Source organism: Colossoma macropomum, unplaced genomic scaffold, assembly GCF_904425465.1.
Source record: "Colossoma macropomum unplaced genomic scaffold, Colossoma_macropomum, whole genome shotgun sequence".
In the NCBI taxonomy this organism is placed as follows: domain Eukaryota; kingdom Metazoa; phylum Chordata; class Actinopteri; order Characiformes; family Serrasalmidae; genus Colossoma; species Colossoma macropomum.
In genome coordinates this window covers 26,166-142,687 of record NW_023494828.1, presented here as the reverse complement: position 1 = coordinate 142,687, position 116,522 = coordinate 26,166, and the positions used below count along the sequence as shown (strand labels likewise).

Genomic DNA, 116,522 nt, shown 5'->3' with positions numbered 1-116,522 from the left:
CGTTTTAGAACACCATACCTGAAGTCAACAACTCTCCCTCTATTCTGTCTCTCAACACACCATTATAGCTGTAACTCAGCCAGCATTTCTCTGGAATCATACATTTCGCAACCAACACCTACAGCAAAACACTGATCACACAACAACTCCCCTGTCCTGACTGTTTCACACAAGAGCTCAAGTGAGACAAACATTCCTTCAACAACTTGCTGATATTTTCTATCCTTCTTTCTAGGTGTCCACTGAAGCTACGCATCAGCCAACCACTCTCTAGTATCCTGAGTTTGGCACCCAGGGGCTCCAGTGAACCACTGATACACCCACAACTCTCCAGTATCCTGAGTCTGGCACCCAGGGGGTCCAGTGAACCACTGATAGAGCAGCATCTCTTCAGTATCCTGAGTCTGGCACCCAAGGGGTCCAGTGAACCACTGACAGAGCAAAGACACTTTAATATCCTAAGTCTGTCACCCACAGTCTCCACTGAAACAGGTTAGTTAACAACTATCTTCACTTCCCACTCTTTCACAATAAGACCTTTTCAGGCACCCAAGGACTGTACTCAACAGCACACACTCGATTTCAGTCCACACTGCAGCTCTCTAATGCTTCATAAAAATAATAATACTTCCAGCACTACAGCCAATAGTCACAGGAATAAACTCAACTGTCTTCCTGAAATTCCTTGCAACTTCTGGACTCCATTCACTCAGTTGTTGACCTAAGCTGTAATTGAGAGCCTTCTCATCTGCTCATTGTTTATGGCAACTGAAGGCGTCTTGATGAACTGACTTCCTTTCAGTTCTATTCACTCTGCCTATAAATAAGACCCACAGCTTGAGGCCTTTTTAGGCCTAATGGGCTAAAAGAAAAGCTTGAGGCCTTTTTAGGCCTAATGGGCTAAACCTGCAGAAGGGCCCGTGCTGCTGTTGCGTGCTTGAACCCGCTCATTGCCGCTCGCGGCTATATTTAGGGTTCAAGCATGCAATGCATTGAACCCTATTGGAATTGTGAGAATTTTTCTTCTTCTTATTGTTATTATTTTTCTGCCCTGAAACGGAACGCACAGCCCAAACCGTAAGTCCTAGAGACACCAAACTTGGTCAATAGGTAGTAGTCCCTCCCGCTACTCAGGCGCAAGAAATCAGCCCAGTCGACCACAAGGGGGTGCTACAGCGAAGGCCAACGCGTTTGGGTCTATATCTCCTAAACCAGATTTTTGCCAGACAAGCCATATTTTTTTCCTGGTTCTATGGGTCCAAATAAACCTTTTGGCTATTTTGATTATTTAGCTCCGCCCACTTAGATTTTTCGCAATACTGCAAAATGTGCGAAACCTACTTTTGCGAACTAGTCCTCCAATTTTTGCCCGATCCTCATCCATTTGGTGTAAAAAAATTCAGAAGAGCCTCAAGGTCAATAATTATCAAAAACATTTTAAGTTTTCCATACAGCATGGCTGCCATATGCAAATGAACCCTTCTGGATAAATTCAAAATAATTCAGAATTAATTGAAAAATCTCTAACTCAAGAATCCTTCAGTCAAAAAATTTCAAACTTCACAGGCCATGTCGGTAGCCCATTCTGAGGTAGCCATTCGATTTTTGTGCGCATAAGTAATTAGGGGGCGGAGCAACAAAAACAGGGCATTTTCTCTGCAGCCGTACAACCTATCAAGCTCAAACTTTGCACGCAGCATCATTGGGCCAGATTACAAGTGCGACTATAAGGACATTTGGATACATTGAAATTTGTGGTCGCCATCGGCCATTAAGCATTCAGCAGGCCATTTGACAGGCTTACCATTGACCAATCATGACGAAACTTGACTGGTGTCTATATGTAGCCACTTTCTAACAACCAGTCGAGTTTCAAAAGATTTGACCACTGGGGGGCGCTATTTCAAAAAATTTCATATTATTACATGTTATTACAATATTATTACAATTTTCACCTACAGCCTATTGTACTACCATGTGACAAACAATTTTGCCAATACATGTTCATTAAAAATCTGTATCGTTTTTTTGTAATAGATAAATGTTTCAAAACCCTACTTTTCGAACTGGTCTCTGGATTTTGATCCAATTTTGTCAAAGTTGGTCTAGAACAATTCTGTGGCATCTCTATGTAAATAATTAACAAAAACATTTTGACTTTTCTACTCAGGGTCATGTGGATTAATCACCAAATTCCTGCATATGTGGCATTGTTAGCTTGGTTAGCTATAACTCATCAGTCATTGATCAGATCATGTTCAAACTTTGAGTATTTATACAAATTGAGATTCTAATGGAGCACACCAAGTTTGGTCCAGATTGGCCTTTGGGGGTGCTTCAGCACTCAAAAACACTGAAAAATCAATAAAAATGCTATTACAATGTTATTACAAGGCCCACATATAAACAAATGGTGCCATGTGACTCAGTCCACTAAGATGAACAACTTTCTAATTACATGTTATGTCAAAAATTGCACTGCTTGTCTTTTATTTTGGATTATTCATTCAAAGATTTCACTATACAAAGACTTACTATACAAAGGCTTGAGGCTTTTCTAGGCCTAATATAATAAAAGTTTGAGGCCTTTTTAGGCCTAATGGGCGAAACCAAAACCTTGAGGCCTTTTTAGGCCTAATGGCCTAAACCAGAAGCTTGAGGCCTTTTTAGGCCTAATGGGCTAAACCTGCAGAAGGGCCCATGCTTCTGTTGCGTGCTTGAACCCGCTCATTGCCGCTCGCGGCTATATTTCTTCTTCTTCTTATTATTATTCTTTTTCTCCGATAAAACGAATCGCCCAGACCAAACCGTAAGTCCTAGAGACATGAAACTTGGTCAATAGGTAGTAGTCCCTCCCGCTACTCAGGTTCGCGAAATGAGCCCAATCGGCCTAAAGGTGGCGCTATTGCGCAACACAACGCGTTTGGCTCCATAATTCCTTCCCCAGATTTTTGCCAGACATGACATATTTTTTTCCTGATTCCTTGGGTCCAACAAAACAACTTTGTAATTTGGACCATTAAGCTCCGCCCACTTAGATTTTGAGCTAATTTGCATAATATGCGAAACCTACTTTTGCGAACTAGTCCTACAGTTTTCATCCAATCCTCATGTTTTTGGTGTCAAAAAATTCAGAAGAGCCTGAACCTCAATAATTATCCAGCACATTTTTAATTCTTTACTCAAAATGGCTGCCATATGCAAATTAATCCTTCTGGAAAAATCAAAATAATTCTTATTTAATTGAAAAATCTGTAACTCGAGAATCCTTCACCCAAAAAATTTGAAACTTGACAGGCTTATTCCTAAAGAGACTCTGAGGACACCTATCAATTTTTGTGCGCATAAGTCATTAGGGGGCGCTGTAAATGCTATGTAGCTGTTTCTCAGCATCCGTACATCCGATCAAGTTGAAACTTTGCAAGTACCATCTACTAGTAAGACTTTAAGTGATTCTTTAAGGACACTTTGATATATTGAAATTTATGGCCGCCATCGGCCAATAAGCTTTCCGCAGCCATTTGACAGGCTTAACATTGGCCAATCCTCATAATACTTGACATCTCTATCTCACCACCTTCTAACAACCTGCGAAGTTTCAAAACATTTGGCCACTAGGGGGCGCTACAACTGAAAATCAAGTATATCTTGTACAGATTGTTATTTTTGGTCAAATAACTTAGATGCCCTCATGCAGTGCAGTGCTCCAAACACTTTTGTCATTACAAGTCTATTAAAAATGTTGAACTAGTCCGTGGAATTTGAAGCTACCTTCTCAAACCTAGTCTAGAAATACTCTGTAGCCTCTGTAGGTATAATTATATTTCTTTATTTGTCTTTCTTTTACAAGTCATATTTTCCTACAGTTGCTATGCTACCACGCTGTAACAATTGCTATCCTGGCCGTGTTTCTTTGAGCATGATTGGCTAATCTGACTGTCATCCAGGATCCAATCACAGCTGAGCGTGCCTTTCATCCGGTCAAATTTGAAAATCCATTACAGCGGGTGAGTTGCTACTGCTTTCGCCACTCTGCCACATATTTTACATCTGCCTGTCAGTTTATTCTGGGCGAATTTGAGTTGTGGGATGTCAACAAAGAACCAAAAACTGGAATGTGGACAGAGAAGAAGGTCAGACGGGATCTGTGGCGGTATCAGGTAAGCAAACGTTCTCCCTGTTATTCTCGGTAACAGTCGAACGTAGCGTTAGCTGTGTTTTGTGTTCGTGTCCGTCATGTATGCAGCCCAGTCTAAAAGTGAAGTTAGCCGGACAGCAGCAGCAGCTACGGCCTCTGTGTGGTTATGCCGTCTGTATGACATGAGCAAGAAAGTTGGCGGTCTCTGCCAAATGAAAAATATGGTGAAAATTATCTTAATGTCTACACCAACAGCTGATGTCCGTGTTTGATGCTCATAACAGCTCATCTTTCGGTCTAACCGCTACGTGAATCACGAACGAGTGATGTTTATCACCCTCAGTGAGCTTAACTTGCGGGCTGTTCGCATTTTCTGATATAAACAGTGTCTCTTTGGTTTTTGTTTAGTTCTCGTCTGTTCAGTGTGTTGTTGTTGATCGCAGTGTGAAAGCTGTATACTGTTAATATGTGTCCTGAACCGAAAAGCGCCAGGTCACTTGGCTCGCGGCTAACTGAAGTAGAAGCTAGGTGTCTAGTCTAGTGCTGAATTCCTCAGAAGCAGATTCTCAACCCGCCGAACCAGCACAGCACGGCGGATCGTTAAACTAATGAACATCCATCCCAAAACCACTGCAGGTCGGTTGGACCACAGCAGTCTGAAACACGCTAACGTTACTTGTTTGAACCACAGCGGTTTTACTGCTGTTTGAGTCTTTTTTAAAGCAATAATTGGTACGTTTATTATAATACAATTTACATGTACATGCATTTATTATAATACCATTTACATGTACAATATGTGTCAAGATATTAAGCATAAGTAGATATTCAGGATATCTCCAAATAGCAGTGATTACACCATGAAAATTACACTATGTGTTATTTACAAATTAGTGGTAAAATTGCTGCATGTCATGGAATTGGAGAGAATAATAATTTACCAAAATATGCACTTTCACTAAATCTGTGCAATAACAGTGAAAGCAACAGTTTTATGAAGGTGGTGCTGTACAAACTTTAGAACTGACATAATGATTTTATGATTACAATCTAATGATTCAGCACTTATTCACTTATTCAGCTTTATAAATTGCCATGATTAGATATAACCAGGAAGAGCCTATGATTTATTGATTTGATTAGACTCTGATCACTGCAGGTAGAATACATAGTACTGATGTTGAAATAGCATCTTAAAGGTCATCCTTGAAAGAAAACTGATGTCTAGAGCCATAAATATGTAGCTTAATGAAGGTTTTCAGAGGGACTCAGACAAAGTTAACATGCCAGGACTTGATGAAAGTGTGCTTTAAAAATGACTGTTTGATGAAGTGGCCGCATGTTCACCTTATCAGAGTCCCATTGGAATTTGAGATGCTACTTCAACATCAGCAGTATGAATTCTACCTGCAGTCGATTCAGAACCTAAATCTATCTGAAGATGGATCACTGTAGGATCATTTTTGGCAATTACATCGGTGAATTACCACTGTAATATTTCTAATATTATTGGTACAAAATCATCAGCAGCTAACATTTGATTTTGATTGAATTTGAGCTTATGATGGTGAATAGCTAAGCTACAGTTATGTTTTTCACAAGCCTTGAAAATGCAGACTTCTGCTTGTGCACTTCTCTGACTGGTGATTATGTGTTTGTATCTATGTTCAGGTGTGTCATTGGTGATTCAGAGAAGGACATGTGAGTGAACAGCATGAAGACAACTACAATTTCAAAAACCAACATGAGCATAAAGACTCAATGCAGTTCATTTGGTGAACATTTAACCTGAGCTGTAACGCCAGACCATCCAAAGAAACTTACTTTCCACCACTTACGAACATTTTTCTGTTTAGCTTGTGTCCATCCAAATTCATCAAGATTGATAAAATATACACCCCATTGATCCCTCATCAATGGGGATTTACACAAATTGGAAAGTAAGTTTCTTTGGATGGTCTGGCGTTACAGCTCAGGTTAAATGTTCACCAAATGAACTGCATTGAGTCTTTATGCTCATGTTGGTTTTTGAAATTGTAGTTGTCTTCACGCTGACAATTGAAATGGCATTTTAAAGGAGTTGGTTTTGCCCTGTAAATTTTTATGTTAGTGTTAAGATATTAAACCCCTCAATATGACTGAGGTAGGAAAGCACCACCATGTTTATTTTGCCTAATTTGCCTGTGTCATGTAGGGTTGAGAGCACTTTGTTTTGAATTTGAGCTAATGGTGGAAAATAGCTAAGCTACACTTGTGCTTTTCAGTAAAGCCCAAACTTTTCTTGACACTATTTTTTATATAAACTGAATCAGTTGAATCAGTCAATATTTGGTAAAATTTGCATTCCTTGTCTTACATCATTAGAATGACATAATCTAATGTTTTGTCTGCTTAATTTGAATAATTGACAGGTTATTCAAGTTGTGACTTCTGGTCCATTATGTCTTATCTACTTCTAAAGTGCTTTATTTGGTGGGGGCACAAATTTGGCCTATTTTTAAGTGGGTAAAATAGATGTGAAACTTTGTCACTGCTTGAATTATTGTTGATGTCAATTAATGTACCTGACAAGTGTCTCACTTGTGTCTATAAATAAGTAGAACAAAAGAATTTGATTGACATGATATATTCTGTCCAGGCAAAATGGTAAAAGCGGGCAAAAAACTGTAAAATAAGTGTTTCTCTGCAGAGGTTTTAGTGCTATTATTTTTTAAAGGTGTATTTTTTAAAGGTCTGTGAAATAACAATGTTTCCCTGCAGAACTTTTAGTGCCTTTACTTTGTTGAAGATGTTTGATTGCAGTAATTTAAAAAAAAACATCTGTTAAAGAACTTTCTGTGCTATCACTTTAACGAAGGTGTTTGATCATGATGATTTAGGAAAAATCTGTAAAATAACAGTTTTAACTGCAAAACCTTTATTGAAAATTTCTGTAAAATTATTGTTTTTGTACTTTTTTTGATTTAGGATATTTTACTTTAATTTTACAGGCTTTCTTTGGCAGCCGCCAATTTGCATACCGCTCCAACAGATCCACAGACGACGCCATTGCACTAATAATACACACTGCTCTCACACACCTGGACAGAAAGAACACGTATGTGAGAATGCTGTTCATAGATTACAGCTCGGCATTCAACACAATCATCCCTGCCAAACTCATTCCTAAGCTCACAGACTTGGGTTTGAACTCTCATCTCTGCAACTGGATACAGGACTTCCTGACGAGCAGACTCCAGGTGGTGAAAGTTGGGAACAGCTTCTCTTCCACATTGACTCTGAGCACAGGGGCTCCCCAGGGATGTGTGCTCAGCCCCCTCTTGTACTCCCTGTGTACACATGACTGTGTAGCCAGACACATGTTTAACATCATCTTCAAGTTTGCTGATGACACCACCATCCTAGGCCTCATCACTGATGGAGATGAAACAGCCTACAGAGACGAGGTCAGCGCTCTGTCAGAGTGGTGCCATGACAGCAATTTCTGTTTCAACATCAGCAAAACAAAGGAGATGATCGTGGACTACAGGAAGCTGCAGAGGGGTGGTCACTCTCCTCTATTCATCAATGGAGCCAAAGTGGCGAGAGTCAGCAGTGTGAAGTTTCTTGGCGTACACCTCACTGATGACCTCACCTGGTCCCTCCACACCAACACTATTGTGAGATCTGCCCATCAGCGTCTCTTCTTCCTGCGTAGGCTCAGGAAGTTTGGTCTGCCTCCTCAGATCCTCACCAACTTCTACAGATGCACCATAGAGAGCATCCTCACAGGCTGCATCACTGCCTGGTACAGCAGCTGCACCGCCTGCAACCGCAAGGCCCTTAAAGGAGTGGTGAGGACAGCAGAAGCCATCATAGGCAACAAACTACCAGCCTTACAGGACATCTACCAGTCCCGCTGCCTCAGGAAATCATAAAGATCCGGTCAGACAGTAGTCACCCAGCACACAGCCTGTTCACCATCCTGCCATCAGGCAGGAGATTTCGCAGCATACAGGCTAGAACAACCTGGTTAATGAACAGTTTCTACCCATAGGCTGTCAGGTTTCTGAACAAGCTGTGAAGCTATGGGTCCTTCCCCTACTACCATTTCACTCAGTCACTTTGTCAGCATTATTATTATATCATATCTCTGCTATGGACAATAATACTTTAACACTAAGTCACTTTAAATAATAATAACACTAAGACACTTAAGTCACTTTAAAATGTGTATTGTCTCCATTTTTGTGTATATTTTGTGTATATTTTATGTATATTTAATATATTTCAGTTTGTTTTTCTTGTATTTTTATTTTTTTTACTTATTTACTTTCTGTAGAGTGATTACCTGAGCCTCACCACCAGAGTTTCAATGCATAAATGTTCTGATATGTTGTGCAAATGACAAATAAACTTGAAACTTGAAACATGAAACTTCTAAGTTGAAAAAGTGTCATTCAAAGAGGTTACACAAAATCTACTAAATTTCTTCACATTAAAACTCTCCTGAAACCTGCAAGTCCGAGGGCTCCAAGATTGTCCGCAGACACAGTGAGCACTGTCTCCCTAACACTCTCACCCATCTGTTTAACAAACACCCCATCCGGCTCAAGACTTTTTAAATCACGTAAAAGGGGTTCAAAAATGCTTCATAGCCATAGATTTGGACTTCAGTACTCTTTCCAAGGACTCGATTCAACTGAATCAAATTGAGACTTGATTTGAGCCCAATTCAAAATGACCCAATACACTCCTGTAATTTTGTGTTTCTTTTGAGAGGTGCCCAGGCGTCTGATACTTCAAAATCTTCAACATATAAACCAAGTGAAAGTCTGAAATTATGGCCACCAAGAAGTCCCTTTTTTTTTGAAGTACTTACCATCAAAACACAATGTATAAAATCCTTGGTTACTCTCCTTTATGGGAAATGTCTTCTCAAATATTTCAGTGCCTTCAGAAGAGGAACACACATTAATGTATGTTTTTTGCCCCATTAAAAACATATTCAACAGACTCAGTTGCACTGAAATTGTAGAGGGTTTGTTTATGGTCAATAGGCAAAGGACCTTTTTTAGTGATTGGTGTCTAAAATGGATCATTTTTAGCTTCACTTAGCACACCTTGTGATGAAGATTTAGCAAGCTCATTATCTGCAACAAGTGCAGTACAAATAGATATCCTGAAGTCATGCACTGTGTGGTGTTTATGCTTCTTGGACTTGTGAGCTCTAAAGGTGGTGTGATTAGCACTACTAAAATCACAATTTGACAATGGACACTGAATTCTCTCATGGTTTTGAAGATGTCTTCCTAAATGACAAAGAAATGCTGCCTGGGAGCAAACACCTTTAAATTCACATATTTCAATACAAAATCAGGCATTTCCAAAACATTGGTCTGGTTTTGCCAGTTTCTGCCGCAGGGGCCTAGGCCACCAAGGGCCCCCGTGCAATCTCCCACTGCCTGTACGGCACTGCACCACTCCCCCATGCCTCTTTGGGCTGAGCCCGGCCGGGTTACGTGGGCTGCCCGGCCACCAGGCGCTCGCCGAGGGACGCTACCCCCAGGCCTGGCTCCAGGGGTAGGTCCCGGTGACCCTCTCCCGGGCAGGGTACACAATGTTCTGTGTCCGTTTATCATGGAGGTTTTTGGATCGAGTTAGTCTGGGTCTTCACTCCAAGGATCGTGAGATCGACCGCAGGCTGGGACAAGCGGCAGCAGTAATGCGGTCGCTGTACCGGACTGTAGTGGTGAAGAGGGAGCTGAGCCGTAAGGCGAAGCTCTCTGTTTACCGATCGGTCTACGTCCCGACCCTCACCTATGGTCATGAGCTGTGGGTAATGACCGAAAGAATGAGATCGCGAATACAAGCGGCGGAAATGAGCTTTCTTCGCAGGGTGGCGGGCTACGCTCTATTTGATAGGGTGAGGAGCTCGGCCATCCAGGAGGAGCTCGGAGTAGAGCCGCTACTCCTCCGCATTGAGAGGAGCCAGCTGAGGTGGTTTGGGCATCTGATCCGGATGCCCCCTGGACGCCTCCCGGTGGGGGTGTACCAGGCACGGCCTACCGGAATAAGACCGGGGTCGTCCTAGGACCCGCTGGAGGGAGTATATCTCCAAGTTGGCCTGGGAGCGGCTTGGGGTCCCTGGGAATGAGCTGGAGGAAGTTGCGGGGGACAGGGTCATCTGGGATTCTCTGCTCTCCCAACTGCTACCGCGACCCTATCTGGACTAAGCGGTTAACGATGATGATGATGATGATGGTCTGGTTTAGAATGTATTTTTGCAACCTGGTGTCATGGGAAATATGTACCTCTGACCACTTTTTTGCAAAGCCACAAATACGTGCCCTCAAGTACATTTTGCTGCAATTTTGAGAAACAAAATGTCCACTGGGGGTGTTAAAGACAAGTTCACACTTTAATGCCCAGTAGGAGCTGGATCTCTGCGTGCCGGGTGACAGGCAGAAGTGGCTGCTCTTGTGGCAGCAGGAAATGGCCACTTTGTGGCCAGTTTTATTAGTGGCTACCATTGAGCAGCCACATTGCGGCCACTTTTATTAGCAGCCGTCATTGCGCAGCCACATCACGGCCACATTGCGGCCACTTTTATTAGCGGCCGCCATTGAGAAGCCACATCGCGGCCACTTTTATTAGTGGCTGCCATTGAGCAGCCACGTTGCGGCCACTTCCCAGCCACTTTTATTAGTGAACGCCACTGAGCAGCCACATCACGGTCACTTTTATATGGACTGCCATTGAGCAGCCACATCGCGGCCACTTTGCGGCCACATCACGGCCACTTTTATTAGCCACTGCCTCTGTGCAGCCACTTCACCGCCACTTTTAAATTTACATTTACATTTCAAATAAATTGCAATCCATGCGAAAATACATTCCAAACGCAAAAATGCATTTTGGAATATATTGCCATGTTAATAATATTAGTAAATATATTTTAAAATGCACTCATGTTAAAATTTATGGGGAAATATTAGACACAGAAATGTACTGTAGAAAAATACATGTACGTAAATGAATTTATGAAATACATTTGAAAATGTATGAAAATTGCCAAAATACTTTGTCTAATGCGCTTTACTGTTTGGAAACATTTTGATGTGAATTTCAATCTTTTGAAATGAATTTGTACTCCAGTATCTAAATTGTAAATGTTGGTAAATTGACCTTTAACAGGACAAAAAACAAGTGTTTTAGATATTGATACACTGTGGAAATGTAGTTTGACGATTTGATATCTTGTTTATGTGACATACATTTTGTGTGAATGTCTTACCGCATATGTAATGCGAAGTACAATGCAAAACACAGAAGTCAGTACCATTTATTTACTTCATGTATTTTTAGTTTCAACTTTAACCTTAAACCTTAACCTAAAATCCATACAATTGAAAAATATAATAACAAATACAAAGAAATGCATTTTAAATATATATTTGACAAATACATTTTTGGCCATCTTCATATATTGCAAAAATATGTGTCATAAATATATTTGAAATATTTATATTTTCTCCTTATAGGAGACTAATCTTAATATTGCTATAACTCCATGATCGGCTGATGTCTGTTTCTGTTTAGTACTACTTGCACTCTACTTAAGCTGAACTAGACCACACATTTTGTTAAACTTGACAGGCAAGGATAATTAAACATTGTATTGATATTCTGCTTTGTAGGCTTATTGCAAATCAATGGATATTTTGTATTTAAATAATAATAAAGGGCAAATTTAAAATGTGAGTGGAAATAATAGGGAAAGCAGTTCAGTTTCATTGTAGAAATTACAGCATTAAAGGTTTAATTGTGTAATGAACATTTCATTTTCTAGATGTTTACGGTCTCTGTCTTATAAATTGAGAGTCCACGTTTTTTCGAATTTCCTTTCCTACTTTCTTTCTTCTTTTGCTGTAATTGTTTTGGTAATGCTTTGGTGAAAATTAATTACTACATTTATTAACAGTAATAAACCATGAACATCAACATTATTAAGACATAAATAATGTTTGCAAAGTATTGTAACACTTGTATTAAATTATGTTTGTTAGTGTCAATTAAATAAAGAACATTTGAATTATATCATGTTTATTCTATCTATGACCATTTTTTTTTACTTTTAAAATGTTTAACTTTTTTTCTTCTTTATATCTTTAAATGGGTGGCACGGTGGCGCAGTGGGTAGCGCTGTTGCCTCACAGCAAAAAGGCCCTGGGTTCGATTCCTGGCCAGGCGACCGGGGTCCTTTCTGTGTGGAGTTTGCATGTTCTCCCCGTGTCTGCGTGGGTTTCCTCCGGGTTCTCCAGTTTCCTCCCACAGTCCAAAGACATGCAGTCAGGCCAATTGGACATGCTGAATGGCCCCTAGGGTGTGAATGTGTGTGTGATTGTATATGTATGTCTGTCTGTCTGCCTTGGATCCTGCCTTCCGCCCAGTGACAGCTGGAATAGGCTCCAGCACCCTACCGCGACCCAGAAGGATAAGCGGTTTAGATGATGCATGTATGTATGTATGTATGTATGTATATCTTTGGATTTATTCATTTGTCAATAACTCAATTGTATATACTTAATATTTACTATTTGATTCAATGTTTAAGAACTATAATGCAAATTCAACATTTCTTTCTGATGTCTTTTTGTATTTTTTCATGCCTTTAAATCTCTCACTTCATTCTCAGTCTCAGCCTTTTGAGAATGGGGCTTCTGACTTTGGTCCCACCACACAAATCTACCGAACTTTTCAGGTGGCAGAGTAGTTCTGTGAACAGGACAGAATAAATGCACCTGAAAAAATCAGAAGCACTTCTAGCAATTAAAATAATACAGTGCTGGATAATTCACTAATTAGTCAAATGAAACAATGGAAAAAGGGAAAAAATCTGATTTTTTAAAATCCTCCCATCAACCGAACAAGCATCACTGGACGAAGTAAATTTAAATAGCCACATCTGTGTACAAAACCAAAATAACACAGCTAACATAACTACACAGCATTTTAATGAGGCTAGATAAATTCATGTATGATGGGTTACTATATTCCTTGACATTTTTTTCCTATTTACATTGTAAAATGGTTATAGCCTGCAATGCTTGTAGGATGCAACTTATTAAGAAATGTAGCAGGTTCCAGTAATTGTTTATCTCCTAAAATCCCCAAACATGAAGCACCACAAACCTACAGCCCATGGCAAATCCCTTTAGATAGTAGTGGTTCTATGCCCTAGGAGAAGTGGCTAACGGCAAAGTTGTGGTCGCTAATAAAAGTGGCAAAGTGGCCGCGAAGTGGCTGCTCAGAGGTGGCCGCTAATAAAAGTGGCCGTGATGTGGCTACTCAGTGGCGTCTGCTAACAAAAGTTGCCACTATGTGGCCGCTCAGTGGCGGCCGCCAATAAAAGTTACCGCAAAGTGGCTGTTCAGTGGCGGCTGCTAATAACAGTGGCCGCGATATGGCTGCTCAGTGGCGGCCGCTAATAAAGGTGGGCGCGAAGTGGCCGTTTCCTGCTGCCACAAGAGCCGCCACTTCTGCCCATCATCCGGCACGCAGAGATCCAACCCATTTTCGCAGTTTTTATGTGAAATAGAGCCTATAACGACATTTTCAGCACTGTTAGGACTCAATCTGCCAAGTGTAGGTTTTAAATGTGTTTGCTATCAAAACATGATACCAGTACAGTTTTATCAGACTTAACAATTTTATATATGTCAGATATATCCATTTTCAATCAAAATAATGTTTTCACCTTAAGATTTTGTTATACAGCATGTCTGGTTGATCTAATGCGTTACAGTGCTTGTGGAGTTTACTAATCACCTTTTCAGTGTGCACTGTAAGATTTTTTTACAGACATTGACTAAATAAATACAGTTTTTCTGTATTTTTCATGATAACAGAATATACCTGTAAAATACAGGAAAATCACCTTTTTCAATAAATCTGCTGTAAAAATACAGTGAAATCTTTTATTTTAAAGTATAAGAATTCACATTTTTTTTAACATGGTTGTACAATTTTTTTTTAAGAGTTTTGGGTGTCAATTTAGTAGTTATCATTGTAAAAACACAGTTAACAGGGTAAAAACACAAAAAAAAAACAAAAAAAATAAAAAGTAAAAGTAAAAATATAGCCGCAAGAGCGGCAATCTGCAGGGTCCAAGCACCAGGAAGACATTGAGGATTTAAGTAGTGGCCTCTGGTCGTAAAATGCAGCAGATTTTTAGATTTTTAAGAAAGATTTCCTTTTCTTATGATTAAGACCTCTAGGTAATACATCTGCTACAATCTACACAACTCAGTTTAACATTTATGACAGGGATTCAAACCCATGACCCTAAAGTTCAAAGGCAGAGGCTCTCATTGTAAGCCACAAGACAATCTGTGGCACAACTGCAATTTTTGAAACAATTTATTGAAAGGAAGCAACAAGGAACCATGCACCATTTTAGGACAAAGTAGCAGCATAAACAAATTTCATGTCTGTGGTCATAGAAGGCAGCAAATCGTTGGATTTTTAAGAAAGACCCTTCCTTAAGATTAATATAATTAAGTGTGTGTTCACAGCAATTGCTATAGCACCATCCAACATCTGTGACAGGCAATCAAACCCCCAACCTTAATCTTTAAAGGCAGATGTTTTCATGGTGAGCTACAAGAGGCCCACAGCAGGGTGTTTTTTGAGAGAATTTATTGGTACACACCAATAAGGAACCAAGAACCATTTTGGGAATTAGTTCCCACTTTGCAATTACTGTGACTATTGAGTAGCATAATTAGGGTTCAAGCACGCAGTGCTCCAAACCGTAACTTTTCAACCCTAATTAGGGTTCAAAAATTAGGGTTCAAGCACGCAGTGCTCCAAACCGTAACTTTTCAACTTTTCGAAATTGGTCTAGCATCACTCTTTGGCATCTGTAGGTAAATAATTATCCAAAACATGTTGAGTTTTTTACTCACTGTGGTATGCAATAATCAATTAATTGCTGCGGCCATTGCATTGCTAGCTTTATTTGCTATAACCCAACAGCCATTGGTCAGATCATCTCCAAACTTTGAGTATTTATACAAATCGAGACTCTAATGGAGTATTCCAGTTGTGGTCCAGATTGGCCTTTAGGGGGCGCTTTAGCACTCAAAAACACTTAAAAATCAATTAAAATGCTATTACAATGTTATTACAAAGTTGACAGATAAACAATTGGTGCCATGTGACTCAGTTCACTTAAGGGAATAACTTTTTAATCACATGTTATGTCAGAAATTGTACTGTTTGTCTGGTATTTTGGCATATTCATTCAAAGACTACATTATACAAAAGCTTTTTACACAAAGGTCAAAAGGTCAATATGACCAAAACTTTGTAAGCATCTTTGGATATGGTTCCTGATCCAGAATCATACCATATTGAGGCCTTATCACTAATTCTGACACACTTTCTCTGAGCTCATACTTTAGTCCTATGTTTCAACTTTTCATCTTTTTCAACTTTATTCATATTTTTGTCTGTAACTTTTGATCAGAGTGAGAAACTCTAAACTCAGATAAAACAGAGGTTCTGCTTCTTGGACCAAAAGCAGCTAGAAACAAATTGTCTAATTTAACACTTAAACTTAACAATTTCTCAGTTGCATCAAGCTCATCTGTAAAAAGCCTTGGTGTCATTATAGACCCTGATCTGTCGTTCGACGCACATATAACTAATATTACTAGAACAGCCTTCCTGCATCTCCGCAATATTGCTAAATTGAGAAATGCATTATCTCTACAGGATGCAGAAAAGTTAGCTCATGCATTTATTACTTCAAGGCTAGACTACTGTAATGCCCTGCTGGCTGGATGTCCCAGCAAAAGCGTTAACAAGCTTCAGTTGGTCCAGAACGCTGCAGCCAGAGTCCTTACAAGAACCAGAAAGTTCAACCATATCAGCCCAGTTTTATCAGCCTTACACTGGTTGCCAGTAAAATTTCGGATTGATTATAAAATTCTCTTACTGACTTATAAAGCACTAAACGGACTCGCCCCTCTGTACCTGAGTGAACAGAGTCTCTGCCAACACTGTAATTTGTGATCGGTCACCCATTACAGAACTGACTCTGTGTGTTTTCCTCTCTGTGTGTTTTCCTTTCTTTTCTTCGCCGAGTTGAACAGCTGCCCATCCTGTGCGTTCTGATGCTGCTGCCTTTTCTGCCTCGATCGGGTGCCACTGCTCGCCAGCCCTCTGGACCGGCTTACCAACATTGAGCCTCCTACTGTACAACGCCGTGCAAACCTCACCCTCACAACCTGACCCCACTTATACTACTGCTGTTGCTGCATGAAATATTCAAAATTATTTACTTGAACCAATCAATCATTCAAACTAATTCAAATTAATCAATCACCCATTGTAGAACTGACTGTGTGTTTTTCCTCTCTTTCCTTTGCCGAGTTGAACAGCTGCCCATCCTGCTGCTGATGCTGCTGCCTCTGCTGCCTTGATCGGGTGCCACTGCTCACCATGCAAACCTCACCCCCACAACCTGACCCCACTGATGCTGCTGCTGCTGCCGCTGCTGCAGCATAAACTGAACTATTCAAATTAATTGTTTCCTTCACCTTTACCCTGTTTTTGTACTATAATACTTTATACTAACAATGTTTACTATCTGGTGTCGACCAGAGGAGGATGGGTTACCCTTCTGAGTCCTGGTTCCTCTCAAGGTTTCCTCCTGTTTCTCTTAGGGAGTTTTTCCTTGCCACTGTCGCCACTGGCTTGCTCATGGGGGCTCGGACCCGGATTTCTTTTTGTAATGCTCATTTCCTTGTAAAGCTGCTTTGTGACAACACCTGTTGTAAAAAGCGCTATATAAATAAACTTTACTTACTTACTTACTTACTTTTTTCTGCTGATTCCTTGGGACTTGCTGAAGAAGTGCACCCACAGTCACTTTTAGCCCCACCTCCTTAGTGTTTGAGCTAATTTGCATAATGTGAAAAACCTATTCTTGCAAACTAGTCTCTGGATTTTTTGCCAATTATCATCAAATTAGTATCTTAAGATTCAGAAGACACTGATCCTCAATAATTATCAAAAATATTTTGACTGTTCCACTGAGTGTATTGAGAATCAATCAATTAATTACTGCAAACGTGGCATTGCTAGCTTGATTTGCTATAACTCAACAGTCGTTGGTCAGATCATCTCCAAACTTGCAAGAATGTTACAAATTAGGACTCTAATGGTCTTGGCCAATTCTGGTCCAGATTGGCCTTTAGGGGGCGCTTTAGCACTCCAAAACACTTAAAAATCAATTAAAATGCTATTACAATGTAATTGCAAGGTCCACGGATAAACAATTGGTGCCATACGACTCAGGTTACTCACATGAACAACTTTCTAATTACATGTTATGTCAAAAATTGTATTGTTTGTCAGCTATTTTGGCTTATTCATTCAAAGACTACGTTATACAAAGGCTTATGATACAAACGTCAAAAGGTCAGTCTACCCAAAACTTGGTAAATGGCCTTGGATATGGTCCCTGATCAATAGTCATATCATATTGAGGCCTTTTGACAAATTCTGACCCACTTTCACTGAGCTTTTCTACACAAAAAGGACCCCTTATGCGTGCATTGGGCCTCATTATGGCCTACATCAAATCAAAGGATTAAATATAGAACCAATCCATTGTGCAAGTGCTACTATGTGAGAAATGCTGTAATTAGTCATGTAGTTTGATATCTATGTTGACAATTTGCATGATGTTCTACAAAGGTCATAAAATCTGTACATATGAAATGAAACATGTATCTTGTTCAAAAAGCACTGCTCACTTATTATGGCAAATGAAGAAGAAAAACTTTGACCTTATTTCATTTTTCCTTTTTTCCCTGTCTAAAGAAGGCTGAAACTGCATTAGGCCTTGTTAAATCTCATGTATACTACCTTTACATACAAAAATGAATATGTCTCTTTGAAACGTAGTCTTGGTCTGTGAGGTCAATAAATACCTTTTGAGATGTGGATAGAAATTTTTTCACTTATATTACCAAGAAGAGAAATTGATATTATGTGAGGCTTGAACTATTGTGTGCAACATCTGCATTATTTGCAGTGATACTGCTCTGTTGTGTCCTCATTTATAAGCTTTTAAACAACGCATACAAAATCGGAAAAAACGAACATTAAGGATGGACAGAAGATTCTGTTTGTGTCTGTGTCTTTGTTTAATGTTCAGGAGTCCAACAAGAGTAGCACAGAGCAGGTTTTATAGTTGGTACATTCTTCACAGCCCTGCAGTGACACTGATGTGGTGGTGCTGTGTTAGTGTGTGCTGCACAGTTATGAGCGGATCAGACACAGCAGTGCTGCTGGAGTTTCAAACATTGTGCCCACTGACTGCCAACTGTATTAAACACTCCTACCTTGTTGGTCCACCTTATAGAAGTAAAGTCAGAAACGATAGCTCATTTTCTGCTGTGCTATTTCTGTTGGTCATCCTGTAGTAGTTTATCAGTGGTCTGAGGATGCTGAGTACAGGATGCTTTGGCTGGATATGTTTGGTTGGTGGACTTTTTTCAGTCCAGCAGTGACAGCACTGTGTCTGACCCACTCACACCAGCACAACACACAGTAACACACAACCACCACATCAGTGACACTGTAGTGCTGAGAATGACCCACCACTGAAATAACACATGCTTTGTGGGGATCCTGATCATTGAAGAACAGGGTAACAAAGTATGCAGAGAAACAGATGAACTGCAGTCTGTAATTGTAGAAATACAGAGTGCTCGTAATTGGATGTAATAGAAAGTATAGACAGAAGGAATTGTATGTAATGAAGTTAGCAGCTAATGTATATTTGAATAGTGTTGTCTTATAGTAAATATGTCTACCTATTGCTGTAATTTTCACATGTTCACTTAAAGCTGTTCCAAGTATCAATTGTGAAGTTCCGTTGCTGCTCTGTTGTGTTTTATGTTTTTAAAGTGTTCCAACAATTCTTTAATTGCTTCATTATTATTACTACAAGTATATACTTTTTGTTTCAGTATTGTTTGACTGTACTGGAGGGTGTCTTTTTAGGTTGCATGATTATTTACCACTTAATTATATGTATCATCACCAATGTTGTATTATGAAGATAAATAAAGAAAATTCAGGAGTCCTGTTGTATTGTCATTGAAAACGCCAGAATATTGTGGCATTGATTGAATATTATGAAACAGTCCTTGAAGCATAATATAGATGTAATGCACAAAGGTAATGTTAACAATGTGAATGTTACGACACACACACAGCATATAACAATAATACTAAATGAAGAGACATGAATAATTTTCTATGAATAAAGCACTTTATTTTGCTTTGTTTGGAGTACATTGAACTTCCTTAGATTCCTCACATTATGGGAAAACATGACAGTGACTAATTTTTAGAGTTAGACTCATAAAGTACAAACACATACATGGTTGGATATGGAGAAATTATAGAGTCATCAGGTATAAATTCAAAATCTCCATTACTTTATATGTACCATTTCAGCAAGGACAATAAATACTTAAGTATGAGTTCTGTCATAGGGAAAACAATATGTGCTCTTTTTGAGGGATTAATTGTATCACATGTTGCAACCTGGTGTAGAGCCAGGCAGTACCACAAATTGAGAGTCAGGTCTGTCCACAGACTAGTAGCTGAATTAAACAATGGATACCACTTGAACCAGAAAACATGTTCATTTTTATAGCAAGAAGCTAAGAAGCTGGATGGGATGATGGCTTCAGAGACGAGCATATGCCAAAACAACAAACAAAAACAGCTTATAGTTTTACACCACCTAAACCTCAAAACAAAAAGAAACAAAAGTACAAAAGGTACCCTAACTGCCTACATTCAAACAGGAGAAAAAATAACCAAAACAAAAGGCACTCGTCCCCTACTTTTCCCAAAATCACACAGAGTTTCACAGAATCTAACAAAGCTTTTGTCAGAATTTACAAGTGAAGCGTTGAGTGAAGAGTGCTGGAGTGGTTTAGACAGGAGTCGTTGCAGGTGATGTCAAAGGGGAGAGAGCCCTGAACATCTCCTTGGATAGTGGTTCAGTGACTTCTTACATACAGCAGAGCGCAGCCATGTGGCCAATTAGAGATCTGCACACAAGGCAACAAAAGAGGGAAAACACAAAATGGCTACAGAGAGAGAGACACACAGGTTACTACAACTGTGGGTCATAATACGTAATACAAGAGATGATTGTGATGTGAAACAATTTATGTTCTTTTAAAATTATTAGAACAATTAAAGCTATAATCTTAAAAGATAATCACTGGTATTGCACATATTTGTTTTCAACATCTGGGGAAATTGCAAAACATATTTGTAAGGAAAGTTGTAACAATATTTGTATGTAGGACTGTAAAGAGCAATCCATTTGTTTTGAAATATAAAGTGGCTTGAAGAGCAGTAATTTGGCAATGAAGTTGCTGTCTTTTTTGTGGGGCTTTCTGGTGCTGATATCACTCTGCCTTAGGTTGTCTCTGGCCAGGAGATCTTACCTGTCATTGAGCTGATATCACTGCACCAGATATACATTTACAGTTATGTGCTATTGGGCCCCAAACCTGGAATTACTGCATTAAGTGGTGCATTCCATGTTGACACTTAATGTCAGGTTTTGCTGTACAATTGTCCTGACATTCAGTTTGAAACAAAAATTCCATTCATCCCAGTGCTGATGCCAGTCTGTCTTAGGTTGTCTTGGGCCAGGAGATCTTACCTGTCATTGAGCTGACGTCACACCACTGGTGGGACTACAAAATTGACAATTTTATGAAAGTCCACCACAGACAGCAATGTTTCTGCTCATATTCCATAATAACATTCTTGAGCCACATAGATTTGTCATACAAGTTCAATGAAACACTGCAGTATGCAAAGGTTCTATTGCCCTAAAGCAGTGTGTTTTATGTTAATGAGGGAAAACATGCACACTTTTCTTGGAAAGGTGATAGAACTGAATAAACTATTAATTTGTTAGGAGTAAAAGAGCACATAGTGATATATGATAATATTTTTAAAAATTAATATATGTATAATCATTTTGTAATATGATTGTCAGTAAATAAAATTTGATAGTCTAAAAATGAATACAAATACAAATACTTTTTTTTATTACTGGGTTTTAAATTAGTACTGTATCAGTGTGCTGAGGTATGTGCAGGATATATAACTCATGTTAGACAGTCATATATTTTGGAAATAACATTTTCATATTATTTTATTTAGGTTTTATCTATATGGAATTTATGTAATTAATGATTAAGTCATTAATTTAATATATTTACTTCATTTTTTCATATTACTTCAATTCTGTATAAATTTGCATACATCCTGCACATACCTTTATTAGTTTCCCCATATAGAGCTGAGGTGCCCTTTTAACTGTTGTACAGCCTGCATAGATCTTCTGAGAATTTGTAGGCACAGTCATTGTTAAGACAATGTAAATTTAAGGAAGTACAATGTACTCTAAACACAGTAAAAACAACAGCATATATAGATCTTCTGAGGAATCTGTAGTGTGCAAGGTTATTATTAACACAACATAAATCAAAGCAAGTACCATGTACTGCACAAACAAAAAAAAAAATCCACCAAAGTATGTAAACCAGTTGTTGTCATAGAAGTTACATTTACATGCTCTGTGACTGTTAGGCTACGTTCAGACTGCAGGTAAAAGTGGCCATGTTGTTCACATCATCTTCATTCTACACTGTTAGAATTAAAGGTTCTGTCCAGGTACGGTTTTCGTTCATCAGGGTACAAACAATGTAAATGTTCCCTCAAAGGTACAACAGTGGTTTTTAGGTCCATTTGTGAACCTTAATGTTTTAAATCAGAGGAATAAAATAAAAAGTCTGGAGATGAGACAGGGTGTGTTTAGTCAATACATCTTAGGAAATATGGTTTCAATGGATTATGGTACAATGGTGTTATTATGTTCCCTGACTAAAAGTACTAATGTACCCTTGAAAATACCACCCCACTAACACATTTTGTATATTTGTATTTTTGTATAGTAAATATCTGTCTGAAGAGATTAGTGTTTTGAATTGACTTTCATACCCAAAGTTGGTGCCAAAGTGTTGATATAAGTTATAAGGCACTTCTTTTGTATAAGTCTCTTTTGAATCCTTTGTTTCTTAATTTTTTTTCCTAAATATCATTGAGGTAAAACATAACCACAGTGAGACTCACTTTGAAGATATTCCTATAAAGACATCATTTCTGCATGCAAAATTCAGATCAAGTTTGAGTTGAATTAACACAAATTGTACATAAATAATAGTGTGAGTGCTAAAACAGAGCACTGCTTGGTGTTATGTTTTGGATTTCAATGCCACTTAGAAATAGAGCCTAAAATCAGAATTGAAACTGTGAAATTATTCTTTTTGTTTTCTTCAAACTGTCACATAAACAAAAACATTTGGGACATATAGCAGAAATGATCATATTTGTACCACTTTTACCTGCAGTCTGAACGTAGCCTTATAGGGGCACCTCAGCTCTAATGTATTCCCACAGGGGGATAATGTATCCCCCTCCCCCCAACTTGTGGATGGTTTGGATTGAATTGCTTCACTTAGTTCACTGCTGCCTCAGTATTGTGTTTATTTAAGTTATTAAAACAGTTCAGTACAACACATTCATGGTAGCTGAAATATGTTGGCATTATGGACACTTTAACACTATTGCTAGTTATATCTTTTATATAAACATGATCAATTAATGTTCCACTTTCAGTAGTTGCTTCTTCTACAACTAGAAGAGTAAAGCCATAGTGTTGCATGATTTCATTAACTGTGCTTGTTGTAAAAAGATTTTCATTGAAATCTCCCATGATAACTTTTCCTCCAGGAAAGTCGTCAATGTGTTGGATCAAATCTATCAGGTTGTTATGAAATGCTTGCAAGTTGTATGAAGGTGGTCTGTACAAACTGCTGCTGTTGTATTAAGATGATTAATCACAAACTGCAGACACTCCAAGTTCACACATGGTGACTGAACAACACTACAATTCATATGCTCCTTGTAATACAGACCAACACCACCATGTTGTTGCTCCTTTAGTTCTGCAAATATTATGTCACTAGTGTCATATGAAACACACCTTGGTTTGCTATGGAACAGAAATCCAGATATTTGTACATCAGCTGCACAGTGGTCTGATTTTAACTAAGATTCAGTCACACAAATGATATCAGCTTCCATATACCTTCTGTTTTGTTTTAGGTCTTCCAGGTGACATGACAGTCCTTGTACATTGTGCAGAAGTATCTTGCATGATGGCAGTAAGGGTGCTGAGTCTGACTGAATAAATGCAGGCATGCTCTGCATGAAACCTTCAATGACTTGCTTGCCATATATTGCTTTCTCTTTGAAATCTTGTATTATAAGGTCTGACAGAAATGTGACACGACTCAAAGCCACATATGCTTGTCCAGCTGCAAATATCTTTTTCAGTGACACAACAGCCTTTTCCACAGTAAGGCCTTGTACTTTGTGGATAGTGCAAGCCCAAGCTAATTTCAAAGGAAACTGACGCCGTATGCCCCCACTCTTGGTCACTCTCTCTTCCTCTGGTTCAATTGGTGTTGCTTTTTCTAAACCAGGTTTGAAGCATGGTTTCTTTGCTCTTAATGTTTTACCTGCCCTTTCATTGTCAAATGTTACATATATTTTTGATGGAAATTGATCTGCAGTATCAAAGCATATTTCATTAACTGTACCAAAAGCACCGTTTACTAGTCCATCTGAAACATCAATGTTTTTGACAAGCATGACCCGTGCATTGACACCTATATGAAGTGATAGTGTCAGACACGTTTTGGAAACATGAGCATGATGGCCATGTATGCTTTCCAGTCGACCAGTTTTAGCAACCCTTTCAAAGTCTTGTGCATGAATGGTAACAGGGTCTGAGCATGTTTTGTACAACCTGTGCATATTGTGATCATTGACTTCCTCACTGGTTGCATAAATATGGAGTTCAGTTCTGTCCTCTCCTTCATTGATAGAATATTTGAGACTGTTTTTCATTGAGTGAACGAAACAAAGCCACTGCTTCTTTCTTTGGTATACCACAAGAATTATCTTGTTCCATATTGGTTTCCTTTGGTAGCAGATCTGGTATGATATCATTACTTTCCCCAATTTCTGTGTCTTGCACTGATTTAGTAGCAATACATTCTAATCGTTCGTGTTCCGTTTCTGGACAGATTTCTGCCCATGCATCCTCCATTGGACCATTTCTCTCTAAGTCTTCTTGAGCTTCATATATGGAATCAGCTTCTTTCTCAAACATTGCCATGTTAGAATCCACTATACTTTTCACTGAAAGTAGTTCATCAGAAAATTTCACAAAGCCAGTCTCATAAAAATCCTGATAAGTATTGAAATTGTTGGGTTTCAACTGATCATCTGAATAATGAGGCAAAAACAGCTGCAAAATGCTTTGATGATATTTCTCTGGATTCTTTGTTAGTGAGAAACGGGCATATCTAACAACAGCAGCATCTGTGTGGGACCTTTTCTTTATGAAGCCTAACCCTTTGTCCAGCTTTATACTGTCAGTGGATGAACTCTCAGATTTTGACAGTACTCTGTACTCAGATGCATATGTAGCTAGACAGATTTCCACAAATTCTGTAGTTTTAGGCCTTTATATCTGTCACTGATGCTGTGCATCCAAATGTTTCGGCTGTCTTCATCACCGCATTCTTATAGCATCTCCAGTTGGAACAAACTGCAATTTGTGAGATCCTTGTTTTAGTTTCATGTTAGTGAGGTGATAAACACTTTCCTGAGCTCAAACTTCACGATTATGTAGGAAAACACTGCCCAGTTTGTGTAAAGCTTGTTTGGCGTCTAGATTTCCTTATTGTGAAGCCTCTTTCTGAGCATGTGACAACAACAGTCCCATCTCTCTTTCTGCTTTGGAAGTGTAGGAGATGATGTACGAAATACAGGAATATGTATCAACCACAAACTGAATGTCTATATTTGCATTCCGGTTTTCTCTTCAAAAGAACACTAGTTTTTCTTGTCATCCGTATGTAAGCAGCTTCAAATATTTCCTGATTTATTCCAAGTGAAGCAAATAAATCATCAGCAGATTCAAAGTTCTGCTCAGAACTCAGTAAAGCATTCTTTACCTCTTTTAGAATTCTGGTAAATCTTTTCCTATTTGCACACTGTGTTTCATTTTTGCTGAGTTTGCAGAATCTCTCTGCTCTGCAGATTTCCCATCAACATCCTTTTCAAGTTCATCAGTTTTACATCTTGTGATAAATGTTCTGTTTGTTGGAGGACGTGGAAAATTGAACCTGCATGCTGTTCCTTTCTTTTTGCATGTTTTTGAATGTCTTTTACTGTGTTGTTGGACACTGGATGCAATTTCATGCATTTCTGTGTCATCATCTGGTGGCATTTCACATGTAACATAACGATCAACAAATGCTACAACGTCATCATCATCATCTTTGTCAATCTGAGGAGCATTTTCCACCCAGAACAAGCAGTGAGTGTGAGGTGAGCCATCATCAACCACTACTTCTTTTCTCTCTTGTTTCAGGATTGTTTGCAGTAGTTCGGGCCATCGCAGATTAGCAGAGGAAAATGAACAAAACCATGTGGGAATACCCAGCTGCCTCACCACGCCGAACAAGTCTTTCTAAACACTTTGCCAGAAAACAGGGGTGTCTCTTATGGGTTTGAGGAATTTGTAGCCTTCATCAACATTCAAAATCCTTTGTAGGGAGTCTTCGTTTGTTAACATTTCTGACGGAACATCTCTTTTGATTATATCATGTCCTTTCCTCAAAGCAATTGAAACATTTGATATAACTTGATTTAACTCTGATATATATTGGCCATAAAACAGAAAGTCCAAGTTTTTTGCAAATCGCCCATCTGCATTCAGTATTCTTGTATTTAAATATCTATACAATGTGAGGTTTTCTTGCCTTTGATCATGAAAAGTGCCTGTGCCTTTTGGAAAAAGAACTGGAAAACACTTAGCCTCATTAGATTCATCACATAGAAGCCTGACAGGGTTATTTGTTTCCCCAGGTGCCACAGAAATTATTCCTTCAAAGTGTTGGTCTAAAACCTCCTGAGCTATATCAACAGGTTGAAGGCATGTATCCATGAACATACCATGTTGTTGTCTATCATGCAGAGTGTCATCAATGCTGTCGTCCTCACAAGTGGTCTCAGTGTTATCCTCATCAATATGTTGCTCATAAGCATCATCATGCTTTTCTGCTTCTGGAGTTTTACTGAGTGGATTAATCAAGTCATTGTTAAACTCAACATCACTATAGAACTTATGCTCTTTCAGATACGTCAGTGCATTTTCTACCTTTTCTGGATGGACAAATTGATACTGATAATGCCCTTTGTACGTTAATTTCCTCTTTAATTTCACACGAATCATCAGATCTGAATTTTCTAATCTTGGTAAAACTTGGGCTACATCTGCAACATTGGATGGCACACAAGTTACAGGTCCATGAACACCATTTCGTCCCCCTTTTGGTAAAGACACAAGTCTTATGAATGGAATATGCAATGCAATTAAATACCTTTCCAGTGAATTTAGACTCTGTAACTCTGGAGGAATTGGATCCAGTGAAAGATTATTCGCAACACTCTCTGCAGGCATTTTTTTATTCAGAATCTTTCTGTGACATGTGAAGCAAATCCATACTGAACCAGCAGGGCCAGTTTTAATAGAATAGTCATCAGAGCACACATCACTGCATAGATGTAAATATGTGTCTGTGATACATTTTTCCGCCACAGATGCAACCAAATGATCTTTTTTGAGATATTCTTCCATTCTGCATATGAGTACTTGATGTCTGAATAGTGTTCGGTGATATACTGAACATACGTATTCTGGGCCTCTACTTATTTTTTCTCTGAAATTTTGAATGACATAGTTGATTTCTTGCCTTATATTCCTTTCTGTATTTCTTCTTTCTGCATTTCTGATTTTAGTGGCATTAGCATAAGCACTGTCTGTCTTATATCTGTCCATATTACTTTGCTTTTTAGCTGTTTGATACACTGAATCTGTATGATACAATTCAAAACTCTTCCTTTTGAGTTTTTCTCTGTGAGCTTCATTTCTGGAATATTTATCAATGCTTAATTGTCTCACATGTTCTCTGTGTTCCTGGTCTGTTGAATATTTATGAATGCTTAATTGTTTGACATGGTCTCTGTGTTCCTGATCTATGGAATATTTGTTAATGCTTAATTGTTTTGCATGGTCTCTGTGTTCCTGGTCTGTGGAATATTTATCAATGCTTTACTGTTTTACATGGTCTCTGTGTTCCTGGTCTGTGGAATATTTAGCAATGCTTAAATGTTTTAAATGTTCTCTGTGTTCCTGGTCTGTGGAATATTTATCAATGCTTAATTGTTTCACATGCTCTCCGTGTTCCTGGTCTGTGGAATATTTATCAGTGCTTAATTGATTTACATGCTCTCTGTGTTCCTGGTCTGTGGAATATTTATCAATGCTTAATTGTTTCACATGCTCTCTGTATTCCTGGTCTGTGGAATATTTATCAATGCTTAATTGTTTTACATGCTCTCTGTGTTCCTGGTCTGTGGAGTATTTATCAATGCTTAATTGTTCACATGCTCTCTGTGTTCTTGGTCTGTGGAATATTTATCAGTGCTCAACTTTTTCAACTGATTTCTGTAAATTTCATTACCATGGTACAATTTTATACCTTTCTGATTTTTTTCCTCCCTGTATTCTTCATTTTTATCATACTTCCGTTTCTGCCTTTCAAGCTTGCGGCACGTCGATACATTTTCTGATTGCTTATTTTGACAACTAAGTGAACAGACTCCACTACAAGTACTGTCACCAGTTTTAACACATACTACAACTTCATAGTGTGACTGATTACAGTGTTTCAGCTAAATTCCTCTATCTCTACTGCAACCTCTGGAATGATGGCAAGGTGTGTATTTCAACCATTTGTTGTCAGTGTATGTGAAAATGTTTACACCAAGGAAATCAGCAGCAGCTTGAATTTCAACCTCAGTGGCCCAAGTTCCAACATATTTCATTCTACTGTTAGAGATGTATCGTGGAACAGAAGAGTAACCTTCTTTGAGATGATGAACATAAATAGTCTCGTTTCTCTCCATGTGTGAAACAACAGCACGTCTGATTTTCCTGTGTTCAATTCCACTTCCAGAAATCCCTACTGACCTGAAAAAGCAGTTACCATCAGCTGTCATCACTTGTGTTTTACAAGGCTCTGCCAGCGCTACTGCTGCATTTAAGTGTCCATTATTGTACTCATTGTACAAAATATTCAGTTTTAGACAAGCGCTTTTCTGTTGCTGTACTGTTAAAGGATTGAACTGAAACCTTTCAGTTTGTGTTTCACTAATCAACACAACGTCACCTTCACTGTTGACGAGGCTGTTTACTGTTGATGTACGTTCAGTATTGCTGTCTTTACGTTTACGTTTTACTGCATCACTGTACAAAAAGCGGCTGCTGAAGGACTGTGCACTACCACAATCAGCTTCTTGCATTGTTGTTTCATATGTGACGCCTTGGAGACGTGTTGTAACATCTGGGACTTCATAGACAGACAATTATTATGCACATCGGACACTGTCCTGGCACCAGCAGGAATAACGAGAACACCAGTGACTTCAAATGGCTCACTTTCTGCTTGTAATGACAGACCCAGAATCGTGACGTGGTTCAGAAGAGACCCAATGTTTGCATGGAAAGCTACTAAGCTTTTACCTGAGTCTTGATCCTCCTCACCATGGACAATTCGTGCATGAGAGTCAATAACAGCACACCAAGAGCCCTGTTTGACAATAGCACAGGTATTCAGTTTAACAGTGAATAAACAAGCATCAAAGTGCGTCAGAACTCCTTTTATTGCCTCATCATGCGACACAGCCGGGACAGCTCCACCGCGCTGGTCCGCCGTCCTCTTCCTCGCCACAGCCGACCGCCTGGACGCCTTCGTGCGGGGCATCTGAAAACAGAAAATACAAGAAAAAAGCCACGAAAACATGAGTGTTCAATAACACAAAACGTTACTGACATATACTGAACGCTACTGTTAATTATTCAATTCCTAGGTTTAAAAAAACCTCCTAGTTTTACAAGAATCCTGTTATACTTAACATATATTTAACAGCATTGCAATCTCAGTCCACACTAAGTTTCAGACAATTCACAAATCACCATTCAATTTTTATAACATTTAACAGTTCATTCTTAGTCAGTAACACTGCAAAAACACCATCAGTTTCACACATTTAAACACCATGATATAAATGTGTACTACAAGCTACATATATAGAAAAAAATATTTTCTATAACGCAGGACCTGACACATTTCTTTACACTTAATAAATAAATAAATAAATAAAACAATATTCACAGTATTTAAACTTTTAAGTACAGCATGTGCTGCATGTTATACTACCACACACATAAAAGAAATCCTGCATATGGGCACATCAAAACCATCTGCACAACAGTAAATATTTAAATTACATAACAGCATCACAGTATTGTTCTACACATTTTTGCTAGTGACACACTACACATCTTTACTGAATAAGAGTTCTATATATCAGCTTCACTGCTTCTGTGTGTGTGTGTGTGTGCGTGTGTGTGTGGTGTGTGTGTGTGTGTGTGTGTGTGTGTGTGTGTGGCAGGTCTGATGTTGACTGTGCAGCCTTCTGTCCGATGCAGTCATCTTGCTGTTGGGCCAAAGAGAAAGCAGGACCAGGAACACGATGTTGACCAGCTGTCGAATACACCGTTCAGACGCCCTGCTATAATAAAGCCATTGTCTGCACATCTGATTTTTACCATTTAATAGGAGACTTAGAAGATTCCACAGAAATCAACCACCTTCTTCTCACCCTGCACAATACATCTACCTGTGTGGACATGCATCTACATAAAGAAATAACCTTGACCGATGGTCTACTTCATGCCATCAGTTCTCCATACTGCTATACTATTACGTTATTATATAAGCAATAATTTGTAACTACCAGCAAGTCATAGTGTAATTTCAGGTATACAGTATGCCCTTGAGCACACCTTTCAAGTCTTGATTCTGCTGAAACAGAACACAGCGAACAGCTAAAACAAACAGCATTAAGAAGACAGTTCTGAGGACATTTTATGACAACATGCAAGGGACAAATTTTGTCAGCCTGTTCAGCAAGATGCAGCTGCATTTTGAAAACAAGCACAGTTTCCATTTCCTATATTATGCTTGCATTATTACAAATACTAAAGCATATTTAATAAAAGACTCATAGTAACATTTACTTCTTTGTATGTGAATAATATTTCTGCAGCTCAGTAGCCACAAAAACAGGAAATGTAATGATCACATTAGCTTTCAGTACATTGATTCTGAAGTAACCATACGAATCTGTGTACCACTGTATGTATAAAACCTGTCTTAGACTACAGAAGTAAAACAAGTGTTTATAAATGATAAACTGTATGTGACATTGGATAAACATACCTTCAACAACGTCTGAAGTATTAAGATTTTCCAGCCACAGGAAATTTCCCAGAAAACAGAGACGTACAAAAATGTCACAATTCATGTACGCAGTCTCAAATATTTTCATAACTCAACATGAACTTAATATTAATTTAGCAATGCTACAGAGAATTTGATTGCAGATTGCTTATAACAATCACACTTAATGACAGAGGTATAAATGGAAGAACTGTGATTCCTTTTACAGCTTAAATGGCCTGTTGTACACTGAAAAATTATTTCCTCAAATCAGAATTATCAGACTATTCAACATCAAATAACACTGGTATACTACTGAACCTTAGGTCACTATGAATATACTGCTACTGCTGGAGATTCCACAGTCATGTTTCCCACTCCATGCAAAACATTACTCCAAAGTCAGGGACTGACTGAAAAAGAACTTGACATTGACAGTTTCATGGCTTTATCTGGGTACAGCAGACTAATTTTTATGCACCAATTTTGTTTGAATCTGTTCCAAAATTTTTCATCATCATGATGGATGTTTTCCATTGAACACATACCTGTACTTCTTACTGCTGAAACTGCCAACTTCCCATTTCCAGGAACACACACACACACACACACACACACACACACACACACACACACACACAAAAACACATTCAGAAGTTTAACTGTGTAAGTATCTCTGAAACCAGATAGGTCACAACCACAGGCAACAGTTATATAAATAGCTATTCTATTTAGGGGAAAATATTCTTTCTTCACTGATTTCTTCACTGTTAAAATATGGTAAATACTTTTTCCTTTTACACTGATCACAATTATACACTGAGGCACAATTAACCAACTTCTATCCTTAAGGCATTGTACTACGCCCATATAAGTGAACTCCATCCTAGCACTACACACAGCTGTCAGTCTTGGTTCATAATAGATACTGGGACACCTTTTGTATACAAGTGAGCTGTTTGCTGATTCATGATTAACGTTGAAAGAGACTCAGAACAAAATAGTAACAGCAATACTTACCAAAAGGTTTCCATCAGTTGTCAGCAAATCCAGCAGCCACATAATACACAGAGGAAAATACATTAGTAAGTTCAAACATGTATAACAAGCTGGCTGTTACAAGGGCAGCTTTGCTGTCATTATGCTGTCAAATCCATTTAAAGCTTTCATTGTAAGACTCTTTGCTGCCACCTAAAATATCATTTAGAGCAAAACCACTATGGAAACTGAACAAAAATGCTTTCATGTAAATCAATATCTGCAGGACAGCAGACTACAGGACCGCAGTTGTGAACCAGTGGTCATAGCACATGAATTTTTTTAGAGGACAATTCCACCAATTTTTATACACTTCTGAATAATTGGGTGCTTGAGATATAAAGACAGTCAGAGTGGTTTGTTGTGAAATTACTCATTAGACAAACGTCTTTACAACAGTGATAACACAAGTAGCCACTTTACTTAGTATTGTAAACCAGGGAACCTACACGTGTTCTGAGTGTTGTATGGAATACTTAAGTTAAAATACTCATAAGTCTGAAACAGTTCTTTGAAGACTATTTTGCCTCAACACCCTGCATGCGCCCCTCCATCACAAATGAATTAAAATGCATATTAATGTAAAACATTACAACATACATTTCTGACAGCAGGGAGCACATATTTAACCATTTCATATAAGTATTTTTTATATTGGGGGAGTTTCGTGAATGATTAAACTGCCATCACCACTACTCTGAATTGACTTGCCAAATTTATCTAGTACAGAGCATTTCAGATCATAATCAGTGTACATGACTTAATACTGAAACCATTCAATTATGCACAATTTCTTGAAAGATCAGCAACGTCTCCCTTTAAATCTTCTCTTCAGTGACATTAACTTCAGTTAGGTACAGCATAGTCACACACTTCATAATCTTGTGCCAGGTCTAAGTTATCTATAAATAAATTAATACATACATTCATAACCATCCTAAGTTCTCAAAAATCCAATCTTCTAACTTCAACATAAACACTGTCCTAACTCTTTCTACTGCTAGTCAATCTTATCAAAATATATGTTTGGCTACTGTAACAAGCATTTCACCTTCATTAGCATTAACCAGCTTATACAGTTTTTTTATTCAATTTATATATTCATATTTGCCAAAGAAAGAACATCTCACATTGTACCAATTCCCATAACCTAGCCATGTTTGTTCATTTTCATTAACATCTGCCAAATAAAAGTTGCAGTGATGGAAGCGAATAATGTGGACATCGGGATAAACATTGGGTTGTTCAACAATCATAAAGTAGGGCACAGGGCAAACGAACCTTTAACTAACCATCTCCAAACTCTTACACTTTACAGTACGCCGCTACTAAAATGTACAGGCCACGCTGTTTGTCTGTATTGAACGACGATGCTTGTTGTGCGTTCGGGACGACGACATCAGGCGAAGCCGAGGGAAGCGGATAAAATACCGTTCGTCGTGCTATTTACACACAGCCAGTGTATAACTCGAGTATTAGGTCAGGGAAAGATTTTAAAAACTACATCTACGCTTCACAGACAACACGGCACCCTAAACCAACATCATTCTACAGTCCACACCCTTCATAACCCTTTAAACTCGCACGTGCTGCCTCGTGCTCCACATGCTACCTATGTTAGTAAATTAATAATTACAATATTACAACAGTTTTACAGCATTTAAAACGGGAATAATCAACTAAACACGACGCTACTAAGAAAGGTTCGCCTGTTAAAGACTCACAATAACTGTACTTTAAAGACGGAGAAATATCATACAAAAACACCCTAACTAGCCACATAGTGATTATTGAACAGTGATTATTGAACATGGTGACTATTGAACAGTGATTATTGAACATAGTGATAATTGAACATAGTGAGTATTGAACAGTGATTACTGAACATGGTGATTGTTGAACATAGTGATAACTGAACAGTGATTATCGAACATGGTGATAATTGAACAGTGATTACTGAACAGTGACTATTGAGCATAGTGAAAACTGAACAGTGATTATTGAACAGTGACTACTGAACACATGGATGAGTTCCTACCTCAATGCAGGATCGCAATGAAAGGGAAAGAATTTCCGCTCTTACTCGCTCTTAAGGCGAATTCCACAGGAAACTTTTTAAAATACACCACACTTCAAATACATCATTTTTCAAATCTTCTATATTTAAATTTACACTGCTGAATCACTATGCCTATACTGCCTGAAATGAAAACACAATTTTAGAACAGAAAATATCTCGCCAACACATTTAAATATTTATTATCTACAACATCAGCTACACTATCAACACTACAAGCTGTGCTACATAACCAACACGTTTTAGACCTTAAGATGTTATCATGTCAACCTATTCAGTACATAAATATATACATACAGAACCATCCTAAATTCTCAAAACATCTAATGCTCTTCTAACTTAAAGACAAACACTATTTCTACTGTTAGTCAATCCTATCAAAATATGTACTCAGTTGTGCTGCTTTAGCGTCTTTTCGACCTGTTTTGTGCATTATATGGAACAGAGATGTCCAATCCTATGCAAGGGCCAGTGTGGCTGTAGATTTTCACTCTATCAAAGCAGAACATCACCTGATTAAATATTTAAAGAGCAAGACGAACTGATTAAATAAGTAGAACCAATTGTGCTTCAGCATATTTACAGTGAAAACCTGCAGCCACACCTGCCCTTCGCAGATAACATGGAACACCGCTCATATAGATGTTCGTGATTGACCACATGGGGGCGCTCTACACTCCAGAAAGACTTTCAGACCTCTCATTTATCTGACACCATCTCAAAAACGAACGTGGCACTTTAGCAATAACACAACCATGAAAACATACTAAGTACAAAGTTATATCAATATATTATGTGAATTATAATCTCCCAGTGCATTTACCTAAGTAGGCATATCTTAGTTTTGCAGTGTTATACGTCACTCAGTTTTCCATTGCAGTTATTCACTTCTGTCATGGCTGACCTCAGGCTTTCTTCATTTAACACGGCGCTGCACTGACCAGCACAGTGTATACTGATTTAGTTTGTAATCATGCTGACAGGGGTGTTATAATCTACATAACTGCACGTACAACTTGCTTAATCTTCTCACAGATTAAAACTTCTGCTAACAATTCTTTACACAGAAATTATGTAGACTACAGGGCAGAGTTCATTACAAGGTTTTTATTTTCATATGTGAATTTTTTTCTTAAATAAACATTATATTTCATATGTGAACATCGCAGAACCTCCCAGCTCATGTGAAATGCTGCTGTACAGCTGTGCAGTTGGACAGAAATCTTCTCAGCTCCTCTTTCCAGTGATGGCTGCGAATGTTTGTCTGCAGACCCAGACGAGACATCAGTGTTGCAATTTTCACAGACATGACACACAGCCACCATGACAGCCAGCATGACGGCTGACTTACAGACCAACACATTTGTCTAATCAAGCATTTTGAAATTATTAAACATTCATATTTTACATTTCCTTAAAATGCAATGAAGTCTACATAAAACACAACTATTTAAATAAATGTACAACACAGACTCTTCAATTATGATATTGTTAGACACACCAAAAATACAACTAAACACTAAAATAATTGGTTTTAAAATAACAGTCTACACAATCACATTGAACTTATAGAACAGACTGAACATGACCCATTGTCATCTATGTGTTATAAATTACTAATATTGATCAAATTTGGGTTTTATGAAGACACAGTAACCATAGTCATACTCATAGAACAGCTGATGTATAAAGTATGGTGTTCATGCTTCACTGTATCCATTTTCTATAAGTGGTGCACTACTAAAAAGTAAGCTTGAATAAAGCAGTGTATGTTCATAATCTCTGTGTGTATCATTTCAAAATGTGATAAACTAATATAACTGAAAATAACTATGTGATAACAGAATGTTACCAGTATCATATATTTAGATTTGTTCTGGATCATGGGACATGGTCTGTGCCCTGATTAACTACTCCTATACACAACAAGAAGTATATGAGTTTGATACAGTGTTCTGTGATGTAGTAACATGTTGAAGACAAAATGGCTGTTATTTGTATTTAATGTCACACAAACTATTAGACCGTGTAGGTGTGTTTTGGTTATATGTCAGGCATGCATTTACAACAACCCAGCTACATGAGTAAATTCCTAAAGTGACGTGCTATAATTAATAACTAATGATCAATGATAGATCCATTGTTTTCTAAAATGTGTAAGCACATAGATAAAACATATGAGAAGTACAACTGTACCATCTGGAGAAACGCAGACAATGGTGCAATGAATGCTGCATGTTTTTGTCTCCTGAAGTCCATTTATTATCAGCAGTAGCATTTACTGCAGTGATGTGGACATACATCTTACCTACAGAGAACACAGAAAACATAAGAATTAGCACTCCATTTAAAGACCTTTCCTGATATTAGTAACTACTATGCATGAAATGAGCAATAGAAGATACCTTGTGCAGGAGCAACTGGGAAAATTTGTGGTGTTCTAAAATTGGTTAAACCTTTAATCAGACTTATTTGATTATCATAATCCATAAACATTTCTATTAATATAAAACAGAAACACAAACAAAATCATCTTTAGTACTAATGCTTGTGATATATATGCTACACATAAAACTATAACACTTTATCCCTTTGTATGCCACTGAAATGGTAGTCTTCACAAAATATTTCAATATTGATGATTATGTTTATCATGCAGAACACACATAAAAACAATATCTGTCATCACAAAACCTGATGATTGTTGTACAGTACATGTCTTTAAATTTACATAAAGATTCAAGTTAGATTATACTATTGAGCTCTTACAAAACCAATTAGTGACTGTCACTGGCTTTTTTGGGACACAACATGAATCACTTCAAACAAGTACATTACAACATCTAACTTAATTTGAATTCTGTTTCAAAACTTGTTACACTAAACAACAACTGTTCATCTGGTGACGCCTTAGAGACACCACTATTGCAGTTTTGACACTGCTCACAGAGCAATTAATAAAAAATTAAATCCTAATAAAAGGTGAAATTGATACATAAACAAATGTGCAACAAGAATAATGTATTTATAATATTGCAGCAGGACCACAGCACTGCTTAATGAACACTTGCAAAAAAGGCCAAAACGTGTTTTACTTTGAACCATGCATCTTAAATTAAACGGTTGAGGAATAACAACCAACAACAAATCAAAAGTTACTTTTGTTGTGCGATTTTTCTAAGCTTCTGAAACAGTTCACTACAATGACTAACACTGTCTCAAAACAACATACTACTATCTCATGCAAATTATGTCAATGAACATACTTGTAATAAGTGTGCATTACTTTTACATGCACTATTAAAGATGGTTCTTCAAGGGCTCTTTAGTAAAGACAATAATTCTATTAACAACCATGAGTTCTATATAAGCAGTTCATAACTAAATGGTTACTTGCAGGATGACCTTCACGTTGATGTAGAATGTGTAGTATATAGTTCTATATAGAACCTTTTGGAAACTACTCCTGTATAACAACAAAAACAGTTCTGCTGCTGTTAGAAACACAAACTTATAACAATACAAAAATGTTTTTTGTGCTTCATAGAAATATATACACAAAACCTTCTCCATCAAACTGAACAACTTCACCAACCACAGAACCACTTAAGCATCAAATGAACAAATGGTTCTATCTACAACCATTCCATTTACTAAAATGCCTTTAAACACACTTCACCACACACCTGCCTTCACTGCATTTTAAAACAATGGAAAATACATGCAGAAATTCTGAATAACTTATAAATAAATAAAAGCTTCACTACATAATTGTGTTGGTCTGGATTCTATGCTTCAAACCTGATTCTCACTTCTTTTAAGACTTGAAACAATGTTGCTGTTTACTGCGACAGGGAGTACAAATACGGCTACGGGACAATCACACTTCACTTGTGGGCTTGAATCACTGACCGTCAACATGGCAACTCCAGCGAAGCGTCCCAGAGAAGACCAAGAGACCGTTTCCTGCTACATCCACAGCGTCTCCCCCGTGAAGTTCTCTGCCAACAGCGTGGAGTTCTTCAACGCGGTGCTGCAGACCGGCCGAGAGGACTTCCACGATGCGGTGGTCTTCAGTCCGGGCAAACGGCACGCATTTCTCCAGGCTGCGCGGAATGGAACCCCGCTCTGCCTGAAGAGCGTAAAGAAGGCGTTAAGTAAGTACGTCTCTTACGCACAACTCTATAAATATGTCACCGTTTACGAACCTCTTCCTAACCCAGTATTGTATGTTTTCCAGGTTTCAAGGGCACGTCAGACTTTGACGTGATCGTCAATAACAGAACTGACGTCTCAGTCACCACGGTGCCGTTCGCCGCACGGAGCCCCCCATCACCGCACAAAACGACCCTAAAAGAAGTCATGACGATGCCGGCAGGCAGAAAGGTAAACACTTTAAACTCTCTATGAGCTGCAAATTGCACTTTAATGCGCTTTACTGACCTTTTTGTCCTTTCTTGTCTCTCTGGTTGCAGGTCAGCCTGGTGGAAGCTATAGTCCTCTCTCTAAGTCCATCCGTTCGAACGGTGAACATCCGCGGGACCAAGCGGGAGGTCAGAAACTGCTGCATCTCCGACGGGACCGCGCAGATGACGCTGCAGCTGTGGGAGAGGTGCGTGGACACCGTCCAGGTGCTGTCATCCTACGCCTTCACGGAGCTCTCAACTAGGACATTTGAGGGCAAACTTCAACTTACCACCTCCATCAACACCACCTGCAGCCCCATCGGAGACTTGGATGTCCCTGACAACGCCGGCGGCTCTGCAGATCCGCGGCTGAGCTCCGTCACTGGCCCTGTCCACGCGTTAGAGATCCGGGCTACCATGAAGTGTTCTCTCTGCGGCAGCCGGCTGGACAGCTTCCTCCCCAGGAACAAGTTCCACCGCCGCTAGCAGCGCCGGATGCTGCAGAAGACGGCGACCTACAAAAGACTGCTCTCTGGCACGCTCAAAATTGACGAGGACAACGAAGAGTTCACGCTGTCTGTAAACAATTCTCCGCTTTCATCTTAACTGGAAAGGTATACCCACTTACAGTGGGTGGACAATGTTGAAGAGCTGGAGGAGCACTTCTTAGGACAATCGTCTTTCTGTATTTGCTTTGATGATGAGCTCCGCGTCACTAACATCATTCAATCTGCTGCAACCGGTCCCAGCAGCGCCCACCACTCTGAGCCGTCAGCCCCTCCAAGCGTTGCCGCAGGCGACCCCTCTGAGCCGTCAGCCCCTCCAAGCGCCGCCACAGGAGATCACTCCCAGCCCACAACGCCCCCAAGCGGCGCGGAAGCTGAACACTCTCAGCCCGACAAACACTGACTGTCTTCGTGAGTTCCCAATTCTTAGTGCCTGTTAGGTGAGTTTGCTTTCTTAGCGTGCTTTCTGAACATTGTACATTTCTGTTTGATACTATTGTTTTGTTAACTCGTAATTTTACGTCTAAAAAGTCTTTATTTTTTGGTTAAATTGTCACTGTTCCTACTCGATCGTTGTTTTGCAATGCTTTGCCTTTAAGTAAATTGCCGTTCACTTTTTTTTGTAATAAAGTCGTTGTAATTTAACTTTTGTGTGGACATTTGGATTATTACGTTTCTTTCAGTATAAACTTTAAATTATGTTCATGTCCTATAATGCACTACAAACACACAATCTTAATGTTCAGTGATCTATTGCTGTAAAATTCAAATAATACTAATAAGAATTAATAAACCACTACACACTTCTACATAAACTCATCCAGATAATCTAATAATATAACTTAACTAAAATAAAACCAAATTTTCTTTAATGCACCTTTGAGCTCCTCAACTGTAGCCTACAATATATTTGACAAAATATAATTTACACAATATTTTGATGCTTTCTTGAACCCACAACATAAAAATATATATCCTAAAATTGTTCTTTTATAATATGTACGAACCACTTCCTGAACGCTTTTCACTAACTTTTACCTCAAAAACACTTACTTTACTTCTTTCCTTTCTTTTCTGCCGTTTACTCCGCTCCTGTACCTATAAAGCTGATAAAACACATATTTTTGCTGCCTAGTAACTGTAAAGCGAAGCTTCCTGAACCAGCGAAGCTTTGTTTGAACTTCTATCGAAAAAGGTTCCTTTCTCTGCGTTTAAAACCATGTACATAAATGACATCTAGTGGTTAAAAAGGTGAACTGCACTTATAACTTCGCTCTGCTAAATTGACTCTACTAAATCTTGATCTCCAACGCATTTAAAATAACCTAATTTGTTTGTAAAGCACTACAGGTAATTACTAAACATGACTTTTGAGTTATATCACCTTACAGGTCATCTTTACAGCTGATATTTCGCAAAACTCCTCTTATAAGGTCTACACAACTATACAGAAATAACCTTTCCTTATTATTTCACATTTAAGTTGCCTTAAAACCATGAACAACTACCGGTTCGTTTATATTGAATACGTTTTTCAACGATATCACGTGATTGTATCCATAAGCTTCAGAGGTCATGGGTCACATGGGTTTTTTCAGCGCAAACCCTATTCAACGATCAACACAGTTCTCCGGTGTAAAGTAAGTTGTTTTTCCTTAAACATGCTAAAACTTTCTGTACAAAATGTAATATACTATCAAGTATTCACTTACCCGTTTGTCCAAATCTCCAGTGCTAAGTCTCCACTGCGGAACTTAGCATGTAGCTGCTCGTACGCCTATGTTTATCTACTTGCTGAAGCTGAGCGTTTCCGCACATCTTGTGTGTTGTGAACATTTTTTAGGCTTCTTTACCCCTCTTCAGAACTGCGGAACACCGTATACAGTAAGCTATACAATAAGCTAGCTAGCGTTACTAATACCTACACGACCTTTCATAGCATCAACCTCACCTTATTTTTCTCTATGTAAACTTTACTGTGTTCTCATATACAACATATTTCCTTATCAGAAAACTGCTCTGTTGAGCATTCAGTTCACTTTTATCAACGCAATTCATAGACACTTTGTTCTAATAACCCAGTTGCTAATATTTGCTTATATCTTCATTCATTCGTTAATTTCAGAACTGTCAGTAACTAACTTACATTACTTTACGTGATACCATGTACATTTTTGAAATATGTCCTTTGTACCCCAAAACACACAAAATTTTTATAGCATGCTTTCAGTAGAATAGCCTACGATGCATCTTCATATAATCATGTTAAACACGTTCACTGCAGTCATTATTTGTTATCTTTACAAATACCACATATTAACTTCCCATGTGTCCTGCGTTTTCAACCCATCACTGCCAACACATTATGTTCAAATATTTCAAGCAACATACAGTTCAAATTCACATACAATCAAATAAACTATTATGAACATATTACATACTACATACACGTTACAAACATTGGCCTACATTCACAATCCCAAAATCACTCCATTGAGCTACACATGAAAACAACTCTCTGATGTCTTCCATTTCATCTTTGCCTGTAGGTGTCCACTGAAGCAACATATCAGCCAAAACCTCCAGTATACTGAGTCTACCATCCAAAGCATCCATTGATCAGCTCTCCAGTGTCCTGAGTCTGGAACCACCAATGAAGCAACAATTCTCAATCAGACTAAGTTTGCCATCCTAGGACTTTAGTACACAACACAGTTACATGTACACACTTCATCACTATTTACACTACAACTTCCTAATTTATTTCATACAAAGCACAACCTAACTTTCACTACAGCTGTCACACCATTACAGAATATTCCACCCTGCTAGAACACTTGTTTCTCAAATATAAATTGTCATGGATTAACACTGATACACTCTCATGCACACTACCTTTTATAATAATTGCCTTAAATTGTCTAAATTGTCACATCCACTACTCTTACACCTTTACCACTTTACATTACTTATACACACATTATTTTTGATTATTAATACATTCATTGTCACTTCATTTACTTCTATATTTCTCTTACTTGGTATTTCCAATTTGCATTACTTTAATGTCCAAAATGTCATATTGACCCACCCATCTTTCAGTGACAACCTATTTCCCTTACAGTTTTCACATTTCTTACTAAAACATACATTTTTCTTAACTGTTCCACACTATTGATCACATTGCCTTCATTTGCAGCTCTACACACACAGGCTCCCTCTACACTAATGCCACCCCTTTTAGACATTATGCTCATACAAATCACAAACTAAAATGCTTAACCAAGTAGACATCATTCAGCAAAAAGACTTTTACAGTAATTACTGCACAACTCCTAAAAATATTCATAGTACATAACAAAATAATGACACATGACTTGTACTTGTACTTAACACAACTTTGTCTCTTCATTTCTAAGTTCATAACACCATAACTAAAGTCAACAACTCTCCCTCTCTTCTGTCTCTCAACACACGATTATAGCTGTAACTCAGCCAGCATTTCTCTGGAATCATACACTTCACAACCAACACCTACATCAAAACACTGATCACACAACAACTCCCCTGTCCTGACTGTTACGCACAAGAGCTCAAGTGAGACAAACATTACTTTAACAACTTGCTGATATTTTCTATCCTTCTTTCTAGGTGTCCACTGAAGCTACACATCAGCCAACCACTCTCCAGTATCCTGAGTCTGGCATCCAGGGGGTCCAGTGAACCACTGATACACCCACAACTCTCCAGTATCCTGAGACTGGGACCCATGGGGTCCAGTGAACCACTGATAGAGCAGCAACTCTCCAGTATCCTGAGTCTGGCACCCAAGGGGTCCAGTGAACCACTGATAGAGCGAAAACACTTTAATCACCCACAGTCTCCAGGGAAACAGGTTAGTTAACGACTATCTTCATTTCCCACTCTTTCACAATAAGACCTTTTCAGGCACCCAAGGGCTGTTCTCAACAGCACACACTCAATTTCAGTCCACACTGCAGCTCTCTAATATGCTTCATAAAAATAATAATACTTCCAGCACTACAGCCAATAGTCACAGGAATAAACACAACTGTCTTCCTCCCTGAAATTCCTTGTAACTTCTGGACTCCGTTCACTTAGTTTTTGACCTAAGCTGTATTTGAGAACCTTCTCATCTGCTCATTGTTTATGGCAACTGAAGGCGTCTTGATAAACTGACTTCCTTTCAGTTCTATTCACTCTGCCTATAAATAAGACCCACAGCTTGAGGTCTTTTTAGGCCTAATGGGCTAAACGAAAAGCTTGAGGCCTTTATAGGCCTAATGGGCTAAACCTGCAGAAGGGCCCGTACTGCTGTTGCGTGCTTGAACCCGCTCATTGCCGCTTGCGGCTATATTTTTTATTGTTTTTGTTTGTGGAGGAGTCCACATACTACACTGGGAATTGACCACTGTTTACTTAATATTGAGTAGTGAAGGTATTTCTGTTACTTGGGCAAAATATTGACTTAATGTAAGCATTAAATACTCTACAATTTATATATATCTGAAATGACTATGGACAAAAACATCCAATAATTAAATGGTATTCCGTTCATAACTGGACATGTACAACCCATGTAAGAATGAAGGGAGCTTTTCCGAGCCTTTTCCTAAGCCACTGTTTTCCAACTCTGGTCCTGGAATACTGCTGTGCACATTTGAGTCTTTTTTACTGTTCTGTCACACCTGGTCCAACTTATCAGTGGAAACTAAAGTGTGCAGGGCTGGGAGTATCACAGGACTAGGGTAGAGAACCACTGGTTTAAGCCCATGAATGCCAAACAGAAGTGTGTGATCTCATCAGCTTTCAAAAAATAATAAATAAAGACTTAACAGCACCATGAAATGCATTGTGATATGTTGATATCGTCCAGACAGTGAAACTGTGACAGAACTATAGATAGATAGATAAATCACGTTATTACTCCCAGGGGGAAATTCTTCTAAAGTATATGAAGTATATACAGTTAACTTTTTAACACAAAAGGTGATAAGGATCAGCTAGAGTTGCTAGCTGTACAACTAAAAAATACACCAACGAAGCAGGTGTGTCTGATAAAGTGGCCAGTAAGTTGAAACTCTGGCAACACTGCTGTCTGACACACTCACACCAGCACCCCACACACTACCATGTCACTGTCACTGCTCTGCTGCTGTTTGACAACCACCCAAGTAATGTCTGGTCAGTGGTGGTCGTATGGTGGTTCCAGTTTTAATAAACAGAGTAGAGAGAGGCTTATAAACTGTACAGCAAGTGATGAGCTAAATTCTGCAACTGTAAATCTACAAACCACCTACATGGTGTTTTTTTTCTTTTAACTGATTCAAATGTACACACAAATAATTAGTCATATTAGTCAAACCAGAGGATTGCATAAACAGATTAAGAAAAACATTTAGAAACACAAAAAGGGAATAGATTCAATACTTAATCACTCATGTTACTAAAGTACACACTTAAAAAATATGGTTCTTCATGGGTTCTTTAGTAAATAAAATGGATCTATATTGAACCATGAACACTTAACGACCATTTACATGATTAAAGGGTTCTTGGCATTGTGAAACATTCCTCGGATTGATAAAGAATGTACTGTAGATGGGTCTATATAGAACCTTTTTGAAAAGGGCTCTGTATAGCACCAAAAAGTGTTCTGCATTGTCACAAGCTCATATCATAACAATAACAGATGGTGCTATTTAGAACCATTTTCTTCATTAAAGAACCCATGAAGACCAATCTTTTTTAAGAGTGTAGATAATTTTACTTAAACTGCTTTACCGGCTTTTTGCCATTCGTGAATGAGACCGTGTTAAGAGTGCCTAGAAACATTTTTCAGTTCTGCCTTAAATACAGAGAAATATGAAGGGTTTTTCAAAAATATTCTTTTGTACATGAAAGGTTTTGCAATTATGAACGTTATTAACTAAATAATGACATTTGCACTCCTCTCTTAAAAACAAACAAATTTAACATTGTTATAAATAAACTTTTCTGTCAGTATTTTTGGATGAAAGCCCAATACATAATTCATTCCAGAAAACGTCTGAGTAATTACATGTGTAGAAATATATGTTCAGTGTTTTCAATATTGCATACACAGAGTTAACAGTTGTTAATGTCAATATTAAACCTCAGTCTAAGAAATTCTTTGGAAGGGTAAATATCACTGAGGATCGTAAAGTGAACTTCCTTTTGTTGAGGGATAGAAAAAGAGAGAAAATAGATTCTCACATGTTTAGAAATATTAATGTTAAATTCTTTCCAAATATGATAATGATTATTTATATTAGTGTAGCATTTTTTCAGTTAAGATATTCCTGATATCTTGTTTGGTAGGTGTTTCTGGTAAAAGGTCAGAGTGTAGGTGCAAGGTAGGTGGAAATAATAAAGTACAAGTACATAACAGTGCAAACATCAAACTTATGATTGAAATAACGTGTTCAGATATACTAATACTATATCTAAATTGAAATTTGTCTTACATGAACACAACTGATCAATTTTGTTCTGGCAATTACTGTGCTTATGTTTTACATTTTAGTCATATGTAACCACTTGACACATTTTAATCGTCAGTGTTTTTCATTGTGACAGCTGAAGATCGCAAGACATTTTTCATTAGCCCATTTTTTAATAGGAGATGAATTTTTGCATTTCATAATATGCTCTCTGGAACATATAGTACATTAAAGTAGAATAATGCGTCAATGCAGCGGGATAACGCATGAAAATGAATGATTTAAAATTGACAGAGGCCACATGGCAAAAAAAGACGTATTCTGCTTTTTTACTATTTATTAAATAACAAAGACGATTTTTAAAAGGACGCTAAAATGCCTTAACAGATGTGCAAAAAATAGCAACTGCTTTCTTCTGCAACGCTTGTTTCCACATGAAGAAATTCTATGGTTTTGGCTGTTCCGGTAAAAAGCTTTATGATGACACAGAAACCTCCCACTTGCTGGTATCCACCCGCTTGTGGTGTGAGTGCCTCCCCTTTGCTGGTCTCCGGTCTGCAGAGATATACTTGTGCTCTAATCTCGTTCCTAAACTTCGTGGCATCCTGCTCTTCTGCTGGGCGTGTCTCTGCACAGCGAGCTGACGTTATCTGCAGAGTTGCCAGATTTGGTGAATGTTTTCCAGACAGATATAAACACTACCCTAAGCATAGAAGCCAGCACAAAATATATTAAATTCTTAAAACAATATTAATGTATACTATTTAAAACTCAGTCCACTGCTGCTGTCATAATCCCACTGCTGCTACCTTAATCCTAGTGCCATTTTATGACCTAAGACAACAATCTGCCATATACCAATAACAAAGTCTTGCAAATTTGATTATAAAGTGGGTAGCAATGTGATTTTTATTTAATGATATGTTTATAACTTGCCACAGAATGCATATACAACTCCAGTACAATGCCAAAGCTTAGCTTATCACTCCAGAACATATCCACTACTTAGTTCAGTCGTTCCTCAAAAGTTTACTAATGCTCAGATTAATAGCTGGCTCATCACAGTGATTTATCAGTCCACTCTGGCTTAAAAAGGAACTTCAGTGTTTGTAGAGATGCTGTCTTGAGTTCTTCTTTAGATGCTGTCTTTACACGCTGTGCTGATTTAAAAATAGACACTTTTCTTTTAAACATGGTATACTTTTTTTAATTGTAGTAAGAATAGTAAGTATGTAAATATTCTAAAAGTATTCTTTTGAAAATGTTCTGAATATGTTTTCCCAAAATATTATTGTTACATCCCAACCCAGTGTGTGTGTTTGTATGTATGTGTATATATATATATATATATATATATATATGATATATATATATATATATATATGTATGTATGTATGTATGTGTGTGTGTGTATATATATATATATATATATATATATATATATATATGTGTGTGATGTGTGTATATATATATATATATATATATATATATATAATGTATGTATATGTATGTGTGTGTGTGTGTGTGTCAGTCAGACAGAACAGCCAACTATGAATTATGATCACGATGATTTGCTTTCAGAATATCTGAGTGACCCTTTTGATACCTCTAATTACATGGAGGACACTGAACACAGTTCACCCCCTCACCATGCTGGGGGATCGTGCACATGGGAAGATACAGACATGGAGGATGACATGGACCTTGAAGAAAATAAATGTGAAGAATCAGACTGGGAAGAACATACGTCATGTTCATCTCTAGCAACTGACCTTGCAACTTGGGCTTCAGCATACCAAGTGAAGAACAATGCTCTTGATCAGATGTTGAAGATTCTTCAGAAAAATGGCTACCCTGAACTTCCCTCTTCGGCTCGTACTCTTCTTAAAACACCAAGGCATGTAACCACAATCCAGAAGTCTGGCATGGAGTACCTGCATTACAAGCTGTGTCAGAAGATGCTGGATACCCTGGACAAGTACCCTGCTGAATATCTGTCAGTGCCTTTGACACAATTAACCTGTCTTTCAATGTTGATGGGCTGTCATTGTTCAAGAGCTCAGGGAAAATTATGTGGCCTGTCCTGTGTGCTGTCCACCTCAAACCCATCACCATCTTCCCAACATTAACATGTGGAAACAAGCGTCCAAGCAATCTGCATTTTCTGGACGAGTAGCATAGTAGCAGACCTCCAAGAATTGTTGAGTGGTGGCCTTCAGTACAAGGAGAGAACGTTAAGAATTAACATTCTTTGCATTGTGTGTGATGCTCCGGCAAAAGCCTTTATCCGTAATACAACATTATGGTTGTGATAAACGTGACCAAAAAGGCGAGTGGCTTAAAAGGGTCACATTTCAGCAGACAGACAACCTCACATTGCGCACAGATGCTTCATTTAGGTATCAAATTCAGCCACAGCATCACAATGGCAATACACAGTTTACCCATTGATATGGTGAGAAGCTTTCCAGTTGATTACATGCATCAGGCATGTCTGGGGTGATGGAAAGGCTTCTTCACATATGGAGCAGGGGAGAGAAGGGATTTAGGATGTCTGCTGTCCAAGAAGAAGAGGTCAGCAATAGGCTTCTTCTCATAAAAAATGAAATCCCCTCAGCCTTTGCCCATATTCCTCAAGGTCTAGATGAGCTTGAGAGATGGAAAGCAACAGAGTACTGGCAAATCATGCTTTACACAGGAAAAATAGTGTTGAAGGGAATCCTGAGAAATGACCTGTACCTCCACTTCCTGGCATTCAGTGTGGCAATGTACATATTAGTTTGTCCTTCACTTGTCAAGCAGCATGCAGAATATGCACACAACCTCTTGCAATACTTTGTTACCAGAGGACGGGAGTTCTATGGGAGAGAATTTCTGGTGTACAACACTCACTCAGTGCTCCACATTACTGAAGATGCTTTATTATTCAATGGATTAGACAACTGCAGTGCTTTCAAATTTGAAACTTACCTGCATACAATGAGAAGGATGGTATGGAACACACCCCCTTGCACAGATTGGCAACAGGATGGAAGAGAGAAAATCAGAACCGCTTCATGGCCACCTATCAAGAAAAACAAGAAACATCAAGGACAGAGCATTTTTGCTTGAAGATGGGGAAAGCTGCAAGATTGTAGATGAGATGGAGACAGATGGAAAGGTTCTTTTATAGAGCATACCATCATCCAGCAACACTCTTCATGGATCCATGCACCTCATTTCTCATTGGGGCATTCAGCTACAAAAAAAAGTAACACTACAATGAGGTGGATCACCTATAAGAAAATTGAAAACAAAAAAAAAGCCATCAGGGTGCACATGGGAGATAAAACAACATTCACGGGCAACTTACGTCAGGTGTAACGAAATAATTTCATTGTAGGAAAGAAGGAGAAACCTTAGAAGAATATGTAAGTAATTTTAATGAAATCAAGGTTCTTAAAATAGATCTTTCAAAATGGGTCACGTTTCTTTTTTCAAAAAGATAATGTCTGAAAATGTCTTATTTTTTATTATTATATGTATTCAGTTCTAAGATGATGCCTAAAGACTGTGTTGAAAAAAGTCACTGTGTATTTCAAACTACTTTAGTTTCAGATTCAACTGGAAGTATTTAGCCAATAGCAGTCCTGCAGTCAGGAACTGAATGCTGATTAAGGGCTAGAGGATGTCAGAACTGATAAAATCAAAGAGACCAAAAAGACTGTGCAATCTCAAACTGTATATCCATGATTGATTTTCCACCAAGCATTTTGAATATGTATTAATTTTGCCATATTTGAGTGTGTTGCTGTGCAGTGGAAATGATATTGAATTTGATTTAAAAAATTGTGCAACCCTTGTAATAATTGTGCAACCCTTATAATGTATGTGTGTTAAGTAACTGTTTGACATATTCTCTTTTCTACAGCGTGTACTACATTGTGGAATTTACTGAAGAGAATCTAGTTGGCATCGTGACTCAGTGCCGGACCTATGAAGAAAATGGGGTATGTCAGATAATAATATAACAATAAGTGTCACAACTGTAACCATTATAACAATCTAATTCTCTTTCTACAGCTGTTCTGCATATAACCTCAAAAATAAATAATATAGCTGTGAACAAACTGCATGTATTTCAGCAACAGTAGAGTTACTGGCCACCAAACAATCCTACCAAAAGGGCGAAAAAGGAGGAGATCCCAGATGAACACAGCTGGATTTCCAGAAAAATCCATGTCTTTGCCACAACAGGTAAAGCTGAGCTTCCAAGCATGCACAACATCTATGCATAACATCCTGCTCTCTGTGTAAATGTGGTGGCCAATACAACATTCATACTGCTTTCACTTGTTTTAATGTGTATAGTGTTGTAGTGTTTATGCCCTTACAAACTAAAGGGAAGAGTGATAAAACACATTATTTGATCAGTTGACTGTTTGTACATCACTATTTGTGAATTCCACACAAGCTCACTTGAGCCTGTCCTGATACATTATAGATCACTGCAAAAAAAGTACAAAATCATAAAGAATTCTAATGCAAGGGAAATAAATGTTGAAAGTGTTTTATGAATTGGTCTTCAAAAGCTTGAGAAAAAATATCCATGGCACTCTTCACTGAATAAAAAGCCTATACTGGAGGATGGCTATGGACAAAAATTCTTTTGACAAGTTTCACACGAAGGAAGATTTAATTTCCTAGAAGCTGACTCATGCTGGAATGTGTTGAAAGATTTTTTGTCCAGGGCAGTCCTACAATAAAGGCTTTTTAATTCAGTGATGGCTGCCATGGATATTCACTTTTTCCATTATAGAACTTCAATTTGATAAAACCATGCAAACTCTCAATGTTCTCTAAACTCTTTTTTTAGCAAATAATTTTTGAAGCTTGACTCATCAGCTTTATGACGTGACCAGACAGACCCTAGATGGGCTGGTGTGGATTAAACCTATTACAGTTTATTTCTATATCACTGTTACCTTTTGATATTTTGATAACTTCGAGAAAGCCCTCAGATGGAGCTGAACTGTGGAGTACAGATATACTGTGGAAAGTGACAAAGAGATCATGCATCCAAAAAGGCCACCAAAAGACCCATCAAATATGGAGACAGCAGTGAGGGTAGGAGACAACTTACCAGAAATGACACACTGGGTATTCTGTGTGTGTGTGTGTGTGTGTGTATATATATATATACACACACACATATATCTGTGTACTGCTGAAATGAAACAGAAAAACAGGTCAGAGCAATATCACATCCAGCTTTAATACAGGCTGTCTTATCAGTACATTTATGTTGTATGACCTTTTTAGATGAGAGACCTTTGCAAACAAAGGATACTTGGGAGCCTCCAACTAAGAAAAAATTTCAAGGTATGCGTGATAACTCACTAAAACTACATACCAATCCAATATGGCTGAACGCATTGTTTTAAAAATGTATGTGCTATTTAGATGGACCTGTTCCTTGACTATAGGCAACTTCTGAAATCCCACGGCAAAAGACAGATGAAGGCGTGGCAGTATATTTTTTTCCAGTGTCCTGACTTAGTTATTTCAAAAATCAAGTTGAACAGTCTATTTTGAACATTGAACATTTCCCCTTTCATCATATAATTTTATATTCAGGTCTCAAGCAGTTGTATAGAAACAAGCTAAGCTTCCCACACCCGCCAGTCACCATCCTGTGTACAGGAAAACCAGAATCGATCGTAAGTGATTCCAAAATCCTAATATATAACAGAAAACCAACATGCATGACAGTTCAAGTCCTATAATTTTCTTTTTTTAAAGTTTCACTTTTACATATTATTCTCATATGCCCAAATAGACAAAGCCAAACACTGACCTTTACACCCCACCCTGGCATGAGATTTTATTGATGGTAAAACTGAACCAATAACAAAGTAGTTTTCAAATTTGTATTTCTCAAAGCAGTATTTCTCAGTTAACTTAAACCCAAAGTCATACCAGTCTAATAGCAGAGGAATTCATAGACACTCTGGGCATTGCTCACTTTGGGCTTTATAAATGAATCCCCTGGAGTTCCTTTGTCTTGGACAAAAAAATGTTTTCCCTGCACTACCATAGCCGCTTTAAATCAGGATACTAAGCTAATTTGTTGAAATCACCCATGTTCACAGCATTTCTAAGAGCATGAGTGCTGGTTTAGGACCATGTCTTGTTTACAATGATTTTAGTAACAGAAACAGATCCTAGATCAGCACTCCTGCTCTGAAATGCTCTGAATATGTGCCCAGGTTTGTTATAGCGGGGAAAACTAAAAAAAAAAAATGCAGGACAGGGGCCACACTAGGAGCATAGCTGGTAAATATGCACATATAGCAATTTGGTTGCATCTGTTGCTTTTTACCATTAAAAGTTACCCACAGTATGTTAATGTCTGGCTTGCAGAAAATGAACTACCAGACACATCACACTCCATGGCTGTGGCACAAGACTTAATCAATGGTAGAAAAGTTTATTTTAAAACTTATTTAAACACTTGCTTTAAAATAGTAATGTTAACACAGAATCTTGTGTTAGCAGAATATTTATGATATGATTTAGATGGTGGACCATCATGGGCAAGAACTACTTGGGAGCCTCCAATACAGAGTAGATTTCAAGGTATATTTGTGAATTCACTACAAATGAAGACCATTGAAATGTGACTAAATGTAAAGCCAATTCCGAACACCCTTAGGAAAAGTTATTTGGATTATATTTTGTTGATTCCACGTGAGAAATTAATTTGGCCTTTCGCCAAAATGTTTGAGAAAAAAAAGATGAAGATAAATGTACATACAAAGACAAAAGTATTTTGTATGCAGGGAATTACAGTGCTATGTAAAAAATTGCTTTTTACTTTCAGAAACACTTCAAATTCCACTTCAAAAAGTAAAGACTCTGGCTGCAAACCAGAGGGAGATGCTACTTCTGTTGCAGAAGAGCCAGGGGAGACAAAGGGAGGGAGAGACAACTTTAGAGCTAAATGTAGCACAGACCAAAGAAGACCTCTACAACATCGAACACCAACTCAAAGAGGCAGATTTCAGAAGGAAAGTGGTGTGTGCTTAGTTATGTTATGTTTATATGTGTAGCTACTTACATGAGGTTAACGTTAACCTGACTGAATGTCACTGTAGTGCTGAGAATGATCAACCACCCAAATAATACATGCTCTCTGGGGGTCCTGACCATGGAAGAACAGGGTAAAAGGGAGCTAACAAAGTATACAGAGAAACAGATGGATTACAGTTTGTGACTTAAGAGGTTCATTCCAAAATGCTGAAACGAATTATAGCTGACGTATAATGGATAATTGTATTTTGATTTCTCTAAGAACATTGAATTAATAATTATATATCATTGATATGTCTTGTATTTGTAAAGCTCACAACAAAATATGAAAAAAAAATCTTTGAGGTAGTGTGTCAATTTGAAGTAGACGTAGAAAGTGCTCCTAAATGTACCTAATAAACTGGCCTATATATGATATATTAATATCTATAATATATATATATAATAATATAATATATATATATATATGTATATATATGTATGTATATGTGTGAACAAACACACACAGGCATCACTGCAGTGCTGAGAATGATGCACTGACGAATCTACGAGTGAAGATAGAAGTGTAATGTGTATACACTGATCAGGCATAACATTATGACCACCTCCTTGTTTCTGCGCTCATTGTCCATTTTATCAGCTCCACTTACTATATGGGTGCACTTTGTAGTTCTACAATTACAGACTGTAGTCCATCTGTTTCCCTGCATACTTTGTTAGCCCCCTTTTACCCTGTTCTTCAGTGGTCAGGACCCCCATGGACCCTCACAGAGCAGGTACTATTTGGGTGGTGGATCATTTTCAGCACTGCATTAACACTGATCTGGTGGTGGTGTGTTAGTGTGTGTTGCACTGGTCTAAGTGGATCAGACACAGCAGTGCTGCTGGAGTTTTTAAACACCTTAGTGTCACTGCTGGACTGAGAATAGTCCACCAACCAAAAATATCCTTCCAACAGTGTCCTGTGACTAGAGGATGACCAACACAAACTGTGCAGCAGCAGATGAGGTATCCTCTCTGACTTTACATCTACCAAGTGGACTGACAAGGCAGGAGCGTTTAATGGAGTGGACAGTGAGTGGACACAGTGATTAAAAAGATCAGGGTTTGAGAAGTTGTACAGTAAATTAAATAAATAAAATGCTATAATTAAATAATAAAAATCTTTTACTACATACATCCATCATCTAAACCGCTTATCCTTCTGCCGCCTAATCTTTTACTAATAAAAGTAAAATTTAATAATAAAAAGGTACCAATAAACGGTTAAATCAGTAAACGATTAAAATTACAATATAACAACTTATCAAGCAACAGAGCAGATAAGGATAAAATAAATGAAAACAAATTAATGAAATAGAAGAAATAGATGTAAGACAATTAATTGACAATAATAAATAAAAAGAATGATGAAAGATAGAAAGATAAAAGTACAAAAGTAAAAAGTAAAAACAATAGCTAAGACACTAGCTAAATGTCTGTTTATAATCAATATAATAAGTTCACTTTAAGACAATACTGCATAGCGTTTCCAGCCTTTCTAAAGTGTCTGAGGGCTTGTGGAGTGCTGGAAAGGCCTTTTCAGTGTGAGGAAGCGCCTAGGTCCTCGACTTCATGATTATAAAGGTGTAGTCACATAAGTTAAAATAGTTATATTTTTTCTTAAGAAAATGTGATTTACTGTACGTTCCCACACATATAAAGGATATTTTATTGCAGAAATGTCGACTTCATGATCGTATAGGTGTAGTCATATTTTTTTCTTAAGCAAATGTGATTTACTGTCTGTTCCAAAAAATGTACAGGGTATTTTATGGCGGAAATGTCTGTTTATGATCATTATAATGAGTTCACGGTAAGACAATACTGCATAGCGTTTCCAGCCTTTCGAAAGCGTCTGAGCGCTTATGGAGTGCTGGAAAGGCTTTTTCAGTGTGAAGAAGCGCATAAATCCACGACTTCATGATTTGTGATTTACTGTCTGTTCCAAAAAATATAAAGGATATTTTACGGCGGAAATGTCTGTTTATAATCGTTATAATAAGTTCACATAAAGACAATACTTCATAGCGTTTCCAGCCTTTCTATACCATTTGAGTGCTTGTGGAGTGCTGGAAACGCCTTTTCAGTGCGATGAAACACATAAATCCACGACTTCATGATTGCATAGGTGGAGTCACCCAAGTCGAAGTAATTATATTTTTTTATATTTACTGTCTGTTCCAACACATATAAAGAATATTCTATGGCGGAAATGTCATAACAATAAGTTCACGTTAAGACAATACTTCATAGCGTTTCCAGCCTTTCAAAAGCGTCTGAGCGCTTGTGGAGCGCTGGAAAGGGCTTTTCAGTGTGAAGAAGAGCCTAAATCCATGACTTCATGATTGTACAGGTGTAGTCAACCAAGTTACAGTAGTCATATTTTTCCTTAAGTAAATGTGATTTACTCTCTGTTCCCACACATATAAAGGATATTTTAAGGCCGAAATGTCTGTTTATTATCATTATAATTAGTTCACGTTAAGACAATACTACATAGTGTTTCCAGCCTTTCTGAAGCGTTTGATCGCTTGAGGTGTGCTGGAAACGCTTTTTCAGTATGAAGAAGCGCCTAAATCCACGACTTCATGATTGTACAGGTGTAGTCATCCGATTTAAAGCAGTCATATTTTTTCTTAAGTAAATGTGATTTACTCTCTGTTCCAAAACATTTAAAGTATATGTTGCGGCAGAAATGTCTTTTCATAATCATTGTAATGAGTTCACGTTAATTCAGTACTGCATAGCGTTTCCAGCCTTTCTAAAGCGTCTGAGCGCTTGTGGAGTGCTGGAAACGCCTTTTCAGTGTGTAGAAGCACCTAAATCCACGACTTCATGATAGTACAGGTGTAGTCACCCAAGTTAAAGTAGTCATATTTTTTCTTAAGAAAATGTGATTTACTATCTGTTTCGACACATATAAAGGATATTTTATGGCAGAAATGTTTGTTTATAATCATTATAATGAGTTCACGTTAAGACAATACTGCATAGCGTTTCCAGCCTTTCTATAGCTCCAAGCCCCCTTTCCAATATTATAGTCACTGTTCTTAAGGGTTTGGTTATTATGTAACGGCCACATGAACTTTGGCCTAAAGCTCAGACTAAATGTTTTTAAACCTAAAAGTCTGAGTCATGTTTACTAGGTTTTGTCTTCACAAAATTAATTCCCTATTCTATTGTAATGGGACTGAGGTTTCTGAGCCTGTGTTTAAGAACTCATGTCCCATCTTACTCTTTCAAAATGACATGGCTCATACTGGGTATTTTGGCTCACAGATTTCATTGCAATTTCTTTTCATCCCTGGCTTCATTTCAGAAGTGCAGTTATAAGACCCTGGGCTTTGGCTTCCAAATTAGCATTCAAATATAATAATTCCTGTTCCAAGAGGCCTTATTCTAAGGCATTTTGTGTTTGGGATACAATTCTGGCACTTGTTCTCAGAGCTCCTATTCCAGATTTTATTCTTCAGAGTCCAAATGGCTGGATCATACTGCTGAAAGTTTGCTTAGGTGTTAGGTATTTCTTTTCAACATTATTGTCCCTGTCTTAAGGTTTACTTTATTGTTATTAGGCTACAAACCAGAGTCTTAGAACACAAATCCTAGACTTTAATCTTTCTTAGCTATACAATAGAAGCTTGAGAACAAGAGCCTAGGACTGTGCTTCAGAGAACCAAACAAAATTTCTTGGTCCTATTCCAAGGATTTCGTGTCAGGAGAGATGATATTATGCCTTTACTTCTCTTCAAATTTTTAACCTTTATTCACTAAAAATTTGGGTCATGGGTACTTGTTCTTTTCTTGGGCTTAAGTAATTTCATTGCAATTTCTTATCAACCGTGAAGACTGATCAGGGATTTACTGTAATCCCTATTTGTAAGTGCTGTTTTTAGTTCCTGGGCTTTTGGCCTTTGCCTCAGAATCATGCCTCAGATTTCATTATTTTGAGGCAATCAGGCAGGGTACCTTTGGCCTGGGCCTGGGCATTAGTTCACCCCTCAAAAATTATTTTCTATATTCTAAGGTGTTTGTTGTTCATGAGGGGACACTGGGCCTAGGCCTCAGAGCTTCCATTCCAAATTTTATTATTTGCAGTCTCAATGACTTCATCATTGGTAGTAGATTCTTGCCTAGGTTTTTGTGTAGGTTATGTAGGTAGATGATGTTAGGCCTTGGCTGCTGTTCAAATTTTTAATCTTTAGACACTAAACATCTGGGTCATGGGTACTGGTTGTTTTCTTGGGCTTTCGTAATGTCATCGCAATTTCTTATCAGCCCTGAATACAAATCAGGAATTTACTATAATTTCCAAGTGTAAGTGCTGGTTTTAGTTCATGGAGTTCATAGTTCATTTAGTACCTTTGGCCTTGGCCTGGGCCTTTGCCCTCCCAATAAAATTTATTTGCTATATTTTAAAGGTGTTTTATGTTCACAAGAGGACACTGGGCCTAGGCCTCAGAGTTCCATTCCACATTCTCTTCTTTACCGTCTCAATGGCTTGGTCTTTGGTAGCATATCCTTGCCTAGGATTCAGAGCTCCACTCACAATTTGTATTCAACCATTGGAACAGGTTTGGATTTTGGTTCAAAGACCCACCGACTCCAAGCCCCCATTGCAATGTTGTAGTCACTCTTCTTAAGGGTTGGGTATTATATAGTGGGCCCATGACCTTTGGCTCAAAGCTCAGATTAAATGTTTTTAAAACCTAAGAGTCATGAGTACTCAGTCTGGTCTTCACAAAATTAATTCCCTGTTCTATTTTTATGAGATATATGCCTGTGGGCCTGTGTTTAAGAGCTCATGTTCCATTTTACTCTTTCAAAATGAAATGGCTCATACTGGTTATTGGCTCAGATATTAAAGTTAAATTTCTTCGTTGGCCTCAGTTCAGAAGTTAAGTTAAAGATGCTGGGCTTTGGTCTCCAAATTAGCATTCAAATATTATAGTTCTTATTCTAGGAGGTTGGGTCTTGGTCTTATTTTTCTTTTATTGTATAAGGGATTTTTTGTTAATGATATGAAGCCCCGGGTTTTGTTTGGTTCTCTGAAGCCCAGGCTCAGGGTCTTTTTCTCAAGCTTCTCTCACTTAGCTATGAAAGATTAAAGTCTAGTATTTGTGTTTTAAGGCTCTGGTCCTTAGCCCACTGTCAGTGAATCAAACCTTAAGACAGGGACAATAATGTTCAAATGAAAGACCTAACACTCAAGTGTCCAGGCAAATGTCCAATAGCATGAGCCAGCCATTTGGTCTCTAAAGAATACATTTTTGGAATAGGAGCTCTGAGGGCAGGTCCCAGCATCATATAACCAACACAAAATCCCTTTGCCTATGGCCACGACCCAACCTCTTAGAATAGCAACTATAATATATGAGTTGTTTTTTGGAGGCCAGGGTCTTTTAACTGCAATTATGATCGGAGACCAACGGTGAAAAAAATATGCAATGAAATCTCTGAGCCAATACCCACTTTCAGCCATTTTCTCTTGATAGAGTAAGATTGGACATTAGCTCTTATACACAGGTACAGATTCCTCTAATCAATTACAGTAGAATGGGAAATTAAAAATGTGCAGAGAATTCTGTAGCCCAGGCCAAGGATCTAGTAAACATGACCCACATTTTTAGACATAAGTAAACCGAAAATCTGAGCTTTGTGTCAAAGGTCATGAGCCCACTCTCTAATACATGACCCTTAAGAATAGTGACTACAATATTGAAATGGAAACTTGGGGTTCTTGGGTCTTTGAACCAAAATCCCAGCCTGTTCAAATGGTTGCAAAGAAATTGTGAATGCAGCTCTGAAACCCAGGCAAGGATCTGCTACCAATGAGCCAGCCATTTAGACAGTAAAAAACAACTTTTGGAATGGGAGCTCTGAGGCCTAGGCCCAGTGTCCTCTTGCCAACATGAGACACCTTAGAACATAGCAAATAAATTTCTTAGGGAGGGCTGAGGCCCAGGCAAAGGCAGTTATACTCATTACCATGCCATTTTACCTCGAAAGAATGAAATCTGGGGCATGATTCTGAGGCAGCAGCCAAGGGCCTAGGAACTAAAACCAACAATTAAGGACAGAGAATATAATAAATCAATAACTAGTCTCCATGGTTGATAAGAAATTGCAATTACATTACTAAAGCCTAGAAAAAGTACCCATGACCCAGACATTTTGTGTCAGAATTTGAGCAGGAGCCAAGGCCTAATACCATGCCCCCCTACATAAAATCCTTACAGTAGTACCAAGAAATTTTGTTGGGTTCTCTGAAGCCTAGGCCCAGGGTCTTGTTCTCAAGCTTCTCTTGTTTAGCTATGGAAGGCTAATCTCTAAGTCTATGGTCCGGAGCCCACTAACAAAGAAGCAAACTTTAAGACAGGGACAATATTGTTGAAATGAAAGACCTAACACCCAGCCAGGTCACAGCATCATATCACTAATTCAAAATCCCATAGAATAAGGCCAAGACCCAACATCTTAGAATAGGAACTATAATATTTGAATAGTAATCTGCCCTTCTGAACAGAGGGCAATGATGAAAAGAAACTGCTGTTAAATCTCTGAGCCAATAGCCAGTGTTAGCCATTTTATTTTGAAAGAGGAAGATGGGAGATGAACTCTTAAACACATGCCCAGAGGCCTCTCTAATATTGTAACAGAATAGGTAATTAAAATTGTAGTTAAAATTATGGAGAGAAGACCTCATAACCATGACCCAGAATTTTAGGCTTAAAAAAAACATTCACATCTGAGGTTTGAGCCAAAGGTCATGGACCCACTCTCTAATACATAACCTTTAAGACTACAATATTGAAATGGGAATTTAGAGTCATTGGGTCTTTGAACCAAAATCTCAGCCTATTCAGATGGTTGCAAAGAAATTGTGAATATAATAGAATATAATAAATCTCTGACTAGTCTCCACGGTTAATGAGAAATTGTAATGAAATTACTAAAGTACCCATGATCCAGGCATTTAGTGTCTGACGATTAAAAATTTGAACAGGACCCAAAGCCTAACATCATTTCCCCCAACATAAAATCCTTACAGTAGTACTAAGATATTTTATTGGGTTGTCTGAAGCCAAGGCCCAGCATCTTGTTCTCAAGCTTCTCTCTTTTAGCTACGAAAGATTAAAGTCTACGATTTAAATTCTAAGGCTCTGGTCCATAGCCCACTAACATTGAACCAAACTTAAAGACAATAATGTTGAAAGGAAAGACCTAACACCCAGGTGACAGTCCAGTAGCACGAGTGTCTCTGCATACCTGGTGACAGGCAGAAGTGGCCGCTTTTGTGGCAGCAGAAAGCAGACACTTTTATTAGCGGCCGCCATTGAGCAGCCACATCGCGGCCACTTCGCCGCCACGGCGTGGCCACTTTTAGTAGCGGCCGCCATTGAGCAGCCACATCGCGGCCACTTCACCACCACAGCATGGCCACTTTTATTAGCGGCCGCCACTGAGCGGCCATAACGCAGCCATGTTTATTAGCAGTCGCCGTTGAGCAGCCACATTGACGGCCACTTTTATTAGCGGTTGCCACTTCGCGGCTACTTTATTAGCAGCCACCATTGAGCGGCCACATTTATTAGCGGCTGCCACTTCCAGCTCTGCATCGGACACATTTATTAGCCGCTTCTCCTGGGGCATATTTTGTGGTAGCAGTCACTTCATCTGCACAGCTATGATGAGAAGTCACATGAGCCACCATTATCTGAAGGGATTTGCCATGGGCTGTAGGTTTGTGGCACTTAGTGTTTGAGAATTTTTGAAGATAAGGAATTACTGGAACCCACTACATTCCTTAATAAGTTGCATCCTACAAGCATTGCAGGCTATAACCTTTTTAGGAAATAGGACAAAAATGTCTAAGTAAATATTAACCCATCACACATGAATTTATCTAACCTCATTAAATGATGTGTAGTTATGTTAGCCTGGTTATTTTGGTTTTGTGCAGAGAATATTTAGCGATGTGGCAACTTAAATTTACTTTGTCCTGTGATGGTTGCTGATGGGAGATTTTGCATTTCCTTTCCTACTTTCTTTCTTCTTTTGCTGTAATTGTTTTGGTAATGCTTGGTGAAAATTAATTACTACATTTATTAACATTAATAAACCATAAACATCAATATTATTAGGACATAAGTAATGTTTACAAAGTATTTAACACTTGTATTAAATTATATTTGTTAGTGTCAAATAAAGAACACCTGAATTATATATTTATTTTATCTATGACTATTTTTTTTATTACTTTTTAATTTTTTAACATTTTCTCATTTATATCTTTGGATTTATTTATTTGTCAATAACTCAATATAATTGTATATACCCAATATTTATTATTTCATTTAATATTAAATGATTAAGAACTATAACGCAAATTCAACATTTCTTTACGATGTCTTTTTACAGGTATCGTGTATTTTTTCATGCTTTTAAATCTCTCACTTCATTCTCAGTCTCAGCCTTTTGAGAATGGGGCTTCTGACTTTGGTCCCCCTACACCAATCCACAGAACTTCTCAGGTGGCAGAGCAGTTCTGTGAACAGGACAGAACAAATGCCCCTGAAAAAAGCAGAAGGACTTCAAAAAATAAAGTTAACATAGTGCTGGATAATTCACCGATGAGTCAAATGAAACGATAGAAAAAGGAAAAAAAAATCAGAATTTTTTTTTAAATCGTTCCATCAACCCAACAACCATCACAGGACGAAGTAAATTTAAATTGCCACATCGCTACCAAAATAACACGGCTAACATAACTACACAGCATTTTAGTGAGGCTAGATAAATTCATGTGTGATGAGTTACTATTTACTTAGACATTTTTTTCTTATTTACTTCCTAAAAAAGTTATAGCCTGCAATGCTAGTAGGATGCAACTTATTAAGGACTGTAGCGGGTTTCAGTAATTCCTTATCTCCTTATCCCCAAACACTAAGCGCTACAGCCCATGGCAAATCCCTTAAGATAATGGTGGCTCATGTGACTTGTCATCGTAGCTGTCCAGATGACGTGACAGCTACCACGAAATATGTCCCAGGAGAAGTGGCGAATAAATGTGTCAGGTGCAGAGCCAGCCGGTAATAACACTGCAGGCAAAGTAGCGGACGCTAATAAAAGTGGCCGTGAAGTGGCCGTGATGTGGACGCTATGTGGCTGCACAGCGGCGGCTACTAATAAAAGTGGCCATGATGTGGCTGCTCAATGGCGACTGCTAGTAAAAGTGGCCGCGATGTGGCTGCTCAGTGGCGGCCGCTAATAAAAGTGGACGCGGTGTGGCCGCGATGTGGCTGCTCAGTGTCTTTATAATAATACTACATACCACTTCTGGCTTTTATGAAGGGTTTGAGCGCTTATGGAGTGCTGGGAACACCTTTTCGGTGTACATTAGCGTCCACACTGATGTGATTTTAGGTCGGTTTCATTACATATAAAGGGTATTTTATGGCAGAAATGTCTGTTTATTATCATTATAACGTCTTCACGTTAAGACAATACTCCATAGTGTTTCTCGCCTTGATAAAGCGTTTGAGAGCTTGTGGACTGCAGAAAATGTCTTTTCAGTGTATCTTAACTCATATAACCACACCAACAGAAATGTCTGTTCATAATCATTATAATGTCTTCAAGTTAAGAGAATACTGCATAGCGTTTCTAAAGCGTTTGAGCGCATGTGGAGTGCAACAGTTCCTTTGTTGTGTAAGGTTATTTTATGGCAGAATTGTCTGTTCATAACCATTATAATGTCTTCCATGTTCAGATAATACTGCATAGCGTTTCTGGCCTTTCTAAAGCATTTCAGCGCTTATGGAGTGCTGGAAAGGCCTTTTTTAGTGGATATTAGCGTCTACGACAATGATTTCGGTATTGTACACGATAAGTCACCCAAGTTAAAGCTGTAGTGTTCATTGTCATGAAAATTTGATTTAGTGTCTGTTTCTTCATACAAAGGGTATTTAATTGCAGAAATATCTGTTTATAATCATTATAATGTCTTCACCTTAAGAGAATACTGCATAGCGTTTCTAGCCTTTCTAAGGCCTTTCAATGCTTATGGAGTGCTGTAAACGCCTTTTCAGTGGATCATAGCATCTAGAACAACGATTTCAGTAGTGTCCATGTTTAGTCACCGAAGTTAAAGCTTTAGTGTTCATTCTCATGAAAATGTAATTTACGGTCTGTTTCTTCATATATAATGGGTATTTTATGGCAGAAATGTGTATGTATAATCATTATAATGTCTTCACGTTAAGACAATACTGCATAGACATTCTAGTCTTTCTAAAATGTTTCTGCGCTTATGGAGTGCTGGAAACGTCTTTTCAGTGTAAATTAGCACGTTCAACATCGGTTTCAGTTTTGTACACGTTTAGTCACCCAAGTTAAAGCTTTAATGTTCAGTCCCATGAAAATGTGATTTACGGTCTGTTTCTTTATATACTATATCATGTAAGGATCATTATTATTATTGTTGATTGTGACGACGCTAATCGAAAAGCCCACTGAGTGGGGAGTGGTTTACTTCAAATGAGGCGCTAAACCATCAAAACTAAAGAGACTCCAGACCAAACAGTTACTCCTGTGGGAGCCACAAGAGTTTTTGCTGTGAAAACACGATGGACTGCAGCTCCAAATCACAGTCCACATCTACATCTCCCTTTTTTTCTTTTTCTTGTTATTTGACGATCTGATCTTTTCAGGTGCTAATTCACAGGTTTTCAGTGTGAGTAATTAAGAAGAAAAAACTACTTAAAAAAGTTCAATTTAGTATTTTTGTGGGCTGTTATGTTATACAGTTATAAACTAGTGGACCTTGGGGTGGAAAAGTTTGAAAACCCCTGGTCTAGAAGACAGCATCTTAGTGTAAAGCTCATTGTAACCAGTATATTTCACTTCTGGGTGTTCTCCTTTGTACAGTGTATATCAGGGCATATCATCATCAAAAGATTTGAGGAATCTAGAAAAATATCTGTGTGTAAATGGCAAGGCCAAAAACTACAACTTAATGCCCATGACTTCGGCATTGCATGAAAAACTGGCATGCTTCTGTGATGAATATTACTGCAGGTGCTCAGGAATACTTTGACAGTGTGTTGTCAATAAACACTGTTTGCTGCATTCAATGCAAGTTAAGACTGTGCTATTTACAGCAGAAGCCATATGTCAACAGCTTCTAGAAATGCAGCAGACTTATCTGGGCTTAATCTTGGTTGAAATTAACTGATAGACCATGGAAATGTCTGTTGTCGTCTGACTAGTCAGTTTTTCAGATTGTTTATGGAAATAACGGATGTCATGTTCTCCCGGCCAGAGAAGAAAAGGACCAACCAAATTGCTACCATTGTTAAGTTCAAAAGCTAGGGTCTGTCATGTCATGTTCTTAATGGGTAACTGGCACATCTGGGAATTAGCGCTGAACACATTTGGTCTTTTTCAGGGAAGTCCATGCTTATTTCAATATGACCACACCGTGTCACATTCTGCCCATTTTACAATAGCATGGCAGCGTAATCAGAGTGTGGGTGTTAGACTGGCCTGCCTGCATCCAGAACTATCTCCTGTTGAGAATGTGTGGGGCATTATAATACACTCAAAATATATCAATGAATGTCCCATAAAGCTGCGCTGCTGAAAATATGTATAACAGAAGAATGGCAAAAAATTCTGTTTGGATTAGTTAGTGTTCTGAGTTCCCAAATGAGTATTAAAGTCAGTGTAAAGCAGACATAAATGTTATTAACAATTAAAAATTGCCAAGAATATTAGGTATAAAATTAGGTTTCAAAATAGTGAACAAAATAAGCAGTATTCTCTGCTGAAACGCTGGGGACATGTTCGCTAAAGGCGCTAAAATCATGCCCAATCGCCAGAAAGATACATTAGCATATCCATTACCTCACTAGTTTAGGTAGCAAAGCCTCTGTCTGAATTTGCTTTGTCTATCAGCCACAATTTTAGTATCATTCATAAGACACTGCATAGGACATATTCCCAGACCCTGGAAAATGCAACTAAGCGAAGAACTGCCAGCTGAAAAGCATCCATTGCTGTTGCACTCTCCCTTAACTGGTTTACACTTTATATTCTCCATAACTGAATTACATTTTGCATTAACTAGACGAGGCCAGCAGGTAGCCAATAGGCTAACAGGCTTGTTCAATAATATTGAGAAACAGGCTTCAGATTCAGACCTTTCCAAAATAGTCACAGTAAAACTGCATGCATTGGGGTTTATTAAGTAACTTTCAAGGTTTTTGTATTAAGCATTATGATGTATAACTGCCAGATCTTCAAGTATATCTGGTTCACAGCATAAACTAAAGAGTTAATAAAATGATTGGAAAATACCAAGATTAATTTTGACATTCTGTTAATTTCCTGCTATCTCAACAACAGTTGCACTTTCTCCTTAACTCTGTGGTCCATATGCTCAAATATGTAAAGCATAGGAAATAAATTCTCCCCTGCATATTTAGAGTAGTAGTTTCTCCAGGTTTTAGGAAACCATCCCCTTTAAGTTATGAATATTAAATATTACACATCACACTGCACTGTATTAAAGACACGCCCCAACAACTGATGTAATTTCGAATGACGTCAGACATTCAAGTATTTGCTGCTGGAGTGCATATATAAAGGCACACTTTCTATCCCTTTTTGAACATTAAAATTACTTACAATTACAGCTTTGTCCATTGACAAAAGGAGACTCTTCTAAAACTTCTTGTTTTGGCCCTTTGATTCTATATATTGTGACTAATACAGATTTTTTTCTAAATACATAAAAAGCAGTAACATTTAAGGCCAAGCCTACCAAACACGACAGTAGGACTACATCCTCCCTACCCCTCTGGACTCCCAGCCTCTTCCTCCCAGCTCATGCCCCCTTATTTTGGCTCCGTGGTCAGCCTCCATACTCAGGTGGATGCCTTCTCTGTGCTGGGGCAGAGTGAGAGTTCTACACAGGCCATGGAGTCTCTCATCTCATTTAGTTCTGAAACTGGAGATGCTCCGAGGAGAGTCAGGACTGAATCACTGAGCACAGAAGAGCTCGACTCACTGTCTGAGTACACACTACCAGGTAATCTGTGATGTCAGCTGGTGTTCTCCTAACAAGTGTGGGCAACAAGTGATAAAGTTAGGTTTGACTCACTTCACAGGCTTTTTTCTTTTGATCCGAACAAAATGTAGCGCGGAACCTAATTAAAGAAAACACACACACATCACCTAAACCGCTTATCCTTCTGGGTCACGGTGGGGTGGTGGAGCCTATCCCAGCTGTCATCGGGCGGAAGGCAGGATACACCCTGGACAGGTCGCCAGTCCATCGCAGGGCATTAAAGAAAACAATGACTTCTCTTATTTGCTAATTTTTTAGTGCAGTTTGTTTACCAAAACAATTAAAACAATTGAAAAGTAGTTTACATCACAGGCACAGCCAAGAAACTGTGGGTGTCCTTTCTCCACAATATACATGAAAAACAAAACCAAACTTTCAGTGAAATATCAGTAAAATTTAATTTGCTCTTTTAAGCCCTATTCAAGTTGGATTCATTTTCCAGAGGAGGCCCAGTAATGTAATTTGTGTGTGATTTGACTGGCTTATTTGTACAGGATAAAGGATTTGTGTAATTTCCCCAAATGGCCTGGACTGGAACATCATTGTGTGGTCATTTAGGCTGGTGTTGTGTGAAAGACACTTTGGCTAAATGACAAATATGGTGCCACAAAAACAAAAGGCAGCGCTGGACATGGGAGGAGACTTTACATCTCATTTCAGTGTGTGGTAACACTCGTTATCAGTGGCAGTTCGAAATTATGGTGCATAATCATGCAGTATGGGAGGGAATGGACACCAAATTGTTGTGGGTTTCAGTGGTCCTGTTATGAACTTGAAGAATAACGAATTGGGTCAAATCAATCTCTGTTTTAACTATTAGCCTTGTCTCCAAGTCGCAAAAAAAGAGAAAAAATTGGTGTTGTTTTCTTAACCCGTTTTGTTATGTTACTGATGTTGATTCAAACAGGACTAATATTACTGTGGGAGCTTCCAAGTTTGGCAAATTAATGCATTCTAAAATTATTACTTAGCAGACTTGTAAAAACTATAGACATAGCAGATTCAATGCTTGGTAATAATCACATATCTAGTTGGTAATCACTCAAATAACTGTACCTCCCTAGGTAAAACTAATCTAGCTTGATAGGGCTTTAAACTACATTTTTCAAAGAGCATACATATTCGTTGTAGTAATAATAAATAACAACTGTAGATAGAATAAAGATATAATGACATGCAAAAGTTTGGGCACCCCTGGTCAAAAGTTCTGTTACTGTGACTGGCAAAGTGAGTAAAAGTTGACCTGATTTACAAAAGGCATCAAGTTAAAAATTACACACTTCTTAAATACTCTAAGCAAGATTGCTTTTTTATTTCAGTCAACAATTTCAAAACAACAAAAAAGGAAAAGAGTCCGAGACATGGGTGCCCTTCATGGTCAGTACTTAGTAACATCCTATTTGGCAAGTATCACATCTTATAAACGTTTTCCAGCGAAAAGTCTTTCATTTCTTGTTTGGGGGATTTTGGCCCATTCATCCTTGCAAAGCAAAAGAATTCTAGTTCTGTGAGATTCTTTGGCTGCCTTGCGTGCTCTGCTAGACGTGTATCCATAGATTTTCAATGATGTTTAGATTGGGGGACTGAGAGCCATGTCATGCTTTTTGTTGTCTTGTCCAGTATTATTCTAAAATCAAAAAAGTAGTGCTTTACATGGTAACCAAAAAAATGAACATAGCGTATGATTTTCAAGCCATCACTTAATAAATATCAAACCATCTATCGAGCAATTGGTAAGTCAGTGCTAACTAGGAGAGATGTCTTTATTAGCACATATTAGATACTGGTTATCTAAAGCTGATGAAGGTTTAGATAATGATGATAAAAATAAAGATTTAAATCTGAGAGATTGAAGTCGAGCAACCATTGAAGAGACAAAAAGGCAGAATTGAACCTGTTCTGTAGTGTTTGGATCTGTAGCCTGATAACCCTAACGTTAGCTCAGAGAGCAGGCTACAGACCCGAACAGTGCCACCCGTCACAGTATAGGTTTGATTCTGAAAATTGGTGCTGTTGACACAAATTTAGATGAAGGAAATGTTTGCGAGAGCAAAAGAAGAGCACCTGTTTAAGGGACAGTGCAAAGTTGAGTGATAACAGTTGGAGTGAAAGCTGAAATCGAATGTGTTCTGTGGTGTGTGCAGAGACTGTGTGGTTCTGATACATAGGTCTGATACGTAGGTCTGTGCTGTTTTTAATTCTAGCTTTGATTTCCTCCCTCTTTCTGTTATCAACACCAATTAGTGTGCCTTTTGAAACAGAATTGGGAGGAATGTGTTTATCCTTTCAGAGGTGGAATAGATATTTAACATCATCATTCTAAAATAGTCATTATTTTTACCTTGTGCGGTATACTGTATTACCATCTTACCGCCCAACCCTAAAATATATCTTTGCTTACTGTGGCCAAAAATTCTATTTTAACTTTATCAGTCTGTAGGACTTATTTCCAAAATGCATCAGGTTTGTTTAGATGTTCCTTTGCGATCTTCTGATGCTGAATTCTGTGTTGAGGGTGCAGGAAAGATTTTCTGCTGATTTACTCTTCCATGAAGATCATATTTGTGCGGATGTCACTGTTCAGTAGAAAAGTGCACCACCACTCTGGAGTCTGTTAAATTTTCTGAAAGTCTTCTGCAGTCAAATGAGGGTTTTAATTCTTTTAATCTTGGTAAGTTTTGTTGGTCTTCCAGACCTGGGCTACAGAATTCTCTCCACAATTTTAATTCATTATTCTAATGTAATTGATAAGAGGCCTCTGGGCCTGTGGATGAGAGCTCATGTCCCATTTTACTCTTTCAACATGAAATGGCTCATATTTGGCGTTGCCTCAGGGATTTCATTGCAGTTTCTTTTCATTGCTGGCCTGAGTTCAGAAGTTAAAACATCCTGGGCATTAGCCTCCAAATTACCATTTAAATATTATAATTCTTATTCTAAGCAGGGTGGGTCTTGGCATTTTGTGTTAGTGATATAATGCTGGGACCTGACCTCAGAGCTCCTTTGCCTGGATGTTGCCTGGATGTTAGGCCTTTCATTTTAACATTACTATGCCTGTCTTAAAGTTTGGTTGATTGTTAGTGGGCTAATGACCTGAGCCTTAGAAAACTAATCCTAGACTTTAGTCTTTCATAGCTAAACGAGAGAAGCTTGAGAACAAGGCCCTGGGCCTGGGCTTCAGAGAACCCAACTATAATAATAATAATAATAATAATAATACTTTTATTTATATAGCACTCTTCATGCTGGTGGCAGCTCAAAGTGCTTTACAGACAGGTGATAAAATATAGTTATAGAAGAGATCATTAGTATTTAATTAGAATCAGAAGAAAATGAAGATTAAATTACAAGATAAACACCACGAGGCATTCAGTTTTAGTTAAACGCTAATTTAAAGAGATACGTTTTTAGGTGCTTCTTAAAAGTGAGCACTGAGCTTGACTGTCTAATAAAAGGTGGAATTGAGTTCCACAGTTAAGAAGCATAATAACTGAAAGAGGCCTCTCCATGTGTTCTGTGTTTTACAGAGGATATTTGTAGAAGGCCACTATCTGCAGATCTTAGATTACGTGCCGGAACATAAACAGACAGACACTCTGTGATGTAAGCAGGTGCTAGGTTGTTTTGAGCTTTAAAAACTAGTAGCAGAACCTTGAAATCTATCCTGAATGACACAGGCAGCCAGTGCAGTTCTTTCAAAACAGGAGTGATATCTCTCTTTTTTGTTTTTGTTAGAATGCACGCTGCTGCATTTTGTACGAGTTGTAAGGGATGTATAGTTTTCTTAGGAAGTCCAGTAAGAAGAGCATTATAGTAGTTAAGTCTGCTTGTAACAAATGCATGAACAAGTTTCTCTGTGTCGCTCTGAGATAGAAAAGGCCAAACTTCAGTGATATTTCTTAAATGATAAAAAGCTACTTTAGTGACCGTGTTTACATGCAGGGTAAAACAGAACTCAGAGTCTAAGATCACACCCAAGTTTCATACTTCAGGTCTGGTAGATGAAGCTAAAGAACCAAGTTTCTCAAAAATCATTTTTCTTTGAGTTTCTGTACCAACGATCAGTAATTCAGTTTTTTCATGATTTAATTGTTGAAAATTTTGCAACATCCACTGAGAAATATCTGACACACAGCTGGTTAGTCTGTCTACAGAGTCTTGATCTTCAGAAGGAATAGAAATGTATAGCTGGGTGTCATCAGCATAGCTATGAAAATGTATACTATGCTTGCTAATAACATCACCTAGGGGTAGCATGTACAAAGAGAAAAGCAAAGGCCCTAAGACTGAACCTTGGGGGACTCCACAAGAAACAGCAAATCATTTTGATGAATGATTTCCAAGTGAAACCATGAACTGCCTATTACTTAAATATGATTTAAACCATTCTAAAACGGCCCGAGAGGCCGACCCAGCATTCAAGACGCTGGAGTAAAATCTTGTGGTCAACAGTATCAAAGGCTGCACTAAGATCTAATAAAACCAAAATAGAAGGATTTTGTGCATCAGTGCTGAGCCTGAGGTCATTCATAACGCGAGTCAATGCTGTCTCTGTACTATGGTTAGAACGAAAACCTGACAAACTTCTCATATAAATTGTTTGATATTAGATACGTATTTAGTTTTTGAAAACAACTTTTTCTAAGACTTTACTTAGAAAAGGTAGGTTTGAAATTGGTCTAAAATTATTTAGTATGGAAGGATCCATGCTACTCTTTTTTAGCAGAGGCTTCACCAGGGCAGTTTTGAAAGCATCTGGAAAAACACCTGTTGACAGAGAACAATTTACAATAGTTAAAACATCATTGTGCACACAATCAAAAACCATCTTAAGGAATGAAGTAGGAACAGGGTCAAGATCACATGTGGATGAACTTTGAGTTTGTTTGAAATAGTTGTGAGCTCCTCATAGTTGATAACAGAAGAAGATGTCATTACTGATGTAGGTGGCTTATCAGGAACGTTATAGGAGCTTGTTTGAGTCTGCTGAGCTACACCCTGTCGCATCAGGTCTGTTTTATTTTGGAAGTGAATTGCGAACAGATTTTAGAAGATAAATCATCATTAAATGCACTAGCAGACAAGTTAGGGTTAATTAGTTGGTCTATGGTGGAAAAAAGGATTTTGGTATTATTTTTGTGTCTATTCATTACACTAGAGAGAAATAACTGTCTGGATATTTTCATAGCATTATTATAGACTGAGATCTGCTCTTTGAGAATATCATAGTGTATCTGCAGTTTAGTTTTCCTCTCTGGGGATTTACGACAATTTCTCTTAAGCTGGCGTATTTCCGCATTCATCCATGGATTTTTAAGAGTACGCAAGCTTTTCTTTTTATCCCTTTTTGTTGGGGCGAGAAGGTCAAGGCTTTCTAGCACTTAGATTGGAGACTAGATCATTACAGGATGGAATCGTATCTATATTTGCTGAACTATTATAAACAGTTCTCTACTTTTCTACTGTTTCTGAGTCAATGTAACATTTTTTTAAAGTAACTTTCAGGTAGTCCTTTACTTCTAAATTGATTTGAAAGAAAATACTGAAGTGATTTGATAAGAAAACATCCGAGATTTGAGACAACTTTGTGTTTAAACCTTTAGTGATGACCAGATCCAGGATATGACCTAGCTTGTGGGTAGAGCTGCCCACTTGCTGCTTCAAATCAAATGTCTCTAGAAGTTTAATGAATTCTAATGAATTATTATCTGAAGGACCGGACCATCGATATGTAAGTTAAAGTCCCCAGACAGAAGAATCTTCTCGTAGTTTGTGGACGCTACTGATAATAATTCCACAATTTGACATAAATTTACTATTTTGCTTTGGAAGTCTGTATATTATGTAAATTATTAACACAGGTGTATCGTTAAAAAAGTTGACCTACTCAAAAGACATGAATTCACCAGTAGAGATACTTTTGCAGATAAAGTCACTATTATAAATGCAGGCCACTCCTCCTCCTCGTCTGCCCTATCTTACTGTATGCATAAATCTGTACTTTTCAGGAGCAGCTTCAAGTAGAGCTGCTGTGCCATTATCACTAAGCCATGTTTCTGACAGAAACATAAAATCTAGCTTATGCTCCTTAATAGGATCTTGAATCAGCAGGGTTTTGTTATTTAGTGACCTTACATTGAGTAGAGCAAGGTTTAATTTTCTGCTAGTTACACTATGTGTTTGGTCTTTTTAAGGTCTATGTAAATTAAATTATCAGGGTTTTGACCGTGCACATTTTTCTTTGATTTTTTAATTACACAGGGTTTGATAACTCTAATGACGTTTTTGGAGCAAAATCTCCCTACACAACTAGTTTTAGTGTTAAGACAGCAGAAACAGAGAGGAATGGTAGCAATTAAGGGGACATTGTCTATATCATTAAAGGCACTTACCTGTCTGCTGGTGATACTACTTACCCATCCGTTGTCTACTACAGTTAAGTCCAGTCAGGCCTGGTGTAGTACTTTCTCGATATTCCCGGATAAGATAACAGACCTGCGGCGGCCCGGGTGTAGTCCGTCCCTGCGGTAGAATGCCGCTCGCTCCCAGAAAACACTCCAGTTGCTCATGAAGCCGACACCGTTGTTCTTACACCAGCCTTGGAGCCAGCAGTGCAGTGCTTAGGGCCTTCTGAACACCTCGCTTCCTCTCCGGTAGGTGTTCAGCGGTCCCGAGATGACAACCCTGGCCTTGGTTCTCTTCTTAATGTTGTCTAGAAGTAATCTAAAATGTTCCTTGAGGACTTTGCTCTGATGGGATGAGATGTCATTCACCCCTGCGTGAACTACTACGGTGCTGACGTCACCGTATTTGCTCAGAGCCACGGGAAACCGCTTGGAAATATCCAAGACCCGGGCACCTGGAAAACAATAGACAGCCGAATTACTTTCAGAGCAAGTTGCTTTAAGATGTCTCACTATTGAATCTCCAATTATAATAACACTCTCCTGACTCTCTTTCCGAGGCACTGAAGCAGGCAACAAGCTGAGGGCTTCGAACTGGTTACCGGAGGTGAAACTCGGCGGGGGGAGGAATTGGTGAAAACCTTCTCTTTCCCCGGCCACGCTGGCGTTCCCAGCCCTGCTCTGGCACGGGCATGAAGACGGGCAATCCTGGTGTTAAACGTGGCAGTAGCGCTCCATCCGGCAGAGTAGAAGTCGCCACCGGGCTTGGTCTTGAAACAGCTGTGTAGGACGCGTCCCGGGCTGCTTCCAAATGGGTTTTCCACTCGTGGAGCTCGGTCTGCTGCTTTAGGAGAGCCCTGATCTGCTGATCCAACTGCAGCATCCTGCTCAGCGTCCGGAGCTCACGTTAAGTGGCGGCCGCCGTTTTGTCAGCGTCCAAACAGAGAAATAAAGGTTAGTTAAAACTGAAAACAAAAATCAATGTTGTAAGGGTAACACAGCAAGACACAAAATAAGTATTTAGTTAAAGCAGGTAACCAGAAGGGTTAATAGCAAGATAAAAGAGCAAAAAATAACAATCAGTAAACGAGCAAACCCAAACGTGCGAAATGTACGACCTGTTCAGTCAAAAATGGCGTCAACTAAACTAAATTTCTTGGTACTGTTCTAAGAATTTTATGTTAGGGACATGATGTTAGGTGTTGGCACCTGTACTTGTTTTTTCATTGGCTTTAGTAATTTCATTGCAATTTCTTATCAACCATGGAGACTAGTCAGGGATTTATTATATCCTCTATCCTTAATTGTAGTTTTAATTCCTGGGCCTTGGACCTTTGCCTCAGAATCATGGCCCAGATTTCATTCTTTTAAGGCAAAATGGCAGGGTTTTCAGTATATGACCCTTGGCCTGGGCCTGTGTTGTGTATTAGAGAGTGGGCCCATGACCTTTGGCTCAAAGTACAGTTTAAAAAATTTTTAAGCCTAAAAGTCTGGGTCATGGTTACTAGGTCTTCTCTCAACAATTTAATTCCCTATTCTATTGTAATATGATAGAGGCTTCTGGGCCTGTGTTTAAGAGCTTATGTCCCATCTTACTCTTTCAAAATGAAAGCAGTTTCTTTTCGTCAGTGGCCTTCATTCAGAAGTGCAGTTATAAGACCCTGGTCTTTAGCCTCCAAATTACCATTCAAATATTAAAGTTCCTATTCTAAGAGGTCGGGCCTTATTTTAAGGGATTTTGTGATAGTGATGATGGAGATTTTGAATAAATATTCCCTCAATCAGTAATCAAATATATTAGCTATTGTAATCATTAATCAAATAGGTAGTATTGGCTTACAGATAATATTAATTCTCTCACAGAGGGTAGGCCTTTGTCTGTCTGCATAGGAGATTCTAGACACTGGAAAGCCCCTGGGTCCACAAACAGGCCTGTGTGTACTTACTGACCCAGAGAACAGAGGGACAAGTTGACCTTGAAAGGTAAAGCAGACTGGTAAAAATTGGTTGAAACTAATTTTTAGGAGTAAGCGCAACAAGCGATGGCCAAATTGATGGATGTAGAGTTGCACCTATTAGAGAACAAGCTAATATCAAAATTTGAGAAGTAAGGTGGGGGGATATCAAATTACCCCACATAAATGGTATATAAACAGTTGTTTGGAACATTGTTTGCGCAGTTGCTATGCCATCTGATGCTGAACTAGAGAAGAAGCCTTTTTCCCCTCTTTCCACAAACTCAGCGTCTGAAGACTCTTTCTTTTTTTGACATCTTTTGAGAACTTAGAGCAGTTATTAAAGAAAGTGTTAAGCCAGTATTAAAACATTTCTTTTTTATTCATAATATTTTGTTGGAGGGGATAGCCCTTGGTCCCCACAGTGATATGATGCTGGGACCTGGTCTCAGAGCTCTTATTCCATATTTTATTCTTTAGAGTCCAAATGGCTGGCCCATGCAACTGGATCTTTGCCTGGGTTTTAGGTCTTTCATTTCAACATTATTGTCCCTGTCTTAAGGTTTGGTTCATTGTTATTGGGCTACAGACCAGAGGCTTAGAAGTCAAATCCTAAACTTTAATCTTTCATAGCTAAATGGGAGAAGCTTGAGAACAAGACCCTGGCCCTTGGCTTAGGAGAAGCCAACAAATTTTTTTGTACTATTCTAAGGATTGTATGTTGGGGAACATGATGTTAGGCCTTGGCTCCTGTTCAAATTTTTAATCTTCGGACGCTAAATGTTCGGGTCATGGGTACTTGTTAGTTTCCTAGACTTTAGTAATTTCATTGCAATTTCTTATCAACCGTGGAGACTAGTGATCAGGGATTTATTATATTCTCTATCCTTAAGTGTTGGTTTTAGTTCTTGGACCCTTGGCCTTTGCCTCAGAATCATGTCCCAGATTTTATTCTTTTGAGGCAAAATGGCAGGGTATTGAGTATAAGGCCTGAGAGCTCCCATTCTACATTTTATTGTTTACTCTCTAAATGACTGGGTCATAGGTAGCAGATCCTTGCTTGGGTCTCAGAGCTGCATTCACAATTTCTTTTCAACCATCTGAAGAGGTTGGGATTTTGGTTCAAAGACCCAATGACTCCAAGCTCCCTTTCCAATATTATAGGGTTAAGGGTTATGTATTAGATAGTGGTTGCATGACTTTTCTCTGAAGCCTAGGCCCAGGGTCTTGTTCTCAAGCTTCTCTTGTTTAGCTATGACAGATTAAAGTCTAGGATTTGTGTTGTAAGGCTCTGGTCTGTAGCTCCCTACCAATGAAGCAAACCTTAAAACAGGGACAATAATCTTGAAATGAAAGAACTAACACCTAGGCAAAGTTCCGGTAGCAAGAGCCAGCCATTTGGACTGTAAAGAATAAAATTTGGAGTAGGAGCTCTGAGGCCAGGAAAAAAATGTAACTCATCACACATGAATTTATCTAGCCTCACTAAAATGCTGAGTAGTTATGTTAGCCATGTTAATTTGGTTTTGTACAGAGAATATTTAGCCATATGGCAATTTAAATTTACCTCATCCTGTGATGGTTGTTCGGTTGATGGGAGGAAACCTGATTTTTTTTTTCCTTTTTTACATCATTTGACTCATTTGACTTATTAGTGAATTGTCCAGCACTGTATTCTTTTTATTTTTTTTTAAGTGCTCCTGCTTTTTTCACATGCATTTATTCTGTCCTTTTCACTGAACTGCTCTGCCACCTGAGAAGTTCGGTAGATTGGTGTGGGGGGACCAAAGTCAGAAGCCCCATTCTCAAAAGGCTGAGACTGAGAATGAAATGAAAGATTTAAAGGCATGAAGAAATACACGATACCTATAAAAAGACATCGTAAATGTTAAATTTGCTTTATAGGTCTTAAACATTAAATATTGAATGAAATAGTAAATACTATTTACTATTTCATTTAATATTTAATGTTTAAGAAGTGTTTAATGTTTAAGAAATGTTTAAGTTTATACAATTGTATTGAGTTATTGACAAAGGAATAATTCCAAAGTTATAAAGAAGAAAAATAGTAAAAATTTAAATGTGTTAAAAAAAAATAGTCATAGACAGAATAAACATGAAATTACTCATGTTCTTTATTTGACACTAACAAATATAATTTAATACAAGTCTTAAAACCAGGGAGTTATAGTAATATCAAGATCAGTCTCCCATAAGGAGAAAATATATATATTTCAAATATATATATATATATATATATATATATATATATATATATATATATATATATATATATATGAAATATATTTTTGCAATATATGACAATAGCCAAAATGTTATTCTTAAATGTATATTTAAAATGCATTTATTTGTGTTGCATGTCATTTTAATTAAGGTTAAAGATGTAACTAAATATACAAAGAAGGAAATGAATGATACCGACCTTCACACAAAATGAATGCCAAACTACATTTTCACAGTGTATCATTATCTACAACACTTGCTTTTGTCCTGTTAAAGGTCCATTTACCAACATTTACAGTTAAGATACTGGAGTACAAATTCACTTAAAAAGATACAAATTCCCTTCAAAAGGTTTCCAAACAGTACATAAGACAAAGTATTTTGGCAATTTCATACATTTTCAAATGTACTTCATAAATACATTTACATACATATATTTTTCTATAGTACATTTCTATGTGTACTATTTCCTCCATAAATTTTAATTTTAATGTATTTTAAAACTGCATTTTAAAATACATTTACTAATATTATTAACATAGTGAGGTAATGTAACCGTGTGTGGTGGATGAGATGAAAACTTTGGGAGGACGCAAAGGTGAGGATGCTGACACAGAGGACACCCCCCCCCCTTGAGGAGATTAACCAGGTAAGTACCACTATGCCCAACAATATAATTTCTTACCAGTGTGTATGTGTGTTCTTAAGATAGCTTAATCCAATTTAGATGCATCTCATATTACTAAAGGTGTAGAGTAGATGTAAACCTCATTGGTGATGTGTTTGGCGCCTTGACATCATCACACATGGCAATATATTCTGAAATGCATTTTTGTGTTTGAAATGTATTTTGGCGTGGATTGCAATTTATTTGAAATTCAAAAGTGATAAAGTGATGTAGTGGTGGCGGTGAAGTGACGGTCACTAATAAAAGTGGCCGCAAAGTGGCTGCTCAATGGTGGCCGCTAATAAAAGTGGCCGCGAAGTGGCCACGTCCTGCTGCCATAAGAGCCGCCACTTGCGTCCGTCAGATATCCAACTCCTACGGCAGAATTTTAGGCTTAAGATAACATAAAATCTGTGTTTCTTTACACTAAAAAGGCGTTTCCTCCACTCCACACTTTAGAACGGCTAGAAACGCCAACCAAAATACATTGTCATTACGTGCATGTTAACTACATAATCTTCAAAGTTTCATCATGGCAACGTAAACACTTGAGTTGTGACAACCAGAAAAACAGTCACCGGGCTTCTCCCAGCCTCTAGACTATCCCCATGTCTACAAGCCCGCCTGCTAGGCCCTGCCACCCTTAGCAGACGACACCTAAAAACTTGCGTTGTGACAACCAGAAAAGTGAAAGTCCCGGATTCGTTGTGCACTGTAAAACCGAACAGTACAAGTTATTAATTTGGTTGTAATAACTCAAAAATAAAAGGAATAAATAAAAATAAAAAGAAGTTAATGCTCCTCTATTTTTCTGCATAATTTGTACTAATTTGACATTTTAAGTTTACAGTGCAAACCACTAATTTATTTTTGTCATTGCACTCAAATAATTTTACAGCAATACCGCCTAACGTCCGTATGTGCTCCTTCATGTGGACACGTCCGCCATGTTTGCTCCACTCGCCTCAGGCTGGATTAGGTGGTGAAAACTGACAACAATTTCCAAGTTATAATGTGTGATATTTTCTTCTCGGAAATTCGTCGTGGGAGTGCTTGTGAAGACGTTTGAGGTGAAATGCCATGTGGAATGCAGTAATTTTCTGAACCTGCAAACTTTCTCCTGCCGACCGCCGTGACACTGATTTTCTCTTTGGGCGCGCTACTTTTTTTGTCGCTGTTACTTTTATTCTGCAAAGAGGTTAAATAATGAATCTGTTTTAAAGAGTTTGGACAAGTCCAACAAGCAAAGGTTGTGTTATTCAGCTGAGGCATTTCTTTGTTGCTCCTCATCTTTTAACATGTAACAAGTTAAAGAAATCCAATTTCAAAGATTCCTCCAATCAAATGCATTTGTTTTGGGTTGGTTTGTTTTATGAGGTCAGGGAGAGCACAGTATAGTTCACATAATGCCTGTTAAATTAGAAAGCTAACTGACTTATGTCAAATGCTTCACTGATATTTTTCTTGTTGTTTATGCAAATATTGCTGCCAAGCTAACTTTTCCATCTTTCTCTCTTAAGGCTAAAACTGATGCAGCTTGCTGATGTATGGAGTTTTCAGTCTGGTATGTTGATCGACATTTAATTTAATAGACGTTTATTTTACTAAAATGTGAATGAATATTGGCACAAAAAATCAATGGCTTGGAAGTGCAAACTTTGTGCTCCTGTCTTTAATAAAAGGGCACAGGTACTTGAACTCTGTCATTTGAATCATGGCAATGTTTCCTCTGTCAGTCCGTTGCCATGTCTCTATAACCAAACCTCTTGTGAGAGACTTTGTCAGTGCTACTGTGGAAGGTGCAGAGCTGTCCACTGCTAAGCGAAGGAAAACATTTGTAAGATGTAATTACCCTTTGGTACTGCCAGAGTAATATAGGGTAGATTCTAGCGGGCACACAGCAGAGTATGTTTGAACTACAGATGGTTCAAACGTTGTTTAAAAATACTGATCTTCTTGATAAAATTCAAGAAAGCAAACCATCATCACCTGGAACATACATGTCTCATTGAAGATGGAACATATTTCAAAGAAAATCAGTTACAGACAGGGTCTTAAAGCAGTGTTTCCAGAGTTTAAGCTCAGACCCGAGCATCATTATGTTGAACACTACCCAGAACTGACGAAGTGTTTTGGGCCTCTGGTTCACCTATGGACCATGAAGTTTGAGGGAAAACACCCTTTTTTTAACAGGGTGATACATGACGCACATAATTTCAAGAAAGTCTTGAAAACTCTTGCAACCAGACATGATGGCGTATCACCTTAATGTGCCATTATATTTCAGACCCCCAATTTGCAAATGGAATGTTTGTTTCTGCAGGCCAGGCTGGAGGAATTCCAAAATTGAATTCCAGGCTGAATTCCAGAATTCAGCAGGATTGATCGTATACTGCTTGTAAACAATTCTGTTTCCTTTCTTTGCAGAAACTACGAGTGCTGGTACAGTGAGCATCATTTGAGCTAACATCATCAGACAACTTCTTTGTACTCCAGACTTAAATGATACAGTAAGTCTCACAGCACACACTATCAATGGACATTTGCTGTTAACACAGATAAGATTTATTTTGATCAGAGACTTGGAGGATAAAAAGGCAGAAATGTAGGCCTATAGGCTGTGTTCACATTACAAGTCTGAAGTGACTCGAGTATGACCAGGGCAAATCTGATCTTTTCAAATCAGATTTGAGTCACTTTCGTATGTGGTCCCAGATCGAGTAAGTATCCGATTTGTGCCCGTTTGGCACGAATGAGAACAGTCATATTGGATTTCATGCGCCTTTTTGCCTGTACACATGCGCTTAGTGCTGTGCGGCAGTGCCAACAATAGCTGTGAAAACAGCAAAAGTATGTGATCAGGTCAGCTTCTCGACCTGATCATGTACAGTTCATGAGCTGTTTGCTGTCCTCCCACGCAAAAATGTGCGTTCGTACTAACATGTTAGTAGCTCATGTATGCGTCACCTTTTGCTCGGGAGGGCAGCAAACAGCTTATCAGTTGTACATGATCAGGCCAAGATGGCTTGTTTTGCTTGTTGTTTGTTTTTTTTTGTTTTTTTTTGCAGCACAGCATTGTCAATTCACAAATATGTTTTTGTCATAAGGGACAGATTCACATTAGAAACAGATACAGATCATTTACAGTTATGAATGTGAACTATCAAAAAAAAATCAGATTTGATCAATGAGGCTTGTAATGTGAACATAGCCATTAGTGGTGTAACGGATCACAACACTCATGGTTTGGATCGGATCACGGTTTTTGAGTTATGGATCGGATCATTTTTTGGATCAGCAAAAAAGAAAAAAGGGAGACGAATGTGAGACAGTAAGTTTAGCTTTCAATTTGGAAGTATTTTCTGTTGCTGTTTAGTTTGTAATAGTGACTGTTTTGACATGGTCTGTTTTATGTTGAGGACTTTTATTTTGCGTTGACACTGAGGGAATTATTACTGTAAAAAGTAACAGCGGCAGTAAAACTATTCCACACTGTTATGGTTAAACTTTGGTGATCCGCGGTTCACATGCATCCCAAACTGTGGAGGGTGAGCCGTATGGATCACAGATTATGTTTGATCTGTTACACCACTAATAACCATACAGGAATAGTATGGAGAATAATGGTCACACAAATTACCCTCAACTCATTAATGCATTTTCTCTTCTTTTTAACAAAAGGAAATGGCAAGTCAAAACTTCATATTTCATCTCCATACCTCCACAGACATTGTGAGGAAGATGACTCTATCTTCACGCCCAGAATCTGTGGATGAGCTCAAAACAATGATAAAAGAAAAGTTTAAGCTAGACTTTGACTTTTTATCATACCAACATCCAGACTTTGACGGGCAGCTATGTTCCCTTGTAGACATTGAGGAACTTCCACAAAAGGCTGTACTAAAAGTTATACGACCTGAGAGTGATGCCAGTTCAGTAGCATCAGATGACACAATAATATTGCCCCATGCCATGACTCCAGACAGGACTGAGTGGTGGCCTCATTTTTTTTCCAGTGCCCACTTTTTCCTACAAGGTAGAACTCATACTTGGTGAGGGAGATGTTGCATATGAGAGAACAGGAAAGATGGTCAAGTTATCTAGGAACAAAAGCATGACATCCTTGAAACCCTTGCAGGCAAGATGCATAGCTTCAAAGCATAGCCCAGTGATAAGGAAGTGTCAGTAGTAGCAGAAGCCCACTAAGCATCCCTGTCTTAAAGAGCCAGGATCCCAGACGGGATGGTATGGTTGGAAAAATAGTCTCAAGTTTAAGTTGGGGGACAATTGCAGTAAGTTGAGTTGGGCTGGGTTTCAGGAGATAGCCGTGAATTCTGGGAAGAGGAGTAGAAACAACCCAGACGAACAAGCTCGTCACACTAACATCGAGAGACCCAAGAGGGCAATAGTGAATTTCCTCCCTAATTTCCCAAGAGGGGAACGTACCAGAAGCCTTGAACAACTGAGACTGAAAATTGTAGATGAAGTTAAGAAGTGCGACACAAATATCCTGTTCTGATTACAAAGTTAATGCAGACCACCTTTGCCCTGAGATGCAAAGAGGTCATCACTGAAGACCTACCTCTTGGTGATATTCTGGAACACTGGCCTGCCCTCAAAATACAGTCACAGGTAAAAATGTTTCCCTTATTACACTTATTTGAGCAGATATATTAGCCATTTGTATCCATAGGGGACCCCCATGGATACCACAATACATGTTTTTTAATTCCTTTGTGTGGCTGTGTCATTGATAACTTTGTCAAGTTTACTCAGATTTACATCATATGAGTTAGAGTAGTGTAAGGAATCTGCATGTTTTCCACCAAATATGATCATCATAGCTCAAAAAGTTTTGTTTCACAGTATGTACTTTTTTTACAGGGCTACATACACTATACACATACACTCTGACTTAAACATTCTTTTATGTTTGTGCAGATTTGTGCAGAGTTTCACAGAATTACAAACATCAACCTGAAGAACCACTTCTATGCTGCATTGGACCGACATACCCCCGTCTTCAGAGCTTGTTCAGGATGAAAGCAAGTTGTGCAGGGAAAGTGTCCCAAGTTCTGGGACAGCTCTTCAGGATATATGATCTCCAGGTGAGTTGGTTGCACTTTCTGACAACTGATAAATATACTACAGTGGATTTTGGATTATCTTTGGTTGAATTCCATTTATAAAGACATGTTAGGGGGTCCTGAGTGGCTCAGCAAGCCATTATCTGAGGATCACCGTTTCGAATTCCAGATCATGCTGCCTTGCCATCACCAGCCTGGGCTCGAGAGAGCACAATCAGCCTTGCTCTCTCTGGGTGGGTAGATGGTGCTTTCTCTCCACATCACAACTAGTGCGTTGGTCTTTGCCACAAGGTGTCTGTTAGCTAATTCATCAGAGTTGAGCAGTTAGCACTTGCCTCCAAGTGTGTTCAGCAGCTTGGTGACACATCAGTGGCAAAAAAGGTGTGGGATGCAGTAATATTGGAATAAAAAAAAAAGACGTTGGAGTGATGCTTAGTATTGTGTGGCTGTGCTGAGTAGCGTTCACAGCAAGTAAAGAATATCTTTTCACACTGAAGGAACAAGTTGGCGTTCACGTCAGACGTGCTGCTGTCCTCCATGCTCTTCCTGCCTATCTGCATGAGGATGACTCCAGCTTTCTGAAGACGTGGAATGTAAGTGATCATGCTGTTGAGTTATTCATGGAATAGAATTAATCTGTTTTTTTGTTTTTGTTTTTTTTTTCTGCGTTGTTTCAGTGGTTCATTAAATGAAAAGTTTGCAAAAGTCTAATCTGCACTATCATCAGAAATTGATTGTGAATCTCTATTTTGTGCTGTTCCTGAACTGTATTGTGCTGTGCTAAAGAAATTACATTTAATCTACCATCATGATCATAATTAGGTATAAACATTAAGTATTCACTGTTACAGAAAATTACTGAATGAATTAAGTATTTGTTATAAACTTTAAAATATGGGGTTTATTGCAAGGTGCCAGAATTGGAGTGGTAACCTGGGAGAGTTCTGGGCAGCAGATGCTGTAATGTTTAGCACCTATTTCTGAACCTCTTGTCTTAAGGGCTGTAGATTTGATTGCACATTTTTTTCATTTAGGTACTGTTGTTTGTAAAATGACTCACTCGTTTTTGCCTCACCCCTTTTGGATTGTTTTTGCCTGCCCTTGGGTCTGCGATTTGTAACACCTAAGAATCAAATCCATATGCCTTCCACTTAGTTTCTCTCTTCTGTAATACACCATACTGGTCAGTCACATCTTCTGGTGTCCAGTCAAAGTCAAAAACCCCTCTTCCACATCTAAAATAGTCCTCTGAGCTGTCACAGATGAATCTGCATCATGCATCTTCCTCCTTCTGTTCTCTAGGTTCAAAAATCTCCTTACTACTATTCACACTAAGCTCTATTTTTAACATAGGTTTCTGAGTTATATTTACTCTTTCTTTAAAGTTCAAAGATGTCATACCAGGTGTCTGTATCACCTTTTCTTCTGGCTCTCTTGACCCTTCAACATCTCCTCTCTTCTCTACCTTCAGCAACTTACTCCTCTGTAATCTTTCTCCTAACTTCCCCCCTTGCAACATGAGCTGACTCCTTTTCCGAAGAAAAAAAGTAAGAAAGAACGAAAGGGGGAAGAAATAGGGAAAGGAACGGAAGGAGGGAGGAGAGAGAGAGAGAGAGGAGAGAGGGAGAGATAACGGAGAGGAAGAAAGGGGAGGGGGAGAAGAGGGGAGGTGGAGGAAGAGAGGAGAGGGGAGGGGAGGAGAACAAAGAGAAAGAGAGGGGAGGGGAGAGAAAGAGGGAGACAAGAGAAAAGGAGAAAACAAAAGAAGAGGTGGAGAAAAAGAGGAAAAAAAGCAGAATAAACAGGCAAAGAAACGAACTAGGACTTTCCCCTCCCGTTTTTCCTCTCTCTTCCCCACCCCCCCCCCCCCCCTCTCCACACTTTCCAAATATTTCACACCCCCTTACGCAACCACACCTACCCCCAGGTCTTTTTTGTCTATGCCAACTGTTTTCATCCTTCTCACCAGTCGCCATCGTGTGTGAAGATTATTCAGTTGCATTTTACTTATTAACAAACCCGTACTAACACGCCTCCTCATATTTTCCCCTGTCCCCGCTCCACCACAAAACTTGCTCCCCCCTCTTTCTTCTCCGCCCAATTTCCTCTCAAAATTAATAAACGGCTTCTTGGGGGTCATGGCTTAAATTATTATTAAGTTGTGGCTCTTACCTCCCATTTCCCTCTCCTCCGCTTCTCTAATTTCACTACTTCCTTATTCTTTATAGGCTCATTTCTACTAGACATTCACTCTCTAAATCTAAAAAGTCCCCCAGGAGTCCCCCCAGGTATGTTAACCACAATACGTCGTGTGTGCCCCCCCTCCCTCTCTCTTAAACTTTTACACATTATCATTTATATGTTCCTAAAGCCAGTCACACAGCTGGAGCACCACCAAGACAAGCAACTCACTCACACACACACAGTAAGGGGCGGCCAATCCCCCTCACACAGAAACACACAGCGAGCTCAGAAGACAAAGAACAACACTCAATCTGAAAGTCGACTCATTCATACTGATCCTATAGCATGCTTTTTCCTGCCGCTCCTTTTTCTCTTTTTCTTCTAAATTTATGCTACCTTTATGAGGTGTGAATATTCAATAAAAAGCTGCTTCAGACACTGTTTGTCAACTAGTGTTTGAGTGGGAACTTTATACACCTCCAGTTCCTTAGAACTGACCCAGAAATTCACCTAGTGATTTTCCAGGATTTTAGGCCCGTCTAAAACCGCCTCCCAGAGGGCTTTGGTCCTAATCTGCGGCTCCTTTTCTCTTTTAACTCATATCATCTCTATTCTCTTCCCTTTTCTTATTTCTCTTTAACTCTTATCCTTTCTATTCTCTTTAACTCTTCTCGTCTCTTCTCTATTTTCTTTAACTTCTCTTATTCTCTTTACCTCTTCTCTTTTCTATTTTCTTTCTTCTTTTTTTCCCTTAAGATAATTTCCCCCTTAATCTAATGTCCCCAGGGCCCTGGACTGTTACTTTTCACTCCTTTTTCCCCCTTTTTAACCTAATCTGACCATTTCTCTAAGCCAAAAAACCAGCGCTCACCTGAATTGCCGGCCTGGAGCGGGAATAAGTGCGCTGAGGCTGTCGGCAACGCAGCCAGCCACAACACGATCCCATCCTCGTCGCCAAATATGTTGTTTATTAAGTAGCGATGGTGTGTAGATGTTGTGAAGGACAACTCCTTTGACACTGTGCTGCTAGTAAAATGTTTATTACAAAGTAAAACAGCATCATATCAAGCACTATAAAGTACCTGAGAGAGGATCCGTGCCAATTCTAAATGTCCTCTCTCGAACAGAATATTCCAGCTGCTTATATAGTGGACTTGTTGTTGAAACAGGAGACAGAACATATGGTCCTTTTTAAAATGATCTAATCTATGTGAAACTAAGAAGAAGGGAGAAAGTGAGAGGCCTACTTCCCCAGGGGCCCCCTGGTCCAAACAGTGTTTTTACCTTCTTCTATAAAAAATGTTCCTTTTTAAATATACTTCAGTACCTTAGGTACATTGTACATTTTTTCATTTAGGTAAATAAACACAAAGTCGCAGATACTAATATTTTACATTTTTACACTTACCATGTCAGAGCCTTTTGTAGTTTTACAGTTACAGACAGCAGTCTGTGTATTGCTCTGCATACTTTGTTAGTTCCATTGTTGTCAGCACTGCAGTGACACTGATGTGGTGTTGGCGTGTTAGTGTGTAGGGTGTAGATACGAGTAGATCAGACACAGGAGTGCTGCTGTAGTTTTTAAACATTATGTCCAATCACTGGCCATAGGGTTTAAAAACTCCACCAGCACTGCTATGTCTGATTCAATCATAACAGCACAACACACGCTAACACACCACCACGTCAGTGTGACTGCAGTGCTGAGAATCATCCACCACCCAAATAATACTTGCTCTGTGGGAGTCCTGACCATTGTTGAACAGGGGCTAATAAAGAGCAATTGATGGACTACAGTGTGTAAGTGTGGAACTGCAAAGTGCTTCTCTATGGATGAAAGATGAAACTGACGGACAGGGACCCCCAGTGGGTTTCACGGTTTGTGAATAAAAATCGCTTTGCTTCCAGGCAAGAATTGCTTCTAGAAGTCAAAGCAGGTCCTTCACAATTTTATGTTATTCATGCTTGTGGACGTATTACACGCTTTTAGGTATGTTTCAGTCAAAGGTGCCTAATTTTTTGTCCAGTGAGCTTACATGTAAATAATGATGCCAGATATTTCCCTTTATTATTCAGATGGCGATCCAAACAGCACACAAGTACACTAAACACACACATTGTGAGTTCAAAACAGAGCAGTACAACTAGAAGTGTAGGTAGGCAGGTAGAGTACAGTGGTGTGTGGTTTGAATTAGATCATCCAATCAGAGGAAGCATGAAGGGATCTCATACAACACAATGTTTTGAACTGCAGAGATGTGAAGTTTTCAGAAGTTTCAGGATAAACACACTTCCACAGGACTGATGGCATTTTTGTGAGATGGGTGATTACATGGAACTTTTATCTCTAAATGTTTTAACTGCTGCTTGTAACCCTACATCAAACCCTACATCAAAAATAATCTGAATTATATTGTTACTGTGATGTGATGGAAAACACATTTGTAGAAATCACAGACCAACTGTGTGTTGCTAAATTGCTACAATTGTGAAATTATCAAATTTCATTTTGATCCTAATACCACAATTGCTGTCAAGTCTGTTTTATTTTGTTATATATTGATTGACAAATGAAGGTAATTACGTTTTTGGATTATGACTGATAGCTCTCTGTGACTGTCTCCTGATATGTCACTGGTGCATTTTGTAGCAGTCATCCTTTGGAAATTTGGAATAAGAGTTAACAGTCCTCTGTTCTTGTCTTCAGGTGATGCAGTCTGATGAACCCAGACATGAATGACATGTCAGTTGGGCTCCTCTCAATCAGTGCCAGTTCAACAGATGCCACATTGTTCTGCCCAGAGAGGATTGCAGTGCTTGAGGGTAACATTGTTATCGAACTCTCCACATGGCTGATGCATTTGTCATGCTTTTTGCACTTATGTATGCCCTGCATCTAAGTTACCCAAAAGAGTTGGCCAACACATTTGACTTTACCCAGAAAGTCTTGATGGCTCTGGAGGAGGGGAAGTTGAGGCCCAGAGTGTTGAGTCTTAAAAATGACCTTTTGGCAGTGGAGTAAACTCCGTGTATGAAAAGTTTGCTAAGGTGCTCATTCAGTTTGCACAGGCGCTTCTTTCACTTTTGAGGCATGACATAAAACAATGAATTGAGTAAAACTTATGTGTTTTGAAAGGAATATTTTCAATATAAAGTTTAATGCGTAACTGTTGAAGTGGTGTTTTTTGCGCTTTACGCATGTGGTAAACAGTAGGGCTGGAGGTGAATGTTCAAGTATTCAGAGACTCATTGGGTAGGTATTTGGTTCTTAATTTCGGGATTCTGATTTTTTTTTTTTCCTGTACTATCTACACTAAATCTAGGCTTTCAGTAAAGGTAAACTGTAAAATACATTTTGTCAGCACATTCCTGTACTATAATTTATACTTTTTAATTACACTTAAATTGTGGAATCATATAGTCTCAGCTCAGACGTACACTGACACAGCAGTGAACATGACAACTTAATGTTGGCCACAACAGAGCTGAAAATAGGCAGTGTAAACATTTTAACTACAGAAGGAAAGATAATTACCATCTAATCCCACCTCTTGCCTGACTGTGTACCATTCCATCGCTCACTTGTTTTTTATTTTGTAGTCAGCAGAGATATAGATATATATCTCCTGTTTTGAAAACGAAACTATCAGTGCTTCCTCTATTGTGGCTGTGGTGACCAGAAGCGTTATGGAGAACAATACAGGACACACTGCAAGAACAGCAGTAATATTGGTTGAGGATACAAATTCGAAACGCCCCCCAACAACTATCAAACAAATCTCCGAATATTAGCTGCTGATTTGGAACAAAGCTCCAGAGAGCAAAAAAAAGGTGTTCAGGGACAGCCCTAGTAAACAGTATGGCATATTTTTTTTTGCTGAAGTAGCCATATTTTTTTAAATTCTAAATGTTTGAAGGGTAATTATGTGCAGTTTGGTAATTTATTGAGCAGGTCTGATGGGTCTGGAGAATGGGAAGTTGGGAATTTGAGTGTCGAGACCTAAAAATGACCTGCAGAGTGGAGTAAATCTCAGTGTATGAAAAGTTTACAGAGTTGCTCATTCATTTAATTTGTACTTGCATTTCTGTCACTTTTGGGGCATGCCATAAAGCAACAAATTGAGTAAAAATGTTTTACATGTTTTATGTGTGATGTTTCGTTTAAAGTTTTAATGTGTTACTGTTCAAGTGGAACGATGGTGTTTTTGCACTGTATGGATGTGGTAAAATGTGTGACGGACATGTTGCCATACTTTTTCCACTGCAGTAGCTGTATTTCTTTATATTTGAATGATTGAAAGGTCATTTTGTACAGTGTGTTAATTCATTGTGTATAACTGTTTTGTTTTTTAAACAGGTTTGGCATCAATGTTACCTTTGTAAGGGATGAGCAAAATAGTAGTTTTTTGTCAGTCATTGAAAACAAAGAAGGCTGTGATGCTGTGGCAATTTCTGAATACTGTTACAGAAGTGATCGTTCTATTTCCTCAGGCCATTTCTCTCAGGTGCTATTTCTGAAGAATGTACTGTATTTCCAGACATTTTTTGTAGTTGATGTTTGGTTAATGTTTTATGGCAACTTAATAAAAGACTAAGTTGCATTTAAACTGTTAACATTTTTTTTTTATTTCAAAATGTGTGTAGTAATCAGTTCTGAATTAATGTTACATTTTATCAGGTTCAAAAAAGAATTTAAGCAAACTATCATGCAACTTTGAATTGAAATTACTTAATGTTTCCAGTTGCAAGGGAGTTTTCATCTTTGCTGAATGTGAACACTTTAACATACATAAAGTGAAGAATTAATACAAAGTGAAACATTTTTAGTGAGAAATTAAATGCTTTATGGTAAGGGTAATGATGTTTAGGTTATCTGTACTTGATTTTAATGAGTACTGTGAACCCAAAGTAAGTAGTAATGATGACTTAAAAAACTTAATGTTTCTTTAACTTATAAAATGTAATTAATGTCACTAAAAATGACCTAGTAGGAGCTACTTAATAAATAATGTTTCTTTAACTTAAATTAACTTATCGGATTTTACAGTGCGGCAACCACGTTTGTGACCACGTTGTAGCAACGTCAGCTAATAGTTGTCTGTTGGTAATCGGTGGGTAACCTCGATTATTGAATCTTTTAAGCGTGGGTTACTTATAGTCCTTATTTGCCCAAAGCTTTTTAAATATTTTATTTTATGAAGATCATCATCATCATCATCATCATCATCATCGTTAACCGCTTAGTCCAGATAGGGTCGCGGTAGCAGTTGGGAGAGCAGAGAATCCCAGGTGACCCTGTCCCCCGCAACTTCCTCCAGCTCATTCCCGGGGACCCCAAGCCGCTCCCAGGCCAACTTGGAGATATAATCCCTCCAGCGGGTCCTAGGACGACCCCGGGGTCTTATTCCGGTAGGCCGTGCCTGGTACACCCCCACCGGGAGGCGTCCCGGGGGCATCCGGATCAGATGCCCGAACCACCTCAGCTGGCTCCTCTCAATGCGGAGGAGTAGCGGCTCTACTCCGAGCTCCTCCCGGATGGCCGAGCTCCTCACCCTATCAAATAGAGTGTAGCCCGCCACCCTGCGAAGAAAGCTCATTTCTGCTGCTTGTATTCGCGATCTCATTCTTTCGGTCATTACCCACAGCTCATGACCATAGGTGAGGGTCGGGATGTAGACCGATCGGTAAACAGAGAGCTTCGCCTTACGGCTCAGCTCCCTCTTCACCACTACAGTCCGGTACAGCGACCGCATTACTGCTGCCGCTTGTCCCAGCCTGCGGTCGATCTCACGAGCAAAACATCGTGTACCCTGCCTGGGAGAGGGTCACCGGGACCTACCCCTGGAGCCAGGCCTGGGGGTAGCGTCCCTCGGCGAGCGCCTGGTGGCCGGGCAGCCCACGTAACCCGGCCGGGCTCAGCCCGAAGAGGCAACGTGGGGGGACCATGAGGGCCCACCACCCGCAAGGTCCAGCATGGGGGAGTGGTGCAGTGCCGTACAGGCAGTGGGAGATTGCAGGGGGGCCCTTGGTGGCCTAGGCCCCTGCGGCAGAATTTTATGAAGATTCTTGACCCAAATAGGCCCGATTAATCCAGTTAATGGTGTAGTGGTGGTTCATTTAATTATGAATCACAAAGGCTTCAGATTCATCAAAATGCAATTTCTTTATTAGGAAACACATACAGGTTAAATAATATAACAGTACAATAATTAAACAACAACAAAACAACAATAATAATAATAATAATAATAATGCTAGAAAAGCAAATAAATAAAACAAAGAGGCGTCACTGCTGTCGCAGACCAGGCTACTCCTCCAGTTCTTCCAGCACTTCTGTCATCGGTAGACAGGACTGTAAAGGAAAAAAGATGAGTCTCAATTTAATCTTAACTTGCTCTAGTTTTTCAAGTCTTCATATGATGATGCATTTGCATGTCTGCTATGCTATTGTGCTGGTGTTGAAATTAATATAGAAAACTTTAAGTAGTTTGTTGACTTGATTTATAAAGTATATTTCATCAACACAATTATTGCAAAAGGTAAGTACATTAAAATACAGAATTGTGTTGTTATAGTATATTTTGTGGACATTACATACATTCTCTAATCTAGTAAATGTATGACTTCCTCAGTCTAATTTTTATTTAAGCAGTTTTCCACACTTCATTTGTGAATGTACATTTAGGCCTACATTACAAATTACACAGTCACAATTTAGCCTTGATAGCCTCTTTCTTTAAGTGTGATATACTCAAAAGGAAAAATAGTTTTGCTCTTTTAAAGTCATTACCTTAACTTGTTTTTTCGCTTGTGCAGGTGCGTTTTAGAGTCTCAGCAATGAGAGACTCTACTTCTTTTTCTCCCAGCCCTGCTTTCCATCTAATGGCTGCCTCTGCAATTGCAGTTGCACAAAAATGACAAACATTGGAATAATTAGATTGGTTTCATTCAGGTAATTAATACCACTGTTTTGAGTAATTTAAGACAGTCCAACAAAAGGGGCAAAATGCAAGTGTTGCTCACAAAAAACCTGAACAATTATCATTGAACAATAGGTTTTTGTCTGAGCAATATCTGTGAAGAGCTAGACTCACGTTTGATCACTTTGCAGACAGTGGTGCCAATCAGGGGCAATTTCTCCCTATTCCCTTTCAAGCTGTAGTTGCCCCCGACAGCATCTGTTGCACATGTTGCACATTCCCTGGATTGGCCCCACCAGTAAGGCTGAGATGGTGAACCTGTAAAATAACAATTGTATTAGGTTAACAAAACTAGATAATTTCAGTAAACAGGCAATTCATCATTGTTAAAGAACTCATTTAGAGTTTGTTAGCAATGCAGTTGCATTGTTTGAGCAGTATTGACTGCCATTTAAAATTATAGATATTATATATTGTGTGTATTGTATAATCAATATTGATTTCATTAGCTTCTCATAATTTTTGTGTACTTTTTCTTTCAACAGGAAGCAGGTGGAGCTCACTTGTTAACAAAGCATAGGAATATATGCCATGGAGACTCTCATCTTATATCTTATCCAACATCAAACAGGTAGGTTCAGTGCTCAGTAGTGAATAAACGTATTTAACTGTTACAAATGTTTTCTTTACAGATATTTTTTCTCTACAGGTAAGTAGCTATAAACTGCGTTCCACCCCTCCTGATTTAATAATTAAAACAATCAACTATAGTATAGTATATTTATATATTTTATATTTATAGAATATGTAGCTAAACACTACTGCCTTACAAGCAGCTATCGCGACGTGAAGCTAATTTTAGCTTAGCTAGCGCGCTAATGGGGTTAACATACTTGTTCGTCTGGTTTAAAAGTAATTGTTGTGTTTTTCTTGTTGACTGTTTTATGGTGCTTTTGTATGTTAATAGTTCGTAGAGTTCATGGGGGAAAACGGGTTAGTTTGTTTATTGCTAGTGAATTTTGCCCTCTGGACCATGTTCACCATCAGCAGTGGCCTCTCCAGAAACAGGGAAGAAGAGGAAGATGGACATTTTAGAGCTACTGGAGGAGGACATGAGAAGGGAGGAAGAGAGGGAGGAAAGGAGGATGAAAGCAGCAGAGGATAGGGCCAAGCGCTACTTCTCACTATTAGAAAAACTAATTTACAAAATTAAATAAACAAATGTTAAATGAACTTAATAGTCTTATTTTTATTTATGTAATCAGAATTGCTTTTTTTTTGCAACAATAAGTTTTCAATTATTTTATATAATGCTTTGTGAGAGTCCAGGAAAACGCTAAAATATGCTGTGGGCCAATACTATCAATATTAATGTCAGTTAGTAACATCTGAAATGATCAAGTTTAAAAAGTTATTTGAGAAAGACAGGAACAAAACTAGGAAGAAGTTTGTTAACTAGGAGGATGTAGAAAGCAGCGTTCTTTGTCTGACTATGCAAATTAAAATGCAACAGACAGTAACAGATCTGGGAAAGACCAATATACGACAGTTAAATAGTTAGTTGAAAAATGTGCTTAAATAATGTTCTCTTCAGCTAACACCTGAGCACAGAGTTCCTCTCGAAGGGCATTTCCACTTGTGTCTTGGGCATCATCTTCATTTTCTGTGCTCTCATGTTCCTCAGGTGGCAGTTCGTCCCCAGCACGCAGACATATATTATGAAGGATAGCGCATGAAGCAACTACTGTTGGCACGAAGGAGGGGTGTACTTCTAAAGCCTGCAAGAAGATGGAGCGCCACCGGGTCTTCATGATTCCAAAAGCTCTCTCAATCACAGAACGAGATTTTGAATGGTACATGTTGAACACTTTCTGTTGTTCATTCCACAGTGGTCGCTTGTATGGGGTAATCAGAGCAAGGGGCCTCTCAAGACAGGGATATCCTCCATCTCCCAGAAGAAAGTGCCAGCAGAGGGGTAGAGCCCATTGCGAAAAAGGGGACTATGTTTTAGGACCCTAGCGTCGTGTACAGAACCAGGAAATCCAATGTACACATTTAGGAATCTGGCCTGGTGGTCACATACAGCCTGGAGATGTATAGATGTGAAGAGCTTCCGATTTCTGTAGCACCCAGTATCTGGCTCTCCCGAGGCTTTTATGCGGATATGACTTTTGGGCAAACCTTTCAAATCCAGCACCAATTGCCTGCTGTTCCTCTGCTGTCACTGGCACACAGATGACTTTGCTCAGGATAGCCCTCAACTCCTCTGACACTCGGTGGACAATTCTACAGACAGTGGTCCTGGGTATGCCGAATGCCCTGGACACCACCCAATACGAAGCTCCACTAGCAAGCCAGAACAAAAATACTAACACTTCAATGGTGGGTCCCCACCCATGATGGCGTTCTTGATCCAGCATCCTCAACAAGACGGCCAGGGACTCCCTGTTTAGTCGAAAATCCGGACGGGTGTCTTGCTCTGTATTAAAATACAGATTGAGGAGTGGAATGGACTGGTTCAGGGAGCAGTATCAAGTTACTGGGCCTTCATTCTGTAAAAGTAGATATATGTTTACAGCAGGAGTGTCTGATCTTAACCCTGAAGGGCCAGTGTGGGTGCAGGTTTTATTCCACAAAACAGGAGCACACATGATCAACTGTTTGAAGACAGAGACTAATTGATTAAACAGATGGAGTCAGGTGTGCTCCTACTATTGGAATGAAATCCTGCAGCCACACCGGCCTTCTTGGGAGACAACTGAGCACACCTGATTTACACTGTCTTCTTACTACAGTCTACAGTATAACTAATTAGGGTAGAGTGGGGGGAAAGGCCTCTATGCATAAAATGTGTTCTCTGCATGTTTCTCCTGAGAAGCTTCACGGGTTTGGGGCAAGAGGATTTGAGGCAAGTTATTTATTAGAAACATTATGACTGAAATGAATTAACCAGCCTCATAGTCTGTTTTATTGCCACACTTTATTTTGCAGTACTTTGTTGCAATACGGTAATCTAAAATTGAAAAAAAATTAAATACAACAAATTTCAGTCTGAGTGCTATCTTTTATCAGTGATTGATCAGTGCATGTGGGTGTTGGCAATTCAGTTTCACAAGTTGCACACAAGTCGGACACAAATATAACATACTTTATTTTTTGCATATTAGTTTATTTTGGTGACTGTGTGTGAAACATTTTTTTCCATAGGGACCTTTTGCCCAATAGGTGTCGTTTGACCTCTGTATAAGTTTATTTTAAATAAGTAATGAATGGTTATTTCTGTCTCCCTTTTTATAAACACTTAGTTTTACCTCAGTAATAGTAATAGTGTTTTCCCCATATTCTGCCATTCAACAGCCAAACTAAGCTTTAACAGGTTATTGTTTTAATTATTAAAATATCTAACGATTGTATTATTTATTGTAAATGACTACGTACACGCATTTATTACAAATAAAGTAGACCCTACTCTGTGGTGTTGGGAGATGTGTGAAATGATGTGGAGAGAGAATCTATAATCTGAATTGAGATTTACAAACTTAATTTTTACCTGTAGTATTTGTGGCAGTACGTAACGGCGCGTACGTCTCCTCCTTGTAGCGGTCCGCTTTTCTTCATATATGAATTCTTACGACAGCGTTGAAACGATAAAAATCGCGGCCCAAAATTCGGGATCCATCGTGCTCGCGAGGTAATTCTGAGGTAAGCTAGGAGGCTAACTGTAGTGACAGCGAGTAAACAGACGTCACGTGCGCAGCGCGCTAGAAGTTATGACGTATAATGACTGCCAAGGAGTGTCCCGAATGTGATTCCTGCCAAGGTTCATTTTCGGTTAAAATGCTGCCCAAGAAGAGAGCTGCCTTTAAAGGCAGTGACTAGTCAGGCAACTGCCTTCAGAATGGAACACACGAATAAATCTGGTCCACTCACACCAGCAGAACATCGACTACCATGTCACGGCCATGTCGGTGTCACTGCCGTGCGAGATCCACCACCAAAACAGTGTACAGAAAAAGAATGGACTATAATGTGGAACTACGAAGTGCATCTATATGGTAAGTTGTGGACCAATGGAGAATAAATGTGTAGATACTGGAACCGTCCATCCTCTTATAGGAAGGATGGGATTCACCCCAGCAGGCTTGGCTCACAGATTTTAAGTCACAATGTGTTTTACTCTATTCTTAACCTGAAATGACTACCTGAAATTAGAAATAATCATTCAGCTATCTCTGTAGTCATTAGCACTCAACCTAGAATTAGACATTCAGACAAGGGAATAAAGCGGAAAGGCAACTACTTTATTAACCCAGCTAATCTTATAAGTATTAAGCCATCCTTGTCACCCCTCCATCCCCAAATCACCTCACAGATCCCGAAACTAATGCTTACAACAAAACTGGGCATAATTCATTTAAACATTAGAAGACTTTGTCAGCACAGTAAATTGGATAATTTAAAAATTTTGATTTCACAAGCCAATCCTTATACTGTAGTTTTGTCAGAATCCTGGCTAAAACAATCTGTCTCTAATTCAGAACTATCTCTATCTGGATATAATCTACACAGAGCAGACAGGAATGCAAGGGGTGGCGGAGTAGCTATTAACACCAAATCTGTTGTTCAAATAAAAACTCTTCTCATTATCCAAAGATAAATGTTTTAGGTTCTTAGCCCTTAAAGTGCGTATAGGACACAATAACAGTTTTGTGGTAGCTGGCATCTATAGACCTCCTTCCGCATGCTCTCACACGGTTGATGACTTAGCTGAGCTTTTAAATTCATACATCAACTCAGAAATGCTAATCCTATGTGATTTTAACTTAAATTGGTTAACTAATGCATCCGATCACCTGAAGGAAGTGTATGGAAATCTATGTCTAACGCAACTAATTACAGAGCCAACATAACCTAACTTCCATGATCCCAGCAAGTCAACACTAATAGACTTAATTTTATCCAACAGACCTGGAAAAATTACTTCTGTTGGTGTCTTTGACCCTTGTTTCAGTGACCACTGCCCTATAGAATGCATTAGAAGCACCAGTTCAATAAAGTCAGGCTCTTGGATGGTGGTTAGAAGAAATTTTAAACATTTTAATGATCAAGCCTTTTTAAATGATCTGGCGCTAAGTGACATCCACTGCACTTCTGAAGTCCCGGATATCGATATCGGAGCGCTAGACCATTTTTGCAAAACTTTCCTGTCAGTGGTAAATAAGCATGCCCCCTATAAAAACGTGAGAATCAGAGATAGATCAAACCCCTGATTCAATTAAGAAATATCTTCCTTGCTCAATGCAAGAAATAAAGCATGGACCCTAGCTAGATGAAATGGTGACAGAGACCATTGGCTTACCTTCAGGCAGCTAAGAAATAAATGTACTTAATACATCAGAAACGCTCAAACAGAATTCTACCTCCAGATATTTACAAACGCTACAAATTCCTCTAAGTTCTGGAAGACAGTTAATTTGCTCAATAACAAATCAATGCCTATTCCAAATCATATTGTAATTAACGATCAACAGTTGACTGATCAGAGAGAGATTTGCCAAGCGCTTAATACTCACTTTGCAGCCGCTGGACATTTATCCGATAATATTAAGATGGAAGCACCTCTCAATGAAATAGATACACCCTTTGCTGTAAGACATGGTCTCTTTACAATTCACCCTTTTTCACCTCACTTAGTGGCCGAAGCACCTAACACCATCAATACTAAAAAAAAGTACAGGAGAGGACAGTTTGGACCCCTTTTTTCTAAGGCTTGCGACCCTGATTATTTTAGAACATATTACATATATTTTTAATCTATCTGTTTTATCAAGCAAAATTCCCAGTATCTGGAAAACAGCACATATAACTCCACTTTACAAAGGAGATGATGCTGCTGATCTTAATAACTATAGACCTGTCTCAAAATTGTCATGCTTAGCCAAGATCTTAGAAACCTTAGTAAATGATCAACTCAAGGCATTTCGGCATAGAAATTCAATCTGATTTTAGAGAAAAGCACAACACAATCTCTGCAGCTACTCTCATCTTAGACAATCTTTTCAGTGCCATCAATAAAAAGAAACATTGTGCAGCCATTTTCATTGACCTCTCTAAAGCCTTTGATACAGTTGATCATTCCCTGCTCTTAAAAAGTCTACAAAACATTGGTTTCGATCTCAGGGCTACTAACTGGATTAGAAACTATCTCTCCAATAGACAGCAACGTGTGGCCCTAGGACAGTATAAATCAGAGCTACTCCCAATAACAAAGGTGGTCCCTCAAGGTTCGATCCTTGGACCAGTATTATTTAATATTTATATAAATGACATTGTCACCTCAATTTTTGACTGCAAAGTACACTTATATGCTAATGACACTATCTTGTACTGTTCGAATGACTATATTGGTACTGCAGTAGATAAACTACAGCATTTAATGTCCTACAATCAGCTTTTTACCACCATAAACTAGTTTTAAATGTTGAGAAAACTAAATTTATGCTGTTTTCCAGAGCCTCTAATGTGTGCGTCGGGAGGCACATTGGCTTCTTTTTACCTATAAAGCGCTTACTGGCCATATGCCATCGTACATTACAGAAATGCTCAGTGTAAATAATGCAGATTATCAGACTCGTTCCAGTGATTGGATCACCCCTCATACTGTAAACCCGCATTTTGTCAGTTGTACATAAAACTCAGTATATCCCACATATTGCTCAACAATTTTAAGTTAAGGGAACGTTTTTTATGATTTTGTACACCCAAATTACATTCTTGAGTTGAATTAACTTTTTGCTATTTAGTTTAGTCTATTGCTATGGTAACTTTGAAACCCCATATTCAAAAAATGACGACATTTCTGTTGGTTTTAATTGTTTCTTTCTCATTAAAGTTGCTGAACAAATGTGTGAAACTGAGTGAAACTAAGTAAGCTGTGAAATACAATTACATGTTTGTTTTGTTAACACAATTTTATTAGACAAAACATATATTTCTTTCCCATTGGCTCCTGGCTCCATCTATTTGCATACTGAGTGTTTCTTTCCCTTCGTTTTACTCACCGTCAGTGTGCTTTTGTTCTACCCAGGCTGCCTTTCCTCAGGCAAATGTTACATATGTTTCACTTAGCTGCCTGGCATTGTGTTGTTGGCTACGACTGAAGGTTATCATTATCTTTGCTAATGAGTGGGCATTTGTGTTAATTATCCTTTTTATGTGTGGGACCAGGCAGTAAATCACATTTTCTTAAGAAAAATATGACTACTAACTTAGATGACTACTCCTGTACAAAAATGAAGCTGTGGATTTAGGCACTTCTTCGCACTGAAAAAGCGTTTACAGCACTCCTCAAGTGCTGGAAATGCTTCGCTGTATTGTCTTAACGTGAACTCATTATAGTGATCATAAACAGACATTTCTGCCATGAAATATACTTAATATGTGTGGGAAAAGAGAGTAAATCAAATTTTCTTACGATTACTTTAACTTGGGTGACTACACGTGTACAATCATTAAGTCATGGATTTAGGCACTTCTTCACACTGAAAAGACCTTTCCAACACTCCACAAGCCCTCAGGCGCTTTATAAACACTGGAAATGCAATGCAGTATTGGTTCGACGTGAACTCATAATGATTATGAACAGACATTTCTGCCTTGATATATCCTTTATATGTGTGGGAACAGACAGTACATAACATTTTCCGAAAAAGAATTATTACTTTAACTTGAGTGACTACACCTGTACAATGATGAAGTCGTGGATTTAGGCGCTTCTTCACACTGAAAAGGCCTTTGTAGCACTCGACAAGTGCTCAAACGCTTTGGAAAGGCTGGAAACGCTATGCAGTAATGTCTTAAAGTGAACTCATTATAATGTTTATAAGCAGAAATTTCTGCCATAAATTATCTTGTATATGCACGAGAACAGACAGTAAATCACTTTTTCTTGAGGAAAAATATGACTACTTTAATTTGGGTGACTACTCCTGTACAATAATGAAGTGGATTTAGACGCTTCTTCACACTGAAGAAACGTTTCCAGCACTCCACAAGCGCTCAGACGCTTTAGAGAGGCTAGAAATGCGATGCAGTACTCTCTTAACGTGAACTCATTATAAGGATTGTAAGCAGACATTTCAGCCATCAAATATCCTTTATTTGTAGTGGATTAGAGCGAAAGTCGTATTGACTATGACTGCTTTACATTGGTTGACTACACCTGTACAGTCATGAAGTCATGGTTTTAGGCATTTCTTCACACGGAAAAGGCGTTTCGAGAGCTCCACAAGCACTCCAGCACTTTAGAAAGGCTTGAAATGCTTTGTAGTACGCTCTTAACGTGACTTCAATATAATGATCCGAAACAAACATTTCTCCAATGAAGCACCCCTTTATATGACATGAAACAGACCGTAACTCACATTTTCAAGAGAAATAATGCTAAAGATTTAACATGGCTGACCAAATCAGTACAATCATGAAATATTAGTTTTCTGCATTTGCTTAAACTGAAAAGGCGTTTACCGCACTCCTGAAGTGCTCAAACGCTTTGGAAAAGCCTGGAGAGCTATTCAGTATTCTCTCAATGTGAAGACACTATAATGATTATAAAGAGACATTTCTACCTTTAAAACCCTTTATATGTGATGGAACATACAATAAATCACATTTTCTTGAGAAAAAATAGGACTACTTTAAGCTTGGTGACCACACCTGTACAATCATGAAGTCATGGATTTAGGCGTTTCTTAACACTGACAAGGCGTTTCCCGCACTCCACAAGCGCTCCAGCGCTTTAGAGAGGCTAGAAATGCTATGCAGTACTCTCTTAACGTCAACTCATTGTAATGATCTGAAACAGACATTTCTACAACAAAACACCCTTTATTTGCCATGAAACAGACCGTAACTCACATTTTCATGAGAAATACCACTAAACCTCTAACTTGGGTGACCAAATCAGTACAATCATGAAGTTGTGGTTTTAAATGTTTCTTCACACTTAAAAGGTGTTTCCTGCACTCCACCAGCGCTAAAACGCTTTAGAAAGGCTAGTAAATCTGTGCAGTACTCTCTTAACGTGAACTCAACATAATGACTATAAGCTGACATTTCCGCCATAAAATATCCTTTAAATATAATGGCACAGAACGTAATTCATATTGTCTTCAGAAAAAAAATTGACCGCGTTAAGTTTGGTGACTACACCTGTACAATCATGTTTCATGTCAAGTCATGGTTTTAGGCGTTTCTTCACACTGAAAAGGCCTTTCTAGCACTCCACAATCGAATGCCAAAGAAATTCAGAATCCAGCTCTGAATCCCAAGCAAGGATCTGCTACTAAAGACAAAGCCATTGATACTGTAAAGAAGAAAATTTGGAATGGAAGCTCTGAGGCCTAGGCCCAGGGTCCTCTCGCGAACATAAAACACCTTAGAATACAGCAAATCATTTTTGGGTGAGACCTAAGGCCCAGGCCAAGGGAACCCTGCCTAATTGCCTCAAAATAATGAAATCTTGCACATGATTCTGAGGCAAAGGCCAAAAGCCCAGGAACTAAAACCAATACTTAAGAATAAAGAATATAATAAATCTCTCATTAGTCTCCACAGCTCATAAGAAATTGCGATACAATTACTTAAGCCCAAGAAAACATGACCCAAATTTTTAGTGTATAAAGGTTAAAAGTTTGAACAGCAGCCAAGGCATAACATCATCTCCCCTGACATGAAATCCTTACAATAGTACCAAGAAATGTTGTTTGGTTCTCTGAAGCCCAGGCCCAGGGTCTTGTTCTCAAACTTCTTTCACATAGCTAAGAAAGATTAAAGTTTAGGATTTGTGTTGTAAGACTCTGGTTTGTAGCCTAATAACAACAAACTAAACCTTAAGATAGGGACAATAATGTTTAAATGACATACCTAACACCTAGGCAAACTTCTAGTAGTATGATCCAGCCATTTGGACTGAAGAATAAAATCTGGAAAAAAAGCTCTGAGAACAAGTTCCAGAATTTTGTCCCAAACACAGAATGCCTTAGAATCAGGCCAAGAACCAACCTCTTGGAATAGGAATTATTATATTTAAATGGTAATTTGGAAGCCAAAGCCCAGGGTCTTATAACTGCACTTCTGAACTGAGGCCAACGGTGACAAGAAATTGCAATGAAATCTCTGAGCCAAAATATCCAGTATGAACCATTTCATTTTGAAAGAGAAAGATGGGACATGAGCTCTTAAACACAGGCCCAGGGGCCTCTGTCCTATTACAATAGAATAGGGAATTAATTTTGTGAAGACAAGACCTAGTAATCATGACTCAAACTTTTAGGCTTTAAAAACATTTAGTCTGGGCTTTAAGCCAAAGGTCATGGGCCAACTACATAATGACCAAACCCTTAAGAACAGTGACTATAACATTGGAAAGGGGCTTGGATCCGTTGGGACTTTGAACCAAAATCCAAACCTATATACATGTTTGAAAAGATATTGTGAATACAGCTCTGAAACCCAGTCAAAGATCAGCTACCAAAGAGCAAGCCATTGAGAGCATAAAGAATAAAATGTGGAAAGCAATTTCTGAGGCCTAGGCCCTGTGTCCTCTTGCGAACATCAAACACTTTAAAATGTAGAAAATGAATTTTTTTGGGAGGGCTAAGGCCCAGGCCCAGGCCAAAGGAACCCTGCCAAATGTTCTCAAAATAATGAAATCTGGGGCATGATTCTGAGGCAAAGGCCAAAATTCCAGGAATTAAAACCAACACTTAAGTATAGAGAACAGAATAAATCCCTCATTAGTCTACACAATTGATAAGAAATTGTGATGAAATTGCTAAAGTCCAGGAAAAGAACAAGTATCCAAGACCCAGATATTTAGTGTCTAAAGATTAAAAATTTGAACAGTAGCCAAGGTCTAACATCATCTAACCCGAAATAAAATCCTTAGAATAGCACTGTAGTAGCCAAAACATAAAGACCGTCTTTTGCATTGTGTCTAAATATAAATAGTTAATTAACTTTTTTATAAGAAGTGTTTATATGTATATACTGCTGCTTAACATAGTATTAAGATGCCAGAAGTGATATTTGTACTGATTATGTAGATACAAATGTCTTCAGGCACCATTTGTTTATGTTCAGAAAATAGGTGCACTGTCACTTTAAGAGCTAAGCAGCTACGGTGCTGGGGCTGGACATGTTTTAGGCAGTTGGGAGTGAGTGGCAGTAGGATACTGGTAGCAACACAGTTTTCTTACTGCGTTACGGTTTGTGTTGCATCTTATATTTGGAACAACCTATCCATGGTTTGAAAGTTTTGTTTTAATTTATTTTCATCACGTGTACAGCCAGGAATAAACAACCGTTTTTTGTTCATTCGTACATGGAGTCCTGTGGAAGTTTCTTTTTCTTCTCTGAATAACACAGACACGAGTAAAGAAGTTGCTTCACCCACCACAGAATGTTTTTTCAGCTCACACATTTAGTACGAAAACTGTGGCTAGTTGGAAAATATCCGAGCTCTGGAAGAAAGGAACAACAGTGCAACAGTTAGATGCATTGCAGCAAGTAAGCACCAAATTGAAAGTAAATGCAGTTTTGGCTTTTCTTCATGGATGCTAGCTGGATGTCGAAGTTCAGAAGCTATACTACATCCTATTAGCCTTTGGTCACTGCCATGAATCATTCAAGTTTATGCTGCATACTGTTAGCAATAAGCAAGATGGAGAGTGCAGATTCTGCCACAGCAGCTGGGTCTAGAAAAATAGCTAACTGCTAAAGCTGATGATGAGAGATTGCAACGTGTGGTTAGCGCAAGGAAATCCAAGCTTGGTCAGCTCACAAGCAGAATGAATCAGATGTTGCAATTAATGGATGAAGGTGATGATAGCAACCTGCAAATTGTTCAGACTATGTTGGCAGTGCAGTTCAACAAGTTATTTGGAGAGTTTTGCAAGCTTAACACCACTGTTAAAGCATTACTTCAGCAGAACTCAGAGGATGAGATGAATGAAGATCAGGATAAATGGTTTGAGCCTAGGGCTAACACATTTAAGGACTTCTTGGAAAGAGCTAAAGCGTGGATGAAAGAGGTTCACCTACGTATTGCTGAGTCTAAGAAGCACAATGAAGAGGTCAAGCTGTGTCCGTCACCTCACGTAAGCAAGACTCCATATCATCTTCCTCAGCACATTCAAAGGCATCTTCCTCAGCATAGTAAGAGAACATGTTGGTGATAGCATACATAGTGCTTCCAATATAGCCACACAGCCAGAGCACGGGACTATAGGGCCTACCCAAGCCATCACAGAGTTCCTGGTGAGACAGCAAAAACTCGCTGCTCTACCACCACAGAATATTCCTATATTCAAAGGAGACACTATGGACTATAGACTGTTTATCAGAGCTTTTGAACATGGCATAGAGGATAAGACAGACAGTTGTAGGGATCGGGTGTACTATATGGAGCAGTACACAAGTGGGCAACCCAGAGAGCTGATACGGAGTTGTCTCCACATGGAACCGAAACGTGGCTATTGTGAAGCAAAGAAGCTTTTGCAAGAGCACTTTGGAAATGAGTACACAAGTTCAAGGCCGTAAATCAAAAAAGCACTGAACTGGCCAGCTATTAAGTCTGATGACGGAGTGGCGCTTCAATCATTTGGTCTCTACCTCACTGGGTGTCGTAATGCCATGGCAGATGTGGCGTACATGGAGGAGCTTGACAGTGCAGTCAACATGTGCTCCATTATCAGCAAGCTTCCCTACAAGCTGAGGGAACGGCGGAGAACCATAGCTTGTGGTATTCTTGACAAGCAGCAGTGTAGAGTCAAGTTCAGCAACCTTGTGGATTTTGTTAACAGACAAGCCAGAGAAGCTTCACACCCAGTGTTTGGCAGCATAATGGATGGACCCAAGAGCCAAACTAAAGTTTACACTAGGGAAACTTCCCTCAGAAAGAGCAGCTCAGGGCGAGGTTTCACCACTGTTACAACAGCAGTAAAGAATCTAGTGGAGGAGAAACCAGCTAAGATGAGTCTATTCTGTGCATTTTCCAAACCCTGTCTTTTCTGTCAAGTAGAATATCACACCATGGAGCACTGCAAGAAGATGAAAAGGTCTCTTCACAAAGAGAAGATTGACTTCCTTAGGAACAAAGGTTTGTGCTTCAGCTGCTTAAAATCAGGGCACATGAGCAAAGCCTGTAAAGATAGCTGCCAATACTGTCAAATGTCGCACCCTACAGTTCTGCATATAAAAGCCAAGGCAGTGTTCACTGAAGTCAAGCACAAAGGTGTGCCATCAGATAATGGTGAAGGACAGTCAGTAGTCAGTGGATACATTGGAGCAAAGACAAGTACCTGTGGAGCCACTACATGGGATAACGTCGACAGCATCCTGGCGATCGTTCTGATACAGGTTAAAGTTAAGAAGGGCAACAAAGTGGTGACGACGTATGCCTTCCTTGACCCCGGTAGCACGGCTACATTCTGCACAGAATAGTTGATGGCAACACTCAACCTCACTGGCAGGAACACAAGTATTTTGCTGAAGACCATGGGAGGGGAGAGGATCGTTACTAGTCAGTTGGTGTCTGGTTTGGAGGTCAGTAGCCTTGAGAACAATGACTTCTTCGAACTGACGAATGTTTTCTCTCAGATGTCTGTTCCAGCAAGAGAAGAGAACATCCCTAGACAAGAAGATGTGGATAAGTGGCCACATCTTAGTCAAGTACACCTTCCAAGAATTCAAGCAGGAATAGAACTTCTCATCGGAACCAACGTACCCAAAGCCCTGGAACTGTCACAAGTAGTTCCCAGCATAGATAATGGACCATATGCTGTGAAAACTAGATTGGGCTGGATCATTAATGGACCTCTCAGAGTGGAAGATGGTTACGACACAATAGGTGAACCTGTACAAGTGTTATCCAACTGCATCTCAGTGGCGACGCTGGATGAGCTGTGGAGTCAGCAGTTTAAAAATGACTTCCCAGAATGTCAAGATGACCAACTGAAAATGTCCAGAGATGAAATCCAAATCATGAAAATAGTCTCACAGTCTGCCAGCCTTGTAGGAAGACATTACTGTATAAATCTACCACTGAGAAACAGAGCTATCAAAATGCCTAACAATTGAAGAGTACCTGAACAGCGAGCTCTCAACCTAGAACGACAGTTTGTAAAGAATTCTCAGTTTCAAGCTGATTACACTTCATTTCTGAATGATGTCAGTACCAAAGGCTATGCAGTGGAGATTCCCAGCGGAAAGCTGAGTCGTTTGGTATTTGCCACACCATGGGGTGTACCACCTGAAGAAGCTGAAGATTCAAGTGGTATTTGATTGTGGAGCATCGTATCAGGGTACTACACTGAATGGCCAGCTGCTACAGGGGCTGGATCTAACCTGCACACTGCTTGGTGTCATCATTAGATTCAGGCAAGAAGAGGTGGCTGTCATGGCTGACATGGAAGCCATGTTCTATCAGGTCAAGGTACCAGATGAGGATGCTGATCTTCTTAGGTTTCTACAGTGGCCCTCTGGTGACATTAGTCAAGATCTGAAGGAGTACAGAATCACTGTGCATCTGTTTGGCGTGACTTCATCTCCCAGCTGTGCTAATTTTGCACTTCGAAAGTGCGCCGAAGATAATAGAGATCATTTCCACGACTTGAAAGGCATCCTTGAAACAGGCAGATTCTAGCTCAAGAAGTGGGTAAGTAGCAGCAGGGCTGTGTTATATGCTATTCCCGCAGAAGAAAGAGCCACAGAGTTCAAAGACCTGGATCTGGACTTGGACACGCTTCCAGCTGAACGAGCCTTGGGAGTCCACTGGTGTATCCAGTCTGATAACTTCAAGTTTAAGCTGTGCCTAAAGGACAAACCACCCCCAAGAAGGAACATTCTTTCTATCTTTAGCTCTCTTTACGACCCATTAGGCATTCTAGCTCCTGTGGTTCTGCCAGCAAAGACAATTCTACAAGAACTCTGTAGATTGAAAATAGGCTGGGATGAGTTAATTCCTGAGCATCTAGTTGAACAGTGGTACAACTGGATGAAAGACCTCCACCTACTGGAAGAATTTGAGGTGGCTCGGTGCTTTAAGTCTATAGGCTTCGGTGAGGCAACTTTCAGCCAACTGCATCATTTTGTGGACACTAGTGATGCAGGCTATGGAACAGTGAGTTACCTGCTACAAAATAATAAAAGCAACAGAGTTCACTGTACCTTGGTCATGGCTAAGGCCAGAGTAGCTCCACTCAAGCCAATTACTGTTCCACGCATGGAGTTAGCAGCGGCTACCATGGCAGCATGCATGGACAAAACATTGAGGTCAGAGCTTCAGCTTCAGCTCAAAGAATCAGTGTTTTGGTCAGACAGCACGACCGTGCTCAAGTACACAGGAAACAGAACCAGCAGATTCCGTACCTTTGTTGCCAGTCATGTGAAGGCCGGACTTTCTTACCAAGCCCGAGGATGAATGACCACAAAATCCAGACCACCCTGAGAATCTTACCACTGAGGATTCAGAAGTCAGAGACGTTATAGTCAGTGCTACTGCAGCTGAGGAGCAGGTGGATACAGTTCAGCAGTTTCTGGAAAACTACTACTCTTGGTTCCACCTAAAAAAGGCTGTTGCCCGGATCCTAAAAGTTAAGAACATTCTGCTGCACTTATGTCAAAAGAGAAAGGACCTAGAGGCTTCTCTTCCTCAATCAGAAGTTCGTAGGATGATACAGAGTTTAAAGACTGACTTTAGAGGAAGCAATCTTACAGTGGAGGACTTAAAGGTGGCAGAGCTTGAGATCATTCATTTTAGTCAGCAGCAAAAATTCTCAGAAGAGATTTCAGCACTGCATAAAGGTGACAGGTTGAAGAAAGGTAGTCACATCTATAAGCTCAATCCTATTCTTCAGGATGGTATCCTCAGAGTGGGTGGATGACTCCACAAATCAGCCATGCCTGAAGAAGTTAAGCACCTGCATGTGACGGATCTTATCCTCAGAGAGATCCACCAGAGCTTAGGTCACAGTGGTCAAAACCATATGCTGTCTAAGTTGCAACTTAAGTTTTGGATTCCTGGTGCTAAGGCCACCATAAGAAGAGTTATTTCCAAGTGCGTCACCTGTCAACACGTGCATGGTGTCACTGGACAACAGCAGATGGCTGACCTACCTTGTGACAGGATCATTCCAGATGATCCCCCATTCACCAATACTGGGGTTGATTACTTTGGCCCATTCAAAGTCAGAAGGGCTAGAAGCATCGTAAAGAGGTACGGAGTTATCCTCACCTGTTTGGTCATGCGGGCAGTCCACATCGAAATAGCATCATCGTTAGACACAGACTCCTTTATCAATGCCCTTTGTCATTTCTTTGCAAGAAGAGGCCAAGTAAAGATTCTTCGCTCAGACAACGGGACAAATTTTGTTGGAGCGCGAGCTTAGGAGAGCCATTGAAGAGTGGAACATTTCCAGGATCAAGGATACTACACGTCAAAAGGGAATCCAGTGGATGTTCAACCCCCCTACTGGTTCTCATCACGGTGGAGCCTGGGAGCGACTGATCAGATCAGTTAGGAAGATTCTTAATACCACTTTGAAGCTCCAGGTGTTGGATGAGGAAGGCTTTCACACTGTTTTGTGTGAGGCGGAGGCCATCATTAACAATCGTCCAATTACCAAGGCTTCTAGTGACCCAAATGACTTGGAAGTGCTTACTCCCAATCACCTCTTGCTTCTTCATGCAAAGCCATCTTTACCACCTGGGCTCTTCGGGAAGGAAGATATGTACATCCACAGAAGATGGAAACAAGTCCAATACATGGTGGACATCTTGTGGAATCAATGGACAAGAGAGTACCTACCTCAGCTACAAGAGCGCCAGAAGTGGACTCACATGTTACGCAACTTCACCACTGGGGACATTATGCTGATTGTTGACCACACTGCTCCATGCAACTCCTGGATAATGGGCAAAGTTGTACAAGAGATTCCTGATAAAAATGGATTGGTGCTTCAGGTCCGTATTAAAACCAAGACAAGCACGTTGGACAGACCAATCACCAAGCTCTGTCTTCTACAAGAAGCTGAATGAGGCAGTGGAAAAGACTGTCCTCCCACGGTGTGCCATGTGCTGGTAACCACTGGTACCAGGTAAAAAGGTAAATCAAGCAATGAAGACATTCAGCAGAAGAATAATTTTTGTTTAAGTTTGGCTCCCTATTTTAGTGGTTTGGTAATTGTAGTGATATTTGTACTGATTATGTAGATACAAATGTCTTCAGGCACCATTTGTTTATGTTCAGAAAATAGGTGCACTGTCACTTTAAGAGCTAAGCAGCTACGGTGCTGGGGCTGGCAGTTGGGAGGGAGCGGCAGTAGGATACTGGTAGCAACACAGTTTTCTTACTGTGTTTAGCGTTATGGTTTGTGTTGCATCTTATATTTGGAACAACCTAACCATGGTTTGAAAGTTTTGTTTTAATTTATTTTCATCATGTGTACAGCCAGGAATAAACAACCGTTTCTTGTTCATTCGTACACGGAGTCCTGTTGAAGTTTCTTTTTCTTCTCTGAATAACACAGACACGAGTAAAGAAGTTGTTTCAGCCACCACAGAATGTTGTTCAGCTCACACAAACACCAAGAAATTTTTTTTGATTCTCTGAAACCCAGGCCAAGGGTTTTGTTCTCAAGTTTCTTTCATGTGGCTGAGAAAGATTAAAGTCTCAGATTTCTGCTCTAAGGCTCTGGCTCGTAGCCTACTTACAGAAAAATTAACCATAAGACAGGGACAATAATGTTGAAAAGCAATACCTCACACCTAGACAAACTTGCAGTAGCATGATCCAGCCATTTGGACTCTGAAGAATAAAATCTGGAATAGGAGCTCTGGGGCCAAGTCCCAGCATCTTATCCCCAAGACAAAATGTCTTAGAATAAGGCCAAGACCAAACCTCTTGGAATAGGAATAATAATATTTAAATGGTAATTTGGAGGCCAAAGTCCAGGGTGTTATAAATGAACTTCTGAACTGAGGCCAAGGATGAACAGAAATTGCAATGAAATCTCTGAGCAATACCCAGTTTGAGCCATTTCATTTTGAAAAAGTAAGATTGGACATGAGCTCTTAAACATATTAATGGGACATGAGCTCTTTAATACCCAACCCTTAAGAAGAGTCACTATAACACAAGAATGGGTGCTTGGAGTCGTTGGGTCATTGAACCAAAATCCAAACCTGTTCCGATGGTTGAATAGAAATTGTGAATGCATTTGTGTTCTAAAGCTCTGGTTCGTAACCAACTACCAATGAACTAAACCTTAAGACCGGGACAATAATGTTGACATAAAAAACCGTCCAACAGTGTTAGCCATCAATTTCAACTGTATCGAAAAAAATTGGAATAGGAGCTCTGAGGCCAGGTCCCAGTGTAATATCACCAACACAAAATCCTTTAGAATGAGGCCAAGACCCAACCTCTTAAAAGGAGAACTATAATATTTGAATGGTAATTTAAAGGCCCAGGGTCTTATACCTGCACTAACAGGAGCCAAGGCCTAACATAATGTACGTTGACAAAAAAAAAAAACCTTATGACATTACCAACAAATTTTGTTTGGTTCTCTGAAGCCCAGGCCCATGGTCTTGTTCTCAAGCCCGTTTAATTTAGCTGAGGAAGATTAGAGTCTAGAACATGTTTTCTAAGGCTCTGCTCGATAAACCAAACCTTAAGACAGTAACAGTAAGGTTGACTTGAAAGACCTAACACCCTGGAAAACATCCTGTAGTATGAGTCAGCCATTTGTACTCAAAAGCGTAAAATTTGAATTAAGAGCTCTGAGGCCAGGTCCCAGAATAATATCACCTACGCAACCTCTCATAGAATAAGGCCAAGACCCAATCTCTTAGAAAATCAACTATAATATTTGAATGGTAATTTGGAGACCAAAGCCTATGGTCTTATAACTGCACTTCGGAATGGAGGAAAAGGACAAAAAGAAATTGCAATGAAATTTCAAAGCCAATACCCAGATAAGCCATTTTATTTGAAAGAGTAAGATGGGACATGCACTCTTGAATACAGGCCCAGATGCCTCTATCTTGGGCATTAACTTGGATGAACCAATCTGTACAATTATGCAATAGTGGCTTTAGGCGTTTATTTAGACGGAAAATGAGGATACTGCATTTTAAAGGTGGAAAAACGCTTGAGAATCTTAACGTGAATCCATAATAAAGATTATGAATTGACACTTCTGACAAAAATATCCTTTATATTTAATGCAACAGAGCGTATATCACATTTGCTTGAGAAAAAATATGACTACTTTAACTTGTGTGACTACAACTGTACAATCATGAAGTCATGGCTATAGGGATGTCTTCACACTGAAAAGGCGTTTCCAGCACTCCAAAAGCGCTCAGACGCTTTAGTACGCCTAGAAACGCTATGCAGTATTGTCACAATGGGAACGAATTATAATGTTCACAAACAGACGTTTCTGCCATGAAATATCCTATATATGTTTGGGAACAGAGAGTAAATGACATTTTCCTTAAAAACAATTGCTACTTTAACATGGATGACGACACCTGTACAACCATAACGTCACTGATTTAGGCGCTCATTCACACTGACAGGCGGTTGCACACACAAGCGCACAAATGCTTTTGAAAAACTGGAAACGCAAAGCAGTATTGTCCACTTTAACTTGGGTGACTCCACCTGCACAATCATGAAGTCGTGGATTTAGGCGCTTCTTCACGCTGAGAAGGCGTCTCAAGCACTCGTCAACCGCTCAAACGCTTCAGAAATGCTGGAGGCGCTATGCAGTATTTTATTGAAGTGAACTCATTATAATGATTACAAAGAGACATTTCTGCCTTAAAATATGTTTTTTTATGTGTGGGAACAGAGAGTAAATCACATTTTCTTGAAAAAAAATATGACTACTTTAACTTGGGTGACACCACCTGCACAATCATGAAGTCTTGGATTTAGGCGCTTCTTCACACTGAAAAGGCGTTTCCAGCACTCCTCAAGCGCTCAAACGCTTCAGAAAGGCTGGAAACGCTATGCAGTATTGTATTGAGGTGAACTCATTACAGTGGTAACAAAACATACTTTTCTGAGATAAAAAAATCCTTCATATGTGTGGGAACAGAGAGGAAAACACATTTTCTTGAGACACCATATGACTGCTTTAACTTGGGTGACTCGCCCCTGCACAATCATGAAGTCGTGGATTTAGGCGCTTCTTGAAACTGATTAGGCATATCCAGGACTCCTCAAGCGCACAAACGCTTCAGAAAGGTTGTCAACGCTAGGCAGTATTGTCTTAGGGTGAACTTATTATGATGATTCCAATCAGACATTTTTGCCATAAAATGTCCTTCGTATGTGTGGGAATCGGCAGGAAATCACCTTTTCTTAAGAGAAAATATGACAGTTTTAACTTGGGTCATTCCATCTGCACAATCATGAAGTCTTGGATTTAGGCGCTTTTTCACACTGAACAGGCGTTTCAAGCACTCCTCAAGCGCTCAAATGCTTTGGACAGGCTGGAAACGCAGAGAGTAAATCACATTTTCTTAAGAAAACATATGAATACTTTAACTTGGGTCACTCCACCGACACAATCAAGAAATCGTGGACTTAGGCGCTTCTTCACACTGAAAAGACGTCTCAAGCTCTACTCAAGCACTCAGACACATTGGACAGGCTGGAATAACTGTACAGTATTGTGTTAAGATAAACTCATTATAATGATTGCAAACAGAAATTTCGGCAAATAAATATTTTTTATATGTGTGAGAACAGACAGTAATTCACCTTGTCTTAAGAAAAAATATGACTAACTTGAGTGACTCCACCTGTACACTCATGAAATCGTGGATTTAGGCGCTTCTTCACACTAAAATGGCGTTTCCAGCACTCCTCATACGCTGAAAGGCTTTAGAAAGGCTGAAATCCTTATGCAGCATTTTCTTAAGGTGAACTCAATATAAGCCCTGCGATGGACTGGCGACCTGTCCAGGGTGTATCCTGCCTTCCGCACAATGACGGCTGGGATACGCTCGAGCACCCCACTGCGACCCAGAAGGATAAGCGGTTTAGATGATGGATGGATGGATGAACTCATTATAATGATTTCAAACAGACATTTCTGCCATAAAATATGTTGTTTTTGTGTGTGGGAACAGAGAGTAAATCACCTTTTCTTGAGGACAAATATGAGTTCTTTATCTTGGGTGACTTCCCCTGTACAATCACAAAGTCGTGGATTGAGGCGCTTCTTTACACTGAAAAGGCGTTTCCAGCACTCCTCAAGTGCTCAGACGTTTTATAAAGGCTGGAAACGCTACGCAGTATTGTCATAGGGTGAACTCAATATAATGATTAAAAACAGACATTTCTGCCTTAAAATATCCTTTATATGTGTAGGAACAGATAGTATTACACCGTATCTTAAGAAAAAATATGACTATTTTAACCTGGGTGATTCCACCTGCACAATCATGAAATAGTGGATTTAGACGCTTGTTCAAACTGAAAAGGAGTTTCCAGCACACCTCAAGCGCTCAAACGCTTCAGAAAGGATAGAATCGCTATGTAGAATTTGGTTAAGGTGAACTCATTACAATGATTCCAATCAGACATTTCTGCCTTAACAGTGAAAAGGCGTTTCGAGCACTGCTCAAGCGCTCAAACGCTTCAGAAAGGCTGGAAACGCTATGCAGCATTGTATTGAGCTGAACTCATTATAATGATGACAAACAGACATTTCTGCCCTAAGATGTCGTTTATATGTCTGGGAAAAGAGAGTCAATCACCTTTTCTTGAGAACAAATATGACTATCTTAACTTGGGTGACTCTACCTGCACAATCATGAAGTCGTGGATGTAGGCGCTGCTTCACATTGAAAAGGCGTTTCCAGCACTCCTCAAGCGCTCAGACGCTTCAGAAAGGCTGGAAACGCTATGCACTATTGTATTGAGGTGAACTGATTATAATGTTGACAAACAGACATTTCTGCCATAAAATACCGCTTTTCTGTGTGGGAACAGAGAGTAAATCACATTTTCTTGAGAAATATGACTACTTTAACTTGGGTGATTCCACCTGCCCAATCATGAAGTCGTGGATTTAGGCACTTCTTCACAATGAACAGGCGTTTCAGGACTCCTTAAGCGCTCAGACGCTTCAGAAAGGCTGGAAACGCTATGCAGTATTGTCCTAGGGTGAACTCATTATAATGATTCCAATTAAACATTTCTGCCTTAAAATATCCTTTATATGTGTGGGAACAGACAGTGATTCAGCGTTTCTCAGGGAAAAATATGACTACTTTAACTTGGGTGACTCCACCTGCACAATCATGAAATCGTGGATTTAGGCGCTTCTTCACACTGAAAAGGCGTTTCCAGCACTCCTCAAGCGCTCAAACACTTTAAAGGGGCTGGAAACGCTATGCAGTATTGTATTGAGGTGAACTCATTACAAAGAATACAAACAGACTTTTCTGCCATAACATATCCTTTATATGTGTGGGAACAGAGAGTAAATCATCTTTTCCTGAGAAAAAATATGGGTACTTTAACTTGGGTGACTCCACCTGCACATCCATGAAGTCTTGGATTTAGGCGCTTTTTCACTCTGAAAAAGGGTTTCCAGCACTCCTCAGGCGCGAAGAAGCTTTAGAAAGGCTTGGAAACGTTATCAAGCGTTGTCTTATAATGATTATAATGATTACAATCAGACTTTTCTGACATAAAATATTGTTTTTATGTGTTGTAACAGAAAGTGAATCACATTTTCTTAGGATAATATGTGAAGACGTTAACGTGAGTGACACCACCGGCACATTCATGAAGTCTTGTATTTTGGCGCTCCTTCACACTGCAAAGGCTTTTCTAGCACTCCTCAAGCGCTCGAACGCGTCAGAAGGGCTGGAAACGCAATTCAGAATTGTATTAAAGTGAACTCATTATAATCATAAAAAAAAGATATTTCGGCCACTAAATATCTTTCATAAGTGTGGGAACACACAGTAAATCACATTTTTTTTAGGAAAAAATATGCCTATTTTAACTTGGTTTACTCCACTTGCACAGTCATGACGTCGTGGATGTAGGCGCTCCTTCACACTGAAAAGGCGTTTCCAGCACTCCTCAAGCGCTCGAACGCTACAGAACGTTCTGAACGCATTTCATAACTGTATTAAAGTGAACTCATTATAAAGATTACAAACAGACATTTCGGCCACTAAATATCTTTCATAAGTGTGGGAACAGAGAGTAAATCACCTTTTTTTAGGAAAAAAAATGACTAACTTGGGTGATTCCACCTGCACAATCGTTAAGTCCTGGATTTAGGCGCGTCATCACACTGAAAAAGCGTTTCAAGCAATCCTCAAGCGCACAAACGCTTTAGAAAGACAGGAAACGCTATACAGTATTGTATTGAGGTGAACTCATTAAGGATTACAAACAGACATTGCTGCCATAACATATCCTTTAATATGTGTGGGAACAGAGAGTAAATCATCTTTTCCTGAGAAAAAATATGACTACCTTAACTTGGGTGACTCCACCTGCACATTCATGAAGTCTTCCTCAAGTGCTCAAACGCTTCAAAAAGTCTCTGAACGCTATGCAGTATTGTACTCACGTGAACTCATTATACTGATTAGAAACAGACATTTCTGCCGTAAAATATTCTCTAGTTATGTGGGAACAGAAAGGAATTCACATTTTCTTTCGAGGAAATTTGACTACTTTAACTTGGTTGACTCCATCGGCACATCCATGAAATCTTGGATTTAGGCGCTCTTAACACGGAAAAGGCGTTTCCAGCACTCCTCAAGCGCTCAAACGCTTCAGAAAGGCTGGAAACGCTAGGCAGTATTGTATTGAGGTGAACTCATTATAATGATGACAAACACACTTTTCTGCCCTAAGATGTCGTTTTTGTGTGTTGCAACAGAGAGTGAATCATATTTTCTTAAGATAAAATATGAGTAGGTTAACGTGAGTGACACCAACTGCACATTCATGAAGTTGTGAATTTAGGCGCTCCTTCACACTGAAAAGGCGTTTCCAGCACTCCTCAAGCGCTCAAACGCTTCAGAAAGGTTCTGAACGTAATTCAGAATTGTATCAAAGTGATCTCATTATAATCATTACAAACAGACATTTTGGCCCCTAAATATCTTTCATATGTGTGGGAACAGAAAGTAAATCACATTTTTTTTTAGGAAAAAAATGACTACTTTAACTTGGGTCACTCCACCTGCACATTCACCAAGTTGTGGAGTTCGAAGAAAATCAGAATACAGCTTTAAAACCCAATCAAGGATCTGCTACCAAAGAGCAAGCCATTGATACAGTAAAGAAGAAAATTTGGAATGGCTCTGAGGCCTAGGCCCAGGGTCCTCTCACGAACATAAAACACCTTAGAATACAGCAAATCATTTTTGGGTGAGACCTAAGGCCAAGGGTACCCCACCAAATTGCCTCAAAACAATCAGATTTGGCACAGGATTCTGGGGTAAAGACCAAAAGCAAGACAAGAACAAGTACCCATGACCCAAATTTTTAGTGTATAAAGATTAAAAATTTGAAAAGGAACCAAGGCATAACATCATCTCCCCCAACATGAAGTCCTTAGAATAGGACCAAGAAATTTTGTTTGGTTCTCTGAAGCACAGGCCTAGGCTCTTTTTCTCAAGCTTCTTTTGTATAGCTAAGAAAGATTAAAGTCTAGGATTTGTGTTGTAAGACTCTGGTTTGTAGCCTAATAACAACAAACTAAACCTTAAGACATGGACAATAATGTTGAAATGACATACCAACCACCTAGGCAAACTTCCAGTAGTATGATCCAACCATTTGGACTCTGAAGAATAAAATCTGGAATAGAAGCTCAGAGAACAAGTGCCAGACATTCATTCCAAACACAGAATGCCTTAGAATCAGGCCAAGAACCAACCTCTTGGAATAGGAACTATTATATTTAAATGGTAATTTGGAAGCCAAAGCCCAGGGTCTTATAACTGCACTTCTGAACTGAGGCCAACGGTGACAAGAAATTGCAATGAAATCTCTAAGCAACAATATCCAGTATGAACCATTTCATTTTGAAAAAGTAAGATGGGACATGAACTCTTTAACACAGGCCCCGAGGCGTCGGTCCTACTACAATAGAATAGGGAATTAATTTTGTGAAGACAAGACCTAGTAATCATGACTCAGGCTTTTAAGCTTTAAAAAAATTTAGTCTGAGCTTTAAGCCAAAGGTCATGGGCACACTGTATAATAACCAAACCCTTAAGAACAGTGACTATAATATTGGAAAGTGGGTTTGGAGCTGTTGGGACTTTGAACCAAAATCCAAACCTGTTAAGATGGTGAAAAGAAACTGTGAATGCAGCTCTGAAACCCAGGCAAAGATCAGCTACAAAAGAGCAAGCCATTGAGAGCATAAAGAATAAAATGTGGAAAGGATTATCTGAGGCCTATGCCCAGTGTCCTCTTGCGAACATCAAACACTTTAAAATGTAGAAAATGAA

General features: G+C 38.9%; 1 protein-coding gene, 2 long non-coding RNA genes and 1 pseudogene across 10 annotated transcripts; 3 read left to right on the top strand and 1 right to left on the bottom strand.

Annotated features, from left to right (window-relative positions):
• Positions 1-20,257: 20,257 nt before the first annotated feature.
• On the bottom strand, positions 20,258-37,762 carry LOC118800233 (annotated as a pseudogene).
• LOC118800232 lies at positions 37,761-38,733 on the top strand. Its single transcript, XM_036560432.1, has 3 exons — positions 37,761-37,998; positions 38,082-38,227; positions 38,317-38,733. Exons 1-3 carry the CDS (start codon positions 37,761-37,763, stop codon positions 38,731-38,733), a joined length of 801 nt encoding a protein of 266 aa, XP_036416325.1.
• Positions 38,734-39,899: 1,166 nt separating this feature from the next.
• LOC118800238 lies at positions 39,900-74,394 on the top strand. Of its 5 annotated transcripts, XR_005006195.1 has the most exons (12): positions 39,900-40,393; positions 41,303-41,434; positions 42,405-42,648; positions 49,149-49,227; positions 49,363-49,474; positions 50,232-50,344; positions 50,540-50,599; positions 50,855-50,937; positions 51,641-51,697; positions 51,797-51,856; positions 52,101-52,294; positions 72,448-74,394. It is a non-coding gene; the product is annotated as an uncharacterized LOC118800238 (long non-coding RNA). The 5 variants fall into 5 exon arrangements; XR_005006192.1 differs by having other exon boundaries at positions 41,303-42,648; XR_005006196.1 differs by having other exon boundaries at positions 41,303-42,648; positions 50,228-50,344.
• Positions 74,395-76,181: 1,787 nt separating this feature from the next.
• On the top strand, positions 76,182-94,244 carry LOC118800239. Of its 4 annotated transcripts, XR_005006198.1 has the most exons (8): positions 76,182-78,317; positions 79,181-79,263; positions 80,435-81,385; positions 81,695-81,861; positions 82,338-82,433; positions 86,732-86,847; positions 91,490-91,575; positions 92,629-94,244. It is a non-coding gene; the product is annotated as an uncharacterized LOC118800239 (long non-coding RNA). The 4 variants fall into 4 exon arrangements; XR_005006199.1 differs by lacking the exons at positions 91,490-91,575; positions 92,629-94,244 and having other exon boundaries at positions 76,186-76,735; positions 78,274-78,317; positions 86,732-87,143; XR_005006197.1 differs by lacking the exons at positions 91,490-91,575; positions 92,629-94,244 and having other exon boundaries at positions 76,187-78,317; positions 86,732-87,143.
• The last annotated feature ends 22,278 nt before the right edge of the window (positions 94,245-116,522 follow it).

Coding starts and splice junctions, on each gene's coding strand:
- LOC118800232 (XM_036560432.1), top strand. CDS start 37,761: ATGGCAACTCCAGCGAAGCGTCCCAGAGAAGACCAAGAGACCGTTTCC. Junction 37,999..38,081: donor GAGCGTAAAGAAGGCGTTAA/GTAAGTACGTCT, acceptor TATGTTTTCCAG/GTTTCAAGGGCACGTCAGAC. Junction 38,228..38,316: donor CGATGCCGGCAGGCAGAAAG/GTAAACACTTTA, acceptor CTCTGGTTGCAG/GTCAGCCTGGTGGAAGCTAT.